This window comes from Mytilus galloprovincialis, chromosome 13 (assembly GCF_965363235.1).
Source record: "Mytilus galloprovincialis chromosome 13, xbMytGall1.hap1.1, whole genome shotgun sequence".
NCBI classification, from domain to species: domain Eukaryota; kingdom Metazoa; phylum Mollusca; class Bivalvia; order Mytilida; family Mytilidae; genus Mytilus; species Mytilus galloprovincialis.
In genome coordinates, this window is record NC_134850.1 from 8,253,239 (window position 1) to 8,379,783 (window position 126,545).

General features: G+C 32.9%; 2 protein-coding genes across 2 annotated transcripts; one reads left to right on the forward strand and one right to left on the reverse strand.

Moving 5' to 3' along the window:
• Positions 1-23,390: 23,390 nt before the first annotated feature.
• Positions 23,391-31,256, forward strand: LOC143056873 (uncharacterized). Its single transcript, XM_076230051.1, has 5 exons — positions 23,391-24,685; positions 25,265-25,298; positions 26,496-26,767; positions 28,817-28,847; positions 29,058-31,256. The coding sequence occupies exons 1-5, from the start codon at positions 23,564-23,566 to the stop codon at positions 29,333-29,335; spliced, it is 1,737 nt and encodes a 578-aa protein (XP_076086166.1). The 5' UTR covers positions 23,391-23,563; the 3' UTR covers positions 29,336-31,256.
• A 7,605-nt stretch (positions 31,257-38,861) lies between these two features.
• Positions 38,862-106,270, reverse strand: LOC143056874 (ATP-dependent translocase ABCB1-like). Its single transcript, XM_076230052.1, has 29 exons — positions 105,961-106,270; positions 98,364-98,403; positions 92,709-92,835; positions 91,440-91,585; positions 88,232-88,365; positions 87,359-87,530; positions 78,987-79,111; positions 78,203-78,319; positions 77,020-77,095; positions 75,778-75,891; positions 75,303-75,413; positions 73,059-73,184; positions 72,421-72,624; positions 71,564-71,734; positions 69,471-69,654; positions 65,395-65,418; positions 63,390-63,592; positions 62,854-63,000; positions 62,203-62,292; positions 60,840-61,001; positions 60,263-60,395; positions 55,706-55,776; positions 55,077-55,177; positions 52,596-52,736; positions 44,305-44,461; positions 43,444-43,641; positions 42,212-42,415; positions 41,447-41,593; positions 38,862-39,666 (listed from the first exon to the last, which is right to left on the reverse strand). Exons 1-29 carry the CDS (start codon positions 106,056-106,058, stop codon positions 39,466-39,468), a joined length of 3,924 nt encoding a protein of 1,307 aa, XP_076086167.1. The 5' UTR covers positions 106,059-106,270; the 3' UTR covers positions 38,862-39,465.
• Positions 106,271-126,545: the final 20,275 nt, after the last annotated feature.

Consider the following 126,545-nt stretch of genomic DNA (forward strand, 5'->3'; position numbering starts at 1 on the left):
TTAGGGAAGTTGCCAAAGTACAGATTCTATATCTACAGATTTCATATTTACACTAAAAAATGCATATTGAGGCTATAAGAAATCAAAATTTTTGTCTTTTTTATCATTTCTATACTCATGTGACATGATACAACAAATCTGAGCACAAAAAGACTGTTGCAATTGACTTTTCTTACAGATAGTATGGTCTGATACAAAGATTTTTTGCCTTTTTAGGGAAAAACTTTAGCTGTCAGATAACTGCGAGTACTCTCAGATCTAATCATTGTGTCTTTTTGTTTCGGGATGTATAAGTACACGGCCACGTCCACTTGTATTTTTGTCCATCTGATCAGTTAAGCCTTTTTCAACCGATTTTTATAGGTCGTTCTTATGTTGTACTGTTATACCACTGTCCCATGTTAGGGGGAGGTTTGGGATCCCGCTAACATGTTTAACCCCGCCACATTAATTATGTATGTGCCTGTCCCAAGTCAGAAGCCTGTAATTCAGTGGTTGTCGTTTGTTTATGTGTTTACACATATTTGTTTTTCGTTAATTATTTTACATAAATAAGGCCGTTAGTTTTCTCGTTTGAATTGTTTTACATTGTCTTATCGGGGCCTATTATAGCTGACTCTGCGGTATGGGCTTTGCTCATTGTTGAAGGCTGTACGGGTACCTATAGTTGTTCATGTCTGTGTCATTTTGGTCTTTTGTGGATAGTTGTCTCATTGGCAATCTTACCTCATCTTCTTTTTTATATTGAATGCAATTTATTCTCAACAGGCTTATATTTAAACCACTTGCTATCCTACAGAAAAAAAGAAAGATATTATGTGAAATGGAAAAGGTACAATAGACATTGTAAAGTGCTTTTGATACAAATTTAGTTAGGTCTTTATTATGGACTTCAAATTTTATGTACCAAGCTCCCCACTTTTGACTTCATCCAAACAGGGCGTTAGATAAGGGTCATTTATACAACACATTTTGCACATATTGTCTGAGATAATCTTCTTTTCTGTAGATTCAGAGTTCATAAATAAGTAAAAGAACTAGATAAAGGCATAGAAACACAAATATTGACACATGAAAAGCTGTCAGATAGAAAGTCAGGATGCCATTTATGCATCTATTTTGAAAAAGCTATAAAATGCCTATTTTGACCATAAAATGCCAAAATTGGTCATTTTTGCAGAAATTCTATAAAATAAAAGTTTTAATCCTTTAGTTTCATGCTATTTGACAAATTGACACCATCAAAACATTTAGGGAAGTTGCCAAAGTACAGATTCTATATCTACAGATTTCATATTTACACTAAAAAATGCATATTGAGGCTATAAGAAATCAAAATTTTTGTCTTTTTTATCATTTCTATACTCAGGTGACATGATACAACAAATCTGAGCACAAAAAGACTGTTGCAATTGACTTTTCTTACAGATAGTATGGTCTGATACAAAGATTTTTTGCCTTTTTAGGGAAAAACTTTAGCTGTCAGATAACTGCGAGTACTCTCAGATCTAATCATTGTGTCTTTTTGTGTCGGGATGTATAAGTACACGGCCACGTCCACTTGTATTTTTGTCCATCTGATCAGTTAAGCCTTTTTCAACCGATTTTTATAGGTCGTTCTTATGTTGTACTGTTATACCACTGTCCCAGGTTAGGGGAGGGTTGGGATCCTGTTAACATGTTTAACCCCGCCACATTATTTATGTATGTGCCTGTCCCAAGTCAGGAGCCTGTAATTCAGTGGTTGTCGTTTGTTTATGTGTTACATATTTGTTTTCGTTCATTGTTTTACATAAATAAGGCCGTTAGTTTTCTCGTTTGAATTGTTTTACATTGTCTTATCTGGGCCTATTATAGCTGACTCTGCCGTATGGGCTTTGCTCACTGTTGAAGGCCGTACGGTTACCGATAGTTGTTAATGTTTGTGTCATTTTGGTCTTTTGTGGATAGTTGTCTCATTTGCAATCATACCACATCTTCTTTTTTATATTGCATGCAATTTATTCTCAACAGGCTTATATTTACTGTTGCCTTTATTTATATTTAAACCACTTGCTATCCTACAGAAGAAAAGAAAGATATGTGAAATGGAAAAGGTACAATAGACATTGTAAAGTGCTTTTGATACAAATTTAGTTAGGTCTTTATTATGGACTTCAAATTTTATGTACCAAGCTCCCCACTTTTGACTTCATCCAAACAGGGCGTTAGACAAGGGTCATTTATACAACACATTTTGCACATATTGTCTGAGATAATCTTCTTTTCTGTAGATTCAGAGTTCATAAATAAGTAAAAGAACTAGATAAAGGCATAGAAACACAAATATTGACACATGAAAAGCTGTCAGATAGAAAGTCAGGATGTCATTTATGCATCTATTTTGAAAAAGCTATAAAATGCCTATTTTGACCATAAAATGCCAAAATTGGTCATTTTTGCAGAAATTCTATAAAATAAAAGTTTAAATCCTTTAGTTTCATGCTATTTGACAAATTGACACCATCAAAACATTTAGGGAAGTTGCCAAAGTACAGATTCTATATCTACAGATTTCACCTAATAGGATAGAGAGAGTTGACCAATCTTAAAAAAAACTTGGTATGACCAAAGCTTAATAAATTATAACACTGTTTCAAAGTTTCATGACAATATGATGTATATTATAGACAATAAGTTAAGTTCTATACTCATCTTTGTATGCTAAATTTCGATGTTCAAATTGAAAAATTTCAACTATCAACATTTGGGGCTTTAAAAATTAAAATACTGCAAACAAATACTTTTTAAATGCCTTAATATATAACCTATTATGTACTTAAAGTAATAGAGTACTCATTAGATTTATCAGACTTAGCATAATTATTCAAAAGTCAAATTAATATGAGCCTGCACCTAAAAATTAAGGTTTTTCAATGAAGGAGGGCCTTACATGAAGATGTAATATTTTCCAGCAATTTTAAATTTGTGAAGCTTTTTGGTTATAAATCATCCTTACATATGTATTGAATGTACTTAAAATGGAAAGAAAAGTTACAAATAACATATCATATTAGTTTAAAAGGGTCTAAGGCCAAGTAAGACTGGACAAAATTTAGTGTCAATTTAGGCTGTGCCTCATATTTACACTAGAAAATGCATATTGAGGCTATAAGAAATCAAAATTTTTGTCTTTTTTATCATTTCTATACTCATGTGACATGATACAACAAATCTGAGCACAAAAAGACTGTTGCAATTGACTTTTCTTACAGATAGTATGGTCTGATACAAAGATTTTTTGCCTTTTTAGGGAAAAACTTTAGCTGTCAGATAACTGCGAGTACTCTCAGATCTAATCATTGTGTCTTTTTGTGTCGGGATGTATAAGTACACGGCCACGTCCACTTGTATTTTTGTCCATCTGATCAGTTAAGCCTTTTTCAACCGATTTTTATAGTTCGTTCTTATGTTGTACTGTTATACCACTGTCCCAGGTTAGGGGAGGGTTGGGATCCTGTTAACATGTTTAACCCCGCCACATTATTTATGTAGGTGCCTGTCCCAAGTCAGGAGCCTGTAATTCAGTGGTTGTCGTTTGATTATGTGTTACATATTTGTTTTTCGTTTATTGATTTACATAAATAAGGCCGTTAGTTTTCTCGTTTGAATTGTTTTACATTGTCTTATCTGGGCCTATTATAGCTGACTCTGCCGTATGGGCTTTGCTCACTGTTGAAGGCCGTACGGTTACCGATAGTTGTTAATGTTTGTGTCATTTTGGTCTTTTGTGGATAGTTGTCTCATTTGCAATCATACCACATCTTCTTTTTTATATTGCATGCAATTTATTCTCAACAGGCTTATATTTACTGTTGCCTTTATTTATATTTAAACCACTTGCTATCCTACAGAAGTAAAGAAAGATATGTGAAATGGAAAAGGTACAATAGACATTGTAAAGTGCTTTTGATACAAATTTAGTTAGGTCTTTATTATGGACTTCAAATTTTATGTACCGAGCTCCCCACTTTTGACTTCATCCAAACAGGGCGTTAGACAAGGGTCATTTAAACAACACATTTTGCACATATTGAGATAATCTTCTTTTCTGTAGATTCAGAGTTCATAAATAAGTAAAAGAACTAGATAAAGGCATAGAAACACAAATATTGACACATGAAAAGCTGTCAGATAGAAAGTCAGGATGCCATTTATGCATCTATTTTGAAAAAGCTAAAAAAAATGCCTATTTTGACCATAAAATGCCAAAATTTGTCATTTTTGCAGAAATTCTATAAAATAAAAGTTTAAATCCTTTAGTTTCATGCTATTTGACAAATTGACACCATCAAACCATTTAGGGAAGTTGCCAAAGTACAGATTCTATATTTACAGATTTCACCTCTTAGGTCTGAGACCACAATTATTTCGTAGTGCATTTCTTTTAGAACATAAATGAAAATTTTAAAAAATCCCACATGCGCTTTCTCAAAGAAATTTTTACAGTGTGTGGTACTACTTTTGGGACAAATTATATCAAAATTATAGAAAATTTCATCAGCTCTAACTCAAAATATTGACAATTCTATGTTTGGGGCGTCTTGAAATCTTTTGACAGCTCCCGAAGCGTAATTTTTAACCTTTTTCAGCTGGACCAAACTAATATCCTTTAAAATTCTGGACCCAATTTGTTTTACAGTGTAATTTCACCCCTTCCCCCTTTTACTTGCAATTTGAGGCATTAAACATGGAGGAATAAATTTGGAAGGGGTATAAAAATTAATGGCAAGTAACCCACTGTAAACACTAGGGACTATATTCGTAAATCAAGGGACGACAATTGTGGTCTCGGACCAACTGATGTGGTTGGAATATCGATTATATAATTATCCATTGTAAATGTCAGCAAAAATGACAATGCAATCAATAGACGTATCTGTGAATTGGATACCTCAGAGCATGATATCTAGTACAATTTTTGTTCAATCAAATGTTTGTTTTAAAAAATCATATGAAATATTTTGTGATGTGTATTTTAGGGTAATAAACCAATACATACTGCTGCTATTTATGATCATGCTGATGGTTTACAAATATTGTTGAGAAAGAATAAGGAAAGTGTAAACAAAACCAACCATCGAGTAAGAATCATTATTTTTGTCAAGAATATAGTTTCCATAGAATATTCTAGGAATCCATGCAAAATCTATCGCCGTTATATAATTATTGCTGCACGCAGATACGACATCATATAAGCGCAATGCAGTACGGAATATAAGAAACACTATTATAGTACTACAAACAATATCTTTTAACAAGTTCGTAAAATTGTCGCGCATATCTCCTGTTTTAATCGAATATTATAGTGGCGTCAACAAGTACATAATTTGAAAATGTCAAGTAATTCTATGAAGTTTTACCCTTCGTGATTAGAACATGTAGAATGTCTGATTTCAATTAACAAAAGACACGGCGTAGGTTTGACATTAATAAGCTAAATTGATCATATAATTCATTGTAGTTGCTAAAAGAATCAAAACGATGAACATAATATTGCAATCCATATTTTATATACCATAAAAGTATAGAATAGTTGTAAAAGAGGGACGAAAGATACCAGAGGAATAGTCGTAGATCGAAAATAAACTGACAGCGCGATGGCTAAAAATAAAAAGACAAACAGACAAATAATAGTACAGAAGACACAACATAGAAAACTAAAGACTAATCAACACGAACCCCACCAAAAACTGGGGATGATCTCAGGTGCTCCGGAAGGATAAGCAGATCCGTCTCCACATGTGGCACCCGTCGTGTTGCTGAATCGAACCACGTTGCAATGTTCAATGTTTAAATGATTCTGATCCCGCCTTAAATATCAAATTAACGCGAGGAAATATTTTGACGATTTTGTCTTTTTCGAGAAATTAGCGAAAATAAATCTCTCGCAAAAATATCTAATTCAACTGTAAGTTTTATTTTTATACAGAAAGAAACACCTTTACATCTGGCTGTCAGATATGGTCATACACAATGTGCTGAATTGCTGATTGAAAATGGGGCTTCTTTACAGGCTGTTGACAACATTGTAAGATAATATATTTCATGTTATCTGTCACTTTGTTAAACTAGCATTCGGCCAAGCTTAAATAATCTTTACTATTTCTTACATCAACTGATCTATACTATAACAGTTACTAACCTGTATTCAATGTCTGAACCATACTCGACTAATTTTAAGTCATATTCTACCAGTTTATTTCTATCATATTTGAATAAACTTTTTTTTTAATTTTAATTTAGTCACAAAATAATTATTTCAAAATTGTCGGCTGATTTTCAAATATGCTAAAATTACAGGGGATTCAGGTAGAAAATTATAAGTAAAAACAGATAATTTTATCTGAAATTGATGAATCATTTATTTGACAATTAGCTTTACGCAGATTCATTATGTTTCACAAAAATAAAGTGCTGTCGTGTCAAATACAAGATCTTAACTTTACTGAATAATATGTCACTTTTAATTATTATGGACCTATTAATATCAATCCTTTTTTTTCAAAATTAAAAGATTCTTTTCATTTATGTTGATTAACGATTTCAGAAAAAATAGATCAGGTATATAAAATTAATGAAATGAAATGTGTGGTATTGGTCAGTGCGACAGTAACACAGAAACCCAAGGCAAACTAATAATCTCAATATACACCACAATTATGATAATCACATTTGTTTTCTAAATATATGAAATTTTACCTGCAGGCAGATACTCCAATACACACAGCAATCCAATACAGACAAACGAGCTGTTTACAACTGCTTCTAGAACATGGGAGCTCAGTTGTTGTCCTAAATAGAACAGTAAGTCCAGATTTTCAATAGAAACATATTCCTTCATTTGGAATTTTAAGCATTAAGCAAACTCTTGGATGTTTTGGTTCCAATTGGAACTGATAATCCCAAGGTAATATAAATTAAGTAAGATGTTCATAAATTTTAAGTAGTTCAGTGAGGTGTTTGCTAAACGAACTTAACGAAGTTGTTAGGGGCTTTGAACTAGCTGTCAGATAACTGTAAATACCCTCAGATCTGTTCCTAGTGTCTTTTTGTTGTCGGGATGTACAAGTACCTTGCCACGTCCACTTGTATGTTTGTCCATCTGATGAGTTAAGCCTTTTTCAACTGATTTTTATAGTTCGTTCTTATGTTGTACTGTTATACCACTGTCCCAGGTTAGGTGAGGGTTGGGATCCTGCTAACATGTTTAACTCCGCCACATTATAATTTATGTATGTGTCTGTCCCAAGTCAGGAGCCTGTAATTCAGTGGTTGTCGTTTGTTTATGTGTTATATTTTTTTTTCGTTCATTTTTTTAATAAATAAGGCCTTTACTTTTCTCGTTTGAATTGTTTTACATTGTCATATCGGGGCCTTTTATAGCTGACTATGCAGTATGGGCTTTGTTCATTGTTGAAGGCCGTACGGTGACCTATAGGTGTTGATGTCTCTTGTGGATAGTTGTCTCATTGGCAATCATACGACATCTTCTTTTTGTATGTTAACTTTGATTAACCATACTATTCATAAAAGAAATCTACTTCAGTTATACCTTCCATTTTCATGCTTATTGCACAACCCTACAAAAAAAAATCTTTTCACACACTTTCAAAAAGTAGCCTCAAAAACAAAACAGATAAAACGTGCCATTTAGAAGATATATCAATGGCGTGACTTTAGTTCACCGTAACGTCAAAGACCAGACGTGACATCATTCCTGTTTTTAACAAAATGAACCGAAAATTCCTCAATTTTAAGGTGCTCTGCATGTACATATATCTTTTTATAAACTGTACACCGTCCTTTTCGTATGTGAATTATGTGATGAATTTATACTTTTTTTTTAAATCTTTTATCGCCACGACTTCCCCTTTCAATTAGTACCTGAAATGCATAAATACTTTTAAATCTTCATTAATTTATCAGAATGATTCGCCTTTGGAAGCTGCGGAAGAACTGCATGATAAATCATTGGTTGCTATTTTACAGGTAAGATGTTAATATGTTCAACTACATGAGCTAGTTTCGTCATTTGACAGTTTTGAAAAAGGAGAGAATATATCAAATCAGTTCGTTTGCAAAGACCGACGAATAAGTAAACAACAGCCCAAAATACACTTCAAAGAAGTCTTATACCCTAGTCCCACTAGGCCACGATCGCACTACGATCTGTGAAAAAAATGCAAATTTTGATGATCGTAGTACGATCGTGTAGATCGCAGTAAGGTCGTATCATGGTTGTGGTGAGGTCTTTAAGATCGTGATGAGCGTGGCAAACTTTGAACATGTTTAAAACAATCGTGGTGTGGTCGTGGCGAAATCAGGTCGTAGTAGAAGCGTAGTGAGAGCGCACTAAGATTGCAAAGGTCGCTGTACCATCGAAGTGAGAGCGTAGCGAAAGCGTGATTTTATTCTGAGAAACTGCGCTACGATCTCATTGCGACGTTATTACGACCTCACTACGATCATCACGTTCTCACCGCTTCCACTACGACTATACCACGCTGTTCACGTCCATAGTACGATTCTAGCACGCCCTTGCCGTCCTTATCACGCTCTTCTTACGACCTGACTACGTTCATACTACGACCATTATTCTCATTGTCATTTTCCCATAAAAGATATTAATTCTCTCCATGTTTTGTTTGTCTGTAAGTAATTGGGACTTTCTCTAACGGCTCAACCATGCATCTTGTTTTCATATAGATTAGACCGTTGGTTTTCCCGTTTGAATGGTTTTACACTAGTAATTTTTGGGGCCTTTCGTATCTTGCTGTTCGGTGTTAGCCAAGGCTCCGAGTTGAAGGCCGTATCTTGGCCTATAATTGTTACTTTTAAAAATTGTTACTTGGATTGAGAGCTGTCTCATTGGCACTCATACCAAATCTTCCTATATCTATTGACACATCTGTTTCATACCTGCTATCGTTCACTAAAATATCGTCATTTCAGCTTTATGGACCAGCAATAGGTTGTAATTTAGGTCGGTTTGGTCGCTCCGACATCTCTACTTGATCAGGATTCGTTACTATCAGAGCTCCATCTGCCTCTACATCAACCCTAACACGTGTTCGAGTAGATTTTGGTGGCATGACTGTATTTTTTTCAAGAAATCTACGTATTAATCAGAAATAGAACTGAAGGAATGATACTGTATTGATATGGAACACGATGTTGACGTTAATGCTGATCAACATCGTGTTCCATATCAATACAGATCGCGGTTTGAACGTAGTGTAATCTTGGTAAGAACGTGCTATAATCGCAGTAGAAGCGTGGTAAGATCGTGTTGCAATCGGATAACTCGTGGTAAGGTCGTAGTGAGAACGTGATGAGCGTAGAAAGATCTTGATAAGCGTAGTAAGGTCGCAGAATAAGCGCGGTGAGAACGTGTTATAATCGTAGCGGGATCGTTGTAGAAGCGTAATGAGGACGTAGTAGCATCGTAAATTTACATTTTCATGCCGCTCATACCGCGACCTCACCACGATCTGAATTTCATTTAGATCGCGGTGAGCGTGGTGTGATCGTGGTCTAGTTGGACTGGGGCTTTAAATTAAAGCAATATTATCCTGCAAATAATTATTAATTTCTAGTAAATATGATTATTTATCAAATAATTTATTTTTTAACATCTACCAATATATTTCTAGAAACGTTGATCAATATAACTAGGTATTTCCACATTTCTGTGGAAAGAACTACTGTATTTGTTCTGATCATTATTAATTTTTCTTCTTCCACCAAATCTTGTTCTTGGATGCTCCACTTTGGCAAGCGTTTTACTGCCGGTTGGAAAAAGACCAAGTGACCATGTTTCTATTACCCTTACCCAGTAACCCTTGGGGGCGCAGAAGTATATAGAAACCATATATTTTTGGAAACAATATAAATGATGTGGGTCATTTTCTTTCCGAAATTATCAAATTACCTTTAGTTACTTATTTCATGCAAAAGTATATAAAAACATTTTTTTTTGCAATCAGTTTTAATAAAGATAACATATGAAACTGGAAATGACATTTTCTATACCAGAAGTAGCAATTAATCTCCCTTTTTGAAAAAATCGAAAGTAGCTTCTGATCAAATTTTTAAAGAAATTTCGTAAGAAAAACCCTTCATTTGTTCGCTGAACAATAGCGATTTTCAATTTTCTTGCATCAATATAGCATTGTTGTTAATCCACCATACTTCAAAATGCTTATAAATATAAATTATTCGGCATGTAGTTCGATATGTACCTTAAAAGATAACTGTACATTAGATTATTAATATTGATAATAGAGAGACGAAACATACCAGGGGAACAGTCAAACGCATAGATCGAAAATAAACTGACAACGCCATGGCTTAAGATAAAAAGACAAACAGACAATTGATAGTGCAGAAGACAAAACATAGAAAACTAAAGACTTCAAAGATAAACTCCAATTGTTAAAACTAAATAAATGATTCATTGTATATATTATATACTGCGTATTTTTTTTGCAAAATGATTAACAGCTAGACATAGTAATGTATTATTAGTCTCACAAAAATAGCGTTCAATCTTAAAGTGAAAAATTGATTCTTGGTAGTTATCTGATATTTTTGTTGATACAAGATTTATATAATACAATATTCACACCAGGTAAAGCATAAGTGCAAACATAAAAGACTTATAAAATTATTAATAATTTTCATTTCAGGATTATCAATTACTAGGTGAGGTCAGCATATATCTTAAGCCATCTCGGCTTGATAACTTCTTTAACCTTTATACATGTACTAGAACACACCCGCGAAATCGCGGGAATATACAGCTTGTGAACTATTGTAGGATGAATTTTTGTAAAAGATATTATATATGGAGAATTTCATAAAAGGTATCAAAAGCCCTCTCCCTTTTTCCAAAGTCCGATATTTGTTTCCTTTCTGTTAAATTCAATTATTTTCGTGCGTCTGGCCTCAGACCACAACTATTCTTCTCCTTTGCTACAATGCTTCTTTTGGTAAAAGTCAAATAAAATAAAAAAATTGCACCGTTTAAAACATGAAATAAATGTAACTGCTTATATATAGACCATTATTAGTCTAATAAAATATGCTTCTAGTACAATCCATCAGTGCTTTTTCTTTTGAGAGCCTTATTAACATGACCATGGTAGGATATGAATCATGGATAAATGACTAAGACCGACTAAGGCTATTTCGAGTGGTGGTCGGAGGGGTCGTGATCCCGAAATCCAGGGCTTAAAACCATGAAATACCGAGATGCAAAATTTAAAGAAATTCATATCCCGAAATCCCAAAATCGAAAAATATATTCCCGGATCCCGTAAGGATCAATCCCCAAATCCCGAGCTTAAAAACACCCGATCCCGACGCCACGTAAAAAGGTCCTGCCTCCCTCTAATCTCTAGTTTACTTTCATTTTTGCCAAATCATTATTTTCCCTTTCAACAATAAATTTGTATGCCCCATTTATGGGCATTATGTTTTCTAGTCTGTGAATCCGTGCGTTCGTTCGTTCGGTCGTCCGTCTGTCTGTCCCGCTTCAGGTTAAAGTTTTTGGTCGAGGTAGTTTTAGATGAAGTTGAGCATGTTTTACTTATTTTAAGATATATGCAAGTGGTATGACCCCTTAAATAGTAAACATTTCAAAGAAAACAGTAGATAGAATCAGGGACTTTCTATACTCACATAGAAAGTCCCTGTCAGAATACAGAGAGTCTCTATGTATTAAAGTAGTATAATCGTAGTTTGGTTTTGATGTTATATTTGTTATTCTCGTGGGATTTTGTCTGATGCTTGGTCCGTTTCTGTGTGTGTTAGTTACATTGTAGTGTTGTGTCGTTGTTCTCCTCTTATATTTATGCGTTTCCCTCAGTTTTAGTTTGTTACCCCGATTTTGTTTTTTGTCCATGGATTTATGAGTTTGAACAGCGGTATACTACTGTTGCCTTTATTTTACATGTAGATAAACGCGAAAAATAATTGTCCTCTCTAAGGATGTATAATGGTTGTGGTTCTTGCGATCTATATACCATGATATGAAACGCGAAAAATAATTGTCCTCTCTAAGGAGGCATAATAATTGTGATTCTTGCGATCTAAACACCATGATATGGAGAACGCTCTGAATGCCTTATTTATTTTTCATTTTTGTTATCCATCATACGATTGGTTGTGTCATATGTTTTACTTATTATAATATATATGCAACTGATATGACCCCTTAAATAGTAAACATTTCAAAGAAAACAGTAGAGAGAATACAGAGAGTCTATATATATTAAAGTAGTCGTAGTTTACATGTAGATAAAAGCGAAAAATAATTGTCTTCTATAAGGAGGTATAATAGTTGTGGTTTTTGCGATCTAAACATCATGATATGGAGAACGCTCTGGTTGGCTTATTTATTTTTCATTTTTGTTATGTATCATACAATTGATTGTATTTATGCATGTTTTAAACCGAAAGTCTTATCTATGACTAAAAGTCATTCCCATGACGGAATCATATCCGGACTCCTTTTTTGTCGTTTTTCTCCCAAAATAACTCAACCTGAATAATCATAAGAATGGATGACAATGCGACTATGCATGTTACCTATAGGACACAGAGGCATGATGATTGATTTATTGTGGAAGGAAGAGAAGCGACACACAAATTGAGGTCTTCTCGTTTAATAGTATAGATAAGATAAATCAACGCTTCAAATTTAATTACGTTAAGGGAAATCAATATGGTTGCATGGGTGATGGCTGCTAGCGCTACAATAAACATTCAATGTCTGGTTGTTTTCTAATTTGCTTATAACGACTTAATAAAGGGGTCTTATATCAGGCCCCAGCGCAATAAAACTTTGTTTTCTGAGAAGATATTTATTTTCAGAATGAATTATATAACTCAGCTAAGAGTGCTAACGTTTATCTTTGCCATAAAAGAATATTCTCAACAATTTTTTTCTCAGCGATGTAAGTGGTAATATGAATGTTTGTAAACTAAAAAAGTGAAGTAAACTTCGCGAAAATGCAGGTTTTACCTCTTTTGCAATAAAATTATGTAACCCATAAGAAGAATCTATGATAACATCAACCCTCTATTAAAGAAATATCACTTTATACGCGGGACATTGACAACAATAAAGGTTTGGGACTCACATAGACATATACCCAATATATCCTTTTATTTAAATATACACGAGTATACTAAAATGTGGCAATGGACATTTAAGCGATAAAAAAAAAGACACTTGAATGCCAAAATTTTAGAACAATTCAGCGAAAATAAAAATAAGTATAGGACATTTGAGTGAAAAAAATAATAAGAATGAAGAAGGAGAACCTTTTCCATTTGCAATATATAATATATTACCCCCTGTTCACCACGTGGGCGATGAAGTGGGATATAGTTAATAAAATTTGGAGCTTGTTCAAAATCAAAGCACTGTCATACAACTTAAAACTCGGCAAAGCTTTTTTGAAAAGTCATTACGAGCTAGATATTTATATCCTAGGATTCTGACATGAAAACCTTCGTTATTTCCTGTTGCAGTACCGGGATGCGTCCATGAGATTATGGTGCAGTGTTTGTACATTTGACTTCTCCATTTAGTGTGTTGTACCACTCTATATTGGAACTGTCACAAACAAGGCTCTTTTTTCCCTTTATTAATCTCGGTCAAAATTTTATTAATTTTAACATGTACATGTATGATTATCAAGATCTCAAATGCCAAGGTACATTTCACTTTATTAATACAAGAAACAAAGAAAATTTTAATAGCCATGATTTATAGTAGAATTGATTTGTAATTAGAACTTGCCAAAAACCGATCAAATTACTCAGGTGATTGATTTATAAATAAAATATATTCATTTAAAAAAAAATTACTCTTTGTCTAGCCTGCGAAATTTATTATTCAAAAGCAAGACAAAGCGATCCTAGTTACTGTCAACATTTAGGTTCAGTCTGTGGTTTAAGCTTTTTTACTTTGTCAAACCTTCATTGAATCTTATGAAATTCACACAGAAGCTTTTTAAGACCAAAATACAGTATTAAGAGTAAAATGTTGAGAAAAATATTTTCAATTTTCCATATTTTACTGATAAACTTATTTGTTTTTTACAGATTCAGTATGAGGTTTAAGTTTTTTCTGTCATCAATAACTAAGTCAAACCTTCATGGAGTTTCATGAAATTTGAACAGCAGCTTGATCATGTATAAAATACAGTATCTAGAGCATAGTTTTAAAAATATTTTTTTATTAATTTTTCCATATTTGAATGATAAAAGGACTTAATATACCTCACAGTTAACAAGAAGGTAGAGTATGTGGTTAAAATTTGTTACTCGTCAAATACTTTGCCAGGCCTTCATAGAATTTTATGAAACTTTAATAGAAGTTTTTTTCATAATTATAAGATACTGTCTGATGCAAAGCTTTGAACATTTAACTTCATTTTCAGTATTTTTCTGATAGATAGACTTTTTTTTTAGGATTTTTACAGTTGACATGTACAAACAGTGTAGGATTTAATCTTTTAGAATCGAAAGGATTGTGTTTTCAATTCTGTATTTCATTTACAAATAGACTCACTTTTAGAGTCAAAATTACTCTTTTACAATGACAGCAGCAATTGTAGGTGAGACAAAGTGTTCCGCGGAACCCCTAACACATGTTTACAAAAATATTATTTGGAATTATATAAAAGTATCACAGAATATTTCGCTCAAACGTCCTATTTGAAAATAGCGGTGTTCAATGTCTGAGCTCAAGGCTGGTTTTACCACCTTAGAACGCGACGCCTTATATTGATAATCATTGTTTGTTTATATGTCTTGGTTGGTCTTCTTTTCTTCTATGAACTATAAAGAATTTCTAAATTTAAACTTTTTTCTTTTACTTCTCTGCATAAGAATCTTTCAGAACTTATTTTTTGGATACTAGTTTTGGCAAATAATTATCCTCGCATGTTTTAAATAACTTTAAAAAAAAAAAAAAAAAAAAAAAAAAAAAACATTGATAAAATAACGTTCTTCACTTTTGTGATCGTAATCAAACAAATTATTCTTAAAACGTTTACACTAATAATGTAATAACGTAACGTTTTATCTCAAACACAATAGTGTGAAACATCGACGTTACTTGTTTATAGTCATATACATTTATCAAAAGTTCGATTAATGGTTGCATTTGTAATGGTTTTTTTTTACTTTTAAATTTATTGTGATATTTTGCCCTTTATCAGATCAATATTATATACTTGTTCGAAAAAGTTGAGTTCTCGTAATTTTTCATATAAGAATATAAAGCTTTGACATATAAATGATCATTCTGTAACACCCTAGATAAAGACGGATTTAATAGGCATTATCTGAGCTGATTTGAAACAAGAAATTATGTTTATTGTGAGTTTCGGCTTAATTAGGTTTCAGTGAGATATCAGGACTTGATGTTGAAACAGAAGATGAGTTTAAGAATATGTTGAGCACTGCCTCATATCGATGTTACTGGAACAGATCTTATCTGGTAGGTCCTTATAATGTTGGTAAGACGACTTTGGCTAAAAATCTGGTTGACGACCCCATATCAGAAGAACGAAGGTCAACGGATGGAATATGGATATATCTTGGTCGGGCTGGAATGAATATAGATGATAGAAAATGGATTTTCCTTCCACAAGGTATATATATAACATGACATGCAAAGTATAGGTCATTCTAACAGCCAATGAATAATGCCAAAAAAATGTCGAGATTCACGTTCGATCTGTATCCAATAAACACGTGTTTTATAATATTCAAATAGAGTGTAGAAAAGAAGCGAATCAGTTCAACAGCGAATATCAAATATTTCCTATCAACAACAAATTTCATTAAGGACAAAGTCATGAAGGTTTCACTTATAGCAACCACTAACGATGGTCCTGAATTAGGCAGGCTAATGGGCATGTGAATAATGTACTATTTATTAAGCATTTCAATGTCCCATTTATAATCTCGATCACTTTCATAATGAAATGTACCTGGAATAACTTTGCTGAGCTTGACTCAGTAAGTAGAACCAAATAATTACATTACATGTATGTTTCATTATAATACGTTATTTTTATTGGCTAACAGCAATTTACCATTATTTCAAAATGCAATATAACATTCATGATGACACGAGCTTCCACGATAAAGTGTTCCAAAAATTAAAGAAAATCTTGATAGAAATCGTGTTTTCATGATCCTAGCAAAATAACTGTAATTATAAGTATTCAATGCTTCTTTTAGGGTGTAAAAGCGTTGACCATGTGTACATTTTTATATTGAAGCTCTTCCGCTATCAGTTTGAATTTTTTTCTGAATATTGTCCTACAAATTTAAAAAAGAATGTTTATGCTACAGACTTGTCCGTTGTATTCATAATTTTCCCAGCTGAGATTCAGAAGATAAAGGATTCTGGTGATTGAAAACATTGCAGATAGATTAATAAAACCTTCCAACACGAACGGTTCAACAACCGTTGTATCTGCATATCAGTAATCGGTTGTGATTATCGGTCATGACCCGATCTTAAACATCTTTTAAAAATGGTAATTTGTAATATATCAATTGTGGACAATTCAGTACTGTCAGACAATCTGCTAGATGTAAATCAATAGCTCTACAGACTATTAAGACTATTCCGTATGATGATGTTACTTGTACCTGAATAAACTAATACTAAATAATAAAAAAGAAAGACTGCAAGCAGTTATATGCTTTCAAGAATAAAATCAAAACTGTGCCAACTTTTCACCGAAGATAACACTGTAAAAAGTATCTTGAACTACATGTATATTCAAGGCATTACGTTTTTATAGTCCGACAATTTTTTTATGTAATATAGAAACATAGATTTTAAAGATTATGTCATTCACTAATATCATGAATATAAAAAAAAAAAAAAAAAATTGAATACGCAAGCAACAATTTTCTAACGGATTTAGTCCTTTTTTATGTCGTCCTTCCGTCCTTTTGACCATTAACATTTCCTTTACATAAAGTTCCCGAATGAAAAAATGAACATCTATTGATGGATTGGAATTTTATAGAAGGATTCCTTGTATCTGTGTATCAAAAGGGTCAATAGTAATTGTCATTGCTACTAAAAACTGGAATTTTGGGGGGAATATTGGTTTTCTTGGTTATTTGAGTTGCCTTCGTTGTAAATAAGGCATATGAACGATAAAGTTAGTTATCAAAGGTACCAGGATTATAATTTAATATGCCAGATGCGCGTTTCGTCTACATAAGACTCTTCAGTATCGCTCTGATCAAAATGGTTATAAAGCCAAACAAGTACAAAGTTGAAGAGCATTGAGGACCCAAAATTCCAAAAAGTTGTGCCAAATACGGCTAAGATAATCTATTCATGGGATTATAAAATCCTTAGTTTTTCGAACAATTCAAAGTTTTGTGACAGGAAATTTATAAAAATTACCATATGATTGATATAGGAATGAAGAACTCCTCTATTATCTTTGAGGTCCATACGTCAAATCTAAGATATTTGCTAAAATTAGACTAAAACAAAACGAAATAAGAAATGTATTTTAATATCATTTTGATTACTTAACGCAAAATCATAAGCTTTAACACAAGATATGACAAATCTACAAAATGTTTTGCATTGGTAAGGGGTAAAAGGGAGTGATGATAATCAAGGCTCATTGGCATTTAAAACACATTACAGTTGTATTTAGATTGAAATTTAAATATATGGATATAAATTTGTTTCTAACTTTTCAGCAACAGAATTGAGCATGTGCCCGCCCATTGCTTATTCGGGTAAAAAGGAATAAATGTACAAATTGTTAGGGATCCATATAAGGATTTGTTTTGTTTAATAGAGCTGTGGGCTCCTATTTTAGTAATAATATCTAGGTATGTCGGGGACCATCAAGTTAGTTCGTGTCGATTTATTTATTTCAGACATTAAGGTTTGTGAAAGTGGTAACAAATTCGTGTGGAACGTCAAATCTTTTGCGGCAATTGAGGTGTTTTCTACAATAAAAAAAATGCCTATACCAATAGTTATCAAAAGTACCAGGATTATAATTTTTAAGCCAGGAATATGACTGTTAATTCGTTTGATTTATTTGCGCATTGATTTTGCCAGTTCGGTATTTTTGTTATATTTTATTTTTTTCTTAAAGAATCATCATTGGAAACATTCAGAACCAATACAAGTTGGAATCAATGACGATAAAACACATGTGTTGATTTATCAATAAAAATTACCTAATAAGGAAAGTCACTTTTTTCTGGTGACAGCTTAATTCACTTTAATTATTGAACCTTAGAAATTTTAAAGTGTTCTCAAATTCATTTAAATTTTATAAATGAATATTTGTATATGTTTTTTTCAATGAAATAAACAATCATTAATTCCATCAGTATTCTTGACAGATATTGACCTATAGACCATTATATCTATCTCCCCAGTGATAATAAAAAATAATGTGCTTTTTCTGCGGCAATCTATACGCATTTAGGTTAACACTTTTATGATCAATTTGCTTTTGTTTATTTTGACAAAACAACATAATGTAATCTAGATATAAAAAAATCTTATATTTAAACATAATTTGATTTGGATATAACGCGTCTTCTAATTAGCTGACAGTGCTTAGTTTATCAGCTCATAGACATCATTTTGTCATATGACCGTGACGTCACCAACATTTTTTCATAACTAACTTCAGTTTAAAATGCAATTTAAAATTAAATTATAAGGAAAATGTTACAGTCATTCCTTAATTAATTGAATTGAATTATCACTATTCGTATTGTAAGGTACAACACTAAATGCATCCGTACTAAGCATGCTTATGAGTTTTGGTGAACAGGATGGTCAAAAAGAAGACGAGGATCAATATTTAGATGTTAACGATCAAGTTTACGTTGAAACAAATAATGGTGCAACAGCAGGTAATGTAGTCTGTATTTAGAATAAAAAAAAGCTTAAATACACTTATTAATCTTTTTTACTAACTCAACATTATTTTAAAGTATAGACACTTATTCTAACTTTTGTCGTAAACTTAAGACATCTCGCGATATGACTTATGATGGTCTTATGATTACCAATTAGAATTTCAATTACTTTTCATGAATAATTTCATGTACATTACAATAAAAAACAAAAGCTGTGTTGCTCAGTCGGCAAATAGTGAGGGTTTATTGTTCTCCACTTTGCGATCAGAATTTGAATCTCCTGAAACGTAATTTGACTGCTCTTCGTACTCAGGATTTTACAAAATAATTATGCATTTAATTTTTTCCTTATGTAGTACATCATTTACGTATTTGCACAGGCATTTTATCAAGCGGTTACTAACGAACGATTTGTCTAAATACACGAAATGGCTGACGGATTGATTGTTGTGAGTCAGGCAACAGTAAGCCAAACACTATTTAGGATTATTCGTAACAGATGATATTTAATTTCGGAAATAAATGCGATCTTTACATCATTGCGAAAATGGCTACGGATATGAAACAGCAATAACAAAAACCTTGGATTTCAAATTTTGATTATCGTTATAGGAAGAATTTTTGACATTGAAATATTTAATGAAACATTTGTATTCATTTTCAACAATCGCAATAATAAAAGTTTGCTAAATTTTTGAATGAACGGTTACCTGACCGTCTTAAAATATAGTGTACTTTTACATACAAATAAAAAAAAAATACATTGCTGACAAGAAAAAATAATCCAGTCGCTGTTCAATCAAAGCAGTTTGCAAAATTGTAACAAATGGTTTGTGCAAAGGCTTAGAATCACATCCTAATACATTGAAAAATAAGGTATATCATATGTAAAAGGGTTGCTGCAATGTGCCCATTACGTGAAATAGGTCTAACATATTGCATCAAGTTTTTTCCCATTCGTTTGACGAGTTCGAGCTTTTGATTATGTCATTTGATAAGGGACTTTCCGTTTTGAATTTTCCATGGAGTTCTTTTTTTAACATATTTGTTGGTACAACGTATAACTTAGTTTAGAATAAAGATGAATGTGACACTTTTTCTTTTTTATATTTCAACATCACGCTGACAGGAGTACTCTCATCCTCTCGAAAATAAAATAAAAAATGTTTGGAATAAAGAACAGCAATACAAGCACTGTTCCTTTGCTTTTTCTGTATCTTTTGCTGTGCATTTACTAGTTTTTTTTTATGAATATTCACTCCATATTCTGTGTTTTCTATTTCATAGAGGTTGTCTTGTCATTTATAATGTCGTTTGTTCAAAACTGGTATTTTGACGGTTTTTTCTTTACAATTGGATCTTTTGATAAAACAGCATATTAACTGAAGAAAAGTGATATTCAGAACGCTAACCGATACATGCTTTTGTAAGTCTTGTGTGGACGAAACGCACTTCTGACGTATTACATTTTAAACCTGGTGCCTTTTGTTAGCTATTATTCGTGTGTTTCTTTGTCAAATATGTTCTCCTATGTATTTGTATTGTAGTCCTGTAATGTTGTGTTGTCATTTTAATGTTATATTCAACATGGTAATTAAAGCTGGAGGTTTTGGCATGCAACAAAATCAGGTTCAACCGACCATTTTTTTTCTTTTTAAAAAAATGTCCTGAACCAAGTCAGAAATATGGTCATTGTTATATTATAGTTCGTTTCTGTGTGTGTTACATTTTAACGTTGTGTTTCTTTTGTGTCGTTTGTTTACTTTTATATTTGAGTGTGAATTCATATTATTATAAGACGTGTCACGGTACTTTTCTATCCCAAATTCATGTATTTAGTTTGGATGTTATATTTGTTATTCTCATAGGATTTTGTATAATACTTAGTGTTACATTTTTATGTTGTGTCGTCATTCTCCTCTTATATTTAATGCGTTTCCCTCGGTTTTGGTTTGTGACCAGGATTTGTTTTTTTCTATCGATTTATGAGTTTTGAACATCCGTATACTACTGTTGCTTTTATTTTGCATGTATAATTATGATAAAATTTCGATGTATACTTAACTAGATTGGTTTTGATAAACACTTGTAATTATATACATTTATTTTTGGGGAATATGGAATGAAACAATCATTGTCTTTTGTTTTGTAAAATCTGTGTTTAAATGATTTTCGTAAACAATGATATTTACTTCGGATGTTGGCCTCAAAGTTTCATCTTGATTCGCTCTTCAACATTTGCAAAAGACTTTAGATATTCAATTAATTCTGGCATTATATTGTTTTAGAGGTTACAAAAACTCTACTTAATGAGCCTCAGCAAAATGCCGTTTCGGAGCCAGATATTGCAGATAACATCAACACATCCTCTCGTACACCACCAACGCCAACAATGGCCATAAACAGAGATCAGGGCAAGTGTGAGCAGCAACCTTCTTCCCCTTCACCTCAATCTGAACAATCTACGCAGCAAGAAAAAGAAAAAGTAACCGAAACAACAAAAACAAAAACATCAAAGACAAATGATAAAATTCTCCAATTTATTTTGTCAGAGTGCAACAGTGGTCAATACAAGATGAAAGCGGTACCAATTGATCTATGGGATTTCGGGGGTCAAAAAATATACTACATGACCCATCAATTGTTTATTTCCAGCAGAGGCATTTTTATCATTATTTTTAATGGAAGCAAAAGTATCAACAAGGAAATGTCAGACCTGTCATATCTTCCTGGCCAAAAAGGAAAAAAAACAACTGCAGGTAACATTAAATAATTTGAGCATAGTAAGTAACTTATATGTTTCGGTAAATCAAGCGAACATACTAAATACGCATACCAGGTGTCCAGGTTATGGGAATGAAGTCTTGAATAGTTGTTACCTTAACTGCAATCACCGTTCTTCACATTCCATTGTAACAAAATTATTTGTTCAAATACAATGATTGATGAATCAAAAGTAGTGTTTAATTTAAATGAAGTTTCTCCTGTAAGGGGATAGAACTTGGGCGAGGAAGATAACTTTTATGTCTTTTTGGAAGGTGCGATGTTATTATTTGGCTTTTTGAATAGTAATCAATCATATGTATCTCGTCTATACGTTGATTTGGAATTGAAAGCAACAACACCACAGAGAATGGCACATGTAACATAAAGGATAGTGAATCATTCTTTAAATCCTAAGTGATACGGGCTGAAAATGGATAATCAATCCAACATTATGCTGGACGAAATGCTGCTAGTATAATTCAATTCAAAGTTTTCAATTCGAAGTTTTATTGCCATATAAACTTTATAGTTTGTGAAATATAACAACAACAAAAACAAATAAAGACAATAACTTAGTAACTCAATATATATATACAAATTCAGGAAAATATTAAAGGGTCCCCTGTCCTCAGTTTTATTGACTTTTGTTATAAAGGATCCTTGTTTATTCACTTGTGTTGGTGTTGATGGGTTTGATGAGACAGTCATTAAAGTGAGAGGGTTAGCGCTATAGAACCAGGTTTAATCCACCATTTTCTATATTTGAAAATGCCTGTACCAAGTCAGGAATATGACAGTTCTTGTCCATTCTATTTTGATACGTTTTGTTATTTGATTTTGCCATGTGATTATGGACTTTTCGAATTGATTTTCCTCTAAGTTCAGTATTTTTGTGATTTTACTTTTTAAGTATATATATAACTTTGTCATTGTCAGTGAGATTAGCAAATGAATTACTTTCTCTGTTAATGCAATTAAAATATGTAAATCTAATATTTGAATCGTAAGAACAATTTATAAAGAAATGTTTCTCATCATCTAGTACTTTGCATTTTTTGCAAAGTCTCTCTTCGCGAGGAATTTTAAAATGCCTTCCTTTTTCAATTAATAATGAATGGTCACTGAGTCTAAGTTTTGTAATTATTTTTTTAAATTCAGAGTTTGAGTAAGAGAGATTTAATGTAAACATAGCGTATCAAATGAAATGCTTAATCTATTTCAGTGTATTTGCTACATTGGGTGAATTCTATACTCACATACTGCAAAACATCAAAGGAAGGGTTCCCAAAAATCCTTTTTGTTGCAACTCACAAAGATTTGATAAGTAAGGTTAGTATATAAATGTATAAAACTTACCTTTCTCAAGTCAGTCCTTTGTTTAAAATTTGTTTGTAATGAGATTTGTTTAAGAAGTCAAACAAATATGTTTATGATTGCTAATTGAGATCTTAAATAATAAAACGGATGAGTGAGGAAAAATGTCTTCAACAATTATTATAAAATGTATTTTTATAGTACTAGTTACTGGTCAATTATATCAAAACTAAATTTGTGTAGGTAAAAGAAATACATATAAAACTAAATTTCAAAACTTTCTCTTTGACAGACTAAGGTTATTAAACATAAGACTAAACTTACTGCTTCAATAGAGGAATTGTTTAAAGATCATACAGGAAGAAAACATCTTGAAATCGATCATCTGTTCTTTGTCAATGCAAGAGACAAAGATGACCCAGAAGTAGATCAATTACGCAAGACCATAGTAGATGTTGCTTTTTCGCATCCAAGATGGGGAGAGTTAATGCCAACTGTATGTGTTCCTTTGGACATACAACTAATGCAGAGAGCCGAAGAAGGCATGAAAATTATGTCAATAAAGGAAATTGAAGAAATAAATTCCGCAAATGGGGTGATGGTTCTGACACAGTCCCAACTCACTACCTTTTTGAAGATACAGCACGCGCTCGGAAAATATATATATTTCAATGAAGGACCATTAAACAAATATGCTGTTATTGATCCCACCTACTTAGTTGAAGTCTTAAGATCTGTTGTCACTGAAGAAGAGTTCTGGCCTAAAACAGAAGATATCAGAAACATATACGTAATTTTACGAGACAAAGGAATTTTAACAAAAGCAGACCTTTTAAAGTTATGGGAGCAAGAAGAATATCGCTCATTGGAAGGCTATAAAGATTATATGATTAAAATGCTGATACACCTTGATATTTTAATTGAACCTAGATCAAGTTTCCTATCCGAAATTCAGGTACCTGAAAATGAGATATTCTATCTAGTGCCTTGTATGATTAAACAGCCAGCTAAAAGGCCAAACATCAAAGTCGACTCTAGTATCTACTTAGCTTATGCTTTCAACGAAGAAGTCATACCTCCAGCTTTTATGTACCGATTTCTTGGTAGTTTGATGTCCATGTGGAAAATCAAGTCTATGTTCACTGATAGCGCCATCGTTGCTGTTGACAAATGTCATGAATTGTTAGTATATGCAGACCGAAAAAGGCTTGTTCTTGAACTTCTTCATACGACAAACAAGAAATGTATCATCGCAACTGTTGCATCGACTGTACAGGAATGCTTGACAAGGTCCATCATAGAAATATCAAAATTTTATTGGTCGGCAACAAATAGCACTGCTTCAACTGGTTCAGAGTCATCCAGTATGAAGACCATACCAGAGTTTTCATGTGTGATTCACGAGAAAAAAATTAAAAAACAACAGCGAATCATTCCATATACCATAGAGTTTGGTGTTAAATGTACTTCTGGTCTATGCTTCTTCCAACATAACCTAACGACAGAGAATCAAAACTACCGTTGGAAATGTCCCAAGCACAAGAAACAACATGATACCAGTGATCTTAGACTTTGGTTTGCTGAAAAGGGATTACACTTTGTCAATGAGGTACAATAATTTAGCAAATGTGTAGTAGTATTTTATGATTAGGAGTAACACACATTTCTTCTAGAGGTTATTAGTGTGTTAAATGGGTCACTGACTCCCAAACTTCGGACTGTATATTAAGTCTGTGGGTAATCTCTCTAGAGTTTACACATAAAAAGATAAGTTAAATACTAACAATTCTTCTATACCCTAACATTCGCAATTTTTCATTGATATCTTTTTCCATTGACTGCTATGTACGGTCAATACACACTGTATATATATTTTTCGTTTAATGTTATTTTTCTATCTCTGGATATGTTTTTTTCATACATTTAAACTGAACATCACTCTAAATAAGTGGAAGGTCCAGCCTACCGTACAAGCCCGTTCAAATATTCGGCTTTAATTGAAAAGTGATTCCATGTCATGCCATATATTATAATCAATCGCAAATTGATCCCAAAACAAATCCTTATTTTTTTCTAATCTTATTATGACATGTATACCTTTTTCTAGAATTTCGAAAAATGAACTAGAATATTATTCGTCATAACAGAAATAACACAATAATGTAACTAACTAACTGTATTGTTTCAGAATTTTGGATTGGTTTGTTCAAAGACGTGCCCAGGTAATACTTTGAATAATATAGCAGTACTAATTATCGAACGTAATATGCATCCTATTTCCATTTATAAAACATAAAGTAACATTGCAGGATAATTTTTTTATGTGAGAACCTTAGATATTATATCCAGTCCTACATTTACATGATTAAAAGCTACGAAACTTCGTTACAAGAGTTATCGCCAAGCGAACATAAGGAACATATATACGGACAAATAGATGCATTGGTTATTTACATGGAAACGCAAATAGTACATGCATATCAGAACAAGAACATGTTTATGAATATGAACCCTGTTTTGACTAGACCGACATACTGGGAATGATTTTAAATGTGCTAGTTCCGCAGGTTAGAGTCGAAAAGTATATATGTTAGAACAAAACACAGTTTTACTGCCGAAAGTCGATGGTTCTCTCTGGTTAAAATTAGGCGAAATTCACAGTCGAATTAAGCAGCTACTGATTAACTGGCAAAAATGTATGTGCGTTTTCTGCCTTCTTTGGGAGGGGAGATCTACATTTGCATTCTAATTGGTTTATCAAACAATTAAATAGTTTCATACCTGTATCATTTTGGTAGCAGACGGTAGTTTCGTCTATGTTTTCCAAACTTAAAAGTAATTGGTCCTCTACTTGAATATCATGATTTTTCCCTTGTATTGTATGGTATTATAAAATAAAGTGATGCGAAACCCACCAGTCTGACGAGTGTTAAAAGTGGCTAATGATAAATCAGAAATTCTAATATGGTATGACGTACTTCTTTTGCTTTGTGGATAAACCCTTGCTCTAAATCCAATAAAATGTGTTTGCACATGCGTATATTGACTACTGCAAACAATAAAATGGAGGTTCATGGAAGAGCCTTCACAAACTGTCTACACTTATACACATCGGACATAGAAATTACCTTAATTGTCCCAATCAGAATCGAAATAATTGCTGCAAGCTATACTTTATTGTACTTTTAACATGGGTAGGCATTATATTCGTGTTATTTTATCTCTCGCTCGGTCAAAAAAAAACCACGAATATGATGCCTACCCTTGTTGAACTACAATAAAGTATAGCTTGCATCCATTATTTCTTTAATGAGTAAGTGCTTTTGGTGTCTATTTGGGACTGGGGTACGTTATATTTTGTATTCATTAAACACAACTTTGAGTGAAATTTTGTTAGTTTGGGCTGGGGTTTTTTTCAGGTTTGGGCGAGTTGGAAATAGAACAGTGTCCTACAGACCAACAAATTGGACGGCTTGTTGCGGGTTTAAAACTAGAAGTAGTTAAGGAGCTATTTGTTCATCTTGAAATGCCAATGAATAAATGGGATGAGATAGAACACAATTACCCATGCTCTGCGGACCTCAAGATGTTTGCATTGTGGGAATGGAAACAGAAAGCAGAAATGCCAACATTTGGTGCCTTGAAATATGCTTTAACTAAAGTTAATCAAGATTTCCACAAATTATGTGAAGTAAGTCAATATAAACGCATTTCAATAAATTTTTCATGGTGTTGTTTTGTTCATTTTTACTCCTTAAATGAGTGAAATTATACCTTGCCAGAATGAATATTATATCTTCAAAATTAAAAGCTCAACTTGAGCTTGTTATGTGTTACTTGAAACAGCAGACTTTCCTCTTTTAGAATTTTCTTAGGGGGTAAGGTAAATTTTTTTTAAACTTTGTTTTTCATGGCATAAAATGTTGACGCTCCTTGATCTCCTCTCCTCTCCATTCTTCAGAAATCAGCTATTGGATCGATGAAACTTTAAAATAGACACAAATTTGGAAGTGCAACATTTGGTTATCATGTACATAGTTCTCTACACCCCATTCAACCATTGGGTAACGTTCTAACGATGTGCAAAGTATATTTTGCGCCTGTCCCAAGTCAGGAGCCTCTGGCCTTTGTTAGTCTTGTATGATTGTTAATTTTAGTATCTTGTGTATAAATGACGTCCATTATCACTGTACTAGTATACATATTTTTTAAGGGGCCAGCTGAATGACACCTACGGATGCGGGAGTTTCTCGCTACATTGAAGACCCATTGGTGGCCTTCGGCTGTTGTCTGCTCTATGGTCGGGTTGTTGTCGCTTTGACACATTCCCCATTTCCTTTCTCAATTTTATATACATTTTGAATAAACTATATAAATATATTTGTGCTACCGACTAAAAACGGAAATCATATTGTAACAAGTCGTTTGTTGATGTGGATCATAAATGTTTCTCGATTCTCGTTTTTTTTAAAATTAGATTAGACCTTAGGTTTTCACGTTTGAATGGGTTTACACTGGGTTTTTTTGTTGGACCCTTTTATAGCTTGCTGTTCGATGTGAGCAAAAGCTCCGGGTTGGGGACTGTACTTTGACCTATAATGGTTTACTTTGCCAAATTATGATTTGGATGGATAGTCTCATATCAAATCCTACTGCATTTATCTGAATGAAATGTCTCCCTTTGTATATAAAATTGAGAGTAGACATGGGGAATATTTCTCACCATACTGAGGCGCAAAAATGCTACGTGGTTTATAGATATGGAATATGTGGTGTGAATGCCAATGAGACAACTCTCCATCCAAATAACAATCTATAAAAAGTAAACCATTATAAATCATAACGGCCTTTAACACGTAACCTAGGCTCACACCGAACAAAAAGCTATAAAGGGCCCCAAAATTACTAGTGTAAAACCATTGAAACGGGAAAACCAACGGTCTAGTCTATATAAAAAACGAGAAACGAGAAACACGTATAAATTACATAAACAAACGACAACTACCGTATATCATATTCCGGACTTAGAACAGGTGCAAACATTTGCAAATGGATTAAACGCTACGTTTTAATGACACCAAACCTTCTCCCTTTTTCGGAAACAATTGTATAACATCACAACATAGAAAAACACACGACAAAATATCAATTGGAAGGCTTAACTCAATCAAAAAACGTAAATTAACACATATGTTTTGTGAGATATCAACCCTCCCCCTATACCTCTAGCAAATATAGAATAAAGAAACACATAGCAATACGTTCAGTAAACCCCAGTTTAAAAGTTTAAAAGAAGTGCTAGTCTGATGTTAGAATAGGTAACTAAAGAAACTTTTAGAATGTAGGATAATTCTATTAATTAAATCATTTTTATAGTCGTTAACATTTCAAGATTAAAAAAAGCTTTTTGTTTTAGAAAATAATAAACATTGGACAGATCTTTTGATAGGGGGAATATTTAGATTAGCAGTTGTCCCCTAAAGGATAATGTTAATGTTGAAAAAAATCCTAACAGATGAACCAGTGGTTTTAAAATGTTTCCTTTCTGAATAAAGACAAAACAAAGTCAATTGAAGAAACTGGTGAACAAATATAATGAACGTATTTTTGTCAAAATACATTTCTTGTATATATCTAACGATATAACAGAATGTTTGTGGGGGAGGAAACCAGCTCGACAGTGGGTATGTCTGATATGGCTTGTACATGGTACTAATCCTATCAATTTAAATAATTGCAGGTCTTCAGAGAAGTAGAGATACCTTCTTGTAGTGAGTATAGATTTAAAATGTGTTTTTCCCATTCTTGTTTTAAGAATAACTGTTTGCTTCGAGAATCCATTGAAAATATGTTAACATATTTTGACATAATGTAAAAAGTATACGATTTTCTTTAACTTTTTTTTTATCTTTTGATATTAAAAAAATGGTACGCTTTCAAAATATTTTATTAGCTTTTAATGTTTATTATTTTTCTGATAGGTATACCAACAGACACATTGACATGTGTTCCAGATGAATCTATATTAGAAAACTTGTCAAACAGCATTGGAAATGACAACATGCAGCTTGGATTGGAACTGGGATTAAAGGGTGCAGAGTTGCAGGACATTGCTTTCCAGCATAAAACAAGATTGATGGAACAAACAAGAGAAATCTTTAGAAGGTGGAGCAAACGTAGACAGCCATTGTCTGTTTTAGCAAAGGCATTTATCAGAATTGATAAATTTGGCGTGTTTACCCGATGCTGTTCAAATTAGTTTTGAAGTTACTGTATTGAAATTGTACAAATTACAGTAAATTTAGTCGAAGTATACATTTTGTAATCATATGACTAATACGTGAAACTTGTAAATATTATTAAGAGCAAAGACGGCATGTAAACGTAAGGTATTCTATGCTGTTTTATTTATATATATATATATATATAATAACAAATAATGTGTGTACATTTTTTTTAATTTTTACTTTAAATGGAGAAGTAGCGAGGAGTTTTAAGATTGTTATCAAGTTTCCTCATTTTAAGCTCACCTGGCCCAAAGTGCCAAGTGAGCTTTTTTTATCACTTGGCGTCCGTCGTCCGTCGTCCGTCGTCCGTCGTCCGTCGTCGTCGTCGTCCGTCGTCCGTCGTCGTCGTCGTCCGTCGTTAGCTTTTACAAAAATCTTCTCCTCTGAAACTACTGGGCCAAATTTAACCAAACTTTTGCACAATCATCATTGGGGTATCTAGTTTAAAAAATGTGTCCGGTGACCCGGTCAACCAACCAAGATGGCCACCAGGACTAAAAATAGAACATAGGGGTAAAATGCGGTTTTTGGTCTTTAACTCAAAAACCAAAGCATATACAACAAATCTGACGGGGTTAAATCGTTCATCAGGTCAAGATCTATCTACCTGAATTTAGAACAAATCTGAAGAAGGATAAAATTGTTTATTAGGTCAAGATCTATCTGGCCTAAATTTTCAGATGAATCGGACAACCCGTTGTTGGGTTGCTGCCCCTGAATTGGTAATTTTATGGAAATTTTACTGTTTTTGGTTATTATCTTGAATATTATTATAGATAGAGATAAACTGTAAACAGCAAAAATGTTCAGCAAAGTAAGATTTACAAATAAGTCAACATGACCGAAATGGTCAGTTGACCCCTTTAGGAGTTATTGCCCTTTATAGTCAATTTTAACCATTTTTCTTAAATCTTAGTAATCTTTTACAAAAATCTTCTCCTTTGAAACTACTGGGCCAAATTAATCCAAACTTGTCCACAATCATCATTGGGGTATCTAGTTTGAAAAATGTGTTCGATGACTCGGCCATTTAACCAAGATGGCCGCCACAGCTAAAAATAGAACATAGGGGTAAAATGCAGTTTTTGGCTAATAACTCAAAAACCAAAGAATTTAGAACAAATCTGAAGAAGGGTAAAATTGTTTATTAGGACAAGATCTATCTGGCCTAAATTTTCAGATGAATCGGACAACCCGTTGTTGGGTTGCTGCCCCTAAATTGGTAATTTTAAGGAAATTTTGCTGTTTTTGGTTATTATCTTGAATACTATTATAGATAGAGATAACCTGTAAAAAGCAATTATGTTCAGCAAAGTAAGATTTACAAATAAGACAACATGACTGAAATGGTCAATTGACCCCCTAAGGAGTTAATGTCCTTTATAGTCAATTTCTAACAATTTTCATTGGGCCAGGTTCAATATAGATAAATAATTGTAAGCAGCAAGAATGTTCAGTAAAGTAAGATGTACAAACACATCACCATCACCAAAACACAATTTTGTCACGAATCCATCTGTTTCTTTTGTTTAATATTCACATATACCAAGGTGAGCGACACAGGCTCTTTAGAGCCTCTAGGTTTTTTTTTATGTCAACGAGATATTTTTGAAGAATATAAACAGAAAAAAATTACTAGTGTTTCCAATTTAAAAACAATATTTGTTGTATGAATTCTTAGTTTAAAAACTGTGATATCATCTGAAAACTTTGGGGGATATAAAAATGGAAGGACTTTTTAATGTTTTAAGATTAAGGACATTTAATAGAAATCGGCAAGATGAGAAATAATTTCACTTAAAGTTTGGGTTACACCATTTTGTTTTCAAATTTAATGTTATGTTTTGTATAATGTGAACACAGTTGATTTGTCCAATAAAACTTATTTCAACATTAAGTGTTCATTCTGTATCATTATAAATAGAAGAACGAGTAGTGGGGAAATGACCAAAGAGATAAAAAAAACAACAAAAAAAACGATACAATCACCTATAGGACATATAACGGTCAACTTTCAATTTTCAACAAGAACCCGGTGTTTATACCAATTAACAAGTTAACAATAGCCAGAATGAACAGCAGTTTTAATAAATATGAATAGAGATTATCACAGATCTAGTACCAAGTTAACCGAAGAAAAGAAAACATTTAGATATATAACTAAAGACTAACACTGGAAAGGATTATTATTCAGGTAAGGCACATAAACCAGTTTATTTAATACTTCAATTACATAATAGATATAATCAATCTAATAACAACACTGAGTCAAATAATGCCCGTAGATACGCAAACCAAACTGACAGTACTTAGATATAAGATCCAAGTCACAATTTGTAAAAGTAAACCATGATAGGTCAAAGTACGTCCTTCAACACGGAGTCTTGGCTCATACTGAACAGCAAGCTATAAATGGCCATAAATATGACAAGTGTCATAAGGAGGAAAACAAACGGTATAACTTACATAAATCAAAGTGCTGGATAGCACCTGTTGAAAGTGTGCAACGGTAGATTGTAATATTTCAAATAGGTTGTAAATGTGTAGATTGCGTTGTTAACTTTTTTTCCTGCTTTAAAAAAAAAGTTACTTAATACAAGAAATAATTGTAACAGGATGCTGTTATGAAGTCTCCCAAACATAGCTCATATAATTAGTCATTCCCACGGTCGCCTGACATTGTGCAAAGTCCAGTACAAATTGGTTAGGTCTAGTAAAGTGATATGCATAAGTGACGCCTAGGGATGCCCTGAATGTCATTCAAATCTTCTTGAAATCATGAACAGGAATATTTATGATTTAGGGGTAGGGATCTGGACCGTTTACAAGTTCTCAAACAGGAAGGAGGTTGGGGTGAGAGTGACCCTAGGGGACTAGCCTTTTATTTCATCTGATTTGTTTTATTATTCCGTACAAGAATACATATGGTTTTGTGGTGGGGATCTTGACTGTTTACTAGTTCTCAAAACAGGATGGGGTGGGGTGACACCAAGGTACTCCCCCTATATTTCATTTGATTTATTTTATTTTCCCATACAAAAATATATATGGTTTATGGGTGGGGATCTCAACCGTTTACAAATTATCAAACAAGAAGGGGATGGGAGTGACCCAAGGGGACTCACCATTTATTTCATTTGATTTGTTTTATTGTCCCGTACAAGAATATATATGGTTTTGTGGTGGGGATCTTGACTGTTTACTAGTTCTCAAAACAGGATGGGGTGGGGTGACACAAAGGGACTCCCCTATATTTCATTTTATTCGTTTTCTTGTCCTATACAAGAATATATATGGTTTAGGGGTGGGGATCTCGACCGTTTACAAGTTCTCAAACAGGAGGGGGTGGGGCTGACCCAGAGGGACTACCACTATAATTCATTTGATTTGTTGTGTTGCCCCATACAAGAATATATATGGTTTAAGGGTGGGGATCTCGACCGTTTACAAGTTCTCAAACAGGAGGGAGTGGGGCTGACCCAGAGGGACTACCACTATATTTCATTTGATTTGTTTTGTTGCCCAATACAAGAATATATATGGTTTAGGGATGGGGATCTCGACCGTTTACAAGTTTTCAAAAAGAAGGGGGGTTGGGTGACCCCTGTGAACTTCCTCTATATTTCATTTGATTTATTTCATTGTCCCATACAAAAATATATATGGTTTCGGGGTGGGGATCTTGACTGTTTACAAGTTCTCAAAACAGGATGGGGTGGGTGTCACCCAAGGGGCTCCCCCAATATTTCATTTGATTTGTTTTGTTGCCCCATACAAGAATATATGTGGTTTAGGGGTGGGGATCTTGACTGTTTACAAGTACTCAAACAGAACGGTGTGGATGAGCTGACCCCATGGACTAAACCTATACTTTATTTGATTTCTTTTATGGTTCTGTGAACATTACTGAAAACCGTGTGTGTCTGTCACTTACTGTTTTCAAGTTATAGTAATTTGAAGGAAACAAAAATCCCATAGGGTTCTATAGTGAATTCCTCCCTTCTGTTGGCCCCTCAAATACCCCTTAATAGACCCCAAGAGGAAAAATAATAAGAACTGAACAAACAGACAATTTACAAGATCAAAACAGGAGTTTCCTTTTATCATTTTTACAATTTTTAACAGTGTAAAATTTGGAGGAAATCAATCCCAGCCTAGTATGATGTTTAATTCATAGCACAGTTTATGGCTCTACCCGTAAATTAAAAAAAGAATCCAAAGTGACAGAACTGTTATTGCAGGTCTTCAATGCAAATTCACAGTTAAGTTTTCAACACAGAGAACAAACTGCCATATCACTGCAAGTTGAAGATGTCCTTTAAGCACCAGTTTGTGTGGATATTTAGCGATAGCAAGATTACTATAAAAGTGGCAGGAGATACCAAAGTTCAGGATATTCATAATTTACAAGTAAAAGAGAAACAGACAACACCATGCAAGAAATGAAAACAGAAAACTACAAAAAGACAAAGAAGGCCTTCATAGCACTACGTAGAAAACTAAAGACTGACCAACAGAGGATGTGCATTTTATCAAATAATTACAGCAGTCTTTAAAAACTAGAATTTGTTGATTTTGGGCATAGCATTATAAATCAAACCTGTCAAAACAAATATTGAGTCTATCTCTGTGGTGTAGGGGTAATATGTTGGTCTTCATAATTGATCCTTGCTGATTGTCTAGGAACCTTACTTGTAAAGTCAAGTACTCAGTTCGGTTGCACAGCTTTGGGGTCCATTGTATTCCATCAACTTTAACACTTGCTCCAAAATTGACATTTCAAGGTGGAATATCTCCAAAATGGATTTCCCATTTTTTTTAGAATTACATTGAGATGGACCATGAACGACTGATAATTTTATCTCTTAAAGTTTTGCTCCTACTGCTCAATTTTTTTTAGGTATCCGCCCAAAACTGATTTTTTAAACATGTGTTATATTTTTAGCAACATCAGTCATGTTTGTTAACGTACCAAATAGCTGGAGAATCTTCATATGGACATTTATGCCATGTGAGGTCAAAATGCAAAACTTTAAAATTGCCTCATTATGTCGTTTTCTAATTAGAAGAAAGATAAATTAAGGATGTATTCTTCTGATGTTTCAGTCTCACTGAAATCTTGTTTTGGAATTATTGCCAAAACATGTGATACAATTGGAAAATATCAATGACTTTAATTTAAAAATGTTATAAACAAACTTCACTCTATGAAAAAGTTATTCATTTATGATAAGTAGTTTTGAGTAATAAATTTTCAAATTTTATAACCAATCTTTTTAGCTAAATGTATATCCGACATCAATTTTTCTTTTCAAATTTCTTAGATGTGTATTTTTTCAATCATATATATCTAGTAAGTCGAAATAATGTGGTCAGAGACCACAATTATTTCGTAGTGCATTTCTTTCAGAATATAAATGAAAATTTAAAAAATCCCACCTGCGCTTTCTCAATGAAATTTTTACAGTGTATTGTACTACTTTTGGGACAAATAATATCAAAATTATAGAAAACTTCATCGGCTCTAACTCAAAATATGGACAATTTTATGTTTAGGGTGTCTTGAAATCTTTTGACAGCTTCCGAAGTGCTAATTTTTAACCTTTTTCAGCTGGACCAAATCACTACTTTCCTTTAAAATTCTGGATCCGAATTTTTTTAGTGTAAATTCATCCCCCTACTTGCAATTTGAGGCATTAAACATGGAGAAATAAATATCGAAGGGGTATTAAAATTAATGGCAAGTAATCCACTGTCAACACTAGGGACTAAATTCATGAACAACAAAATGCATTAAGGGACGACAATTGTGGTCTCAGACCTAATAGGATAGAAAGAGTTGACCAATTTTTAAAAAACTTGGTATGACCTAAGCTTAATAAATTATAATACTGCTTACAAAGTTTCATAAAAATGGATATATATCATAGACAATATGTTAAATTCTATACTCATCTTTGCGTGTTAAATTTTGACATTAAAATTGAAAAATTTCAACTATCAACATTTGGGGCTTTAAAAATTAAAATATTGCAAAAAAATACTTTTTAAATGCCTTAATATATAATTTATCATGTACTTAAAGCAATAAAGTACTTATTTGATTTATCAGACTTAGCATAATTATTCAAAAGTCAAATTTATATGAGCCTGCGCCTAACAATTGAGGTTTTTCAATGAAGAGGGGCCTTACATGAAGTTGTAACATTTTCCAGTTTATCTGCATCTAAGGGAAATACCATTCAAATACCAAGGAAGGTCCTGGATCTTTCTCACCTAACATATACTTTTTTCTGTCTTTAGAAAATAGCAAAAAAAAAATCATACATCAAGTAAAGCAAAATTTTTTTTTTTTTAATACAAACATAAGGAAATGTGGAATATTCAGATTTTAAATTATTTCTTTTGGACAAAGATAGAAATAGATTATTTTATTCCCAATAACTTGGACATAAACTTTCTGAAATTTTTTTAAAGATAAAATAGTGAAAATACAGGAAAATTTTCCCTCCAAATTTCATCTATATAACCAGTCAAAAAATTCCCTCCATCTTTTTGCTTGAGTTGAAATTTTAGGTTTACAAAATTAGTCTTTAGGGCAAAGTAACAACATCTTAAAGGTAAAATCATATTTTACTTTTATTATGTACTTTCTACTGCACCATTATTAGGTGGACAAGCTCATCATAATTTGAGATGGTAAAGTTATATTTTCCCTGTTATTGTAACTTTTTTTCCAAATCATGTACCCATACTTTTTTTCTGTAATAATTTAGCTTACTGTAAAGGCTTTAAGATGATAAAAAAAAAAGAAAATTGATTATTGCAAACTATATTTTATGTCATTTATGTAGGCCATGGTTGTTATAAAATCAATGAAAACTTAGTAAATTTGGGATTCTGGAATATCTTATTTAAACAAGTTTGTGTAATCTCATATTTTTTTGTTATTTACCGAATGCTGATGCCATTAGTTAACATGTGAATACTACCAATAAATCAATTTCCAACAAATGCATTTACTCTTTTTTGTTGATTTTTACCATTATATCCTTCTTCTGAGAATATACACAAATATGGTATATTCAGAGGTCGTTGCCATGGAAACAGTGTCATGTACATGCCAATTTTATTTTATTTTTCTGACAATGGATATTGTCCCTTTGAGTACATACCCTTTTTATGTTACTTTAATTATTATTTTGTCAGGTTCATATCACCTTAAGAGAAAGTATGAAAAAAAGTTTGATTGTGAAACTTTGATTTTTTTCATGATAATAGCCCAAAAATAGGAAAATCATCAAAATTGTGCACTTTTCAATGGCCTTAGCAAAAGAGGAGCGCACCACCATATGATTTATCTTCCCCAATTATTATTTAGTCATATATACCCTAAAATCAGGTTAAGAAGAAAAGGTAAAGTCTAGGTGTACATCCTTAAGTAGTCTTATATATGTTAACCCCGCCGCATTTTTGCGCCTGTCCCAAGTCAGGAGCCTCTGGCCTTTGTTAGTCTTGTATTATTTTAATTTTAGTTTCTTGTGTACAATTTGGAAATTAGTATGGCGTTCATTATCACTGGACTAGTATATATTTGTTTAGGGGCCAGCTGAAGGACGCCTCCGGGTGTGGGAATTTCTCGCTACATTGAAGACCTGTTGGTGAACCTCTGCTGTTGTTTTTTATTTGGTCGGGTTGTTGTCTCTTTGACACATTCCCCATTTCCATTCTCAATTTTATTATATATGCAGCCAATGAAGAAAAGATTGAAGAATTTTACAATATCTGCAATACAAGATAATAATGTTTATCACTTTTATGTACATGATTGCATTGCTAGGTTTGTTCCAAGGTTTTCTTATTTTCTGCTGTCCAAGTTGATGTCTCATTGAGATAACCCCATTTGCCTCTATACTTCAAATCAGTTCAGAATCATTAAACAAAATAATTCTTTTACAATTTTATTCCTTTTCAATACACAACATTTATCATTATATTTATTATTACATGTACCAAACAATAACTAAAAATTAACAAGAAAACAATAGAAATGGCACAATTAATAATTAGAATAAGTTTTTAAAAAACCTTACAGTTTGTTCATTAGCACCTGACACATATATTGTCCAATCAAAGCACCCGACACATATATTGTCCAATCAAAATTGACATGGTCAATTTTCACAGAAAAAGGAGATGTAGCAAATTAGTGTTCTTATGATGATAGAATATTTTCCTTTAAAACAATTTAAATTGTTTCTACCTACAATTTTATTGGAGTTTGTGTCATTTTCCAATCCAATCCAATCTCCTGAGCATGCTTGTAAAATATCTTTAACAAATGTATACGGGGGCAGCAATTTTCAAGAAGATCTAAATTGTGCTATCTTACTATATTAAGAAAATTTAATATGAATAAGTACATATACATACTTAAATGGACATTTGATCATAAAAATAGAACAAAAAAATCACATTAAACCTCACTTAAAAATACCATTGAAGTATACTATCTGAAAACAGACTTAAAAATACCATTGAAGTAAACTATCTGAAAACAGATCATTGAATATATTAGAACTTTTCTACTTTTAAGTTAATAAAACAAAAAACTTTTTGCATCTTCATTGTTTTGTGAAAATCAGTTGTTTGTGATTTATTTAGACATTACATTTCAATAAAAGTATAAAATAAAGGTCACATTGACCTACTTTTGATATGCTGAGTAACGAATAAATTCACAGTATGACAGAACACAAATGCATGCAACAAAATAAGTCTCTAATACCATACATTCAGAAATTTTCTGAAGTTTCTATGATTACAAAAAAATGCAACACAATATGGCTCCAATCATGAAAACATAATCTTATTTCCATACAAAATAATTTCAAACAAAATATGTATGCATCATTTCCTAAAATTTCAATAATTAATCTCTCCTTCATTTGCATTGTTCAACAATATCAATAATAAATTTCTTAACTTACAAAAGGTAATAAATTATCAGACATGTGCTGGCACATTTGTGAAGATGATCTCTTATAGTGCTTCAATAAAATGATACCCACTACCAGAGGGGTAAGCAATGTAACAAATAAAAGAAAGAAAAGTTATTTTTCTGATTAAAATACAGACCCTGAATCCAAACTACACTCACTAGTAACTGACATCGCTTCCTTCCCCTTTCTGTTTTAAAGAGCTTTCAGGATCCTCTGATTTTGTCCTAATGATACAGGCCTTCAAAAAGTTGATAGCAGGACTTTCATTGGTTGATATAAAAATTATCAGAACAGAAAGTAGAACCGAGTGAAGTCAGATACTTGTATGCAAAATGTGGACACTAGTTCTGTATTTTAGTGAGATCAGGAAAGGTTTAAACCATTATTTATTATTACAAGAATTACAGGCTTATATTGATTTATTGTATAACTTAAGTCTACATATGAGGGTGGAAAAAGGATACCACTTGACAAATAACAACAAATAAGGCCAGGGATTTCAATACATTTAATAAAACTTGTACATACAATACACAAAAATTATGTTTTAATGACATGAACCAAGAAATACAGGATAGTAGTCATTTCATAAACGGGTTTTTAACATAATAAATATAAAAATAAGTCCATGAAAATAAAACATTATATTTTCTTTCAAGAGAAACACAGCAATGATGGGTGGGAATGAAAAATCGTTCTGAAAATGCTATGAAGGAAAAACATATTAACACTTGTGGTATTTAGCTGAATCAAGTCTCCAAATGACCTTAGATCTGCTCCAATAACCTTCCGACATAGAGCAACAAACACTTTTTAATCATGACGTAATTTTTTTTTATTGTGATATCAAATATCACGAGAATCACGAGAACTTGTGTGATTTTAAGTAATGGTGAACAAATTTGCATACCTGTGTAAATACCTCTATTTGATGGAGTTAAGTTTTGAAGCCTAAAAAAAAAATTATCACAAGATCTTTACTAACAATACATACTGTAAGAACAAAAATCCTGAAAATGAGGTCAAGTGACCTTATTTTACATAATATAAATTTTAAAAAAGTACAAACAAATTAAAAAATCCTAAATATATGTTAAATACTATTTTATAAACTGCTGTGCACTAACTAAGGAATTGTACACTCCTTTCTTCGCTAAAAGAGTCTGGTGTGTACCACTTTCTACGATGGCGCCACTGTCCATTACAAAGATCACATCAGCATTCTGAATCGTAGAAAGACGATGGGCTATCACAATACATGTACGACCTTCTTGTGCTTTGTCTAATGCTTCTTGTACCAACTGAAAATAAAAATATGAAAGTATTCTTTATTTATATTATAAAAATTCATTTCATAAAGCCTAGATATCACTCTAATTATCATAATTTAATACAAACTTGCTACTTTGTAGATGTAGGATAAAAAGTAGCTACTACTTATAATATTAAGTAATAGCTTTTTTTTTAAATAATAATTGCTATTTTACGAAATTTTACTGACTGATAATTTCCTTTCTCAGCACAGTTGAGTGATATGAAAAATTATCGCTAGGACCTAAGGGTGCACTTTTTGCCTGTTGTCAATGAAATTAAAAACGTGGTCATTGAAAATTTACAGCTTTGTCATATGTGAAAGAGCGATAAACAGATTATCATTGGTCATCTCCACTTGATTGCTTTTTTCACTTTTGCTGTCAAGCAAGGAAATTAATCTAGTTGAGATGCTCAACAATAATCTATAAATATCGCAATGATTGTTTTTGCGATAATTTTCTATATGCTACTCAGGGCTTTTCCAGTACAATGTATGTGGGAGCGTAGGAAGGAACATATTATTTCTTGTTCTTCAATCTAGAGTGATATAGATTCTACCACTGCATCGAGTGTAATACGATATTTATATCCACTGGAGACAGTTAAATTTTCAAATTTAAAACGTGAGGCTTGCCTGAGTGTTTTAAATATTTAAAATTTAACTGTCGAGAGTGGATAAATATCGTATTACACTAGATTTGGTGGTGGAATCTGTTTCTCTAATGATTTTGTAACATTATGCAGGCAAACTTATTTCTTCTATTCGAATGATCTGCAAAAAGATGTGTTCTTTCTATGTGACGTCAACAGGCATGGTCGCCTTTTTCCATGCCGTCACAATAGGAAGTTCAGAGGAAAGCAAGAAAATTCGACGTCATAATCGGATTTTAACCAATAAAGTACTGAGATCAAACGAACCACACGTTGATTAAATTTCTTTTATACAATGGGTGCAGAAAGGGATAAATTTACGAAGAATTAGAGAAAGTTTCTTACATAATCATTTACTGTGGATTCATTTATTTTTTGTGGGTTGGGAAAACCTGCATTTTCTTGAAAAATTGATTTTGTGGTTTTGCCAAAGTCTGCATACTTGCCTATATACAAATTTTTCATTTATTGAACATGTAAATTCCTGGTTCACTTAAAACCATGAAACCCACAACAATTGGTATTTACCGAATAATAATTAATCCACAGTAGTTGATAGAAAATATTCATTAAGGTGGTACCAAACACCTTGGCCAAAATTAATTTGGCCATTTTAATTTTCATAAAATGTTGACAAAATATTTACTTTGAACCTTTAACAAACACTTCAAAATTTCAAAAAACTTGAACCACACATTTTCTCAGAAAATTTCATTGGATATATAACTCTTAGACAAATTCTTATTCTAATAATTGAGAAGCTTAATATTTCTTTAACAATGGAACGCGATTTCAACTTTCAGCTTTATTTTTACAGAGTTATCTCCCTGTAGCGTTATGTAACACTTTAAGTTCTGTTGGGGATTTTTTGGCAAAGAATTACTCAAACTTTAAATAAAAGGATTTTCCGAATACTTTGAACTAAAATGGCATTTAGAAATACAGTTAAAAGGAGAATGTCCAATGTTTTTAAACCACAGGATGTGCAATAATTATCTTTCTCTAGTTCTAAACCAATTTAAACTTTCCATGTCCACTTGATTAAACACTATTCCCTGAGTTTCTCTCCCTCATTTCCATGTTCCCTTATCCCTGTCCAACCCCTCACTAAATTACCTTTTCACTCTCTGAATCTAATGCTGATGTAGCCTCATCTAACAAGAGAATTTTGGGATTTCTAATCAAAGCTCTTGCTATGGCAACACGCTGCTTCTGTCCACCAGACAGTTGTGTCCCCTTCTCACCAACTATTGTGTCATAACCCTGGAATAAAAGATTAACATAACTTCAAAACTAAGGGTTCTCTATTAAATGTGAGATAAAATATAAATAAAAGTATGCATCAGTTAAACATTCATTAGACATCAAGCCACCAACATAAAATGACATATTTATGTCAACATTCAGTCTTCTACATCTAAATTTGTTTAGTCTCTGGTTGATAATTGTCTACTTGGCAATCATACTTTTTTATATAGATAATAGACCGTTGATTTTCCTGTTTAAATGGTTTTACACAAGTAATTTTTGGGGCCGTTTATAGCTTGCTGTTCGATGTGAGACTTGGCTCAGTTTTGAAGGTTGTACCTTGACCTATAATGGTTTACTTTTATTAATTGTGACTTGGATGGAGAGTTGTCTCACTGGCACTTATACCACAAATTCCTATATCTTAATCTTCTTATTTACATAGAAAGGTGAATTAATAGCTGTATGTAAACAATGCAATAAAAACTGAAGCCAGAATCCCTTGAAACGTAAACTTAACTGCGTCAGGATAAAAATGAAATTCTTTATACATAACTTAACATGTAAAGGAAAATTTTAGAAAAATCTGATAATATTGACTCATGGGGCTGTCATGAGACTTCATTCACATACCATTGGCTGACTAGTAATAAACTCATGAATATTAGCATCTCGAGCAGCAGCAATAACATCATCCATTCCTGCGGTTTCCTCCAGACCGTAAGCTATGTTGTCACTGATACTACAATTGAACAGGATCGGTTCTTGACTGACTACGCTAATAAATGACCTCATTTTGTGAAGATGTAGGTCTTTTATATCTATACCATCTATCATCTGTTGAAAAAAAATATTGAGTTATCTCCCCTATAACACAAGTGCTATGCAAATGCATGCAACATTTATCACAAGTGATACCTTTGAACTTGCTGACTATAATCTGACTGTTATGATTATAACACCTTGTTTTTACTTTTATTAATTCCATGAGACCATTAGAATCAATATTAAAGGTAGATAGTTATAAATTCACTTACACCTTTATCACTCATCTAACCAAGTACTAAAACTTACAGACCGAATAATTTTTGTTGAAATGAATGATTTTCCACCACCTATTAGAATCAATTTTAAGGGGAGATAAATACAAATTCACATTACTCTCTGTCACTTAACTTAACATCTACTAAAACTTAGACAATAATTTCTGTTCAAAGGAATGATTTTTCCCCAGCTTTTAGAACCTCTATAAAAGGAACATAATAAAATTCACTTTACTCTGTCATTCATCTTACTGTTTTTACTTACAGACAGAATAATTCATGTTGGACCGAGACAGATATTCCACCACCTATAAGAATCACTTATAAAGGGAGACAATTACAAATTCATTTTACCCTCTGACACTTTGTCTTCCTTTAAAGCTGTTATCCTAATGCTAGCAAGTTAAAGGTCTGGTTGACTTGCTTGCTTTATTTGTATAAATGTTTGCTGAAGCATTGTAATGAAGATTGACATCTGCTATCAATAGATCAGAAGTGGTTCAGCTTGTATATGTTAATCTTATAAATGCTATTGGAAGCTAAGCAATGTACAGTTGAAGTCCTGCTTACCTATCTATTGCAGATGTTAATCTTAATGACAATTCTTCAGCAAACATTTATTCCAACAAAGCAAGCAATCCAACCAAACCTTTAACTTGCTATAGCTACCATTAGGATAACAGCTTTAACAGAAACTATTCTGCCCATAAAATCAAGAAGGTAAATGATTTTGTAATTGTCTCCCTTAGCATTAGGATAACAGCTTTAAAAGAAGACAAATTTTGAATCTTATTCCCTGTCATTCCCACTGTTAATACTTACAATTTCTCCTGACTCAGGATCATAGAATCTCTGTAAAAGGGAGATAACTGTAGACTTGCCACACCCACTTTGTCCCACAAGAGCCACAGTCTGTCCTGGCTCCACCTTCATATTCACTCCCTTCAAGACCTTTACCTCTGGTCTAGTTGGGTAACAGAAATTGACATCTTTAAACTGTATCAAACCATCCACTTTTTGCTGAAACAGACATACAATTATGTATAAATTGATTCTCATTTGTATAAACATTTGTTTTCCCTATTTTCTAAATGGCAGTTGTTGTCTGCCCCTTTTCCGCATACCTTTTCAAATGGCAGTCTAAAATTGCTGCACTTCATCTCCTTCAAACCAAACTTGTAAAATCTTAAAATAAATAGGGCATAAAAAACTATGTGCACACGCAAGAAAGAACTTTGTATTTGATGAGATTATGTCAATATCTATAAATTTATTTTATTGATGCTTGGCTGTAAAAGACGTTTCTACAAATATAGATGGATATCTGCATTAATTCATTCTTTTTTTAATTTATTTGATGAATAAGGTGCATGATATGACATAAACAAAATCTTGTGTATTACATCAATCATTATTTGCTGTGTACTAATAGTACCCTTTATATTGGAAATCCGCAAAAAAAAGTTCCTCAAAACTTCCATGCAAAAATTTTAAAAGAATGCATTTTCAGAAATATAAAGTATACAACTTGTTTGAATTCAAGGTGAAAAATCTATGAATATTCAAAGAAAATAATTCAGATAATGAAGATATTCAGGAAACAATTAAATGCCCAAAAATTTTGCTATACATGAAAACAAACACTGAAAAATCCTGTCACATTATGCAAAAGAAAATACAAACCAGATAAGTTCCCCTTTTGGAGTATATATCTATAGATGGTACAGTGTCAAATGCTTTAAAAATTAATCCAGCTGCATGTTTGGCCTTTGAATACTCTGGCAGAAATGAGGATGATTGTCCAATCACCATGGCAGTGAAGGCTATGGCAAAGAACACTCTGTAAAAGAAAATGAAACACTGTAAATATATCATTATTTGTTGAATACCAATTTTCGTTACTTTCGTTAGAACAGGTGAACCACGAAATAAAATGTTCAACCAATAACAAATTTTCTATAGGCTTATATGCAGACTTCAGCAAAACCACTAAATTAATTATCCACCAACATGGAAGTTTCTCGTAATTAACAAAAATTGGTACCCACGAAAAGAAATGAATCCACATGCAGTATTTTGTTTAAACATTTTTTTTAATTTTTCATAGGTGCTCAAATCACATTATACAATAGAAATACAAGAATTTAGACAAAGAAGAAGTTTTATAAATCCATCTCCCTTAAAGAAATGATTACTGTGGAATTATTATTATCCTTAGGATATCAATAAACAATTATGGTGAATCTCGTTGGTAATTTGGTACGCATAAATCAAGATTTTAATCTTCAGTGAAATACACATTATATATTTATATGCAAACTTTGTCAATCCTAGAATATTGGTTATCAGGGAAATAAATGAAAACCAATATATAATAATTGAAAAAATATCAGACTATAGCAAAAACATGGTGTTACTTGATTTATATCACTTGACTGGGTTGGGTTTCACAGGTTCGCTCAATATAGACCAGTCCTTCAATAGACAGCTGTTTTGTGATAAACACATCAATGAAGACCTTTCAATTATGGTCATTGATCCGATTTAAACACTATATGGAATAAAGGGTAAAGAATATTTACCTAATCAGGAACAGATATCATGACATGGTTTATAACAAAGTTTCTGGGGAACTTCTGATATACTTTGACTGGACAGTACCAGGGCTTTAACATTTATTCATTTTTTTCCCTTATTTGTTCAGCATACTAAGATGACATTGATAAATAATACAATTATACACATACTAAGAACTACATGTCAAAACTTTTCTGATCTCTTAAATGACGTAAAATGTTGTTAAAGAATCACTTAAAGTCTAGATAAATTATAAGAAAAATAAATTTACAGATATTATGGCTATTTTAATCTTATTTCGTGGTTCTGTAACACATTTAATTGTTAAATAATCAATGTAATCAATATGTTGTATAAAATTAAACTTAATTAATTATAACAGTCATTATTTATCAGCTGAGGGGGTCGGTGCATTTTAAGGGGGGGGGGGGGGTCATTGCCAAAAATATCATACCACTGGGGGGGGGGGGGGGTTACCATCAAAAAATATTTTAACTAGGGGGGGTCACTCAATAAAGGTTTTTATATCTGACTTGTATATAAATTGTTGACAAAATTAAAGTGAGTGTGCGATCTGTGAAATAATGTCTGTTTATTAAATCTTTGATAGCGTAAACTGTAAAGCACCATGCAGCAGGATATGCCTAATTTCTCAAGGGCAGTGAATCTGATCACTCCTTATCACAGCTGTGTAAATTTACAATCAATAAATTAACAACTCTATGAAACGTTTCTCCTTAGTTTTGACCACAGGAAACAGTGAGTTGGAAAGGTTTCTGGACATGCATAATTAACTTTCTATAGTCATGATAGTGTTTAAATCATTTTGATGTGATTCTTGAGATGAAATGGGTGTGTATATATAATTATTTTGATGAAAGCAAGGATGCATGTTAGTTATATGTCCGTCACGTGGTAATAGGTATACTTATTTTATGAAATTATTACAAAGATATCGAATAAGAATAAAAGATGATCTCGATATTATAGGTATTTCCCTTCTGTTTTCTTTAATTTTTAAGGTAATATTTTTCTATTTGTTAGTATTTTTTGCCCTTTTCTCCTTTTATTCATACTAGAACACACCCGCGAAATCGCGAGCATTCAGAGCGTAGTTTAAAGTATCAGTATGTAAAGTGTTGTTGGAAGAATTTTGTTAAATACAGAATGACTGGAGAAGTTCAGCAAAAGTATCATAAGTCATAGGTTATTGGGGACAGGAAAATGTTTTTTTTTACCCTCCACCTTTATTTCCAAAGTTCTCAATTTTTGGTTTTCTATGAACTTCAATATGAACATACATTTAGTATGTTATGAACATTTATTTAAGTAAGGAGCCTGTAATTCAGTGGTTGTCGTTTGTTTATGTGTTACATATTTGTTTTTCGTTCATTTTTTGTACATAAATAAGGCCGCTAGTTTTCTCGTTTGCATTGTTTTACATTGTCATTTCGGGACCTTTTGAAGCTGAGTATGCGGTATGGGCTTTGCTCTTTGTTGAAGGCCGTACGGTAACCTATAATTGTTAAATTCTGTGTCATTTTGGTCTCTTGTGGAGAGTTGTCTCAACATGGCAATCATACCACATCTTCTTTCTATTTTTGTAATCAATGAATTTTGTAAAAGATTTAATGACTGGAGAATTTAAGAAAAAGTATCAAAAGTTCACATGAATAATTTTAGCGCTTATCTGTATATTATGAACATTCATTACTATATAAATAACGCGTATTTAGTTTCAATTCTAAGTTTACTAATCGATCCATGGTGATCATTGATATAGTATACAGACCCTCTCTATTTAATAAACTCTGTGACTGCCGTGGATAGTAAACTTGAAAACGATAGCAGATAAAATTCTGAAAATACACTTTATTCGTAGTATATATGTATGTTCAAAGTATAGGGAAAACGGTACTATTTATTCTGCCATAGGCGACAATATTAACATTTTCTAAATTTACAACTTTTTAAGATAAAAACCTGGATAAAACAGTTATATATTGTGTTAGTACTTTATTATTGTGTTTTAAAAATTAAAGCCAAATAGTATCATGACCAACTTCCAACGGAGCTTGTTTATGTTATCCATGCCCACCGTCATTTTGCACCAAATTTGTGAAATTTTGCAAGTCTTTTCAAATAATTCTCTAGAAAATATTTCAATAGGTTTCAAAATTTATGTTGTAAATATACACACTGCAGTTGTTCATAGATAAATAAAAAATATATTGTACCCTTACATCCAATCACAGCGCTCCTAATTTGACTTCCTTCACCTGCCTTGGGTACACAAAAGGCCAACCTAATGCTGGGAAAATTAAATACTACCGTTTTCCCTATACAGTAAAACGCAAACCGGAAGTCTAATCTGACTTAAAATTTCGTACAATGACGGGACAATACCCGGATGCCTTTTTTCTCGGTTTTCTCCTAAAATAACTCAATCTGAATAATCATATGAATGGATGACAAATGCGACTATGCACTGTACCTATATGACACAGAGGCGTGTTGATTAATTTATTGTGGAAAGAAGAGAAGCGACACCAAAAATGAGGTCTTCTCGTTTAAAAGTATAGAAGATTTGAACACCAGTGTTCTCTGTTCTTTTTTTAATTTTTTTTTTTGTCCATTTTTCTGTAAATTTTATCCATTCTCCGATATTCTTTCCTATCCAGATTTCAGACCTTAATAAAAAAAAATACTTGATGTGCACCCTGGTATTCACACACAATAAACAATACACAATATGGTTTGGAAAAAGAACAAATATATTCAGCTGGAGCCCCTAAATAAAAATGTGTACTTGTTCAGAGAAAATTGATAACACACTAAACTCTTAAAACATACATCTGTACAAAACAGCTTGGTTGTTTGGTTGTATATTTCTTTATCTCAAATAAATCATTTACATATTTAATCAAGAAAGGACAATAACCATTTAATCCGTGTTATTTTATTTGCACTTCCTAAATCATTTGTACATTGGAATCCTGAACACCCCCCCCCCCCCCCCCTTCAAAACTAGATGTTTTAAAGTTCAAAGGATAAAAAAAATAAGATACAAGGACCTGTGACTGGGATTAAAATAACAGTCAGTATTGAAAGTTTATCTACCAGTATACTGATAAAATTTGTAGAATTATAGGTTGGGCCAGGATTTTTTAATTTGTTGGTTTACGGATCCGCCGACCCGATTTTGCCGATTTCCAGAATTCCAGAATAAAAATAAAATTGACTTTTCATGCTTTTTTATTCCTGCCGATCCTAACAAATGCATTATCCCTGCAAATAATTAAAATAGTCTTTTTTTATGAAATGAAATGCATTAATCACTAACTAAATAGATAACACTTTCTGTTGTGAAAAAAACAAACTTCCAGTTTACGTTTCTAAAAATAGACAAATGAATTTTAACTGACCTTGAAATGTTGTTTGCGCAAATAATTTTACGGAACGAAACCTGTGTTTAAAACCTATTACACCATAAATTCGTTTCGCTTATTTGTCAACAGTCCGTAAGATGCATCATCTCATAGAAATAGACTTGCCCAAATGTGGACAGGTTGAAGACATCAAGTTAAAGTACTGAATATTAACAAATCATTTGGAATTTTCTTGTTTCATAGATAATAAAAAAAAATATCGTCCATTTGGATAAAAAAAAATGAATGCATGACAACAGATTAACCCGATATTCTCGCTTTTCCAGTGGACGAGTCTATTACGTTTTTGACACGTGTGTTGAAACTTATTTTCGTATGACGTTTTTACATTTTTTTTCTTAATCAGTTTTCGTGCTTGAAGATCATCATTCTGGAATAGAGCTACGCCAATCTGTTTTTCTTGTTTGTGAAATTTAATTTCATCTTTGTCTGTGCACACACCCCCCTTTTTTTACGGAAAATTATTCTAGACAATGTCATGCGATGTTTATGACAGCTGAGCAATAATATTTCATCGAACTAAAATTAAAGAAATGATGACAAAAAAGCAATGCAATATATTCATATTTTACCACGGGTGTGTACTCAAAGCGTTTGAAGGACGTCATGTTAGAATAAATTAATAATTTGGAACATACAATTTTCTGTATATTTTTTTCTATTTTTCTACATGCACGTGTCAGATATTCCTTTTTGAAAAAAAAACAAGAAGAAAAGCTGTTTGTTATACTCAGAGCTTCTCAAAGCCGGTTACTATGTAGCTGGTCATCATCTCCTCAACGCAACTGGGAATTCTTTCTTTTTTTTTTGGGGGGGGGGGGGTCAAACTTTTGAAATTATGTTCTTAGGGGGGGTCATTATGTGGTTTTATAAAATAATAAATTTTATATTGAAAATTTGAACCGACCCCCTCAGCTGATAAATAATGACCATTCCCTAATTGTACTGCTCAAATTATTGAGCTTCATAATTGACAATAAGACTGTATTGTATTGTTGCATTCAGCATATATAATGTGGATTCATTATCATTACTGGGATACTAATCTAAATGGATTTCATGGGTAAAGTGAACCCACAAATTTAAATATTCAACGAAATACAAATCTTATACAGGCTTGTGTGCAAACTTTTGCAAAACCACAAAATCAAATATCTATGAAATTTATGATTTTCCCTCAATCCACAAAAAAACTGGTACCCATGAAAATAATTGATTCCACAGTATCTGTATGATAAATAGTTTATTGCTAAATTATATGAAAGTTCTTTTCTAAGATTTTTTAAGATAATAGACAAAATTTGCATTTACCCTTTGGATCAGGTTATCTAACTAGAGGGTCCAAGGACCCTGTGTCGCTCACCTGATATTTTTATTTACAATTGATGCATGATAAATGCAACTGTTGTACTGTCCTTTAGTTTCAGAGATATATTACTAAAAAGTGCATTTGAAACCTGTTTTATTTCAGCCATGTGGGCAGGCAGGGTCATCATACACAGTGGTCCCTGGATATCTTAGTGGTGATTTAAACCAAGTTTGTTTAAATTTGACAGTTGTTTCAAGGGAGAATTTTGTAAAATTTATCTAACGAGAAATGCAAAGTAATGAGAAAGTTGTGAAGTTGTTTTGTTGTTGCGCAACCCCCTGCTCCCCCTTTGCCAAAAAATACAAAAAGGTAATAAAAAATTATCATATAAGGGCAATCTATCCTATTAATGATTTCTGCAAAATTCAGTTGATTGTGCAAGGGTTGTATAGCCAGCTGAGGTCGTTAAAAACTCTCTTTTGTTGTTGCAGATAGATCTTGACCTGATAAACAATTTTACCACATGTCAGATTTGCTCTAAATGCTTTGGTTTTTGAGTGATAAGCCAAAAACTGCATTTTACCCCTATGTTCTATTTTTAGCCATGGCGGCCATCTTGGTTGGTTGGGCGGGTCATCGGACACAATTTTTAAACTAGATACCCGAATGATGATTGTGGACAAGTTTGGTTTAATTTGGCCCATTAGTTTCAGAGGAGAAGATTTTTGTAAAAGCTAACTAAGATTTACGAAAAAATGGTTAAAAATTGACTATAAAGGGCAATAACTCCTAAAGGGGTCAACAAACCATTTTGGTCATGTTGACTTATTTGTAGATCTTACTTTGCTGAACATTTTTGCTGTTACAGTTTATCTCTATCTATAATAATATTCAAGATAATAACCAAAAACAGCAAAATTTCCTTAAAATTACCAATTCAGGGGCAGCAACCTATCAACGGGTTGTCCGATTCATCTCAAAATTTCAGGGCAGATAGATCTTGACCTGATTAACAATTTTACCCCATGTCAGATTTGCTCTAAATGCTTTGGTTTTTGAGTTATAAGCCAAAAACTGCATTTTACCCCAATGTTCTATTTTTAGCCATGGCGGCCATCTTGGTTGGTTGGCCGGGTCACCGGACACAATTTTTAAACTAGATACCCCAATGATGATTGTGGCCAAGTTTGGTAAAAATTGGCCCAGTAGTTTCAGAGGAGAAGATTTTTGTAAAAGCTAACGACGGACGACGACGACGACGACGACGACGACGACGGACGACGGACGACGGACGACGGACGCCAAGTGATGAGAAAAGCTCACTTGGCCCTTCGGGCCAGGTGAGCTAAAAAAGAAATGTGAATTGATGACCATTTTTCACAATAATAAAAACCTCACAATAATTTCTGAATTTACAGTAACCTACAGCATTACGGTTTTACAAGAAAAATAAACAGCTGCGCCATGTGTGGAAGTTTTATGCCATAATCATAAATAGTTTCTGAGAAAGTTTTAAGCAATAACCATATATTGTTTTTGAGACACGGCGGGACATGTGAAACCCCCAACCCTGTTTTTTTTATTACAAAAAACTAAATATCACTAAAATAAAATTTTGAATCAAAACCAAAAAGTATACAGATCTTTAGATTAATATAACAAAGAAGTGTGTAAAGTTTTAAGCAATAATCATAAATCATTTTTGAGATACGGCGCGACATGTAAAAAAACCCTCCCCCTTTTTTACAAAATACTTAATAACTCAAAAATGAAATTTTGAATCATCACCAAAAAGTATACAGATATTAAGATTAACATAACTAAGAAGTGTTTATAAATTTAAGCCATAATCAAGAATCGTTTTTGAGATACGGTGCGACATGTGAAAAAAAACACACCCCTGTTTTAGTTACAAAGTGCCGTAACTCAAAAAGTTTTAATCTTGTTTTCACTAAAAAGTATACAGATCAATTGACCATCATAAGAAACAACTATGTTAAGTTTCATGAAATTTGGATAAGTTGTTCTCAAGTTACGGTGCGACATGTTTACGCCGGACAGACGGACAGACGGACAGACAGACGGACAGACAGACAGACGGACAGACAGACAGACAGACGGACACCGGACATTTGTATACCATAATACGTCCCGTCAAAATTTTGACAGGCGTATAAAAATATGGTAGACAGCCACCAATAACAATTTTTGGATCACTTATGTCCTAGCATGGGACAGGAACACAAAGAACATGAAGCAGGTTCAATGGTTGGCTTAACCATTTCATACTTATACAAGAATGTGTCCATAGAAGACAGATGCCCCCATCCGCACTACCATTTTCTATATTCAGTGGACCGTGAAAATAAGGTAAAAACTCAAATTTGGCATTAAAATTAGAAAGATCATATCATAGGGAAAATGTGTACCTAGTTTCAAGTTGATTGGACTTCAACTTCATCAAAAGCTACTTAGACCAAAAACTTTAACCTGAAGCGGGACAAACAAACAAACGAACGAACAAATGAACAAACAGACAGACGAACGGAAGCACAGACCAGAAAACATAATGCCCATAAATGGGGCATAATAACACAGTGACTTTGGTACTTTATTATGCCATTTGTGGATGTACTAACTTGAACACATTATCAGCAGTCATTTCTCCTATCTCCACTTGCCATGCACCAAATCTAAAGGCACCAGCATAGGTCATGAAGATAACACCTTGTCCTAAACCAAATGCTATTCCATACCAGTGGGCTTGCTTTATCATGGATCTGTAAAATAAACAAGTTACAATGAATGACAGCTATTATCTTTTGGAATTTCTGACCAGTTGGTTAAGTAATTTATTAATAACTTCTAAAGTTGAAGACAATAGTTGCTAATTTTGACTTCCAAGAGAGATTGAGAATTAGGGTCAGTTTAAGGTGGTACCCAACACCTTGACTCATATTAATTTGACTCGTTTAATTTTCATATAATTTTGACAAAATGTTTACTTTATACCTTTTACAAAAATATAAAAATTTCAAAATATTTCAAACAACCACTTTACAGGCATGGGGTAATCGTAATCAGTAATCGTAATCAGCTGTAATCGATTACATTTTGCAGTGTTATCCTATGTAATCAGTAATCATAATGTAATCGATTACATTGCAAAAAACAGGTGTAATCATGATTACTTTTAGATTACTTTAAGATAACACTCATATGATTACTTGCTGATTACAAATCTTATATAAATATATGAAGCAGTTTTTGATAGACAAGATGAAAATAAGAAAATGTAAAGCTTGAATGAAAAAAAATCATGAAACTAGTATTCACAATGATGGAACCTTGTTTAATGTGATAAATTGTATCATCTATATAACAAATCTGTATAACCAAGTGTTTTATTTTGTGAACAATTTACTAAAGGAAAATGCCTCTCAAATATTTTGTTGTGAGATTGAGCTCATATGATACACCAATATGCCTTGAAAGTATTTATTTCCTTGATTGGAAACATCTGATATTAACTCCAATTTCATATTTATAAGTTTACCCAATATTTTTACATAACTGCATTGAAATTCAAATGCAGAAAACATTTAGTTCCAACTTGACTTTGATGGTCGACATAAATATATGAGCCAACTTAATTTAAAATGGAAGTTAAAACCAGATTTCATTTATTGACAAATTGAATAAATGTTGTTTTACATAAATTAGTGTATAATATGTGCTTTCTAATTTTTATTCTCTATTAACTTTGAGCCTTACGGCTCATCAGTAAATACAAGAACATGTACAGTGTATACATATGGCATAATATTACAAACAATATGCATAGTAAACAATAGGTGACGTTAGAAGTTTCATCAATACAAAACATCTTTTATTACAATAAACTGTTCCATACTTAAAATTTAACTTAAAAGAGAAATGTATATACTTTCCAAAGTTACAAAGCTGTTTTGTGTTTTCACCTAATAATTTTGTTAATTAGATCAAGTATTAAAAATTTTCAAACAAATAATGACAATCAACCACTTTTAACTTTATTGATATTGTTATTAAGACAATAAAATTTCAATACCCAAGCTCACCTATTGTTTGTTAAAAAAATTGAAGTGGTGATTAACACCTGTAAAAACATTAATGGATGTGTCAATTATGTCCCAACAGACAATAAAACTATACTTAATTAATTTTTCCTTATTTGTTCCGTTTTTTTGTTAATTAGGCAGTTGCCTGAGTTGGTTAAAATTTGTAGAAAAAAAATAAAGTTTAATCTTTTACATAGAGAAAAAGAAAGACACTTGTCTATAATAGCTATTTTATCAAATTACAGATGTTACACTGTACTTGTCTATGAATTTTTTTAATTAGGATGAATAAATTCAGGTTTTTAAAAAAAATCACCAAAAATAGCTTTTTTGTGAGGATAAAATGTTATAAAAAAAACTTCTATATTGCAATAATACAATGTTATCATAAGTAATCTAAAGTAATCATGATTACTTTAAAGAAAAGTAATCTAATGTAATTGATTACATATGAAATAGGGTGTAATTGTAATGTAATCGATTACATTTTATAAGCAAAGTAATTGTAATTTAATCGATTACATTTTAAAGTAGTCGACCCCATCCCTGCCCCTTTATCAGAAAAATTTCATTGGATATATAGCAGTTTGACCAACACTTATTTTGATCATTGAGAAGTTTAATATTTCCTTAACAATACAATGTTATTTAATATAAATGTAAAGCTGATTTTCTTTTCATCCCTTCAAATATTTTAAGGACAGATTATTTTATTGAACATTACGGAATATCTGTGTCACATGTTCATATTGTAACAACAACCATGTTCTCCTTTCCTTCGTTATCATCACTGAATACATCTTATCACAGGATGTTTTACTAGCAAGGGTAACACGACAGGAGCTGCTAGTGGAGCAGAAACTGCTTACCCTTCCTGATCATGCGAGGTCACTAATGGTTTTTTTCGTCAATGCAGGTAATAGATTATAACTAAACTGCTGTGAAAATAAATAGCTTTGCTGTGCATGTACTGATTTTTGTGTCATGGACGGTTTCCTTTGTTTTTCTATTATACCTTACCTGAGTGGTCCCACAAGAGAATGCGAATATTCGTGATAGAAATGTTTCTCTGTGGTCAAGGACTGGACAGTTCTGATATTCTCAATAGTTTCTGCAGCTGTCTAGAAAAACAACAATTAGAAGACATTGAGCAAATATTTCTTTATAATATTTTTGTTGTATCGTCTTTTATGAATTAAGCAATACTCACTACCAAAAATATTTTAGTGTAATACAATATCCCTTGTGTAATTCATGATAATTGTTGAATTTAACTACAGCAATCATATTCATTTTATTCCATTTCAAATCTTTAGTTCTCTTACCAAAATTATCTATGTGCTATTTCCATCAATGCATCTGCTTAACTGTTGACAATAATCATGACTTCTTTTATCAAAGATTTTTATAATGTTAAGTTTAATACATTCAGTATAAATAAACCTAGATGTTGAGTACAAATGAAAAAGACGATAACATTACAACCAAAAAGGCACATGTTAGATATTGATTTTATCAATGCACTTTATGCCCATAATTCTCTAATCTGTAAACCCCATCCAAACCCTCTTGATAATTATCATATACCTAACTAACAACTAAATAATGTCATTAAAATATAAAGATGTATTCTTTAATGAATAGTATACCTTCCCAGCTTCCTCTAGTTTGCCTTTATCTTCCTCGTGTCTTCCCTTTAAAACTTTTATCTGTAGGCTACCTAACAAAATACAAACAATATGTATTTTACGTGTGTTCACAAACAATATGTATTTTACCTGTGTTCACAAACAATATGTATTTTACCTGTGTTCACAAACAATATGTATTTTACTCGTGTTCACAAACACTATCTATTTTACGTGTGTTCACAAACCATATGTATTTTACGTATGTTCACAAACAATATGTATTTTACTTGTGTTCACAAACAATATGTATTTTACTTGTGTTCACAAACAATATGTATTTTACCTGTGTTCACAAACAATATGTATTTTACGTGTGTTCCCAAAGAGTCATGTATTTTACATGTGTTCACATACAATATGCATTTTACGTGTGTTCACAAAGAGTCATTGTGTTATGTTACTTGTAAGAAATGGTAAAAGAAGTGCTGTTAACTATACAACAACAACAACAACAACAAATAGTTTATTAGAGTCCCACCTCTTAAAAACATTTGATATAAAACACAATATAATATTAACAGATCAATTTATAAAAGAGCCACTCTATAAAGAGTTATATGAGAGGATGTAAAACATACATTAAAAACATTTATGTTACATCTATACCATATATCCATATATCTTAGCATTAAACACATGCAGGATTTTCTCGCTGTGTTGAAGACCATTGGTGACCTTGGGCTATTGTTTGCTCTTTGGTCTGGTTGTTGTCTTTGCGACATATTCCCCAATTCCATTCTCAATTTTAAACCATGTAGGTAGCCTTTCAACTAAACAAATTTATTTAAAAAAAAACAGTTGTTGGCATGACACAGGTTATGTTCTTCACATATATGTTATGATGGTATGATACTAAACCTTTAACAGGAAGGATTATGCCTGATATTCATATGATGAAGACATAATCTTTCAATCAGTTTGATTAAAGTCTGGAACTGAATTTTAATGTGCATATTGTATGTGTTTACTTTTCTACATTGGCTAGAGGTATAGGGGAAGGGTTGAGATGTCATAAACATGTTTAACACCGCTGCATTTTTGCGCCTGTCCCAAGTCAGGAGCCTCTGGCCTTTGTTAGTCTTGTATTATTTTTAAATTTAGTTTCTTGTTTACAATTTGGAGTTTAGTATGGCGTTCATTATCACTGAACTAGTGTATATATTTGTTGAGGGACCAAATGAAGGACGCCTTTGGGTGCAGGAATTTCTCGCTGCGTTGAAGACCTGTTGGTGACCTTCTGCTGTTCCATGCATGGTCGGGTGGTTCTCTTTGACACATTCCCCTATTCCATTCTCAATTTTATTCTGTCAAACCATTTCAAGAGGACTATTATTTCATCCAAGAGGTATCATGGTTTTAGAAGGAAAAAAACAATGGTCAAAGATCCGTAACTCTTTCAAGGAATGTACATTGAAATGTGAAATTGACACAAAATTTGAATTTCTGAGAAATAAAAAGATCTTCTACTGGAGATATTCCAAAAACTAGAGGCTCTAAAGAGCCTGTGTCGCTCACCTTGGTCTATGTGAATATTAAACAATGGACACAGATGGATTCATGACAAAATTGTGTTTTGGTGATGGTGAAGTGTTTGTAGATCTTACTTTACTAAACATTTTTGCTGCTTACAATTATCTCTATCTATAACAGTACTTTCTGTGGAAAATGTTATTGAAAATCTTCAAATTTTAAGAAAATTGTTAAAAATTGACTATGAAGGGCAATAACTCCTTAGGGGGTCAATTGACTATTTTGGTCATACTGACTTATTTTTAGTTCTTACTTTGCTGTACATTATTGCTGTTTACAGTTTATCTCTATCTATAATAATATTCAAGATAATAACAAAAATTTCCTCAAAATTACCAGTTCAGGGGCAGCAACCTAACAACCAATTATCCGATTCATCGGGCAGATAGATCATGACCTGATCAACAATTTTACATCACATCAGAATTGCTCTTAATGCTTTGGTTTTTGAGTTATAAGCCAAAAACTGCATTTTACCCCCATGTTCTATTTTTAGCCATGGCGGCCATTTTGGTTTGTTGGCCGAGTTACCAGACACATTTTTTTAACTAGATTCCCCAATGATGATTATGGCCAAGTTTGGTTAAATTTGACCCAGTAGTTTCAGAGGAGAAGATTTTTCTAAAAGATTACTAAGATTTACGAAAAATGGTTAAAAATTGACTATAAAGGGCAATAACTCCTAAAGTGGTCAACTGACCATTTTGGTCATGTTGACTTATTTGTAGATCTTACTTTGCTGAACATTATTGCTGTTTACAGTTTATCTCTATCTATAATAATATTCAAGATAATAACCAAAAACAGCAAAATTTCCTTAAAATTACCATTTCAGGGGCAGCAACCCAACAACGGAATGTCCGATTCATCTGAAAATTTCAGGGCAGATAGATCTTGATCTGATAAACAATTTTACCCCATATCAGATTTGCTCTAAATGCTTTGGTTTTTGAGTTATAAGCCAAAAACTACATTTTACCCCTATGTTCTATTTTTAGCCATGGCGGCCATCTTGGTTGGTTGGCCGGGTCACCGGACACATTTTTTAAGCTAGATACCCCAATGATGATTATGGCCATGTTTGGTTTAATTTGACCCAGTAGTTTCAGAGGAGAAGATTTTTGTAAAAGATGACTTAGATTTACGAAAAATGGTTAAAAATTGACTATAAAGGGCAATAACTCCTAAAGTGGTCAACTGACCATTTTGGTCATGTTGACTTATTTGTAGATCTTACTTTGCTGAACATTATTGCTGTTTACAGTTTATCTCTATCTATAATAATATTCGAGATAGTAGCCAAATAAAGGGCTGCGCTTTAGCGCATGATACGCCCGTTGCTCTTTTTACTTGTCTTTTATGCTTTAAATGAATTTATATGATCAACTATAAATATATATACAAATCAAAAGGGATGTTACATTAATATATTCACCAAAGTTTCATAAAATCCCCCTTTTTTAAGTATAAAAATTCATTACTTAAGAAAACGTAAAATCTAAAATTTATAAAAATGGAAAGGGTGCTTACATCAATAGATATAAACAATTCACCAAAGTTTCATGGACATTGGTGAAAGCCTTTTTGAGTTATTGTCCGAAGTGTTGAAAATCCCCCTTTTTTTATGAATAAAGCCCCATAAATCCAAAACTTAAAATCTGAAATTTATAAAAATTGAAAGGGAGCTTACATCAATAGATATAAACAATTCACCAAAGTTTCATGGACATTGGTGAAAGCCTTTTTGAGTAATTGTCCGAAGTGTTGAAAATCCCCCTTTTTTTATGAATAAAGCCCCATAAATCCAAAACTTAAAATCTGAAATTTATAAAAATTGAAAGGGAGCTTACATCAATAGATATAAACAATTCACCAAAGTTTCATGGACATTGGTGAAAGCCTTTTTGAGTTATTGTCCGAAGTGTTGAAAATCCCCCCTTTTTTATGAATAAAGCCCCATAAATCGCAAACTTAAAATCTGAAATTAAAAAAAAACGAAAGAGAGCTTACGTCAATAGATATAAACAATTCACTTAAGTTTCATGGAAATTGGTGAAAGCGTTTTTGAGTTATTGTCCGAAGTGTGAACGACGGACGGACGGACGGACGGACAGACGGACGGACAACGGTATACCATAATACGCCCCGTCTAAAAGACGACGGGCGTATAAAAACAGTAAAATTTCCTTAAAATTGCCAATTCAGGGGCAGCAACCCAACAACGAAATGTCCGATTCATCTGAAAATTTCAGGGCAGATAGATCTTGACCTGATGAACAATATTACCCCTGTCAGATTTGCTATAAATGCTTTGGTTTTTGAGTTATAAGCCAAAAACTGCAATTTACCCCTATGTTCTATTTTTAGCCATGGCGGCCATCTTGGTTGGTTGACCGGGTCAAGCCACATATTTTTTAAACTAGATACCCCAAGGATGATTGTGGCTAAGTTTGGTTAAATTTGGCCCAGTAGTTTCAGAGGAGAAGATTTTTGTAAAAGCTAACGGCGGACGACGCCGGACGCCGGACGCTTGACGCCAAGTGATGAGAAAAGCTCACTTGGCCCTTTGGGCCAGGTGAGCTAAAAATGAAGCGTCAAAATTATATAAAATACCCATGTATATACAAGGAACTTTTTGGACCTTGACTGAATGGAAATTTGTAGAAGCCGACTTTTCACCGTAAAACTATAATTTCTGTCCATAAAGTAAAATCTGAAAAATGTTGAACTCCTGAGGAAAATTCAAAATTGAAAGTTCCTAATCAAATGTCAAAATCAAAAGCACAACACACATCAAACTAGTGGAAACCTGTCATATTTCTGATTAGTACAGACATTTTCGTAAGTAGAAAATGGTAGCTAAATCAGTTTTATAGCTAGCTAAACCTCTCCTTTGTAACTATTATGGAAAAATTGTAACTGATGGCATTTAATATCCACAGTGTGCCTCAAACTTAAATCCTTAAAGTCATGTAACTAACTTACTTGCAAAACCAATTATTGGCACAATGCCAAGTACAACAAGAGCTAGAGCCCACCCATAATAAAAGGCTATAACCAGGGCTGCTACCAGTCCAAACAACGACTGGAAAACCATTCCAATTCTCACACCTGTTGCCTGAAAACAATAATAATGATATTTAGTTTAAACATATTTATTTATAGTGGATTGGGAAACATGTAAATGCAACTTATAATAATTCCTTTTCACTTTGCAGGTGTGGGTGGTGCCTTGTAGTAGCATTAGCCTGCTCTTTTAAGAAATCTTACTAGAGTGTCTTTATGGTGCAGGAGATATGGCTCTCTCTTAACAAGGGTCAGTCTGTTATCGTCCCCTTCCAATGGACTATCCTTGTTTCCTCAGGACCATACTTGAAAATGGTGTCAAGGGAGAGCCCAAAATTCAGTCCCTGAATTTTTCTCCCTCGAACAGGGATCGAACCGGGAACCTTTGTGTTAATAGTGACAGATAATTCTTTTAAAAAGTCTGTGTATTTTGGTCTCTTTTGAAGAGTTGTCTCATTGGTAATTATATCACATCTTCTTTTTTATAATAACTTACTGTTTTTACTAAGGATGCATCTGTAGCCAGTCTTGTTGTTAGAGCTCCGGTGGAGTGGAACTTGTCATCATAGAAAGCTATATCTTGTCTCATGTAGGCATTAAATGTACCGAGCCTGAGTCGCTGGGTCAATCTCTCACCAGATATACCAAAACTAGAAGCCTACAAGAAACACAAACATGTTTAGTTTAGTTTGACGTCTATTATCACTGAACTAGTATACATTTTTGTTTAGGGGCCAGCTGAAGCAAGCCTCTGGGTGCGGGAGTCTCTCCCTGCATTGAAGACCCATTGGTGGCCTTCTGCTGTTGTCTGCTCTTTGGTTGGGTTGTTGTCTCTTTGACACATTCCCCATTTTCATTCTAAATTTTATGTGAAGAATGAAAATATTAAAATTCATCACAATATAAAAATCTAATTATGAAAAGTAAATCCAATATGAAGTCGACTGGAAAGGTCAAGGCCAAAAACAAATTCTCAAAAAAAATAAGGTTTGCAGTACTGGAATGGAGAGTTAGAATCTGGTCCAGTGAATGAAATTATAAACAAGTCATAAAGTGGATTTAACATATTTTACAGCCATACAAAACTAATTGTAAGCTTGTCCCACAAGTTGAAGTTGGTACCAAACACCTTGACTAAAATTAATTCTGGTCGTTTAATTTTCATAAAATTTTGACAAAATATTTACTTCGACCCTTTGACAAATATATCAAAATTTCAAAAAACTTAACTCAGACACATTATTGGAAAAAATTTCATTGGATATATAGCAGTGTTTGGCAAATACTAAGCTCTGATTTTTGAGAAGCTTTATATTTCCTTAACAATAGAACGTGATTAAAATGTTCAGTTTATTTTTACAGAGTTATCTCCCTGTAGTGTTAGGTACCACCTAAAATGAAGCATTCAGATCTTCCTTCATTTTGAGTATGAAATAACACTTCAAAAGGAACAGCAAGAAAAATTTTACACAAAATAACTAGTCATGATCTTTTTTTTACAAGATGCGCTTCGAAACAAAATAATTTTTCCATGAGATCTATTAAAAAGATTATAAACTCTCATATTACATAATTTAAATTGCATGTCAATATATTTGTTAACATTTATGTCCTTTAATGTCTTGCGGATAGTGGTCTCATTGGCAATTAAACCACATCTCCTTATCTTATCTTAGCCGAGAAACTTCGAAAAACAAATTCTAAAATTTTAAAAACAAGAGCTAAACCCTTGATCTTGAAAAAAATATTTTTTAACAACCTCAAGATCACCCCAGGACTGTTTTTCTACTTAACACAAACATTATGAATGCAAAAAGCTATGTTTTTAAAATTATCTATAGTTGGCAATAACCTCTTACCTGTACAAAATAGACCAGAAAATTAATTCCTCCGAGAGCCAAAAACATCATACTCCATAAAAGACCATTATTTCCAAGCTCTATGAATACCTGAAAAAAGATATTAAAACAGTAGTTTATTGATAATATCATTTTCAGTATATATATATATTATGAAGGAATAAATAAGAATCTTGTTGTTTTTTATGGCCATTCATGGATAGAAACATTTTCTTCCAAAATAAATATTCAAATTACTGTAAATTTCAGAAATTATCGGAAAAAGTGGAGAAAGCAATAAGAACTCGCATTCTGAATTTTTTAAATATATATGTATGCAGATTATCCTAAATCTCATGACTGATATTATCAATTTTAATTTCTAGATTTGATTAATTTTACCTAAGCACATGCATGTACATCCTTAAAGTCCCAAAAATGTTCAACATCGTCATATTTTGACAACATTTGCAAAATGTGTTAACTTTGGCACCTATAGTACACTCTTGTGATGCAATTTGTTTAACGTACCATTCAGACTTTTGAAATTGATTCATTTAAGAACAAAATTGTGTTGTTTATAATATTTTATGATGAAGGGGAAATTCAAAAAGTATTTCGCCAGGAGTGAACCTTGACCTTTGTCGATTAACCTGGAAATTGTTCAGTTACCTTAATCATTTCTCCAAAGAATATAGCAAATGCTGGCATCGTACATCCAGCGACACAAGATGCCATAATCCCAAGCACAATAAATCCACATTCTGGTTGATTTTCATGGATCATACGGAAGTACCTCGGTGGTTCATATTCTTCTTGCTGTAAAAAACAAATCATATTTGTAGAAAAATAAAATACGTTTGTAATAAGGATACGTAAATTTACCATAAAATGCTGACACAAAGATATGGAAACCTTAGCTGTAAATTCAGGAATTATTGTGTGCATTTATAATTGTGATTCTGCCATTTTAGACTGAAATACGATTTTAAATTTTGCGATATTGTGAAAATCCTGTTTAATTCATATAAAAAATTGAAAAATGTGAGTTTAAATTATTGTGATTATAACCCTGTCACATTTTTCACAATAATAAAAACCTCGCCATAATTTCTGAATTGACAGTATTTTGAGACATACAGACAGACAAGGGTAAACTTAGCAGAAGACTGTCAGAGAAGGTGTGGCTACATGACACTACTTCTTACTTCTTCAGGCTCCTCCTCTTTGTCAGTTTTGTCCTTCCCATCAGACAGTCCTGATGTCTGTCGGGAGAGTTGTCGAGACAATTTTTGTGGTGATTTGTCATCTGATGAAGTAGATTTGATTCTTGATCTTGATCGTTTAACTGTTTGATCTGGGACAGTATCTACAGCCTCCTCTTCCTCATCCTCCTCTAGTGCTAACTCAGCTATAAAGTTAAAAACAAAAAATTATATGGCTGTGAAATTCAATACCAATTTCATGAAATTTGTCCTTTTGTTTTTTATATTTTGTGATTGAATATTTTCTTCAAATTCGTTTCAAATGTTGACTTTTATATTAAAAACATAGTTGTTGATAATTTTGTAAAGAAAAATAGTTTTGCCTTCTTGATGTCAAGATGTTAATATTCCCATTCAATATTAAAATTAAAGAATTTCAAAAACATGAAAATTCAAAAAATGTTCAAGGAACTGTTTTTTGGCACCAAAAACATATCTTTTAATGTCATACACATTTTATGTGAAGTCTTCTAGAAATGAGGACACTTAACAAAAAAATTGTAAGGGTTCCACAGAATCCAGTGTCTCTCCTACTTTTGCTGTTAGTTCGATCTAAACAAAAATGGGGAAAAGTTTTATAAAAATGTCCTTCTAGATTACTATCATTTGATTTTTAGAAGCTAGTGTCCATGCTGGGTAAAACCCCAGGATGGTTTTATGAATCTAATAAATGTTTTAAAAACTTTAACTGCAGACTATGTAATATATTAACTGGAAGAAAAACTAAGTCCATTTATAAGTAATATACGGAAAAACAGGAAATAAATTTTAACAAAACTTCTTTCTAGATATTAGCTTTTTATCATAAACAAGCTTCTGTCCAAGTTTGGTACAAATCCAGGAAAGTTTAAGAAATTTATTATTTGTTTTAGTCAATTTAACATTTCTAAACTTTTACTTCAGTAAAAAATTGGTGATAAAAGGGACTTTTAAACTTAGCCATGGCAAAAAAAAAGAAATATGACAAAAAGACGAACAACAGTCTACAAAATAATACATAGAAAAAGAAAAACTGAAGAAAAACCAACCAAACAAAATCCAAGGGTATCTCAGGTAATAAGGAAGGGTAAATAGTTCTTGCTCTACATGCAACACTGGAAGGAAAATGTGGAAATTTCATGAAATTTAAGGACAATTTAGGTGTGCTTCATGCATGTGATTATTTGGATGTCTAAAATGTTTGTACAATGTACATGTATGATTCGTGTAGGCAATCTGAAGTTTCACCACAGAGTTTTATCCTTATATCTCTCTATTTTCCTCTAAAATCCCTAATGTTATAATCATTGAAAAAACAGCTTTTAGATGGAGATAAAAAGAGTTTCCTTTCAAATAATGAATTGTATGGAAAAACAAAGATATAATTAAGGCCACATACAATGGCACCCATTTATTCAAAATAAAAAATGTATGATGAATCTATTAAATAACACCTTCAGGCCTGGTGGTCATAAACCTTTCGAGCACCATTATCTTACTTACTAGACTCAGAAATCAACCTCAAAATACTGGATTTTGTGTTTCGAGCCAAATCTGGTGCTCTGAGTACTTAGTAAAGTTTTATGACAGAGAACATTTATCAAACAGATCTCAGTATTTAAATTTTTGAATTGTGGCCTACTATATAGGGCTTTAACCTTATACACCTTATCGCTAAAACCGGCTGACCCGGCCGCTTGAACTTTTGATGCATACAACAATCACTTTTCCATTGTGACGTCAGATATTTTGTTTTATGACGTCAAAATTTTACAGGAACCTGTGTGATATCCAGTAATGGCAGACAAATAGCGATAAGGTGTATTGCTTTCCTTACAAAACTGAAAAATGATGACTAAGGGTCCCTTTGTGCCTAGGAAAAAACAAATTTTACAGAATCATGCGATATTACAATTCAACAGCTTGAAGATAATTGTTATGTATGTGCTCCAGGGAAAACTGTACTCACCGTCCTCACATTCATTTTGAAATCCTGAAAAAATGTTCATTCTTTGATATTATATCTTATCATTCTAGAGGATTAATCAGTTTCTTAGGGATTATCATTCTAGAGGATATAGGGATTATCATTCTAAAGGATTAATCAGTTTCTTAGGGATTATCATTCTAAAGGATTAATCAGTTTCTTAGGGATTATCATTCTAAAGGATTTATCAGTTTCTTAGGGATTATCATTCTAAAGGATTTTATATCAGTTTCTTAGGGATTAATCAGTTTCTTAGGGATTATCATTCTAAAGGATTTTATATCAGTTTCTTAGGGATTATCATTCTAAAGGATTAATCAGTTTCTTAGGGATTATCATTCTAAAGGATATATCAGTTTCTTAGGGATTATCATTCTAAAGGATTAATCAGTTTCTTAGGGATTATCATTCTAAAGGATTAATCAGTTTCTTAGGGATTATCATTCTAAAGGATTAATCCGTTTCTTAGGGATTATCATTCTAAAGGATTAATCAGTTTTTTAGGGATTATCATTCTAAAGGATTTTATATCAGTTTCTTAGGGATTATCATTCTAAAGGATTTTATATCAGTTTCTTAGGGATTAATCAGTTTCTTAGGGATTATCATTCTAAAGGATTTTATATCAGTTTCTTAGGGATTATCATTCTAAAGGATTAATCAGTTTCTTAGGGATTATCATTCTAAAGGATTTATCAGTTTCTTAGGGATTATCATTCTAAAGGATTTATCAGTTTCTTAGGGATTATCATTCTAAAGGATTTTATATCAGTTTCTTAGGGATTAATCAGTTTCTTAGGGATTATAATTCTAAAGGATTTTATATCAGTTTCTTAGGGATTATCATTCTAAAGGATTAATCAGTTTCTTAGGGATTATCATTCTAAAGGATATATCAGTTTCTTAGGGATTATCATTCTAAAGGATTAATCAGTTTCTTAGGGATTATCATTCTAAAGGATTAATCAGTTTCTTAGGGATTATCATTCTAAAGGATTAATCAGTTTTTTAGGGATTATCATTCTAAAGGATTTTATATCAGTTTCTTAGGGATTATCATTCTAAAGGATTTTATATCAGTTTCTTAGGGATTATCATTCTAAAGGATTAATCAGTTTCTTAGGGATTATCATTCTAAAGCATTTATCAGTTTCTTAGGGATTATCATTCTAAAGGATTTATCAGTTTCTTAGGGATTATCATTCTAAAGGATTTATCAGTTTCTTAGGGATTATCATTCTAAAGGATTAATCAGTTTCTTAGGGATTATCATTCTAAAGGATTAATCAGTTTCTTAGGGATTATTCTAAAGGATTAATCAGTTTCTTAGGGATTATCATTCTAAAGGATTTATCAGTTTCTTAGGGATTATCATTCTAAAGGATTTTATATCAGTTTCTTAGGGATTATCATTCTAAAGGATTAATCAGTTTCTTAGGGATTATCATTCTAAAGGATTTTATATCAGTTTCTTAGGGATTATCATTCTAAAGGATTAATCAGTTTCTTAGGGATTATCATTCTTAAGGATATATCAGTTTCTTAGGGATTATCATTCTAAAGGATTAATCAGTTTCTTAGGGATTATCATTCTTAAGGATTAATCAGTTTCTTAGGGATTATCATTCTAAAGGATTAATCCGTTTCTTAGGGATTATCATTCTAAAGGATTAATCAGTTTTTTAGGGATTATCATTCTAAAGGATTTTATATCAGTTTCTTAGGGATTATCATTCTAAAGGATTTTATATCAGTTTCTTAGGGATTATCATTCTAAAGGATTAATCAGTTTCTTAGGGATTATCATTCTAAAGGATTTATCAGTTTCTTAGGGATTATCATTCTAAAGGATTAATCAGTTTCTTAGGGATTATCATTCTAAAGGATTAATCAGTTTCTTAGGGATTATCATTCTAAAGGATTAATCAGTTTCTTAGGGATTATCATTCTAAAGGATTAATCCGTTTCTTAGGGATTATCATTCTAAAGGATTTTATATCAGTTTCTTAGGGATTATCATTCTAAAGGATTAATCAGTTTCTTAGGGATTATCATTCTAAAGGATATATCAGTTTCTTAGGGATTATCATTCTAAAGGATTAATCAGTTTCTTAGGGATTATCATTCTAAAGGATTAATCAGTTTCTTAGGGATAATCATTCTAAAGGATTTATCAGTTTCTTAGGGATTATCATTCTAAAGGATTTATCAGTTTCTTAGGGATTATCATTCTAAAGGATTTATCAGTTTCTTAGGGATTATCATTCTAAAGGATTAATCAGTTTCTTAGGGATTATCATTCTAAAGGATTAATCAGTTTCTTAGGGATTATCATTCTAAAGGATTTATCAGTTTCTTAGGGATTATCATTCTAAAGGATTTTATATCAGTTTCTTAGGGATTAATCAGTTTCTTAGGGATTATCATTCTAAAGGATTTAATATCAGTTTCTTAGGGATTATCATTCTAAAGGATTAATCAGTTTCTTAGGGATTATCATTCTAAAGGATATATCAGTTTCTTAGGGATTATCATTCTAAAGGATTAATCAGTTTCTTAGGGATTATCATTCTAAAGGATTAATCAGTTTCTTAGGGATTATCATTCTAAAGGATTAATCAGTTTTTTAGGGATTATCATTCTAAAGGATTTTATATCAGTAACTTAGGGATTATCATTCTAAAGGATTTTATATCAGTTTCTTAGGGATTATCATTCTAAAGGATTAATCAGTTTCTTAGGGATTATCATTCTAAAGGATTTATCAGTTTCTTAGGGATTATCATTCTAAAGGATTTATCAGTTTCTTAGGGATTATCATTCTAAAGGATTTATCAGTTTCTTAGGGATTATCATTCTAAAGGATTAATCAGTTTCTTAGGGATTATTCTAAAGGATTAATCAGTTTCTTAGGGATTATCATTCTAAAGGATTTATCAGTTTCTTAGGGATTATCATTCTAAAGGATTTTATATCAGTTTCTTAGGGATTATCATTCTAAAGGATTAATCAGTTTCTTAGGGATTATCATTCTAAAGGATTAATCAGTTTCTTAGGGATTATCATTCTAAAGGATTTTATATCAGTTTCTTAGGGATTAATCAGTTTCTTAGGGATTATCATTCTAAAGGATTTTATATCAGTTTCTTAGGGATTATCATTCTAAAGGATTAATCAGTTTCTTAGGGATTATCATTCTTAAGGATATATCAGTTTCTTAGGGATTATCATTCTAAAGGATTAATCAGTTTCTTAGGGATTATCATTCTAAAGGATTAATCAGTTTCTTAGGGATTATCATTCTAAAGGATTAATCCGTTTCTTAGGGATTATCATTCTAAAGGATTAATCAGTTTTTTAGGGATTATCATTCTAAAGGATTTTATATCAGTTTCTTAGGGATTATCATTCTAAAGGATTTTATATCAGTTTCTTAGGGATTATCATTCTAAAGGATTAATCAGTTTCTTAGGGATTATCATTCTAAAGGATTTATCAGTTTCTTAGGGATTATCATTCTAAAGGATTTATCAGTTTCTTAGGGATTATCATTCTAAAGGATTAATCAGTTTCTTAGGGATTATCATTCTAAAGGATTTATCAGTTTCTTAGGGATTATCATTCTAAAGGATTTATCAGTTTCTTAGGGATTATCATTCTAAAGGATTAATCAGTTTCTTAGGGATTATCATTCTAAAGGATTAATCAGTTTCTTAGGGATTATCATTCAGAAGATCCATGTAATATTTGCCACTTGATATTAACCATCAATTCATCCTCTTTTTCTGTACTTACAATGTTCTCTTCAGCTTTTCTTATTCATTTGATATTAACAAACCAGTTCAAAAAGAAACTCATCATTATTACAACTGTGAATTATATCTTCAAAAAGTTCAAACACATCAAACAACTGTCCTTTTCCTGGCTTGGTACAGTCATTTTCTTATGTAGAAAATGGTGGATAAAATCTGGTTTTGTAGCTAATTAAATGATTAAATACATATATGTAAGTGTAAAACCTACCTGACTACACACATATATTTAAGTGTAAAACCTACCTGTATCTTCATTAACCAATGTCTGTGCAGTGACCAGTGAATGATACAGTCCTTGTTTGTCCATCAGGTCACCATGTGTTCCCTGTTCTATAATCTCTCCTTTATCCACCACATATATAATGTCTGCTTTCTGTATGGTGGACAGACGATGTGCTATCACCAAGGTTGTTCTTCCCTGTCTTGCCTAAAATACAAACAATCAAAATTATTGTTTGTTTTTCTTGCCTAACCTGTACATACGAGTTAAAGCATTAAATTGTGTTCAGCATGCTATGAAGTGGTATTTCAAAACTTCCGAAATTAGATTTATTTCCAGGTTTGTACCTGCATGGGCAACATGATGTAGAGCACAATCTGCTTACCCTTCTGGAACACTTAAGATCTCCCCCAGCAACATGATGGGTGTGTCATGTAGAGCACAATCTGCTTACCCTTCTGGAGCACTTAAGATCTCCCCCAGCAACATGATGGGTGTGTCATGTAGAGCACAATCTGCTTACCCTTCTGGAGCACTGAAGATCTCCCCCAGCAACATGATGGGTGTGTCATGTAGAGCACAATCTGCTTACCCTTCTGGAGCACTTAAGATCTCCCCCAGCAACATGATGGGTGTGTCATGTAGAGCACAATCTGCTTACCCTTCTGGAGCACTTAAGATCTCCCCCAGCAACATGATGGGTGTGTCATGTAGAGCACAATCTGCTTACCCTTCTGGAGCACTTAAGATCTCCCCAAGCAACATGATGGGTGTGTCATGTAGAGCACAATCTGCTTACCCTTCTGGAGCACTGAAGATCTCCCCCAGCAACATGATGGGTGTGTCATGTAGAGCACAATCTGCTTACCCTTCTGGAGCACTTAAGATCTCCCCCAGCAACATGATGGGTGTGTCATGTAGAGCACAATCTGTTTACCCTTCTGAAGCACTTAAGATCTCCCCCAGCAACATGATGGGTGTGTCATGTAGAGCACAATCTGCTTACCCTTCTGGAGCACTTAAGATCTCCCCCAGCAACATGATGGGTGTGTCATGTAGAGCACAATCTGCTTACCCTTCTGGAGCACTTAAGATCTCCCCCAGCAACATGATGGGTGTGTCATGTAGAGCACAATCTGCTTACCCTTCTGGAGCACTTAAGATCTCCCCAAGCAACATGATGGGTGTGTCATGTAGAGCACAATCTGCTTACCCTTCTGGAGCACTTAAGATCTCCCCCAGCAACATGATGGGTGTGTCATGTAGAGCACAATCTGCTTACCCTTCTGGAGCACTTAAGATCTCCCCCAGCAACATGATGGGTGTGTCATGTAGAGCACAATCTGTTTACCCTTCTGAAGCACTTAAGATCTCCCCCAGCAACATGATGGGTGTGTCATGTAGAGCACAATCTGCTTACCCTTCTGGAGCACTTAAGATCTCCCCCAGCAACATGATGGGTGTGTCATGTAGAGCACAATCTGCTTACCCTTCTGGAGCACTTAAGATCTCCCCCAGCAACATGATGGGTGTGTCATGTAGAGCACAATCTGCTTACCCTTCTGGAGCACTTAAGATCTCCCCAAGCAACATGATGGGTGTGTCATGTAGAGCACAATCTGCTTACCCTTCTGGAGCACTTAAGATCTCCCCCAGCAACATGATGGGTGTGTCATGTAGAGCACAATCTGCTTACCCTTCTGGAGCACTTAAGATCTCCCCCAGCAACATGATGGGTGTGTCATGTAGAGCACAATCTGCCTACCCTTCTGGAGCACTTGTGATCTCCCCCAGTTTTTGGTGGGATTCATGCTGCTCAGCCTTCAGTTTTCTATGTTGTGTTTCGTGTTGTTTGTCTTTTGGTCTTTTTCTTTTTTAGCCAAGATTATTTTCAACTTATGAGTTTGAATATAGTGTCTCTCGCCTTTTTAAATAATTTGTTAGTTTTAAACATTTGGTTAAAGCAAACTTAAATTAGAGAGCGGAACCAACTTTAGGTCATATAGACGTACAGATGTACAGATGGACAAGGGTAACACTTTATACCCCCTCCACAACGACAGGGCAATAAAAAGTTAACATTTCTGTAATTAGTGTATCATATATATAACTAAACCTTTTCTAGAGCTTCCTGTACAATGTTCTCACTCTCAGAGTCTAATGCAGATGTAGCTTCATCCAGCAATAGGATTCTTGGGTCTCTGATCAAAGCTCTGGCAATAGCTACTCGTTGTTTCTGCCCTCCTGATAACTGAGCTCCACGCTCTCCAACTAGTGTGTTGTAACTCTAGAAAAGTACAATCAATAAATTAAAGGAACTTGAATTATTCTTGCACAAGTGGGGACAGGCAACAAAGTTCAAATAGTGTCGTAATGTATGCCGTATGGGTTCAAATTGTGTGGTTTTGTATACAGTATTGGGTTTTCTTATTACTGAAGGCCATAAGGTTTCCTGTAATTGCTTACATCCACTTCATTTGAACTTTGGTGTATGTTGTCTCATTGCATTGGCAATCATACTAGATCTCCTTAGTAAAATGCAATTTTATGGGTGATTGCCATAAAAAATGCCATAAAAAATTTGTATAGGGCTATTCCCCAAAAAAAACCAAAATAATATGATGGATATCGGTTTTTTCAATGGAATAGCCCCTATACAAACATGAAGAAAAACCAACTGCAATGGAGCATGACAATGTGCATTGTGAATCCAGACTCAGTTTAAATAAATCAATAGGGAATAGGACACATTAAGAAAATTATTTGTTTTCTTTAATTTACTAACACCAGTGTTTTAACCATTAAATACAGTTATGGATAAAAAGCTACAAAACCCTGTCGTTTGGTCAACTGAGGACAAATTGAGACCGGTCATTAATATGTTCTCCTGAATATTTTCTTATCGGGTTGCTATCTCATGAAAAGTATTTCCATTATCTCCTTTCATTCATAATGACTATTAGTATTTGTTACCTGAGGAAGACTTTTTATGAAGTCATGTGCGTTGGCTTGTTTGGCTGCTTGTTCTATTTCTGTAATGGTTGCATTAGGATTCCCTAGTCGAATGTTCTCAGCTATGGTGCAGCCAAACAAGACTGGTTCCTGAGAAACCACACCGATGTTCTGTCGTAACCAGTTCAAATTTAAATCTTTTATGTTGTTACCATCAAGTAAAACCTAGAAAATTATTATGTTAAAAATGTTAATATAAGTTAAAGTTAAAAATAAGGTTACATTATGATCCTTTGTATATAAAAATAAGATGATGTGGTATGATTGCCAATGAAACAACTCTCCACCAGAGATTTAAAAATATTTAGGTCACCGTACGACTTCAAAAATGAGCAAAACCAATTGAATCGGGGAAAATCGGCAAATTTGCGGATATTTAATTTCGTGGTTGTGCCAAAGTCTGAATTCAACCTTATAGAATTTGCAATTTGTGTAACATTTAATTTCATTGTTCATCTGTACCCACAAAATCCACAGAAATTGGTATCCGATGAACAATGATGAATCCACGTTATAACAATGTCCACTTCAAATACATTTAGTACTTCCAGACAAGGTAAGATTATTTGTTACTTTTCCCCCTAATAATAACTTCTTACTTGTCCTGCATCTGGGTCATAGAACCTCTGTATGAGATTTACTATGGTAGATTTTCCACAGCCACTGGATCCTACCAAAGCCACAGTTTGTCCAGGTTTTATCGACAGGTTGAAATTTGTCAGGACCTAGAAAATACAACCTAAAACTGGTCAACAAAGTAAATGCAGTGATAACATCAGCCAGATTATAACCCCAAAACATAGGTTAACATTAGTATCTTGATGCCTTGTCATTTCAAAAATTTGGATTTGATCTTTAATGATAGTCTGTTTTATTTCTATACTAACTGTTTTAGACTTGGCTGGTTCAGAGCTGAAACTATTGATTGTATAGACTCCTGTCTATTATTGAAGACTTAATTTTTACCTCTAGATGTATTTTGGATATTTTTGTATAGAGTTTCTATTTTTATTGACATTTATCATTCAATCAAACTTTCAATAAAAAGTGTACAGATAACACAAAGGGAGAAACAAATACTTTATTATAATCTTCTAGCTTCTGTCGCAGTTCAATTTGGGGTCCTCATCACAGTGCAGGTTGTGTCCATTTCATAAAAAAAAAATTCAATGGTTGAAAATTAAAGAAGTAAATGCATAAAACTTAAATTACAGGATAAAAATTGGAAAATAAAAAATTGTGTAAGCTCTGACCCTTTAAAGACAGGAATCTATCTCTGTACTGACCAGCGATCATTATTACTCCCAAAATTAGCACCAACTATATTGGACTGTCTACCAAACGTCTTGTCATCTCCAGTAGGATAAGTTCATGTGAACACAAGTAAGACAAGGGGAAGTAATAATTACATGTACATCTTCTCGAGTAGGATAAGTTCATGTGAACACAAGTACTGTGGATTCATTTATTTTCGTGGGTATCAATTTTCGTGGATAGAGAAAAAAAGACGTTTCGTGGTATACGTAAATTCGTGGATCGCTGATTACAACAACAAAAAAATTAGATACGTAATTCGTGGATTTCTTTTTGATTTAGGAGATCATATAACCTCCTTGGTTTGATCAATAATAAAACAAAACAAAAAAGAAGGAATTGATTGAAAAAGCTCGCTTGGTCATTCTAGGTTAAAGTGTTCATTGATAACTTCGATTACAATAATGGACAAAGACAACTAATTATTTGTTTGTTTTACAATTTATAAATTCTTGTCTGAATTCTATAAGGCATTCAAAACTTTATGATTGAAAACTCATTTCCCTAATCACGATATAATAAACAGTGATATAAGTATAAGGTGTGAAAATAAATGTTCCTGTCATAAACAGTATTACCTACGGGCAATATCCCCGTACTTAATCCTATTGATGTTAAATCACTGGTAAACCGAACTATGACACGGTAATTAACAACTTGCAGTTATTTTCCATGAACAGTTTTAATCAATTTTAAAAAGTAAATTATCACTGATATTAGATACATTTATTATAGATTTAATCAAAATACTTGTATCTTCTTTCTTTCAATAAAAAAACATGTGAATTATGTTACAATGTTTATCGCTAGTCAACACTATACTAGAACTGCATTACATAACCGGAAATAAACATCCAAATCAATACACATTTCTAGGATTATTCTTCGTTGAACTCTTAAATCGTGGTTCGCTGTTACCCACGAAATCCACGAAAATTGGTATACCACGAATAAAAATGAATCCACAGTAAGACAAGGGGAAGTAATAATTACCTGTACATCTTCTCGAGTAGGATAAGTTCATGTGAACACAAGTAAGACAAGGGGAAGTAATAATTACCTGTACATCTTCTCTAGTAGGATAAGTTCATGTGAACACAAGTAAGACAAGGGGAAGTAATAATTACCTGTACATCTTCTCTAGTAGGATAAGTTCATGTGAACACAAGTAAGACAAGGGGAAGTAATAATTACCTGTACATCTTCTCGAGTAGGATAAGTTCATGTGAACACAAGTAAGACAAGGGGAAGTAATAATTACCTGTACATCTTCTCGAGTAGGATAAGTTCATGTGAACACAAGTAAGACAAGGGGAAGTAATAATTACCTGTACATCTTCTCTAGTAGGATAAGTTCATGTGAACACAAGTAAGACAAGGGGAAGTAATAATTACCTGTACATCTTCTCGAGTAGGATAAGTTCATGTGAACACAAGTAAGACAAGGGGAAGTAATAATTACCTGTACATCTTCTCGAGTAGGATAAGTTCATGTGAACACAAGTAAGACAAGGGGAAGTAATAATTACCTGTACATCTTCTCGAGTAGGATAAGTAAAATTCACACCAAGAAACTGTAATGCTCCTTGTATTGACAGTGGGCGTTGTCCTTTCTCAGAACTGGCATCTATTTTTGGTTTCTGAAACATGACATTGGTAAATAATTACAGTTGTAACAGAATAGATGCATATTTTTTTACAACAGCAAATATCATTGACAAACATTAATTAAGATTGCAGTTTTGGTTAAAATTCATTTACAACTTTTCTAAACTCATACTTTTTTTAAATCATGTGTGGACATTTGATTATCATTGAAAGATCTTATTTTGATCTGCAAATGTCTATTTGTTATTGTAACTGCTAATAAACCATTGGAATATCTACACAAAAGATGCCTTTGTGTCGTTTGAATAACAACACACTTTAAAGAACATTATACTGTAAAAACCTACATTCTGACCTCCATACAGGATAAATTTCCTTAAATTAAAGTTCACTTACTCTGTCAATGATTTCATACACAACAGCTGCAGCCCCTTTGGCTGTTACAAAGGAACCAATGTTTGGTGCTGCATTTCCTATTGAGAAACTACCAATCATTACACAGAAAAATACCTGAAAGGTTAAAAAATAAAGAATTAATAATTTTAACAAAAGTGTTGCAACACAAACCATTCTTTAACAATTCTTTATATTAAATCTGAAAGATTTTTTATTTCTGAAATATATGGTAAATTAGGGTCTGACCCAAATTTTTAAGTTACTGAAGATGAAATTGTGATAGTGTGGAAAGGGGGTCCTACAAACACATATTCCTATATTCTTAGGTTTTTATAAGTTTATTGCATATCTTTGAATTGATTTTACTATCTTATATGTGTGCGACAAGTATACAATGAGGATCAGCTGACTTGATTACAAAGAAGACCATGAAATCATAAGTTTTATGCAATAAGTATACAATCAAATAGTTTTACAGTAAAGATAATAGAATTTCCTACTTGAGATAATATTGTCCATTTCCTGTAGCATATTAAAAGTTATTGGAGTATGCTAAAACGTTAAAAATATGCTGTACTACTTTTGGTGGACTTGCAGTCCACAAGGAATCATCCACACAGATGCTTTTAAGTTCTCATGTTCTGAAAGGTTATAAATTTCTTGCTTTTCAAACCTTTTGTCTCATAAAAACTAAAAAATTTGCAGCCAAAAAGCTGCATAAATCACATCAAATAGTGTTTTTTTTTTTATACTGTCTAATTCGTTGACACTTTGACCAGCAAAAAATATCAGAGTTAAAATGTATAATTATAAAATGCTTAACAGTCTAAAGGAACATTTAAAATGTCCAGAACCTAGGTCCTACATTTGTTCCCTGAACTATGATCTTGAGGGTCCACTTCCTATATACAAGGTGACAGGATGTGCCGCTGGAATAGGTCAGAAAAAGCTATCAGAATTATATAATAAGGTCAATAAAGCTTCGTTAACTTTGTCTGTCATCTGTCTTAGTGTTCTCGGCTGTGTTTATCAACCAATTTTCTCTCTTTTAGCACTTCAGTATTCCACTGTAACATTACACACCAAACAATATGGGAAAAGGTAACATTTTGACCTACGCAATATATGAAAAGGTATACAATTTTGAAATCTAAATTTCATGAAAATGGTAGGGAAAGAGAAACTGAGCGGCACCCCTATCAATAAAGTATGGAAGTGGCCCCTCAAGACTATTATACATACTGTGAGGACTGTACCAGGTGTGATACCATCTTCTCCGTTAGATGTTATGAATTTTTTGACTTGTTCATTTCCATACCTACAGAATAATTACTAGAATTAAACAATTTGCCTATATAAAAAAAAAGATGTGGTATGATTGCCAATGAGACAACTATCCACAAAAGACCAAAATGACACAGACATTAACAACTATAGGTCACCGTATGGCCTTCAACAATGAGTAAAGCCCATACCGCATAGTCAGCTATAAAAGGTCCCGATAAGAAAATGTAAAACAATTCAAACGAGAAAACTAACGGCCTTATTTATGTAAAAAAAATGAACGAAAAACAAATATATGATCCTTGAGGATTGGTACTTTAAATTCAGAAATTATTGAGTGCATTTATTATTGTTATTTTTCAAAAATAGGAAACATTGCATTCCATTTATGGTGATTTAAAAAAAATGTGCATACAGATCTATATGTATAAGTTATTAGAACAATACAAATAACAAACTAGTCCCAAAAAACAATGTGTAATCTCTAAACCTTCCCACACATGGTGTCAAGTTTTTTTAGTTAAATGTCTGTTAACATGGAAAACTATCGAAAGGCATTACATATAATCTCTAAACAATACAAATAACAAACCTCTAAGAAACAATGTGTAGTCTCTAAACCTTCACACACATGGTGTCAAGTTTTTTAGTTAAATGTCTTATAACATGGAAAACTATCTAAAGGCAATAAATATAATCTCTAAACAATACAAATAACAAATCTCTAAGAAACAATGTGTAGTCTCTAAACCTTCACACACATGGTGTCAAGTTTTTTAGTTAAATGTCTTATAACATGGAAAACTATCGAAAGGCAATAAATATAATCTCTAAACAATACAAATAACAAATCTCTAAGAAACAATGTGTAATCTCTAAACATTCACACACATGGTGTCAAGCTTTTTAGTTAAATGTCTGTTCACATGGAAAACTATCGAAAGGCAATAAATAAAATCTCTAAGTAATACAAATGACAAACCTCTAAGAAACAATGTGTAATCTCAACCTTCACACACATGATATCAAGTTCAAAGTTCTATGTTTGTTACCATTGAAAAATTTCCAAAAACAATGTTTAATCTCTAAACATCACATGGTTAAAATTTGAAAGGTACACACAATTACCATGGCAACTTACCAAAATGACAGAGCATAATCTCCAAACATCACAAGATATAAACTACCAAGCAACAAACCAGTTACCATGGATTTCTTTATCCCTATTTGTTTTGTTTCTTCCAAAGATTTTCCGTATCTGAAAATAGTATATTCCAATTATATTATTAATACATAAAATGTCAATCGCAGTAAATGACATCAACGAACAATCGTTTTTTACTATGACATAATAACATTAGCAATTATTCCGTTAGGATGTTAAATGGCTGACCCGTATTAAGAGAGAACCATATCTCTTGCATGTAAAATAAGACACCCTTGTAGATACCGAAAAAAAGTATGCTTATATGGCAATCCTCTCACCCGCAAAGTGGAGAGGGATTAATATCAAGTACATGTAATACCTTGTTTCCTAATCCACTTTAAATAAATATGTTTAAACAAACATTAGCAATTCGCCGTTTCAGAATCTAATGCATCCTGGGTAATATTTTCAAAAGTGTACACCAAAACGTCGTGATTGGTTAAAAATGTCATAAACAATGGAAATTCAACCAATTACGTGACGTAATTTTCAATTTGGGGTACGAACAATGAAATTACCCATGATTCTTTAGATTCTGAAACGGCTAATTGTAACACAGTAAATGTATGATAAAAGGCACAAAATTTGAAAGGATTCTTTAATTATAACCTCTATTAATCAAATTAAAATCTTTTGCACCACTGTTTTATTTTGTTTAAAACGTGCTGTTTGTGAATAAGGTTTTGCCTTAAATTATGGGTTATCTGCCCTAATATACCTTTTCACTTCCTGTTTTTGACCATTGAATGATACCACAGTTCTCATACAAGATATAACTTCTTCTGCTACACTTCCAGCGTCAGCATATAAGGCTTGTTCTCTTTTCGCAAAGTTTTGCATCAGCTGAAATACAAGAGATTCATTTGAATATTTCGATCAATTCACTTAATCAGCTACATCAAAAACCAAATTGATATTATTTTCAAATTTAGCCTTTACATTATACCTTAATTAAATTCAACTTATACATACTGTAAACCAACTTATTTTCGTGCGGAAAATATTGCGAATTAAACATGAATTGTCGCGAATATGTAAAACTTAGATTTTTTCTTACCTAACTTCCTGAACTAAATTTAAGAATGGCGAAATTTAATCGCTGCAAAATGGGCTAGACCCGGCTAAATGTGAGATAAAGTATCCACGAAAATAAGTTGGCTAACAGTATATGAATTCAACTGCAGATTGTAGAAGAGTTAGTTGCTAAAATCGGTTTTCTATGAAATGTTTGGTTAATAGACTGTAAAATTATCATTTGTATTTAAGTCTTTGTATGGCCATATTTCCTCAAGTTTTTTTTTTAAAGCTTAAGAGAGGGGAAATATACCGAAGAGAAATTAGTCAAATTCATAAGTCTAAAAAGAACATGCCGAAAACCAAAAACAAAGATCAGTCTACAACATACAACAACTAGAGGCTCTAAAGAGCCTGTGTCACTCACCTTGGTCTATGTGAATATGAAACAAAGGACACAGATGGATTCATGACAAAATTGTGTTTTGGTGATGGTGATGTGTTTGTACATCTTACTTTACTGAACATTCTTGCTGCTTACAATTATCTCTATCTATAATGAACTTGGCTCAGTAGTTTCAGTGGAAAATGTTAGTAAAAATTGACAAATTTTATGAAAATTATTAAAAATTTACTATAAAGGACAATAACTCCTTAGGGGGTCAATTGACCAATTTGGTCATGTCACCGGACACATTTTTTAAACTAGATACCCCAATGATGATTGTGGCCAAGTTTGGTTTAATTTGGCACAGTCGTTTCAGAGGAGCAGATTTTTGTAAAAGTTAACAAAGACGGACGACGACGGAAGACGGACGCAAAGTGATGGGAAAATCTCACTTGGCCCTTTGGACCAGGTGAGCTAAAAATTGTTGAAAATTTGACTATAAAGGGCAATAACTCCTAAAGGGGTCAACTGACCATTTCGGTCATGTTGACTTATTTGTAAATCTTACTTTGCTGAACATTATTGCTGTTAATAGTTTATCTCTATCTAAATAATATTCAAGATAAAAGCCCAAAAACGGTATTATTTCCTTAAAATTGCCAATTCCAGGGCAGCAACCCAACAACGGGTTGTCTGATTCGTCTGAAAAATTCAGGGCAGATAGATCTTGACCTGATAAACAATTTTACCCCGATGTCAGATTTGCTCTAAAAATGCTTCTGTTTTTGAGTTATAAGCCAAAAGCTGCATTTTACCCCTATGTTCTATTTCTACCCATGGCAGCCATCTTGGTTGGTTGGCCAGGTCACTGGACACATTTTTAAACTAGATACCCCAATGATGATTGTGGCCAAGTTTGGATTAATTTGGCCCAGTAGTTTCAGAGAAGATTTTTGTAATAGATTACTAAGATTTACGAACTAGAGGCTCTAAAGAGCCTGTGTCGCTCACCTTGGTCTATGTGAATATTAAACAAAGGACACAGATGGATTCATGACAAAATTGTGTTTTGGTGATGGTGATGTGTTTGTAAATCTTACTTTACTAAATAGGTTTGCTGCTTACAATTATCTCTATCTATAATGAACTTGGCCCAGTAGTTTCAGTGGAAAATGTTAATAAAAATTTACAAATTTTATGAAAAATGCTTAAAAATTGACAATAAAGGACATCAACTCCTAAGGGGGTCAATTGACCATTTTGGTCATGTTGACTTATTTGTAAATCTTACTTTACTGAACATTATTGCTGTTTACAGTTTATCTCTGTCTATAATAATATTCAAGATAATAACCAAAAACAGCGAAATTTCCTTAAAATTACCAATTCAGGGGCAGCAACCCAACAACGGGTTGTCTGATTCATCTGAAAATTTCAGGGCAGATAGATCTTGACCTGATAAACAATTTTACCCTTGTCAGAACTGCTCTAAATGCATTGGTTTTGAGTTATAAGCCAAGAACTGTATTTTACCCCTATGTTCTATTTTTAGCCGTGGCGGCCATCTTGAATTGATGGCCGGGTCTGGACACATTTTTTAAACTAGATACCCCAAAGATGATTGTGGCCAAGTTTGGATTAATTTGGCCTAGTAGTTTCAGAGGAGAAGATTTTTGTAAAAGATAACTAAGATTTACGAAAAATGGTTAAAAATTGACTATAAAGGGCAATAACTCCTAAAGGGGTCAACTGACCATTTCGGTCATATTATTGACTTATTTGTAAATCTTACTTTGCTGAACATTATTGCTGTTTACAGTTTATCTCTATCTATAATAATATTCAAGATAATAACCAAAGACAGCAAAATTTCCTTAAAATTACCGATTCAGGGGCAGCAACCCAACAATGGGTTGTCCGATTCATCAAAATTTCAGGGCAAATAGATCTGGACCTGATAAACAATTTGACCACTGTTAGATTTGCTCTAAATGCTTTGGTTTTTGAGTAATAAGCCAAAAACTGTATTTTACCCCTATGTTCTATTTTTAGCCGTGGCGGCCATCTTTATTTGATGGCCGGGTCACCCGACACATTTTTAAAATAAGATACCCCAAAGATGAATGTGGCCAAATTTGGATTTATTTGGTCCAGTATTTTCAGAGGAGAAGATTTTTGTAAAAGATAACTAAGATTTACGAAAAATGGTTAAAAATTGACTATAAAGGGCAATAACTCCTAAAGGGGTCAACTGACCATTTCGGTCACATTGACTTATTTGTAAATCTTTGCTGAACATTATTGCTGTTTACAGTTTATCTCTATCTATAATAATGTTCAAGATAATAACCAAAAACAGCAAAATTTCCTTAAAATTACCGATTCAGGGGCAGCAACCCAACAACGGACTGTCTGATTCATCAGAAAAATTCAGGGCAGATAGATCTTGACCTGATCAACAATTTTACCCTGTCAAATTTGCTCTAAATGCTTTGGTTTTTGAGGTATAAGCCAAAAACTGTATTTTACCCCTATGTTCTATTTTTAGCTGTGGCGGCCATCTTGATTTGATGGCCGGGTCACCGGACACATTTTTAAAACTATATACCCCAAAGATTATTGTAGCCAAGTTTGGATTAATTTGGCCAAGTAGTTTCAGAGGAGAAGATTTTTGTAAAAGTTAACGATGACAGACGACGGACGACGATGGACTACGCCGGACGCCGGACGCAAAGTGATGGGAAAAGCTCACTTGGCCCTTTGGGCCAGGTGAGCTAATAAAAACTAAAGACAAGCAACAAGAACGTACCCCACCAAAAACAGGCAGTAAATCTCAGGTGCTGTCAAATTTTCAGTTAATTAAAATCTTATCACTCAAAATACACTTATGCATTAAACATATACTCCCTTATGAAAAAAATAGCCGTCATAATAGCCTCAACTCATAAATGAAAAACATGCAGCAAAAATGGCCAACATTGACTTCAGTTTTACATATATATAATCACTGATGAGAAATAAGCAGCCACTTCACTTTTAACATATTATATACTCATTGAAGAGAAATAAGCAGCCACTTCAGTTTTTATATATATATAATCACTGATGAGAAATAAGCAGCCACTTCAGTTTTTACATATTATATACTCATTGAAGAGAAATAAGCACCCAGAATGGTCAACACCCACTTCATTTTTTACAGATATATACTCACTCCTGAGAAATAACCACCCAGAATGGTCAACACCCACTTCAGTTTTTACAGATATATACTCACTCCTGAGAAATAAGCACCCAGAATGGTCAACACCCACTTCAGTTTTTACAGATATATACTCACTCCTGAGAAATAACCACCCAGAATGGTCAACACCCACTTCAGTTTTTACAGATATATACTCACTCCTGAGAAATAAGCACCCAGAATGGTCAACACCCACTTCAGTTTTTACAGATATATACTCACTCCTGAGAAATAAGCACCCAGAATGGTCAACACCCACTTCAGTTTTTACAGATATATACTCACTCCTGAGAAATAACCACCCAGAATGGTCAACACCCACTTCAGTTTTTACAGATATATACTCACTGCTGAGAAATAACCACCCAGAATGGTCAACACCCACTTCAGTTGTTACAGATATATACTCACTCCTGAGAAATAACCACCTAGAATGGTCAACACCCACTTCAGTTGTTACAGATATATACTCACTCCTGAGAAATAACCACCTAGAATGGTCAACACCCACTTCAGTTGTTACAGATATATACTCACTGCTGAGAAATAACCACCCAGAATGGTCAACACCCACTTCAGTTGTTACAGATATATACTCACTCCTGAGAAATAACCACCCAGAATGGTCAACACCCACTTCAGTTTTTACAGATATATACTCACTCCTGAGAAATAAGCACCCAGAATGGTCAACACCCACTTCAGTTTTTACAGATATATACTCACTCCTGAGAAATAACCACCCAGAATGGTCAACACCCACTTCAGTTTTTACAGATATATACTCACTCCTGAGAAATAACCACCCAGAATGGTCAACACCCACTTCAGTTTTTACAGATATATACTCACTCCTGAGAAATAAGCACCCAGAATGGTCAACACCCACTTCAGTTTTTACAGATATATACTCACTCCTGAGAAATAACCACCCAGAATGGTCAACACCCACTTCAGTTTTTACAGATATATACTCACTGCTGAGAAATAACCACCCAGAATGGTCAACACCCACTTCAGTTGTTACAGATATATACTCACTGCTGAGAAATAACCACCTAGAATGGTCAACACCCACTTCAGTTGTTACAGATATATACTCACTCCTGAGAAATAACCACCTAGAATGGTCAACACCCACTTCAGTTGTTACAGATATATACTCACTGCTGAGAAATAACCACCTAGAATGGTCAACACCCACTTCAGTTGTTACAGATATATACTCACTGCTAAGAAATAACCACCTAGAATGGTCAACACCCACTTCAGTTGTTACAGATATATACTCACTCCTGAGAAATAACCACCTAGAATGGTCAACACCCACTTCAGTTGTTACAGATATATACTCACTGCTGAGAAATAACCACCTAGAATGGTCAACACCCACTTCAGTTGTTACAGATATATACTCACTGCTGAGAAATAACCACCTAGAATGGTCAACACCCACTTCAGTTGTTACAGATATATACTCACTCCTGAGAAATAACCACCTAGAATGGTCAACACCCACTTCAGTTGTTACAGATATATACTCACTCCTGAGAAATAACCACCCAGAATGGTCAACACCCACTTCAGTTGTTACAGATATATACTCACTGCTGAGAAATAACCACCTAGAATGGTCAACACCCACTTCAGTTGTTACAGATATATACTCACTCCTGAGAAATAACCACCTAGAATGGTCAACACCCACTTCAGTTGTTACAGATATATACTCACTCCTGAGAAATAACCACCCAGAATGGTCAACACCCACTTCAGTTTTCACATATTATATACTCATTGAAGAGAAATAAGCACCCAGAATGGTCAACACCCACTTCAGTTTTTACAGATATATACTCACTCCTGAGAAATAACCACCTAGAATGGTCAACACCCACTTCAGTTTTTACAGATATATACTCACTCCTGAGAAATAAGCACCCAGAATGGTCAACACCCACTTCAGTTTTTACAGATATATACTCACTCCTGAGAAATAACCACCCAGAATGGTCAACTCCCACTTCAGTTTTTACAGATATATACTCACTCCTGAGAAATAACCACCCAGAATGGTCAAGACCCACTTCAGTTTTTACAGATATATACTCACTCCTGAGAAATAACCACCCAGAATGGTCAACACCCACTTCAGTTTTTACAGATATATACTCACTCCTGAGAAATAACCACCCAGAATGGTCAACTCCCACTTCAGTTTTTACAGATATATACTCACTCCTGAGAAATAACCACCCAGAATGGTCAAGACCCACTTCAGTTTTTACAGATATATACTCACTCCTGAGAAATAACCACCCAGAATGGTCAAGACCCACTTCAGTTTTTACAGATATATACTCACTCCTGAGAAATAACCACCCAGAATGGTCAACACCCACTTCAGTTTTTATAGATATATACTCACTGCTGAGAAATAACCACCCAGAATGGTCAACACCCACTTCAGTTTTTACAGATATATACTCACTGCTGAGAAATAACCACCCAGAATGGTCAACACCCACTTCAGTTTTTATAGATATATACTCACTCCTGAGAAATAACCACCCAGAATGGTCAACACCCACTTCAGTTTTTATAGATATATACTCACTCCTGAGAAATAACCACCTAGAATGGTCAACACCCACTTCAGTTGTTACAGATATATACTCACTCCTGAGAAATAACCACCCAGAATGGTCAACACCCACTTCAGTTGTTACAGATATATACTCACTCCTGAGAAATAACCACCCAGAATGGTCAACACCCACTTCAGTTGTTACAGATATATACTCACTCCTGAGAAATAACCACCCAGAATGGTCAACACCCACTTCAGTTTTTATAGATATATACTCACTCCTGAGAAATAACCACCTAGAATGGTCAACACCCACTTCAGTTGTTACAGATATATACTCACTCCTGAGAAATAACCACCCAGAATGGTCAACACCCACTTCAGTTGTTACAGATATATACTCACTCCTGAGAAATAACCACCCAGAATGGTCAACACCCACTTCAGTTGTTACAGATATATACTCACTCCTGAGAAATAACCACCCAGAATGGTCAACACCCACTTCAGTTTTTATAGATATATACTCACTCCTGAGAAATAACCACCCAGAATGGTCAACACCCACTTCAGTTTTTACAGATATATACTCACTCCTGAGAAATAACCACCCAGAATGGTCAACACCCACTTCAGTTGTTACAGATATATACTCACTCCTGAGAAATAACCACCCAGAATGGTCAACACCCACTTCAGTTGTTACAGATATATACTCACTCCTGAGAAATAACCACCTAGAATGGTCAACACCCACTTCAGTTTTTATAGATATATACTCACTCCTGAGAAATAACCACCCAGAATGGTCAACACCCACTTCATTTTTTACAGATATATACTCACTCCTGAGAAATAACCACCCAGAATGGTCAACACCCACTTCAGTTTTTACAGATATATACTCACTCCTGAGAAATAACCACCCAGAATGGTCAACACCCACTTCAGTTTTTACAGATATATACTCACTGCTGAGAAATAACCACCCAGAATGGTCAACACCCACTTCAGTTTTTACAGATATATACTCACTCCTGAGAAATAACCACCCAGAATGGTCAACACCCACTTCAGTTTTTACAGATATATACTCACTCCTGAGAAATAACCACCCAGAATGGTCAACACCCACTTCAGTTTTTACAGATATATACTCACTGCTGAGAAATAACCACCCAGAATGGTCAACACCCACTTCAGTTGTTACAGATATATACTCACTCCTGAGAAATAACCACCCAGAATGGTCAACACCCACTTCAGTTGTTACAGATATATACTCACTGCTGAGAAATAACCACCCAGAATGGTCAACACCCACTTCAGTTTTTACAGATATATACTCACTGCTGAGAAATAACCACCCAGAATGGTCAACACCCACTTCAGTTGTTACAGATATATACTCACTGCTGAGAAATAACCACCCAGAATGGTCAACACCCACTTCAGTTTTTACAGATATATACTCACTCCTGAGAAATAACCACCCAGAATGGTCAACACCCACTTCAGTTTTTACAGATATATACTCACTCCTGAGAAATAACCACCCAGAATGGTCAACACCCACTTCAGTTTTTACAGATATATACTCACTGCTGAGAAATAACCACCCAGAATGGTCAACACCCACTTCAGTTTTTACAGATATATACTCACTCCTGAGAAATAACCACCCAGAATGGTCAACACCCACTTCAGTTTTTACAGATATATACTCACTCCTGAGAAATAACCACCCAGAATGGTCAACACCCACTTCAGTTGTTACAGATATATACTCACTGCTGAGAAATAACCACCCAGAATGGTCAACACCCACTTCAGTTGTTACAGATATATACTCACTGCTGAGAAATAACCACCCAGAATGGCCAGTAGAGGTGTCAGTGACATCATAACTAACGTCATATTCCAACTTTTATAAAATCCAATGGCAAATCCAGCAAAAAACTGAGCTACGAACTGTATCAAAAGACTTAGCTTGTCTCCGATGCCTTCTCTCACTCTTTCTAAATCACTGAAAAAAAGAAACCAGACATAAAATGTAAATAAGTAATCTGATTATCTCCCTTGTCAACTTTAGAACTTAGATCTTTCATTTTTAATTTCATACTAATTGTCCTTTCTGCTTCTGATTTTTCGGTCCTTGTCAAAACCAAGTTTTTTTAGGTGCCTTTTTATCCATAGGTCAACTTTTGAGCAATTACCTATCTAAAGTGACGCAACCAAATTTTGAACATGATCTATGTGGTAATAAACATTGTGTATAAGTTTAATAAACTTTGGTTAAGGCAAACTCAAGTTAGAGAACTGAAACCAATTTTTTCAATATCTCCATGGGTTTTTTTTACTGCATTTAGGACCTTATACTCCTCTTATATTGTAATAAGTGATTTACTCTATTACTTTATTATTTAAAGGAGTATGCATGAATGAGTTAAATACCCTTTTGACTTATTTGAATGCTTGTTTCAAGGTGTTTAGTTTATATAATATAGAATTTCAAAATCCAAGTCATAACCATTAATTGGGATAGTTGGCAGATCTGGGTTTGAAGTCATAAAACTTTGCTCAGTGCTTGGAGCACAAAAATCATGCTCGAAACATAAAATCTAGCATTTTGATTGGTCGATTTTAAAGTGTGAGTATAAAAAACTGACTCAAAAGTTTTATGACTTCAATGGCTGGTACTCAATGTTTTTACTGCTGATATCTTACTCAGATAATCTGGTGGTCAGCTCACCACTCTGATGTTTATCAAACCAGCCAATCTCCTGACGTAGTATGGCTTGGAAAAATTGTTTCCTAATCTTGTTTACTTGTCTCTCACAGGCTGTCATAAAACATGCGATCTGAAATATAAAATATCACTGGTGTTATATTCACTCTATAAACTAAGGGGGTTTACCAGTTGTACTATTCCTTTGACATACTTTGTAAATAAGTTTCCAAAAGAAAAAGAAGTTGATGTTTGATTGAATGTTGGTGTTTTAACACTTTTTTCAGCTCTCTAATTGTCTATATCATAACTTACAAGTTTTGTATTCTTGAGGATTTAGGGTGGTACCTAACACTACAGGGAGATAACTCTGTAAAATCAGCCGAACGTTTTAATAATGTTGTGTTGTAAAGGGAATATTAAGCTTCTTAATGATCAAAATTGGTGTTTGTCAATCTGCTATATAACCAGTGTAATCTTTCTGATAAAAATGATAATGAGTGAGGTTGGTTCAAAATTTTTGAAATTTATATATTTCATTTAAAGGGTCAAAGTAAATACTTTGTCAAAATTTTATGAAAATTAAACGAGCCAAATTAATTTTAGTGAAAGTATTGGGTACCACCTTAATGATTGATTAATTGATTATTGTTGTTAAATGCCACTTTGAGCACTATAGGCTTTACATGGGAAGATAGTTTTTATTGTTGGAGTCTGGTGAGAACCCCAAACATAGGCAGGGAACAGGACATTTCAGATTGTAGGCTAACGCACCTATGCGCATGGCTCCACTCATTTTTCACATTTTTACCTATTATTTTTGTATAATTCTTATATGATTTGCATATTAGGGAATACGTTGTTATGATTGGTTGAGAGGACTTCGGGTAGTTCGATAGAATGGTTCATTATAGTGCAACCAGTATATATACAAAACTAAATATCTAGTACACAAAATTAACTATTTTTATATTATATTAAGTAAAGATAAAGCAGCAAAAGTAGCAAAAAAAAAATCAATTTAAAAACTTTTTTTTATCATGTTTATGAAATTCATTGTTTCATGGCACTCAATGAATTAGTCCCAGTTGTTTCTTATCTTTACATCAAAAGTTATCTAACAAATAGTCTGTTAATGCGTAGTTTTCTCTATTGATATATTTTTTCTGTCTACTGTCCATCTGTTGTCATTATCGTGAAAATGCGGATTTTTGTCATATCTGGTCCGGTTCCGATCCGTAGTTAACACAAAAATGTGCAATGGTGGCCGTAGAAAAAATTACGAAAATGAGTCCGAGAATAAACATTGTTTGACAAGAGATTGAGAATAAATAATACGCTTTAAATGCATTAAATGGATTAAACATAAACTTAAGCCAATTATGATCACTTTTTAAAGAAGTATAAAACTTATTTTAGCTCAAAACAAAAATTCTCGCTCTCGTATTACGGGAAGAGAAAGAAAATATTTTTTGGAGAGTTGCACAAATAAACAACCTTTTAAAAAAAAAAATCGTTTCAATCTTTGAAATTTCGTAATACAAAAGGTAGATTTCGAATTGTTTTGTGATTGCATTTTTCCATGTCGAAATTGGTGATTGCAGACACGTGGTATTAGTCATGTCACAAGTGTCAGCTTGGGATATTCGCATCCAAACAGTTATCACCCTGAGGGCAATGAACACTTGGCTATTTAATCTCTTAGTTGCCTTTAGTGTCCGACTTATAGGGATTATAATTAAAGGTGATATAATTTTTATGATCATATTCGATAATAGATGAAAGTTCAAAATTGAGGACAAGTAAAATAGCATCTTCAAAATAATTATAGCGTCGTGGGAATTATTATAGCATCACGGTGAAAAATTATAGCGTCGCGGTACTGCGACGCTAAAACAGCCTGGGGAGAACACTGGTTAACCAACAGATATATATATTCATGCGCCAGGCCTATTCAATGACATAAATGTAGACAATTGATGTGTGGTAGAGGTTGAGAGTGTGAAAAAATATATTCCTTATCTCCAATTTTATTAAAGAATTATAAGGATTAAACACCTGTTCAAAGGCATTTATTGGTGTATAAACTGGACAAAGTCACTCACAAACATACTATCTCTTGTGAGTGAATTGGTCGAGTTTATACACCAATAAATTCCTTTAAAAAGACATTTAATCTATAATTGTTTTGTTTACACATGGTTGTCAATATAATGGAAATTTATGCTACTGTTATACAAGTGAGAGGTTGAGCTACATGTAGCTATAAAACCATTTTCACATAAGGAAATGTCTGTACCAAGTGAGGAATATGACAGTTGTCTTCCATTTTTTTGATGGGTTTCAGTCATTCAATTAGGGACTTCATGTTTTGAATTTTCCTTGGAGTTCAGTATTTTTCTTATTTTACTTTTTTTCACAACCTCAGTATAGATGAACTACTTAGATCACTTGTCCAAATGAGTAAGGAAGCCCCATACAGGTGGAGGCAGGACCCTAAAAGGTGGAGGCAGGCCAGAGTACATGAAGAGAACCACCAATCTTGAGCAATAAAACATGCAATCTTAGATCGGAGTCTGCTGCAACTTTCAACTACTAAACCCAAGTGTTGACTAGCAAGCATCCTCATTGGGTTTCTGATTATTTGATTATTTGGTTGTTTTCATAGTGATAATTTAATTACCAGACCAAATTTTTTATGATTATTTGATTTTTTGATAATCAAGGCACTGTATTTAAGATTATCTTGTTTAAAAAATTAACTATAATTTTGTGATGATATTGGCAAAAAAATTGTGATTACATGATTATTTGGACACCCCCCTGAGTGGCCTCACTAGCAAGTGAACATTGTAAGACACTGATGCCCTTAAAATAAATCTAGCTTTCCCTAACTTTATAACCTGGTACATAACACTACTCTACAACAAGTGGGGGTTTCGGTGGCCGAGTGGTCTAAGTAGTTATTCCTATATCACTAACCAGTCAACACTGAGATTGTGAGATTGAACCCTGCTTGTGAGGGTGCACTTGACTCCCATCTTAATTGACTAGGATTGTCAGTTTTCCTATCGAAGGTTGGTGGTTTTCTCCAGGCACTCCGGCTCCCTCCACCAATAAAAACTGACCGCCACAAAATAGCCTAAATGCGATGCTTAAAAGTGGTGTTAAATTTAAACAAACCAAAAATAAACCAACAACAAGTACCTGTAAATAACCAGAGAGTAGTACTACTCCACCAATGATTAAATAATATAATGCATATGTCGTCATCTTTTCTTCAAAAGATTCTACAGTAACATTAGGATTGTGTGTGGCATTAGGGTCTGGAGGTATCAAGGAGCCATTTGGTCCTGTAAAAAGAAAATGAAAAATTACAAAATCTCAATAGAAAAGAAGAGGCCCTAAAGAGCCTGTGTCACATCTTTAATAATGGCTACTTGTTTGGTGAAAATTATCCTGAAAGGATCATATGACTTAGTGTTGATCTTATCCTGAAAGGGCAACAATCTCAATAACCTCAACTGATGATTTAGATAATATGACTTAGTGTTGATCTTATACTGCTGATCATTTTTCATTTTTAAAGTTTTTATCTATCTTTTTAAGGTTTGACGATATAAGGCAAAAATGCAAAATATTGGTAAAATTTCTCTTATCAGAGCATACCACCAAATAAGGAGACATCTTAAGATTTCGGCAATGTAAACTTATTAGTACCGGTAAATGTTGTATTGAAAATAAAAAATTTCTAACAAAAGTTTCTCTGTAACTATTATAATTTTTCAATAAACAGACAAAAATAGGTTGCTTTTAACATTTTGAACAATTTGGCCTCAGTGAGACATCCTCTATTCATAGTGGTTTTCAAGGTAATTTAAAGGCCTTTTATAGCTGACTATGTGGAATGTTTCATAGTTGAAAGTCGTACAGTGATCTATAGATGTTAATTTCTGCATCATTTGATTTCTTTTGAAGAGTTAACTCATTGGCAATCATACCGCATTTTTTTTTTATATATATAACCTGCAGTTTACCCTTTTTTTTTTTTTTTTTTAGCCATGTCAGCAATATTGGCTTGCATACATATATTAAACTAGATAACCCCAATAATGATTGTGGCCAAGTTTGAGTAGAATTTAGCAACTATAGGTCAATGTACGGACGTCCACATTGAACAAAACACATACAATAAAGCAAACTAAAAAAAAACCTGAAATAACAAATGTTAAACAATTAAAAGGAGAAAACAGCCTGATTATAAATGTACATAACAAAAAATGATGAAAAACAAAAATGATATACATGGATAATGGTAATTTTAGATGTTACCATATAAAAAGATGTGGTATTTTAGTGCCAATGAGAAAACTCTCCCTCCAAGTCACAATTAATAAAAAGTAAACTATTTTAGGTCAAAGCCTTCAACAAGGTGCCAAAGCTCACACTGAATACATCTATATATCCTTAAAGTACCTGCTACAAAAGTGTCTGTCATCTGTCCCATAACGATGGACAATACCGGCCATCCTGCTCCATGAGCGAGTGAAAACAGGGAACCAAACAGGATACAGATTGTGTCCACACACGTAGCATAGCGGAACTGTAAAATAACAAAAAATATATAATACAAACACATACATCGATCAATAATATATAAATAAATTCATACTGCAGTTCTATTTTTAAATAAGGGAATCAAAAAAAAAATATTGTCCCTTTACTTTGGGTTTGGTCAATTATAAATAAGAATACTGCAGATTGATTATTATTGGTGGGATACCAATTGTCGTGGATTTTGTTTACTGTTGAATTCAAAATACACTCAGACCCAGATTTCCTGCGTAACAGGAGCGACAAATACACATACATTTACAAATAACATAGAAGTGAAATGAGTAGAATACATACAATGAAACATTTTTACAAAGTTAAATGTATACTCAATCTATTGACCAGACCGCAAAAAGTTGTTGAATGAAAAGAAAAATTCTATAGGCTTATATGCAGACTTTGTCAAAATCACAAAAAATATCAGAAAAAAGCATCCTTTCCTAAATCTACAAAAAATGGTTCCCATGAAAATAAATGAATTTTTTTATAATTTAACTGTTTTAATTGTAATTTGTAAATACTGCTGCTTCACAAACCTTGCCTCATTTGGGAAGATACTTAATAATCATAGATATTTTGTTTAGCTTAGCCAATTCCAAGGTATACTCTCAATGTTTTATATACATGTAGCATAGAGACAAAACTTTTGAATTTTACCAGTATACATGCAGTGGGATTTTAGTCAAGGTGAATTCTCAGAAAGGAGCAAAGCGAAGGGAGGGGTAGTGGAGAATTTTAGTATAATGTGACGATTTTGACAGATAGCAGTGCCTAAACTTTTATTGATATTGTCCACATAGTTTTGTCTATATTTCTGCCAGCTGTATTTTGTATTATTGTATTATAGCAATAAATTAGTGTATTTTATTTCATCATTACCTATATATTGTATAATCATTTTACTTATATGGTATGTTCCAGAATGACAGAAAACCTGTTTTCTGAGTTACAGCTTTCACTTTCCCTTTTACCGGAAGTAGCGGGTATTGTTATAAATAATATGAGGCAGGCATTACCAGTGTGAATGGGGACGAAGTCTGTGTGAATAATTTTTTTAATTGAAACATGTTAATAAAACAAGCAGAAATACTGTAACATTTCCGATTTTGGTTCTGTAACATAAATGTTAGGGATTTATAACAATAAGGCATATAATTGTTAAAATTTATAAATTGATATATATATGTATATATAACTAATCAATGCCAACTTCATCTTAAGGGGGCTCAAGGGTACAAAAATTAAGGTACAAAAAAATCAGAAAAAGTTGAGACAGTTACTTTATGATATGGTACAAAAATCCACTAAACAAATCAATTTGTTTTGGCCCATGAAGACTTTTGAAATGTTTATCATATCTCCCTTTGGTGAAAAAATGCCATTTATTTGCATAAAAATTGAAAAACTTTTTTAACTCATCGGTGACCTATATTTTTTATAATTTTTTTCAAATGACTTGTACGTAAACTAAACTATTGTAAAATCTAAGTGTTTTCTGCATTTTAGTTCTTTTTTTTGTTTCAATTTCACCTTTTTTCTCCTATTAGTTCAACAGAAAAAAAGTACCTTAACAAAAAAGTATGCTTCTTTCAAAGGCAGACTATGAGCTTAAATGAACGGTGACCCCATATTTTTATTTAATTTTTCCATTTAGTAAAGGATAAAGTTTATTTATAGAAAAAAAAAGCAAAATTCTATATATTTAATAAAAAAAAAAAATGATTTAGACCCGCCAACCATAGATATTTTGTTTAGCTTAGCCAATTCCCAGATATATACTCTAAATGTTTTATATAGCATAGAGACAACACTTTTGAATTTTACCAGTATACATGTACATGCAGTGGGATTTTAGTCAAAGTGAATTCTCAGAAAGGAGCAAAGTGAACGGAGGAGTACTTAACTGTGGAGAATTTTAGTATAATGTGACGATTTTGACAGATCGATCAGTGCCAAAACTTTTACTGATATTGTCTACATAGTTTTGTCTATATTTCTGCCAGCTGTATTTTGTATTATTGTATTATAGCAATAAATTAGTGTATTTTATTTCATCATTACCTATATATTGTATAATCATTTTACTTATATGGTATGTTCCAGAATGACAGAAAACCTGTTTTCTGAGTTACAGCTTTCACTTTCCCTTTTACCGGAAGTAGCGGGTATTGTTATAAATAATATGAGGCAGGCATTACCAGTGTGAATGGGGACGAAGTCTGTGTGAATTATTTTTTTAATCGAAACAAGTTAATAAAACAAGCGGAAATACCGTAGGGTTTCCGATTTTGGTTCTGTTGTTAGGGATTTAGTTGTGACGTCATATTCAATGTAAACAATAAAACGCTGTCATTAGGTAACATTTTTTTCTCATCAAACAATTATTAAAAAAATGAATTGGTATTGAGTTCCTTCCTTATACATGTTATATTTTACTAAAACTGATAAATATATATATTATTCAAAGTCTCGTGCAAACAAGACCAAAAAAGGAAGTAGATTTTTGCGCAAATGCGGGGATCTAAAAAAATCTGAAAAAAAAGTTAACGAATTTGAATTCATTAGTAGAATGAAAAATTCGGGAAATTTTCCTGATTTTTTTTTTTTTTTTTTTCTACCGAATTGGGGACTTTGTCCCTATATAATGTCAATAGAAATCATATTATTTTTAGACTATAATGAAACTGTTGTAGTTATATTTGTGTATGTTTTTTGAATTATGGATAAATGTTCAAGTGTTTTATGTAAAGTTTATGAAGAAGGGAGTTTTATTTAGATTAAAGTAATAACTCCTTATGATCTATTTTTGCACCGACGTTGCGCACCTTTTTACAGTAATAGGGCTGTTATGATGTCATTTTCTTCGACGTCAAGTGCAAAGATATTTGCCTTAAGTTATAAGGAAGTTTCCTTTTTTGGTCATAGATTTTACCCATATTTGGAATTTCGAAATAACAACACTAGCAGAAGATTTATAGTATATTTACGTCAGTTCCAGCTTGTCCCTACCGCCGGCTAGCAGCTTCATTTACAGTCTGATTTGAGCAGAAGTTTTAATTTCAAGTTCCTGAATATTGCCTTATATATATGCAATATAAATATTTATGCAGTTCATATAATTGTTCCAGTTTCCAGTTATCTTTAAGTTAAACTGATTGTAAAACATTGAACTTGAACTTGTTATATTTACTATACTCTAATATTGCTCCTGTTGATATCTTACTAATCAATATCAGACACGATTTATTACATTATATTGATAAATCAATTATAATTCATTTGTCAACCTACCTACATGACCTATTTATAGCTTATCTATTTGGTTGTAATTTTTTTTAAATTCTTTTGTCAAAACATTTAATAGTATATCTACATAATCAATATCTAAAAACATTATATGATTATGGAAATTTCCTATATACCTTAAATATATATTTATAGATTATTGTTGATCATCTCAACAAGATTGATTTTCTCGCTTGAGACGGTATGGCGAAAGCATGAAAAGCAATCGAGTTGAGATGACCAATGATAATCTGTTTATCACTATTTTACCTATGACGACGTTGTCAATTTCATTTTCAATTTTATTTGCAACACCATGTGCGTCCTTAGTTTCTAGCGATAATTTTCCATCTCAAGCAAGTTAAGCATAATATGAAAAATTATCACAAAAAAAGATCAAAGGATAAATACTCAAAATTGCAATAATATAACTTGTTTTATAGGATTTTTTTCTCAGACAAATGCTTACAAGTGCTAACAACCCACTGTCTCTACCTTTGGGTTAACCAAAATATTTAAGGTGTGGCCTGGTCAAAGGTCAAAATTAGCGCTAGTCCGGTAGTCCGGGACTAGTAAAATTTGTGTCTGACCAGTAGATTTTGTCAGCTGGTGGTCCGGCGGACCAGTAGAAATTTGTCGATAAAAATCACTGATTGTCGCCTGGTCAACCATGATCATCATTTTCACTAAGCCTGTGATGTTATCTTCATAAAATGGTTTACCCATATAATACCCAATGATTTATTGTTGACCTGGTCAACCATGGTCTTCATTTTAGCCAGTGATGTTTATAAAATGGTTTACCCATATAATACCCTATGATTTATTGTAACAAATAATGTAACTTAGTGGCTAATAGAGGAAATGCCATAAATTTAGAAATAAAAAAAAATTATAAAATTATGAAATGATTGTATCCACCCGATATATGTATTTGCCATTACCAAAAGTGTTTTTTGTTTGTTTTGCAAATTAAGAATTATTGTTATTACATAATTTAGAATTCATTAAAAAAAAAAAAAATTCTTCTCAAGTTAATTTTAGCCATTTGATATATATAAAATTTTCAAGATTGAAACATTTAATTTCCAGCAACAACGCTTTAAATATTATTATGATTATCCTAATGTAAAGTTTGATCATCTTGTAGTACAAATTCTTTCATATAAGAAATTAGAAAAATTTTGAAAAAATAAAATATGAACCCTTAAAAAAATTGGGGACCTCAAATTTGGAACCTATACTCCCCTCCCCCTTTGGAGACATTACCCACAAACTTAATCACAGCCTTCCCTTTGTGATATGGAACCATGTGGTACAATTAATCCTAGGTGAAATGTATTTAATTAAAGAATCTGGGGTTGTTTTATTTTTTTTTATCAAATATAAAATTTAAATTGTAGAAATGAGTTGTAAATGGGATAGAAATGAGTAATTTATGCGTACATGTTAACAACCCAGCTCAAACAACAAGTAACCCTGTGACCCTGCATATTTTAAAAGTACAGGTGATATCATTCAAGGTTTATCAGTGACATAATTTCATATCATATATAGGTGGCTTTAATCTCACCTAAAATGAATCAATTGATACAAAATATTGCACTAGATTTTGACCTTTCTTACAACATTTCCTATATTTAGCAATGATTTCATCAACTTCCAAAGGCTAGGCACATAAATTTATGTATCAATGACTAAGTGAGACCTTATTCTAACATTTTTGCACTTGATTAAAATTTGGTCCTGGTTTAGTAAAATGTTTATTTTAAGAGGTGACTCGGGGTCTCTAACAAGGACTACATGATGTCATCCTTCTCAAAGTAGTGAATAACAATGATGACTCAAGTGAGATAATTAATACAGATTGTTTAGTAAACTTCATCTTACAGTGTTATGGATTTTTGTTATTTTGGCAGCCAGTACATTTGTCACTTTACATATAATCAAACTTCTTGATTTACTTTTTTCAATAAAATATTCTTTATGTAGCTCATGTTATTTTTAGACATCAAAAATCAGTTCTGAACTGACTGACATTTACAAGTACAATGTACTCTTTAGAGAGAAAAACATTTCTCCTACAAAATCATTAGTTTTTTTTTAATTAAAAAAATATTGCAAATTGAACATGCAAATAGTCTATGCATAGGCAGCATTAACCATGAAACTCCTTAAGTGGGGTCTAGTCACACCTTTCATTCCCTAAATCTAAATTTAAATTTGACTTACCAATTGTCCCAGTGTGGCTGGGGGAGGTCCATCTGGTTTTCTGAAAAATAAAAAAATTATGTGTTAGTTCATGCACCACAAGTTTTAAAACATCTTTGATGTGAAATGATACTATTTGTCTATTTATCTTCAAACAGCTGAAAAAATGTTACAATGATAAGGTTAACAAAGACAATTTTCATCACAAATTTCATATTTTTGTTAAAATGATCCATCCTCCCCTTTTCAATGATAATTTGTTTTTAACATAAATTCACAATTTCCCCCCCTCCCCCCACCCCACCCAACCCCACATTCATGACCCTTACATCCTAATTCTAATCTTGAGCCATTGTAAACTAACAGCTGACCAAAATAAATAATTGTATTTAATATCTGAAAAATGATTTTCACAAATTTAGGTGACACTAGTAATTTTTTTCTGTTTTCATGTCACCCTCTATGGAATTCACCCATTTACAACATCTTAAAACCATCACAAATGGTTCTCCAGACTTTATGCATGATTGTTTTAGCCCGTTCTATTTTTCAGCACTTTCTAGCCTCCAAAAACCTATTCGCCACAACCCCTCCCCCTTCTTACATAATTATATTCATGGGAAATAAATAAGTCAAATAAATTTATAATTAAAAAGTACAGTCTTACCTCATGACAACCTTTAACCTTTCAATAGAATTCCCATTTTTTTTTACATTTAAGACATAATGTTTCTTATGGCCTAGCTATCCATAATCAGTATTTCTTTACGTTTACTTGATTAATGTTAATATCTAGTACGTTTAGACTTCTGTACAATATCCCAATACAGACTATCTCAATGAATGACTGTGTATCACTTGTCTGGGAATTGTTTCCATAGAAACCAAAAAATTGCCAACTTTGATTAATCATTTTGGATTATATTGAATAAAGTTAAACTTTTATTTTGCCATGTCAGATCTAGGCTTTACATGCTATAAGGAAAGGTAGATGTAACTGTCTAAAAGGGTCAAAATGTAAGGAGTTTTTATTGTTCTGTTTTATTTAGGGGTATTTGCATTCTATTCTAAATCTATCTGTGTTAAGGATTATCAGAACAGATAGCTTTTTAAACATTGTATTGTTCAACATGACAAATGGATCAGACACAAGTTTTACAACTTACTAACATCTCAGAACAGATGACACTACCAGAACCCTGATATATTTTGAAAAACAGATACATGTAAATATACCCTGGGCCAATTTACAGAGGCAAATTAGTGGGCAGAAGGCCAGGTGTTGCCCCCTGTTGTGGTAAAAATTGGGTAAATTATTAACGAATCACTGATGCATGACTTAAGCAGGACCCTTTGATGAAAATTTCTGCATTCGCCCCTGATATTTACTCTGCAGGTAATCCAACATTTTTGTGAAAAACATCGAAATCTGTTTCTGATAATTATATATTTATTTCCTCTTACAAATGTAATTTCTCAACCTTATTATAAATTTAAGCTTTAAATTACAGACTAGTGACCTATTCCAGCAGCTCATCACTACCATCTACTTATATAGTAACCACCTCGCCCCCACCAGGACTACTATGTCCTTTGTTAATTTACAATCACTATACAGGGTCCAAAAAAGTATAACTTTACCCATCATTCTTAGCATCTTTGCCTTTCACTTCTGTCCCTTTGTCTGTGCTTTCTAACGATTTTTCATCTTTTTTTACACCATTTTGAATTGATTCGCTTGCTCCTCTTTTTGTATCATTAGAATCAGATTTGTTTTTTTCATCATTTTTGTGATCATTTCCATTTTCAATATTTGTTTTCTTCACATATTTTAACTTCACATTATTTTCCATCATATACCACTTTCAGACTCGTTATTTTTTGTTCGTTTCAAAATTCGCACACATGTGCTATGAATACTGACCACAACTTCATATGACAAAACCGGGCTACGTCCTTTGTGTTTATATTATGATAATGGCGGTCAACCTTACGAAATATCACTTTAAATTTCTGAGATAAGACACTCCACAGCTGAGGCATGCATAAGTGTATCAACTTTTATTTATCACCTTTTTGAAAATTCTTTATCATCAATTGGATTAGGGAAGGAAATTAATATAAAACATTGTATGTAAAAAATCTCTATTGCAAATATATATACTATTTATCAAAGTCCACTAGAAGATATTTTACTATGTGGAAATTGTAATAATATAAACATAACATATTGGATTTGGTGATTTGCCACTTTATAATGTTTATACATGTAGCTGAAGGTGAAAATAAAGTGTAACAAGAACATGTTGGTAGTACAAGGATGCCCCACGAATTTTTTATGTTCAGTGGAACGTGATATTGGGATCAAACTCTAATTTGGCATTAAAACGAGAAAGATCATATCATAAGGAAATGTGTACTAAGTTTCAAGTTTATTTAAATTCAACTTTCATGACTTCATAAAAAACTACCTTGACAAATATTTAACCAAATTAAAACTTCAACCTTTAGAGGGACATCACTAATATTACAATACAGATGGACAAACGGACAAACTATCAGACACACAGACCAAAAAACATAAGAGGGGCATACAAATGCTGTGTGGCATCAAGCACACATCACAATGATAACAATCAGATGGTCATGATGGTAGAGATTCAGGAAAAGTAAAGTTTGAAAAAATAATCTTTGACTCCAGTAGGTATGGCAAACCAATAGGAGATAACTCTTGTTAAATCTCAGAAGGTTCTGATTGCTTTTGATAGATATTATATGAATATACATGATTTTGTATATTATAATTTTCGGGAAAACAATGAAATATTTGAGGTACAAACAAGGGTTTGAAGGTTACATTCGTTTCAAAAAAATACAAGGGAACTTTATACAGCCATAAAATGTATTTTTTTATTAAGTTTAATATAGTAATTAAATAATTAGGTCCAATAAATAAATCTAGATAGCTGTGTTCATATCAAAATTAATTTTTATAAATAACCCTCCTATTTGTGTATACAGAGTTATTTCCCTTGCATGGACAACTTTTGGTTTAGTTTTGATTGGAAATCAGCGGTGATAGTTTATTTTTGCATTATAGAGCCAGTTTATTGCGATTGAAAGATAGTTCAAACACTTGCTATTGAACACAAGATAGTAAGGATACAGAATAATGTGGTTTAACAACAATTCAATATATGTATTTTCAACATGTTCAACTAAAAACATACATAGGAATCCATGCAGTAGCGGCAGTTAACTTCAAATGCTATTCACATTCAATGCATTTTGAACTTCAGTCCTGAATGAGATTGGTTTACAGATTTCACTGTATAAATATTGTAACTGATATACAGATATGAATTTACTTTACTTTTATACATACAAGTATTTACAGCGATCTGACATAATTATTTTGTTTGAAATTTGTTGAAAATAATGTTATATTATTTTCATTGTTTTTCAGTGCAACAGGTATTTTAAATTTAGTCCTGTAGAATAATTGTTAAAAGCTTGTTGTTTATTTTTATTTATAAGCTTTTACTATACATGCTATATAAGAATAAGAATATTTCATTAAATAGAATGTTAATAAAAAGGGAACATTCTAAAACTATCATGACTATACAAAGACAGATGACATATTTCAAAACAATTCTTGTCTCTCGTGGTACAACTGATTTTTATAGTTTGTTCTTATGTTGTACTGTGACAGGTCAGGGGAAGGATTGGACGCCTGCTAACATGTTTAAACCCACCACATTCTGTATGTATGTGCCTGTCCAAAGTCAGGAGCCTTGTAATTCAGTGGTTGTTGTTTGTTGATGTGTTAAATATTTGTTTTTCGTTCATTTTTTGTACATAAACTAGGCCGTTAGTTTTCTCGTTTGAATTGTTTTATATTTGTCATTTCGGGGTATTTTATAGCTGACTATGCGGTATGGGCTTTGCTCATTGTTGAAGGCCGTAAGGTGACCTATAGTTATTAATTTCTGTGTCATTTGGTCTCTTGTGGAGAGTTGTCTCATTGGCAATCATATCACATCTTCTTTTTTATACACACACACAATTAAACATATATACATTTGTATATAAAAAGTATTATTCATATTTATATTTTGTTTCTTAACATTCGAATGTTTATAAAGTTTTACTTTACATTTTCAATATATACAAACTGATGCTCTGAAAGAAAGAATATATAAAGGTACCGTCATCATGCGTCATGTTACAAATGTATGCGACTTTGGACGATAGAATTTCATGAGAGTGGTTGACATTTTCATGCTTTATGCTTCTATTTTGACCAAAAAACTTAATATGGAGGATTGAAATTGACTAACAAGATGTAAAAGAAGCAATATAAATAAAACTATAACCCAAATGATTAGAAAAATATATTTTATTATTTTTTAAAAAGAGGAAACAGTTTTTCCAGTGTAGTAAAAAATTTCCATTTTGAAAATTTGCTATTTCTTTGTTGTTTTTATGTGTATTGATAAAAGTGAAACTGTTTTGAAAATGTCTTCACAATGCCTTTAAAATGATGTAAAGTTTTCTTAGATCAGTTGATTTAAAAAAAATCACTTTCCGTACCTAACTCCAGAACTGCGCTTCAATGCAAAGAAATGTTACATCCTGAGCATTAAGAACAAAAGCCAGAAGTTCTATACCCTTGATGGACACATACTCCAACAGGTCAAACACAATCCATACCTAGGACTACAGATATCGGACGATCTGAAATGGACCACCCACATTTCAAATGTAACTAAGAAAGCAAATTCTACACTAGGCTTTCTTAGACGAAATCTAAGATTCTGCCCAAAAGACTGCAAGAAAACAGCATACATTTCATTGGTGAGATCTACGATGGAATACGGGGCAATTGTATGGGACCCTTATACATCAAACAACATCAACCAATTAGAAAGAATACAAAAAAGAGCAGCTCGATTCATCACAGGGGACTATAAATCAAGAGAAGAAGGATTGGTCACCAAAATGCTAACAGTACTGGAACTTGAAAACCTACAATCCAGAAGAACAAGCCAAAGACTGGTATTTCTGTACAAAGTGGTTGAGGGTTTGGTCCCAGCTATCAAACCTGACGAATTTTTGGTAAAAGACAAAACCAAAAGAACAATCAAACTGACACGCTTTGTAGACTTTGAGAGCACAAACATAGTGAACAACTCAGTTAAAAACAACTCAAAGGCAATTGAAACTACAAACTGTAAAACTGAGCAATTTAAAAACCATACCAGTCAACTGACCCGTTTTCTGCGGGTGTGACCCGAGATTTTCACAATTCTGAGGGATCACCCGGGACACCCGCCGGGTCATTGTAATCACCCGGGAATTCCGAAAATGACCCGATTTCACCCGTATTTCTTAGCCTTGCGATTGATTTCATAAGTAATATTCTTTTGAAATACCGGCAAATTCGTAATTCTTCCATGAACAGGAAGTTCATCTAGCTATGTAAACTGTCAATTTAAGTGACCCATTAAGTGCATGGCTTTACTTGACAGCTTTGGTGTCAAACACACTGTTAATTAACACCAATTACCTTAGCTTTAGGTCGTAAATAAACTGCTCTACATTTGTTTACAAATAGAGTTAGAGTTACTTCCCCTTATTTGTCACCATTCAAAATTATTCCTTATATTTACGTTTTATGGGTGAAAAAGATAAAATAATAAAAAATTTAGAATTCAAATACATTTTGAAAAATAACTTTTCATTATTTTAATACTTTTATACAATTTAAAAAAAAAAAGTTGAAAATTATTTTTTACATTTATACTGCCTTTAACTGTATTACTATATTTTATCTTAGTCTAATTTCCTACTTTGTTCAGAGTTGCTGTGTGAGCCAATAGTCTCAAACATTTTAGATTATATATATGATTATACTTTAAAACATTGCCTTGTGATATTTGTGTGTAATATGTCATATATCTGTTGTATATATATGTTGAAGAAATGAATAAAGATAAAAAAAAAAACATTTTAAATTACAATTGAAAAAAAATTCTAGTATCTGATAACTACAAAAAGTAAAGAACATAAAACTGTATTACACAAATTTATTAAAATCTTTAAAAGTGCAATGAAATAATAATTAATTAGGATAAAATGACTTAACCAAGTGAACATGCATTGATGTTTTGGTATTTTCCATATACATAATAAGAAAATGTACCATTTATACTGAAATTCAGCTCGAAAAAGTTCGTACACGTTATGACCTGAGATTTAATTCTTCAATGCAGGTCATGACCTGCATTTTCATCGTCACAGGTTGACAGGTATGAAAAACTCATTCTTTGTCAAGACTGTAATTCACTGGAACCAACTGGAAGAAGAAATAGTGTGCACCAAATCAGTTGAGAGCTTCAAAACAGCTCTACAACGCCGACAATAGGCGCTCTCTCTCCCGTCGAGTAAAAGCCAGTATTGGTACCTTCGACGTAACGATACAGATACAGATACAGAACTCCTTTAGGAAGTCATTTGGAGTTTACATCTGACACATTTTTTTTTATCTCTGATACAGACACTTGTCTCAAAAAAAGTTTGGGCTATATACCTTAATATAACACCTATTGAGGCTATTCTGTCATTAATTCAATGTCTCTGCTTCAATCAAAATTGAAATACCGAAAATGGAAACATGTGAAATCTACAACCGGAAACCTTTAAACTAAATTCCGGAACGAATTCGACCTAATTTTTCCGTACGCGCATCAGTCGAATTTGATAAATTATTTCAAAGTAATAAGGGGGGATAGGAGGGGTCTTGATCCCGAAATCCCGGACTTGAAAAAACGAAATCCCGAGGTCCCGAATTTAAATAAAGCAAATCCCGACATCCCGAAATCCGAAAAAAAGGATTCCCGGATCCCGAAAGGGTCAATCCCGAAATCCCGAGCTTAAAAACACTCGATCCCGGAGTCCCGATAAAGATCCTAACCCCCTCAGTAATGTAACAATGACTGTCCCTTCATATTTAAAAAAAAACAACAAAAAAAACAAGAAGGCCACCCTGGTGTTGTGAAGTTAAATTGTCACGATCCATTCGGCATGAGATACTTGAGTTCAGTGAGTAGTCGGAATTGATGCTGTGACTCGATGAGAAACATGTCGGTCTGGCTCGATAAAGCCTCAAGTTTGCGTCTGCTGAGGAATAAACAATTAACCAACTATTTCAAGTATGAAAATGTAAATACGGGATCAAAACTGTATCGTATGCCCTTCAGGCCGGCATGTTTTTTCACGGCATCTATTATTTAATCCAATAGAGCGTATGAGGATCGTCAAGCGACATGCTTTCAGTGCATAAGCAGTGACGGATCTAAAGGGGGGTTCGGGGGACTGAAACCTCCTTGTTTGGACCAATGCATTTGAATGGGGACATGAAGTTGGAACCCCACTTCCTTTATCCTGGGTTGGGACCCCCCTTTTTTAAATGGCTAGATTCGCCTCTGCTAAGAATACAAAGGCAGTTAGTGATAACCGCCACCGTTACACATCCAACGTTTAGAGCTAGCATCCTAAATTATAAACTCTGCGCTAAAAATAGTCCATGGCGTTTTACTTCATGTTAACTTACTTCTTTTCTTTGTCCTTCTTCTTATCTTTGTCTGTGTATGATTCCTGCTCGTCACTTGCGTCAGCCAGAAGAGGCTTTCTCTCTTCGCTTTTACTCATTTTCTTAATAACAAAATATCGCTCGGACCTGGGACTATTATACTAACAATAAATAAGGTCCCAGCTCTGACTAACGGAAACTCTCTGTACAGAACTTTATATGTCGACTTGTAAATCCGAATTTAAAGACAACCTTAGTTTGTCATTATTTATATTTGGCTATTGCATAAGAAATGAAATCAACTAGTTAGTGTGTCCTTTGCACCCAACGTCACTACACACACTGTCACTGTATAAAAAGGATATGATATTTTCTTGTTTACACAATTTACCTATTTTAAGATGAACATATTAGTTTTCGACCTTACGATTCAGTCTAATGGATACAGAAATCAATAAACTTATTGCAAATATTGAAAAGAGTGAATACAAACAATGCACCTGTTTAAATATAAAAACTATGCTGAACACGACGAAAACCTGGTGTGTATTATAAAGTAAAAGTAGCGGATTACATTTTAAAATCAACCCTTAAAGAATTCATTGCATTTACTCTCCATATAAATCCTGATGCTCATATAGCCAGAATTAAATTAAGCACCATAGCCACCTTTTGTGGGGTCATGAAGCTCTGATTTAATAGCAAAACTCCATCTGTAAGCATAACTCTCTAATAAGATTGTCTATAATATTATGATTTTTGTTTTCAGCCTCCCTATTTCACGGCCGACACTCGGCTAACCGAGAGTTTGGTCGGTTAATCTATATTGAGTATGCGGCTATATCGGCGGTTGGTCTGTTAATCGGGTTGGCTAAAGTCTGTTAATCAGGTGTTATCGAGAAAATCATTGAAAGTTCAGCATGTTTCACGTATAACTTTTTTAATATATGTTTATCATAAAAAATATTAATGTCTAACAAAACAATTCAACGTACTGAATCCAGTGGTGTAATTATTATTTTATCTAGCTTCAATGTGCGATCTATAAAATGAAAAGGCGGGTTACTCATCAATAAATTTATACACATTTTACACACACAAACTGTACACAAAATGACACGTTGGTTGAATTTACGTGCATGCAATATTTTAAACATCGAAAAAAGACAGGCATTATGTTAACCATACTGAAATCATTGTGTGAAAAATCTTCACGGAAATCTGTATTTTGGTGACATAAATCAATCTTTAATTAAAACCTGGTCTGTTAATGGATCGGATGTATAAACCCGGTCTGTTAATTGGTCTGTTAAGAGTTATGAATGGCAATAAAAGTATAATTTTATTGCTATATGGGGTGTTATCGGATCAAATGGGTAGGCTCAAGACGAGCGGCTAAAATATACGGAAACAACACATGAACCAGTGGGGATCCAGGGGGGGGGGGGGGGGTTCCGGGGGTTGGAACCCCCCTTTTTTGCCGATCAATGCATTTGAATGGGAGCCTATAGTTGGAAACCCCCCCTTTTTACTCTGGGTTGGGAACCCCCCTTTTTAAAATGGCTGGATCCGCCACTGTGAACAATGAACAATTTAAACAATGGAAATAGAAAATTGATAAAAACGGTTTCAAAAAGTGTAATATTAAAGTAATGTTAATTTCATCCAAGAATGGTCGCATATGTCATGTGGATTCTGTTTAATTGTCATGCATGACACCAACTTGTCATCTACATTGGTAACCAGTATATAAATCAGAGATAAACGTCGTAATGTAACTAAACATCAGTAAGTAAAATATATTGGGATGCTAAAAAATAAAGAATAGAGAAAGAATAATGAGTAAGATAAATAAAACGGTAAAAGGAAAAAACGTCACGGAAGAAACGTGACATAACAATTTAGTTAAAGAATACAGAAATAAACAACACCCCCAATCCGAACCCTCATGGTATACACGATAATCTGGATGGATTAGCAGAATATAGAATGATAGATAAGGACAGTAGAGAGTGATGCATTGCTAAAAAAGAGAGAGAAAATAATAATTGTGTAAGAATACACACATGAAACACCCCTGGGTGTTGAAACAGTAACGGATTGCGATGTACTCATATTGGTGACAAATGCTAAAAGTTTACATGCGGACAACTGCCGTTCTCCTCTACACTTATGAAGAAAGGAACTAAACGGAATAAAATGTATTAAAACTTAAGATGACCAAATGTAGCTGCATTCGCTCCTTTCCATTTACTTCTTGAGAATGACTAACATTGCCTATGTAAAATTTCAAAATCGTTTGTATGCACATTGAACGACATGTGACGTATAAAATTTTCTGATGTCAGACACTCAAATCAATGAATGTGTTCGTAGATAGTAGATGTTTTTGTGCTCTGTTAAATTGTTCCTTTTAAAATTGTTATACGATGATGACTGATGTACCCATATTTTGACTATTTTATTTAATGTGTCTGTTTATTTAACGCCATCAATGTAAATATAACGGAATTTTATGAGACTGTCATTAAAGTGAGAGGGTTAGCGCTATAGAACCAGGTTTAATCCACCATTTTCTACATTTGAAAATGCCTGTACCAAGTCAGGAATATGACAGTTCTTGTCCATTCGTTTTTGATACGTTTTGTTATTTGATTTTGCCATGTGATTATGGACTTTCCGAATTGATTTTCCTCTAAGTTCAGTATTTTTGTGATTTTACTTTTTTTTGTAAACAACATATGATTAAGTAATAGAAATAAAGAACCAATTGGAGGATGCTTACGAATTAGGGTTTTTCGTCCAGTGACAAATATCATGAGCATATGAGAATGACAACACGTTATATGCACTGGACAGATGTACAGTTTATATTTATTTTACCGGTACCCTGTGTTGTATTAGAAAGACACTTTCAGTCGGATTTGAGAACGTGCTACTTTGAACAGACACAAAAATTGAGGCTGATTGAAAACATTAATAATAAATTCATGCATATTCCAGCGGCCAATTTATATCACGCTATATTAAAGTGACACCCTTCAATAAAATGCAAAGAAAGTCAAAATAAAAATGCTCTTACTAGTAAATCACAACCGAAATGAATGACAGACGGACATTTTTTACAAAACTTAATGAACAATTGCAATCAAGATATTTGAGGTTTGCGTTATAACGCAAATATAGGAAGACAAATTTAAAAAAAAATGTGTGGCGCTAATTCGCTTCTGTAGGATACTGTTGCACCGTATTATCATTTTGTTTATTACTTAGGAACATCTCATTCTTAACTTTTTCTATGGGAAAATATAAAGGTAGCAAAAATAACTGTGGCTAAATAACTCTTAACTGACACAATTTCAATTGTCCAACCCATTAACAGACTTTATTCCCATAATTTTCACTAAAACGTGGTAATATTCACGTTATATTACAATTATGAAATATTCACCAATGCAAATTTATTTTTTAGACCCAAAGTACTATTTTGTGTCCTTTAAATGATATCTAAAATTGTTTGTTTCGAGTTTTATTAAAAAATTCCTATGCGTATAAGCATAAATACTACATACTTGCGCGACGCCTTTTAATTTTACTGAAAACTGCGTAGACTATGAAATGTTTTTACAAGTGGAAAATGTTCTATGATAGATATCATTTTGTCAGACACTTTTCTTTTTTTGATTTGGTTCTTATAATATGTCAAAAATCTGTATATTTGATACAGTTTAACATTAAATTGTGCGTTTTACTCTTAACAGACGTATAACCAACCCGATTAACAGACCAATCTCCCATATAGCCGCATACTCAATATAGATTAACCGACCAATCTCTCGGTTAGCCGAGTGTCGGCCGTGTATTTACTATATATATATATATATATATTATGTATACATGGTGACGTTGATATTTGTTGACAAGTTGAGACAATTCCATAAAAAAAACATCACCAGAACAAAATGTTTTAACAAATACCAAATATTAGTGCTTTTAGAATTAATTTTCAAATCCGCATTTAAGTGGAGATAACTCTTTTAGTACAAAATTTACATATAGGGAATTTTTTCATTTTTTACTTGTAGAAAGAAAACTTGTTCGGTGACACCAATTTTTTTCTTTTTATTTTCTGAAAATATATTATAAAACCTATCTTCTCATATTTTATTTTAAAATTCTGTCTCATAGATTTATGTTTATGCACAAAAGTGGTTTCTTTCTTTCATGAACAATCTTAGCAAAGTTTGGCAATTTTGAACGACTCGTACTTTGAAAAATAGCGCAGTGACCCATAATTTTTATATTTTTAAAAGAAAAAGCATAGTAAAATCTTCATTTTTGCAAAATATAAGAAAATTCTGTCATTTTTTTTCTTCTATACTCCTGAACTACCTTAAGTAATGATTCATTCACGCCATGCTCTTTGTTTGTTTTAACATTGATAGGCATTATAGCTTTTGCTATCTTTATACTGAGCATTAGTCATACTTGTCCATGTGAAAATTAGCATAACAAGGTGCGAGTTTTTTGCTCCGTGGCTAAGGCCTCAATGTGAATTTATGATGAAGAACAGCAATAAAAGCGCCGTTCCTCTGCTTATTCATTGTGTGGGGTTGTTTTGTTTTGTTTGTGTTGTACGAGTACTGATTTTGGTTCATGGATAGATGGATACCCCATATCCTTTGTTTTTCTATTATAGAGTAATGATAGAATTATTTTGATTCAAATGATTGTTTGCGTTTTTGAAAGACCCTTTGTGTGATCTTGACCCTATCAAAGCGGGCAGTTTTTTCTTGTTATCTAAAGGAAACTGTAACAACCGATATTTGCCAGGAAAACTGACATGGCTTTAATTGTCAAGTCAAAACACCCTGTCATGAATGAGTTCATGAAATTCAAACTCACAACTTATACCGCAGGACCATCGAGGTCAAATGATACTTAAAAACAAGAATGCGTCAATAGTACACGGATGCCCTATCCGCATTATCATTTTCTATGTTCATTGGACCGTAAACTTGGGGTTAAATCTCCGTTATTTGGCATTAAAGTTAGAAAGATCATATCATAGGGAACATGTTTACTAAGTTTCAAGTTGATTGGACTTCAACTTAATCAAAAACCACCTCGACCAAAAACTTTAACCTGAAGCGGGACAGATGAACGGACGGACGAACGAACAAACGAACGGACGGACGAAGGAACGGAGGCACAGAGCCCATAAATGGGACATAGCGACCAATCAATCAACCAAGGAAAGCGAAATTTCCACGGAAAGGTTCTTAATATCTTAGTTTCATACCGTTGGCAATCAATGGACGAATTTTCTATTTAAATTGCTCGTATTTTCAATTACAGTTGACTCCCTTTCAACCATTGAAAGATCTGCCTACCCTTCCGGAGCATCTGAGATCACTTCCAGTTTTTGGTGGCGTTTGTGCTGTCTTTAGTTTTCTGTTTTGTGTACTAGAGTTTGTTTTTTTCCTTTTTAGGCTAGCTATGGCTTTTATTTTCAGTTTATCATGTTTCGATTTATCAGTTTGAATGTCTCCCTGGTATCTTTAGCCCCTCTTGATACACTTGATCTGTTGGATATCAATATGCTAAAACTCATATAAATATAGATATTAATAAATCAACGGTTATTTTGTCGCAAATATTTTGTTTATGTACATTTAAGGTAAGGTTCGAAAAGCAAGTTTAAAATACCAAAATTCAGTATAAATTAGGTCAGTCCATATAGAGATATTCTTATAAATAAACCAACGGTTATTTTTATAATTATTTTGGGTCTATGCACATATAAGGTAATTTCAAAAGAGTTTTTAAAAAAATACCAGTATGTAAATAATCCAGGTAGCCAAGTTTCATGTCGTTATTTGTGATAAACTTCTATTTAATTCACCTTGATATGAACGATATTAAAGACAGTCCTTCATTTTAGCACCCTGGATTATTATTTACAAATGTTCTAACGCAACATAAAACCATTTTTTTTTATCATGCCCTACCTACGATAGTAGAGGGGCATTATGTTTTCTGGTCTGTACGTCCGTTCGTCTGTCTGTTCGTTCGTCCGTTCGTCCCGCTTCAGGTTAAAGTTTTTGGTCAAGGTAGTTTTTGATGAAAAACGAATGGACAAGAACTGTCATATTCCTGACTTGGTACAGGCATTTTCAAATGTAGAAAATGGTGGATTAAACCTGGTTTTATAGCGCTAAACCTCTCACTTTGTTGACAGTTGAAAACGACAGCAACCGAACAAAAGAATGTTTACAAAAATTAATAGACAGTTCAGCATTAGAATAAGATTAATGGACCAAACATTAAAAACAAAAACCAAAAAAAAATGCAAAAAAGAAAATAATGGGGTGCTAATATATAAAGAATAGACAATAGCAACTCAAAAATAAACAGCTGCGCCATGAGCGCATGATACTTCTCAATGTCATATTAGAAACTTAAGAAAATCAAAAGGGAGCTAATCATTGTCAAAAGATATAAACAATTCACCAAAGTTTCATGAGAATTGCTGAAAGCATTTTCGAGTTATTGTCCGAAAAGTGAAAAATCCCTTTTTTTTAATGTATAAAACCCCATAACTCGGAAAAATCTTAAATTTATAAAATTCTAAAGGGAGCTCATCTCAATAGATATAAACAATTCACCAAAATTTCTTGCAAGATCACCCCTAGTTTTTGGTGGGGTTCGTGTTGTTTATTCTTTAGTTTTCTATGTTGTGTCATATGTACTATTGTTTTTCTGTTTGTCTTTTTCATTTTTAGCCATGGCGTTGTCAGTTTGTTTTAGATTTATGAGTTTGACTGTCCCTTTGGTATCTTTCGTCCCTCTTTTGGTAAGAACATTCTTGAGTAATTTTCCGAAAACTTGAAATCCCTCTTTTTTTAATGAATAAAACCCATAACTCGGAAACTTTAAATAAAAAAAAAATAAAAAACGAAAGGGAGCTCACGTCAATAAATATATAGAAACAATTCATCAAAGTTTTATGCAAATTTATAAAAGCATATTTGAGTTAATGACATGTTGACGACGGACGGACGGAGGACGGACAACGGCATACCATAATACGTACCGTAAACGGGCGTATGAGCCAAATGATATAAAAAGTAGATAATAATGACCCAAAAATATATAGAGTATAGAATAATGAGACAAACAATGTTTGGGGAGTGGTCTAAGAGAATAATGAGCAAAAAATACAAAAATAGAGAATAAGGGGACAAAAAAACGAAGAATAGAGAATAATGGGCCAAAAATATAAAGTATAGAAAATAATGGGCCAAAAATATAAAGTATAGAAAATAATGGGCCAAAAATATAAAGTATAGAAAATAATGGGCCAAAAATATAAAGTATAGAAAATAATGGGCCAAAAATATAAAGTATAGAAAATAATGGGCCAAAAATATAAAGTATAGAAAATAATGGGCCAAAAATATAAAGCATAGAAAATAGTAAGACAAAAAAAAAAGAATAATTAATAATGAGCTAAACATATGAAGAATAATGATTAGTGTGTCAAAAGTACAAGAATAGAGAATAATTGAGCAAAAAACAAAGAATACGGAGAATAATGGACCAACGTATAAAGAATAGAGAATAATGGACCAAAATATAAAGTATAGAAAATAGTAAGACAAAAATATAATGAATAATGAACAATGAGTCAAACCGTGATATGAAGAATAGAGATTAATGGGGCAAAAATATAAAGTATAGAAAATATTGATACAAAAATATTAAGAATGAAGAATAATGATAAGTGTGCAAAAAATATAAAGAAAGAGAAAAATTAGTCAAATATATAAAGAATAAAGAATTATGACATAACATTTAGGAATGCAGAATGCAAAATGAAGGACTATTCGTCCAGACCAGCATGCATGACCATATATACATACTGTACCCGATGGGTTTCTGTGTCCAATCAGATGTCCATTTCTCTAAAACAGACTTCTGATCTGGCCAGACAGACGATACAGAGGACCTCTGCCCTTTCATGATCGAGATTACTCTTTCCTAACTTCCATTTATATCTTAAGATTCAATTTTTATCGAGTTAGTAAGATATGATTGTTTATCTTTCTTTCTTTTTTAAAACAACGGAAAGTGCTTCTAATTCTTTGACTTCCTGTAAAAAATGATATTGTCATTTACTCAATGTATAAGAACAAACTTCTGATCTTGTCGCAAGATAATATCTTCGGGACATGTCCGCTTTTTCATTTTATAAATAATTGTAGTTTCTTTGCATTATTTCTTACTATTCAATTTGCCATCGACTTTTTAAGAAATGATCATTTGTTCGGTTTTTTATTTTGTTTTGTTTTTTTACAACAGAAAGATGCAGTGCTTCTTATTCTTTAATTTCCCGTCAATGTTATTGTCATTTTTTTACTCGATGTGTAATAACAAACTTCTGATCTTGCCAGTAAGATAATTTCATTTTCGAGAATACTCCTTCCTTTCTCTGCAATATTTCAATTTATTTTTGTTTTTATTGAAAACTTAAAGATGTGTAGTGCCTCTACTTCTGTAACTTCCCGTAAATGTTAATTAAGGAATGACTGTAAAAAAATCTGTCTAAGATGAAATACCATAAAATAAAATGCTTTGCTGAGCTCAGCCTAATACATTTGAACACAGTATTCAAGCATGGTACTGTCTGAATTTGGATTGTGATAAAATTTTTGACTTCATATAGGTTTCTGATACAAAAGAAATGTCAAGATCTTATAAATATATTGCGCAATAATGTGTAATTAAAGATTTTTTCTTGAAACTTTAAAAAAAAATGAACCCCTTAAAAAAATTGCCCCCCCCCCAAAAAAAACCTTTTTAAATCCCCCTTAGAGCAATTACCCCCACACTCAATCCCAGCCTTTCATTTGTAGTATGGAATCTTATAGTATAATTTCAGAGAGATCCATACACTTAAACACAAGTTATTGTCTGGAAACTAGAAAAAATGCTTAATTGTTTTGCCCCTTTTTTAGCCCGCCCATAATTCCTGCATGAATGGGACAAAACCCCCAAACTCAACCCCAGCCTTTCTTTTGTGATATGGACACTTGTTATACAATTTCAGAGAGATCCATACACTAACACACAAGTTATTGTCCAGAAAATTATAAAAATGCTTGTTTTTGGTCCCTTTTTAGCCCTTAATTCCTAAACTGTTGGCACTATAAAATGAATCCAAACTGTCTGCTTGTGGTATTAAACATTGTGCTACAATTTCAGAGCAATTGACAAATGTACCACCGTAAATCTTGTTTTTTATATATGATTATCCGAAAACAAAGTGACTTTCCAATGGCAAATAAAAAAATAAAAAAACCCAAAAGCGATAAAAAGACAAACAACTGTACACAATACACAACATAGCAAACTTAAGAATGAGCAAACGAACCTCACCGAAAACTGAAGGTTATCTCAGACCAACTCAAGTGCTCCGAATGGGTATGCAATTCACTTCGAATAATATTAGATTTAATTCTTTAATTCCACCTTCCGGTAGAGCCATAAAAACCTTAAATAAAGGCAACAGTAGTTTACCGCTGTTCTATTTACTAAGGTTTCCTTCTTCTTATCAAATTATTGAGAAGTAGTTTAAAAAATGTTGGAAAAATTATCAATTTGGCATTTTTCGATTGATTTTTTTACAATTATTATGAGTTTCTTACATGTTTTTACTACCAGTGCCTTTCCTAGAGAAATTGTTAATTAAAGCAACACAAAGATTAAGTCGTTTTCTTCAAGTTTAAATCGGAAAAAAATCTGTTTAATTTTAGGGGAAGTAACTCTTGAGAAAGTGGTCAGATATCAGAAATTTATACTTATCGCACAATGAAACTTGTCAACAAAAGTATTGTTTAAATTGCTTTAAATAATACAATAGTAGGCAACTATGATAGCATGCGAAAACTTACATGTTTGACATCTTAGGTTTTACTGTTATAATTTTATTGGTATATATATGAGCGACGGGAATAGTCTTTTTAATGAAAAGGAATTGATAGTTGAAACTCAAAGTTAAAGTATTTTTCTTTAAGCACATCAGTGAGCAATACTTACGTGCAGTAGTATGATCCATCAATGTTCAATTTATTAGTAAATTTGTTTTTAGCACGAAGGTTTAAATTTGGCGCGCTCCCGCTTGGTCTTGCAGACCCCAAATACCCATCCTCGTTTCAGTTTGGACCATGCTTTCTCAGTAACTTGCTCATGGCTGCACGCTTTCTTTTTGCTAGCTTTTGACTTGCAAGATCCTATTTCAAATTCGTGGAATATAAAACACTTGTTAACTGGTGTTAAACGAGGAGTAGGTACAAACCAATCTTGTAAAGCGCCAGTTACACCCGAACTTTTATTGAGTATGAAATAAACAGCTACGCCATGAGCGCATGATACGCCCGACGTCTTGTGAAAAGTTTTATGCAACAATCATAAATAGTTTCTGAGAAAAATTTAAGCAATAACCATATATTGTTTTTAGAAACGGCGGGACATGTGAAACCCCCAAGTTGAACCCTGTTTTTTTTTTTTTACAAAAAACTAAATATCACTAAAATGAAATCAAAACCAAAAAGTATTATTCTTTAGATTAATATAACAAAGAAGTGTGTAAAGTTTTAAGCAAAAATCATAAATTATTTTTGAGATACGGCATGACATGTAAAAAAAAAACTCCCCTATTTAACAAAATACTCAATAACTCAAAAATAAAAATTTTGAATCATCACCAAAAAGTATACAGATCTTTAGATTAATATAACAAAGAAGTGTGTAAAGTTTTAAGCAATAATCATAAATTGTTTTTGAGAAACGGCACAACATGTAAAAAAACCCTCCCTTTTTTTTTTTACAAAATACTCAATAACTCAAAAATGAAATTTTGAATCATCACCAAAAAGTATACAGATCTTTAAATTAATATAACAAAGACGTGTGGACAGACCCCTGATTATTTAAGCAATATTATCCCTCAACAATTGTTTAATATTCATAATTATGACACAAGACGAACGAATGACACGCAACATATAAACACGGTGGGTATGGTTGTCCTGCGAGAGAACGTTCTGTGCTGGTGATTCGGTCCTGACGGGTGCTGGTGATCAATGAAAAAATGTAAACAAAGACAAAAATGATGCTTTTGGACGTTTTCTCTCATAAAAATGAAAGGAAACAGTTGAAATTTTTCAATTTTGTTTCTTATGGGTTCATAGGCAAACCATTAAAAAGTTGATCCTCTAAACTGTTTCAGTAAGCGTAACACAAAAGTGCTCATTTTCAGAAAATCTAGAACTGAAAAACTAAAACAAAAATGCTCATGGAGTCCGCTTTCTATACCCAAATTCAAATGACAAAATTATTTTGTGAAAGACTTTAAAACTTCTTTGCATTAAATTCTAAACAGTTTTCTTCTTGTCGTAAATGTTTAAATGTTCAACAAAATCTCAATAACTTTGTTGGAACGAACAGAACAAAGGTGACCTGTAGTTCTTTAAAATTTCTGTGTCATGTTGGTCTCTTGCGGAGAGCTGTATCATATGCAATCATAAGCACATCTTCTTTTTTTATATTTTAATCAATTTTTCATGGAGTTTGATCTACTTTTTAGCTTCAACCCTGGTGAGCCATGCTAATCTTCGGTATGTTGTTGCACCCATCGCATGTACATTTAAATTGTCATATTACCATCTTTTTTTCTGATTTATTTTACCCAATTCATACGTGACAGGATTATTACCCTAGTAACCGGTGTTACCAATGTATATATTGAACAAACTAAGTTATAAAAATTCAACAATACTAAATTTATTGTGTCAGTTTGTTTAGGGAGCTACCATTTGATTTTTATGGGGGGGATGAAATTTGAAAAAAAATAGGCAGGACAGGAGTTTTGAGTAAAAAAAGGCAGGATGAGACACTTGCATGACAATTTAGGTAAAAAAAGTCAGGATAAACTAAAAAAAAAAAAGGCAGGACCGAACAGAGTGAAAAATAAAAAGGCAGGACAGAGATTACAGCTAAAAAAAATGCAGGACAAAATTTTTCATCCTAGCCCCCCCCCCCCCCCCCCCTTACAAATCAAATGGTAGCTCCCTTAGGCAAAACAAAACTAGAAAAACTTCGAGAGACTTTTTTTTTTAAATGTCATGATTGTCTGTTTATTTCTAGAGCTTTGCTTAGTATTAACTTCAGGTGATAAGGACTTCACACCCTGCTGTCTTTCATAATTATATTCATGTTTTATAGAGGTAGCAGATAAGTGTTGAATGTTTTTAAAGAGCTGATTTAAATTTATGTAGAGTGGACATTCTAAGAAAAATATAATCGAATCTTCAAATGGGCACCCACATTCACAACTTGGGTCGCTTACTAAATTAACTCTGTATAAATCAGCTTTTAAAGGACTACATCTGTGTCGTAATTGTGTATGTAGTATATTTTCCATCCTGTTTCCAATGAAATAATATTTAGGTACCAAAAATGAAATATCAGTAAGCTGGATTGTGTTTTTGAAATTTGGAGATGATTGTATGGATCTAATTGCTAATGGTAATAAATTCCATGTACGAATTGAAGAAGGGAATAAAGATTTAGAAAATATGTCCAATCTACATCTCAGTACTGTATAGTGAGAACGGTTTCTAGTATTATAATAATTATCATCTGTATAATTCGAGATACAATCCATAAGATATTCTGGAAAATTATTGCTGTGTATTTTATGAAATAATATAATTTACGTCTATTTCTTCTAGAACTCAAAGTTTCCCATCCAGTTTTAAAAAGTACGTTTACTTGCAAATTGCGGAAGTCCAGTAATAATTCTGGCTCAAACTGCAGGCACTCACTTGTATTAGAATCTCTAACACAGCATCCATCCCATAGCTCGCATGCATATTCTAAAAGTGAAAGAATGTATGCAAGATATCTATATACTAAACTAACGAGGTCCAGTTTGTCAGCCGTCATGGGATAAAAACGACAAATCAAAGAATTCAATTTTATATATAGCCATTATAGGACAATGGTGTTGATTAAATTATTAATTATAATCCTGGTACTTTTGATAACTATTTACAACACTCCCGACCCTTTTGTTTTCCACATAATTAATATTGCTACTAATTTACAAGTTCCGGGTCGAATCCGATACCGATACCAATAGTATATTCACCTGTTACCTATTACCTTATCTGTACGTTCTGCATCTGACAGGCGCACCACCAAACGTAGTATTTCGGATTTTGCTACTTGAACTCTCAGGCTGAACAAAATCAAGACACTATATTTTGATTGTTAGGAGCTTCTGCCCAAGTTCACAAATATTTCCGGTGCCTATAAAATAGCCTACTTTAATTAAGTTATTTGAATCTGAGCTGGCAAAATAGCATATTATCTATTATGCTGGTATCGGCAAAACAGCTACAAGTATTGCCTTTAATGAAAATGCATATCAATTTTAAATATTATTCTAAATAAAATAGCTTTGAGAATCGTGTAAAAAGCGTTCGTTGTTCAGTCGTCAATGAATCATTCAACGTGCGTGTATCGTGCGTGCGTGTATCGTGTATTTATCATTCATCGTGCATCGTGCGTGTATCGTGCGTTCATCATTCATCATTCATTTTGCGTTAATCCTCCGTGTAACGCTCATCGCTCATCGTGCGTGTATCGTGTATCGTGCGTGTACCGTGCGTGTATTGTGCATTCACCGTGCGTGTATCGTGCGTGTGGTCAATTTGGATTTTAGAAGGTCTGTACGTATACACACGTTTTTTATCCTCAAAGTAGAAAAATACTTGTTTAGGGGCCCTTTTTGGGACCCTAATTCCTAAACGGTTGGGACCATTACCCCCAAAATCAATCCCAATAACATCCATGTAAACTAAAGTTATTGTTCGGAAACCAAATGTGTCTTCGGACTACGACGCAGACGAAGACGACGACATCATACCATTATACGATACCAAGAAAAATGTTGCGGTCGTATAAAAATGTGGTGCACACTGAATAAACCGCGTAGCGGGTTATTTGAAAGTGTTCACCACATTTAATATGGTATTTCGAATAGGCATGAGAATATCACAGTCATTCCTTATAATTTAATTCTAAATTCCATTATAAGCCGGAGTAAATCATGAAAAACGTTGATGACGTCAAGGTAACATAACAAAATTATGTCTGTGAACTGATAGACAAAACACTGTCAGCCAATCAGAAGACGTGTCACATCCAAAATTAAACTATTGTCATTTACGCAAATTATATAAGAACAAATTTATGTGTCCAGTGATATGATACAGATGATTTCTGTCCGTTTTCATCCTCAAGAATATAATTATATTTTACTCAGCATTATTTTTACGTTTCAATTTTCATCGGCTTTGCATGTAAGGTACGATCGTTTATCCTCCCGTCAATTGTATTGTCATTTACTCGATGTTTATAAACTTGTAGCCTTTTTCACCTTTTCATCCATCAAATTATTCTGTCTTTTAAACATTGTATAATTTCTTAATATTACCGTGATTTATTTTCTACTTTGTAAGACATAGATATAGGAAGTTGTGGTATGAGTGCCAATGAGACAACTCTCCATCCAGGTTACAATATACAAAAGTAAACCATTATAGGTCAAGATACGGCCTTTAACACGGAGCCTTGGTTCGCACCGAACAGCAAGCTATAAAGGGCCCCCAAATTTACTAGTGTAAAACCATTCAAACGGGAAAACCAACGGTCTAATCTATTAAAAAACGAGAAACGAGAAACACGTATATGAACTACATAAACAGACGACAACTACTAAACCTCAGTTTCATGACTTAGGACAGGTGCAAACATTTGCAACGGGATTAAACGTTTTAAATGGTCTTTTGTTAATTTTCTATCTTTATTAAGGAAAGCACGTAGTGCATCTACTTCTTTCACTTCAAAAGAACATTCTTCCCGCTAAAGTTCCAGTAACTTAATCAAGACCGTATGATGCATGAAAAAGCAAAGACAAAGCAGAGTCCAAGGAGCTTCAGTCGTTCTGGTGGTAACCTTGTTTTCTCTGTCGTGGTTCCAGACTGAGTAGTAAAAAATGCATGGATTGTCTCTCTTTATATACATTTCGTTTTTCTAATACAACTTGAATTGTTCTTGTTCTTGTTCTTGTTCTTCTTCTTCTTAAATTCGTGTATTCACTTATAACAAGTAATAATAGTTCTCTCTGATGCATGTGTTACATTATTTTTGAATGTTAGTATCATAGTCTATCAATTAAGAACCTATACGTGCACGATAAGACATTGTGTGCTGTTCGTTATTGTTTGTTTCTTTTTTAAGTCTTTTTTACGTCTATGTTCTCATTGGTGTCAATTTAGGATATATATTTGCATTACTTCCTATCCCATTACGATTTCCTTATCAATCGTTTGCTGCTCACGATTAGGGTAATAAACCAAGAGTTTTTGATGATAAAGACGAGATTCTCAGATTATCTGATTCTCTTTGAACATCTTAAATATGGTAGAACATAACGAATCTCGGCGGTCAAAGCCGGGATGTTCACACGTGCTCCGGAAGAATAAGCAGTACGTATATTTCATGTGAACAGTATTAATGGCAACACAGAAAGTAAACATATTCGTTGACAAGTCGCATTACAGCTGGTTCAGGAGAGGTAGGGATTGTGGTTACGAAATGTAGAAAAGAAGTCATATGAGAACAACGTAAGATTTTCAAAGCGATAATTTCAGGGATTGGAAACCCTCTTTTTGTTTGACAAATACTACGAAAAGGTAGAAGATATATATACTGATGAGCAATCAAACTCCATAAGAAGATTGAGAAGAAAGACATCTTGAACAACAGAAAACGATGCAAAGAAAAATAACAGTCCACAAAACACTATACACAAAAGCTTAATTGTCGAGTAATACAAACTCAACTTATAGAGACGGGTTTAAGGAGACATTGGGGCATGACACTCTTGCGATGGAGATACATGAATGGTAAATGTATTTGTTACATGCCCCACTCTTAACAAAGTAAAACCTTGGGTCCACATCTGAACTTTTCCGGGTTGATGTCATGTGCTCCAAGAGCGTAAACAGTTCTGGCTATAATAGTGCACGCCATTTCCTTCAATTAAAAATTCCTGTTTTAATAAAGTCGCATTTCAAATAATTTGATTCATGAGAATATGACAGAGAGAACACTTGTGACATGTTTGTGGCCGTGTGGGAAACATATATATTCAATTTAAGTCAACCTAATCAAAATGGCGTAATGAGATTTTCGAAGAAAGGACTATAACTCATGAAAAAACTGGATCCCTCGAAGTGGTTTGATGTTTGAAAGAACAATATTTTTACAACTTTCCATCAGAGACCACGTGACATAGAAGTTGTTACCCGTTTTTCTGTATTCTGTTTATAACTCCACCAAGATGCTTCTTAGAAGCTCTTTATTATATTATCTCAATTATAAGCTCATCTCTTTACAAAAAATGGTACTGTAATCTCATGTAAACAGCTGTATTTAGTTGTTGGGAAATGGTTTTATCAAATGCTGTAAAACTATACACCAGATTAAAAGTATTATATCAATGAACAAATTCAGCAAGTGTTTGTAGTTTGTTATTTGCTTTATTTTTCTACGCCGTGAACATCATTAAATTTATCTTATCTATTAAATCGAAAACTCTCAACAAGATATATCTTTCTGTGTTTCTCAATTTTTTGTCGAGCCTGCTACTCTGTTGTCGCAGAAAGCTCGACATAAGGATAATGATCCGGCGGTGACAGCGGCGGTGTTAGCTTACATCTCAAAAGCTTTATGATTTAGAAGGTTGTAGACCTGGATGCTTCATACTTTGTATATATATATACAACTATAGAGTCTATACGAATATATATATATATAAGTACGTCTGAGTCAGTGACAACCCTACAACAGATGTATCCATCGGATCGCCATCAATGATGGTGATACATGGCTGTGTACATAAATATATATATATATATATATATATATGCCTTATGTTACGAAGTTTCCGTCTGTCACTTGGCTAATGTCCTCGACCTCATTTTCATGGTTCAGTGACTACTTGAGAAAAAAGTTAAGATTTTTTGTTAGTTTAAATTCTTTCTATTATGAAAAATAGGATAACTATATTTGGTATGTGCGTACCTTGCAAGATCCTCATGCCTGTCAGACAGAGTCACTGGATTAGTGAACAAGGTTAAGTTTTGGTGGTCAAGTCCATATCTCAGATACTTTAAGGAAAAGGAAATATTTTATGATGTACATGTCAGTCTCGCAGGTTTTATTTGACCTTGACCTTATTTTCAAGGTTCATTGCTCAGTGTTAAGGTTTTGGTGTTTTGGTCTATTTTTCTTAAACTATAAGCAATAGATCAACCATATTTGTTGTATGTTTGTATCTTGTTTATGGTTCATTGGTCAATGTTTAGTTTTCTTGGTTAAGTCTATTTCTTTGAAACTATAAACAATAGGTCAACTATATTTAGTGTGATGAAAGATTGTAAGGTGTACATGTATTTCTCGTTTGGTTTATATGACCTTGACCTCATTTTTTTGGATCATGTTAAGTTTATATGATAGTTATAGAAAAGCTTGATGATATTTAGGATTATCAACATAATATCAATGGTTAGTTAAGAAGGCGAGACATTTCAGTTTGTGCACTCTTGTTTATATTATTTAATGGGTCTCTTTTCTTTTGATCGTAACCATTTGTGCATCTCTTTTGTCATGGTTGCTCTTCTTCTGTTTAAACTTCATAGCTGATTTGACGTAGAGGTACTAAATATATTCATAACATTTCTTGCTGCTTAAATTACAAGAGTCCGCTGAACTTTTAAGTGTGTTTTATGAGAGAATTTCATAAACAGTCTTCATATTTGATTATTTATGTCTTTTGGGTTCCTCAGTGTTCGTCTTCATTGACGGAAACCCACAAATCTCCTTACGATTCATTTATTCATATTTATAAATGCGTCAATATGATACTCGGTCCATGATAGAAGTTAGTCAATGATAGCAATTAAACTCAAATCTGGTAATATAAGTTGTTTTATGCTGAATTCTAAAATTCTACAAAAGAAAGGCGAGAGATGACAAAGTCTAAAATTAACTGACAACGGCATGGCCTAAAAAAGAGAAGAGCAACAGACAAACAATAGTTCACAAAAAACTACAAAGACTGAAACTAAATAAAATTGAGAATAGAATTGGGGAATGTGTCAAATTGAAAACAACAACCAGACCATAGAGCAGACAACAGTCGAAAGCCACAAATGGGTCTTCTTCAATCGTCGATAAACTCCTGCACCCGGAGGCGTCCTTAAACTGACCCCTAAAGACTGAGGTACACGACACCCACCCAAAACTAGTGCTGGTATCAGGTGCCCCAGAAGGGTAAACAGATCCTACTCCACAGTACACAAACGTAATAAGTCGAAAACGGTCTTGAAGAATTTATCTAATGCAAAAGAAAATTCTATTGTCCGATTTTGTCACTTGAAAAGTTAAAAAAAAAAAAAAAAAAAAAAAATTATTGCAAACCTTATTTTTAACAATATTTCCATCATGTACCAGTTAGAAATCTTTAAAAAAAAAAAGAAAATTCAATTAAGAAATAAAGAAATTCAGGCTGATCTTAAAAAAACATATTTCAAACTGAGAAATATACTCGATAAAAGTAGATTTAAACATAAAAACATTAATTGAACAATTAAACTACTTTCATTTTGATTAATAGCCATGTGCTTTTCTAAAAATAGCAAACTATGTATCACCTGACCACTGTTTGTATATTTGATCTAAGATCATGTGACCGGCATACCATTCAATCAAATTACATTCGAATCAGGCCAACCGGGAATTCAAATTACAAAATACACCAAAGATAAGCATGTAAGATCTTCTTCAGAGGAATTCCGAGATAACATCTCAATACTAGTTGTTGGTAGGCATGTTACAAGATAAGGCAATGCGTAGAAAATCCAATTATACCGACTTTGAGTAAGGATTATTCAAAACATGTGAAAAATCAATATGACCAGCTGATGGAGAGAAAGTATTGATGAGAAACAAAGAGCAGCATAAAACAGGTAGTTTTCATTTTTTTTTTTAACATTTTTATGTTTTTTTCATTTCTATGGTGAAATGCTAGACATATTCTTTCCATAGGGATCTTGCATCTACAAAATGTATTCAGAATTGAGCATAATTTATAAGATGTAAGGACACTTAAAGATTAATTAATTTAATTTATGTTTATATTTGACATTTATGATTCATGTAGTCTTTTTGTGTTTGGGACTGTTTTCCTGATCTTAGTGTCATGATAATTAGGGGGTGGTATTGGACACACATTTTTGCAATATAAGGTAACTTATTATTTACATCTTGATACTATATAGATGATTTTTGTCTGATCAACATGTTTTGTGTTCCAAGCAACATTGTCTATCTGCTCCATTTGTTTTTCCTCATCAGGAAAGATTAGTGTATGTTGATGTCTTCCTGACAATGATCCCCCCTTAAGACCCTCAATGATAAGCTGCTCATCCTTTAAGTAACATAATACTAAGTAAATGGTACATAGTGCTAATCTAGATAAGTAAAATGGTAAACTATTTATTTCTGTTATTTCTAAGCAATATTTGTACAAAATGCTAATGTCATATGAATGTTGTCTTTTTCAGTTAAATATCACTTTTAAAACAAAATAAATCTACAAAATTCAAAAATCTTTGTCATTGTTTGTTGTGCATATATATATGATATACATCTATTATTTGAATATTTTAAATCACATATACTGCAGAAGGATATTTAAGAGGGGGAAAAAGGGGGGGGCTGGCTGTGCCAGCTAGTGGGCAAATGCAACCACTCCTTTTGTGGAAAAATTTGGTTGATTAAGTACATGTAGGTAAGCATGACTGCTCCCTCTTAGGCAGTCAATGGCTCCCCACTTATGAAAATTTCCGAATCAGCCACATGTTCTGTGTGCATGCAACAGTTTGTAATCCTCTAATCATGGAACCCACCAAAAAAGTAGCCTTTGGCACAAATCGTTTCAATTTTTGTTTTGTTTTGTTAATAAGTTTGTTTGTGTGCATGTATTCTTGTCAAACACATTTAACTTTCAATATGTATGCTGTTGGCAAAAAACAAAATAGGCCATACCTACCTACCTAACCCTACATTGTACATAAGGCATGGGAAGGGAAAATCTAACAAAGAATTTGTTAAGGTGGCCTTAGCTTTATAACTATATTTACATCATTGTACATGTACATTTGCAATATTTCTGACATATGTGCAGAACAAACAGCATAATGTTACATGTTTTTACAGATTAACTGCATATCATGCAAGCATTGATCATGTTGATGCTAAAATGACATGTTCAATTAGATTTATGTACATATATGCATGTATTAAAATTCAGTAGGTGTGGAAAAATTTAGATGCACTTCTATGTAAAGATTTGTCATTTGGTTTTCATGTTGTTTGGTGTCTGTCTCATTGAACACATTGATGAT

Coding starts and splice junctions, on each gene's coding strand:
- LOC143056874 (XM_076230052.1), bottom strand. CDS start 106,058: ATGAGTAAAAGCGAAGAGAGAAAGCCTCTTCTGGCTGACGCAAGTGAC. Junction 78,320..78,986: donor CAAAAACAGGAAGTGAAAAG/GTATATTAGGGC, acceptor TACTATTTTCAG/ATACGGAAAATCTTTGGAAG. Junction 75,414..75,777: donor TGTATGAAATCATTGACAGA/GTAAGTGAACTT, acceptor GTCATGTTTCAG/AAACCAAAAATAGATGCCAG.
- LOC143056873 (XM_076230051.1), top strand. CDS start 23,564: ATGCCAACTGTATGTGTTCCTTTGGACATACAACTAATGCAGAGAGCC. Junction 25,299..26,495: donor TTGTTCAAAGACGTGCCCAG/GTAATACTTTGA, acceptor GGTTTTTTTCAG/GTTTGGGCGAGTTGGAAATA. Junction 28,848..29,057: donor AGTAGAGATACCTTCTTGTA/GTGAGTATAGAT, acceptor TTTTTCTGATAG/GTATACCAACAGACACATTG.